Below are 144,179 nucleotides of genomic sequence, written 5' to 3' on the forward strand. Positions count from 1 at the left end.
CAATTTTCCCATGTGCACATTTCTTCTTCAAGAATTTACACTTTTGGGCCATTTTCTTTTATTTGAGATTTTCTTTGATCGCAAGGTAGGAGGGATCTTACATTTTCCCCCACTTAAGTATCAAGATATCCTCATCTTTGAACTCGAGATAAACTTTATCTAGATCCTCTTCTTTTTCTCACATTACATCTTCAATAATAGGGAAAAACTTCCATTTAACCAAGTACTCTTTTAGAATCCTATTTCTTAGAGGTTTCTCATGAACATCCAGGATCTCTTTAGGTTCTCATGAACATCCAGGATCTCTTTAGGTTTCAACTCCATATGTCCTTGCATTGGCATGATGATGTGATTATCTTCTAAGATGTGCTCAAGGTTCAAATGATACTTCTTCTCAATAAGCTAACATATGAAAGACGTGAACCTTTAGATATGGTGGAAGAAGCAAATCCCCATCTAGGAACTTACGGAAGACAATTTCTCAAGCAAAATAATTATTCAACCATTCAACTTAAGCTATTGCTAAAAATTCAACATAAGCCAAGATTTCAAATTTAACATATAAAAATGCATGAAAATACTTAGCTCTTGTAAGACAAACATTGGGTACAATCTTCCTCCCTCACATGTATGGCCTATTCCCCACACATGAGTATTTTGAGCATTAAATTGCCAAAATATGCCATAGCCTCAAAAAATATAGACGTTGTGCTTTTTCTTGCATGATGCTCTCTCTTTACAGAGTTCTTAAATATAAGATTAAGGGGAAATCTTTTAAGCTCTATAAAATAAATATTCTTGTGCGATGCTCTCTCTTTACTCAAAATACATAGATCTTAAATATAAGATTACTTGGGGGTAGGGGAAAGATTTTAAGCTTTATAAAATAAATATTTTTGCAAGTCTATGCTTAGAGTCTAAGCTTGTAAGAAATAAATAAATAGATGTGCATAAGCTAGCACATAAATACAAAGCTTGTCCAAAATAATGAATGCCTTCCAAAAATAATAACTTATGCACTTTCTCTCAATCTTCTAAGTCCTCTTTGCCTATAAAATATCCAATAAGAAATTAGTAAACAATTATTCCATAGGCATATAAACCATCACCACACACATGGTCATCAGGCGTAAGTACTCCAAGAATCAGCCTGCGATACAAACCAACTATAATAAACATAGGAAGCCACAAGCATACATCAATGTACACCAAATGTATTAATATTTGAAATGGCATCACCCACAATATTAACATAATTTGACATGATATGCAAAGATAATCTAGGCATCCCCCAAATTATCAAAGAGGGTAGAAAATTATTTTTAAGAGGGCTTAAAATACATTCTCGTAACATTCCCATATTGCTCTTGCGCATGTGTAATAAAGTGTCTTACCTCACTCAAAATGCGACTAAAATTAATAGTGAATTGATCAGCAACTTTGATTTTGTAGGAAACTCTTGTAGTCGGAATAGGCAAAGATTTTTCATAATGATCTAGAAAGGTGCTCGACCAGTAGCCAAATGAGGAGTATTATAATATGAAACCTACAAAAGATGAATATACTTATCCCATGAACTAGGTTATTAGGTAACATAGACTCTAAGTAGAACCAAGATAGTGCTATTGGTAACCTTAGTCTGTCAATTCATTTTTGGATTGAAAGCAGTGGAGATCTAACTTAGTGTCTAAGTTTGAGAAAAGAGTGATTAAAAAAATTACTCCATAATCTAGATTCTATGTTCCCAAGTATCATTAGGGATTGGTAGAGGTTTGAGAAGTCCTTGTGTCTTATCTTTATAACTTTTAATTTTTTGAAAAATAGAACATTCAACCACAAATTTTGATATATGTTATTTAAGATAAGGCCAAAATAAATCTCTAGGCACTAATTACAAAGTCACAAAAACACCTCGATGACACATGTATGGTGTTGATGCATTTCCTCTAATATAAATTATATGAAAGGTTGTGTAGTGCACAATCTCTTCTAAAAGAAGAGGTAATGATCATGACGACATGAGTAATCACTGATAGGATTCCAATTATTATTTCTAAGCTTTATCTAAACTTCAAAGAAATTAGGATCATGCTCATAGGATTCTCTCATAGGACTCAAGGATTCACTCTCAATCATAGAGATGTCATGGACAGTAGGACATCTACTTAAAGCATCTACCACAATCTTTTCCTTCCCTAGTTATCGGATCATGGGTTGAAAACTATGGATAAATGAAGCCCATTTGATATGGCGTAGTTAGAAATCAAAGGTTGGGTCAAATGACAATGCTATGTTGATTAGTTTTTATTAAAAATTAACATCCTATTAAATGATATTTAAAAAGTCTCAAAGCATGTACAAAGTAGCTAATTTCTTGTCATATGTACTATAATTTCTTTCTCTTGGTTTAAGCTTAAGACTCTTATAATAAGTAATGGGGTGTCCATCCAACCTGAGAATAGCACCAAAACCTTGCCCACTTGCATCATTAAACTAATAAATTTTTTAAGAAAATTAAATTTTTTTGGCTTTTTTTACATCTTTTTATGCTTAAATAGAGTAAAAATTGAGTTTTGTTTTATTTGGGATATTATTTGGGGGGGCCTATTTTTACATCCTTTTTTCGGCTATTTTTACATCTTTTTATGCTTAAATAGAGTAAAAATTGAGTTTTGGGCCCCAAAAATTACTTAAAAAATCACTAAAAATTTTCTAAAATTGCTGGCTAAGCCTCTCAAAACCCACCAAAAATTTAGAGTAGCCCATTTGATCACCAAAAACTCAAAAAATTGAGGATTTTAGTATTTTAAAGCTTTTTGGGGCTTTTGAGATTATGGGAGCTTAATCCCAATTAATCATAATCACATAAGATAAAGATAGGCACATATTTGATGAGAGAGAGAGCTTATTGTGAGTCACCTACAACCCTTGATGAGAGAGAGAGCTTATTGTGAGTCACCTACAACCCTTGATGATGTGGAGAAGATGAAACTACTTGATTTGTTGAGATTTGAGCGGTTTTGGCTAGCTAAACACATCTATGGTACTTGATTAAGAAGAGGGTTAAGGGATTAAAAAGTGGTTTTTGATTCTTGAGTGGTTCTGAGTAAACAAAAGTGGTTTTCCACCTTACTTTACCCTTTGGTTATTTCCCAATGGTCATAAATACCTCTAACCTTCAACCTTTACCTTTAGCCTATAATTTCTTTAATCCTTTTCAATTGTCTTTTACAAATTGACCTAGCCCATGCTTTGATACCACTCGCACAATGATGCCCATCTCAAAATTTACGAAAGATAGTTTCTCAAGAAAAATAATTATTCAACCATTCAACTTAAGATATTGTTACAAATTCAACAGGAACCAAGATTTCAAATTTAACACATGAAAATACTTAGCTCTTATACAACATAAACACTAGGTGTAATTTTCCCCCTCACATGTGTGGCCTATTCCCCAAACATGAGTATTTTGAGCATTCAATTGCCAAAATAGACCATAGCCTTTATAAATATTAAAGTTATGCTTTTTCTTGCACAACGCTCTCTCTTTATAAAAAATAGAGAGCTCTTAAATATTAGATTACTTAGGGCTAGGGGAAAGCTTTTAAGCTTTACAAAATAAATATTTTCAAGTTTATGCTTCAAGTCTAAGTTTGTAGAAATATATAAATGGATGTACACAAGCTAACACATAAATATAAAGCTTGTCCAAAATAATGAATGCTTCCAAAAATAATAACTTGTGTGCTTTCGCCTCAATATTCCGAGTCCTCTTCACCTATAAAATATCTAACAATAAATCAGTAAGTAATTATTCCATAGACATACAAGCCATCACCACACTCATAGGTGTAAGTACTCCACGAATCACCACACTCATAGGTGTAAGTACTCCAGGAATCACCCTACCATACAAACTAACTGCAACAAACATAGGAAGCCACAAGCATATGTCAATGTACAATAAATCACATCATCCACAATATTAACATAATTTAGCATGGCACAAAGACAATCTAGGCATCCTTGAATTATCTAGGGTAGAATAATATTTTTAACAAGGCTTAAAATATGTCCTCATAACTTTATAAGCCTGATCTTCAATATCTTGGTGATAACTTCTTATACTTTCCTAAGGAAAAAGAACTCCTTTTGGGTCATACATGAAAAAAAATCGTCGCCTTCTTTAAACTGGCGATTCAACCTTTTTGTATCTATATAATGTTTTTGTCTATCTTGAGAACCTTTGATATCTTTTCTTATAGATTGCATTTGGTTATTTGGCCCTATGCTCGAGGCTCTTGAATCCGCATGGTCATCATCCGTGAAAAAATTGTGTGGGGTAAGACCTAAGTTTGACCTTCATAAAAAGTGTGAAGTAAGATTAGAGTTTGACTTTCATAAAAAGTGTGAAGCAAGACTCGAGTTTGAAATTCATACAAAATGTTTTCTCAACACGAATTTGAGCTGTTTGCAAGAGTATTAAGCTACGCCAAATTTGTATTCTATATTTATTACTTATAAATTATTTACTATATTTTCTTTATTTACTTATCCGCTTGCACAAAAATTACTAATTTACCTATACTATCCAGAACATAAGAGCGAATTGTTGCACTTCAAAGGAAAATAATAAGTGAGCGTGATTGTAAGATCCCTCCTACCCATGTTCAAAGAAAATGTTAAATAAAAAAAGGCCTTAAATTGTTAATTCTTAAAGAAGAAATGTGCACATGGGAAATTTTTTCAAAAATAAGAGAAAGCCTTTGGAAATTAAATTTTAGGTATAACCCTCAAATTAAATTTTAGGTATAACCCTCAAATTTTATAAGGTTCATATGCTCAAAAAATTTATAAAAATTAGTTTGGAGCAACAGGCCTTCTACACAAGTGCAAGTACAGGACAAGGTAGAGGTTGAGGCCGAGTTCGTGGCCAAGTTGGTGTGGCCAAGTAAGTAATCAAAATTATGGTTAGCAACAACAGTCTTTAGATTTGGATGATAGGTGGACCAAGGAGACCCCTAATTCAAAGTTCTAAGCCTTATTAAACTATTTTGAATTTAAAAATGTGATATCCTTATCCAAAAAGGTTGGAAAATAGGATTAAAAGAAAAATACACTGAGGACTACTATCGTGGTACGTCCTCGAGACACTTCTATAAAGCCTACATTTTGTAAGTGCATGCATCACATAAATACTTTACATTATCATTACCAATGAGTAATACCATACCTAGCAAATTCATTTGGATTGGAGTCAGATCACCTAGGCGGCGAGGTGGAAGAATTGGTCGCAATGGTGCATTTGGTGCTTCACCTCTTACCAAGCTTATCTGAATCATAACTTAATCTATGTAAACAATGTAATAATATTACCAATGAACCATAAGTAAAAGAGTGTCCTGCCTATGTTGTTGCATGACCAACTTCTTCAACTTTTGGGGTTGTCTCAATCTTGTGTGTGCTATCATTAGAATTGCTTTTGTCATATTCTGATGGAGAGGTATCAAAGTTGTTCTCTCTTCCTGTATTGACTTTCCTTTTCCATTCGTTGTATCCTTTTTTGGCACTTTTTTCCCTTCATCATCATCATCCCCTTCATCTTTCAAAAGACCTTTACCTTGCCTTGGACATGTGATTTGTCACGTAGACTTCTAGGCTTCATAATAGAATTCACCATTCGAAAAGATATAAGAAAAAATATTTAAATTAAAGTGAAATATCTAATTGTATAGTTCATACCATGGTTGATTGTTTTTCTTTACAAGCCCGAGTATACATCTCCTTCTTGCTCTTGGGAAATTTTCTCTTGGAAAGTCAAGGAACAATGAGCATCTCTTGTACGCATCCCAAAGGTCTCGAAGTTATTGTTATGTGTACATAGTGCTTTCATGTTTTGGATTGCTCCATTATTTTAAGATTGTAGGCACATCTACAATAGATCTCTCCGCATGGCACTTACAAATCCATCTACACATTATTACATCCATTCAGTTTACAAATATAAGAGTACAACCAAGTAGTAAGTACACTTTATGGAATGTTACGCACTTGAACACAGCACGCTTGTTGGTAGCCTTCATGACAACAAGCTACCACACCTTGTTTCTTTAGGGATCCCACCATTTCCTCGAACACCTTCCCAAATACATTCTCTTAAGATTGGCGAGGTCATTAAGGAATGTATCTGGAAAAATTACCTTATACTTTTTTGATATTTCTGCAAGGACGATTACACCCTACGCTCCAATCTTATGCCATATGACTTCCCTTCAAAGCCAATCCTTGAATAAACTTACATTTGTTGCATTGCAATTGAAATTGTTATTCAAACAAAATAGAGTACTTTGTAAATATCAAGAAGATAGGAAAAGTTATTATTACATACTTTTAGGGATTTTTGAATCCTTCAGCCTTTGTAAAGCACCATTAATCAAAATATCCAAAACCTCTGCTTTGTGGTCATTTGGCAACGAGCTAGCTGCCAAGCTATATAGCCTATCCTTTGTCAAATAATCTGGTTTCTTGTCCCAATTACTTGCACTAGTCGCTTGTAACACAACACCATGATTAAATCGCAACACCATGATTAAATCGCAACATTAAAACCATAAAATGTTGTTACCTACGAAATAGATAGAGAAAATAGTGTAGGATTTCTTACTCAAAGAAACTTTCCCCTTGTGCAAGGTTTGCAATCACTACCAGTCACCTTGGAACATGCACCCACTTTCTTTCATCTTTATAAAATGTCATTCTCCATCTCTCCTCAAACTCTTGTGCAGACAAACTATCTACTACCAGGGGGTCAATATCTCGGGTGGCTGTAAGGTAATCATCCTATTATTCATGAATTGCAACATTAGTGGATGATATGCAAATGTTTATCATATATTGCAAGTGTCTAAAGATTGAAGGTTTACTTGGAATCCTATTTGTGAAAGTTCCGAAAGCTCATAGTTATACTAAGATGGGTGGCCCTTTTTTTTCTATGTCAAGACATGATTATCCATCCATGCCTTATTCATCTCTCTAGTGTGGTTCATGATGATTTCTTTGTTTGCTAGCCCAAGTGCCCTAATGAGGCACACTTTATCCACAAGGGAAGAAGAAACATAGCCCACTTCATTCAGTCTATGGCAACAAAATTTAAGGTTATGATAAAATATAGTACGTCGAATATTCCTAATTCAAAGAGTCTTAAAACATATATTCTCTTACCTGTTTAAGCAAGTGATCACTGTGAGAATCTCCCCCTCACTAACCTCATTGAATTCAATAAGGATAGCATCAACACAACGATGTCTTGATGCAACATTCTTTAATGCTACAGTTAGATAGTGCAAATCTACTAATTAGTCCCAAAACTATTTTATAAAACAAAAGATCGCATTCAAAAAAGTAGGTAGTTTAAGTATACTCACATTTATTAATCTCCTCTATCCATGCCACAACTTGATGATTGCCATCCCACACATACAACATCTTGTTACTCATGAATTCCCACTGTGTGCCTTTGATCATATTCTCGAACTCCTTGTTTTTCAATCACCAAATGTCATCCCATGCAATAACATCATCTTGAGTCACTTTTCTAACAGGATTATGGGATGAGGAGATGGAGCAAATGAACCTACATCTATCGGCAACATAGCCATTCGTATAAAATTCCCTTGCCAGCTTCTTGTACCTAAACTGCACTCTTCATATAGAGGGGTTAGGTACAAGTCTGCACAAGGGAATAAGTGGCAAAGGAGTGGATTTCATCACCTACAATGCATGCATATACACACCTTATGCTTGGTAATCCAAAAGATACCGTATGTAAGATTTGATAAAAAGTTATTAACAATTACCTTCACTCTATTAAGAGTGTCTTGTAGGAGTTCTAATTGCAAATGAGAAGAGGTTTAAGATTAAGAGAAAGAAAATGATTTAAGACTTTGAAGGAAGGATAGAGGCTATGGGTTCTAGGCTGTGCTTATGGATATGATCGTAAGTGTGTACGCGGAGCGGGCGGGACAGAAAAAACGATCTATTTACTCAATTTTATGGCTGGAAGGATCCAAGAAACCATTTTACAAGTTTGTTACAAAACAAGAAGGCTCAACCCATAATGGTTTGTTACACAATAGGTTAGTCCGGAGGTGACTTGGGTGGTGGCCAAACAGGCTATTGGACCCCGCCAACCCCTGGCGATCACAATTGTTGTTCTGGAAAAGTTTTGCGTTTGGATATTCCTAACTCTGGATCCTATGGTTCATATGCTTACGGCATGTCCCATCCGCCTTCTCCTTCTGCTTTTGTTTTGCGATGCCCCTGAAACGAACTTGATTGGGCGGTTCTGGCATACCTTGGCTCATAGGCCCTTTTTCTGCTGCTCACCAATGCATGGCCCAATCCGATCCTCTCATCCGATGTTAAAACTGCACGTTAATTGGACGCGCCTTTGGATACCTTTCCCTGGCCCTTCTTATTGTGTCTATAGCCATGCTTGCTCTGTAAAGGCATGGGGCCCTGTCTGCTCGGGGATGATGGCATCATCTTTAAGCACTGTTTGTTCTGTCTCTCTTGGCCTTCTTCTCCCGCATTGACTCCATTTCCACTCATAGGGTAGTATGCCTTGGTTCAGATTTTGGTACTCCCCTTTGTCTGTCTGCTAGTAGGTGACTCTGTTGTGGCGAGGGGCACTAGCAGTATTTCTCTTTGAGTGAGCTATTTCCTCTTGACCTAGATCCACGAGTCATAAGAGCCAATTGCTTCCCTGCACGGCTCTGGATCCGGGCGAGGGGCTTCTTCCTTGTCCAGCTATTACTGCCTGCTGGGAGTTGCTCTGGCCTTGTCCTACTGCCTTAGGCACTTTCAACTAGTTCATGAATTTTGCAATTCCATCCTAGTTGGACGGCCTCATGACACCCATTGTGCTGTCTGGATTAGATTTTGCATACACATCACATCTATCCACATTACATCACATCACATCACATTCTATCCACATTACATCACATCACATCACATCTATCCACATCATATCTATCCACATCACATATATCCACATCATATCTCATTCATCCCATCCACCTTACATCACATCCACATCATGTCTATCCACATCACATATATCCACATCATATCTCATTCATCCCATCCACCTTACATCACATCCACATCATGTCTCATTTATACACATCTCATCTTATTCATCCACATCCATCCACATGTATGACTACCCACATCCATTCATGCATTCATATCTATCACTTCACATCCACATATATTCATGTCACATCACATCTCTTTACATCACATCACATCTTTCACATACACATCCACATCCATTCTTTCACATACACATCCACATCCCTTCTTTCATATACATTCACATCCATTCTTTCACATACACATCCACATCCATTCTTCACATACACATTCACATTCATTTTCATCACATACACATTCACATCCATTCTTCACATACACATCCACATCCATTCTTCAAATACACATCCACATCCATTTACTTCCCATCTCACCCTTTCACATATCCTCTCTTCTCATTCTCATCTCATCATTCACATCCATCTCATCCACATTCATTTTCATTACACCATATCCTATCACATCCCATTTACATCTTATCACATCTCATTTACATCTTATCACATCTCATTTACATTTTATCACATCCATTCACATCCTATCGCATCTCGTTTACATGTTAACACATCCATTCCGCATCTTTTTTCCATTTAGTAGCTTTTTCTACTTTGATACCGATAATGGGACTTTTTCTAAAATTCTGCCAATAGATTCTTTTTCTGGATGACTATTTTCACATTCCTTCTCAATTCCTCAATTGAATTATATTCAATATTCCTCTTTTGAATAAAAGAATTCATGGGATTTACAAAAATCAATTCTACCCATATTTCCACTTTTGATGAATAATCAAAAATTGAATTATACTAAAAATTCCTCTTCTTCCCATTTGATTTCATGGATGTCAAATACCATTTGATTCCATGGATCTCAAATACCATGGGAATTCCTCTTCTTCCCATTTGATTTCATGGATCTCAAATACCATGGGAATTCCTCTTTTTGCATTTAATTATTTGCATTCCAATGTCATGGGAATCTTCTTTTATCATCAAATATTTCTCATAAAATAATTTCATCTAAACTAAAATACCCATTAATTCAATATGATAGGAAATTCTCTTTTCTCATCTAAATGATGGAATTCCAAATGTCATAGGATTTTCTCTTTTACCATTTAAATATTTCTCATAGATAAAATAAATTTATCTAAAATTCATCTTAGAATTTAAATAAGATATCCAATAATTCCAATATACTAGGAATTTCTCTTTTCCCATCTAAATGATGGAATTCCAAATGTCATAGGATTTTCTCTTTTACCATTTAAATATTTCTCATAGATAAAATAAATTTATCTAAAATTTATCTTTGAATTTAAATAAAATATTCAATAATTCCAATATGCTAGGAATTTCTCTTTTTCCATCTAAATGATGGAATTTCAAATGTCATAGGAATTCCTCTTTTACCATTTAATTATTTCTCATAGATAAAATAAATTTATCTAAAATTTATCTTTGAATTTAAATAAAATATCCAATAATTCCAATATGCTAGGAATTTCTCTTTTCCCATCTAAATGATGGAATTCCAAATGTCATAGGAATTCCTCTTTTACCATTTAATTATTTCTCATAGATAAAATAAATTTATCTAAAATTCATCTTTAAATTTAAATAAAATATCCAATAATTTCAATATGCTAGGAATTTCTCTTTTCCCATCTAAATGATTGGATTCCAAATATGGTGGGAATTCCTCTTTCATTAAAAAAAATAAATTACTAGAAATTTCTCTTTTTGTGAATTAACTATTTATGCATAAATATTAAAATCAATTTTTGCATGGTTATGATGAGAATTTTTTAATTAACCTAGGATGATTAATGCTAGAATATGGTAGGAAGTCCTCTTTTCATATTATGAATGAAAATGATTTATGTGTTGATTTTTCAAAAAAATTACCATAGCTCCGCTGCTATTATTGATAATTTTCAATAATTTTGAAAGCATAAAGTTTAGTAATACCATATGATAGAATAACTATTATTTGGATCAATATCCCATTATGGACTTGATTCCTAAGTTTTCCATAAATTAAATAGCATAAAAGCATTAAAAAGCTACTTCTTTGGCCTCAAATTTGACAAGAACCACTGACTTAGTGTGGTTGGACTAGGTCTGTTGGGTTGATCCAGACGCATTAACAATGCTTGAAATTCAGCTGCATAATCCTTTGTTGGCCTCTTTGTTTGAGTTAGCCTCTGTAGCTTTTCCAGTACTTCTGTTATGGTCTTGTCTTTCTTGAATCTTTTCAGGAAGGATTTCTTTAATTCTTCAAACGTCTGGAAGTGTTCTAGACCATATTATGCATATCACCTGGTGGCCTTGCCACCGAAAGTTGTCACAAAATACTCTGTCTTTTGTGGCAACGGAGTTCGAGTGGCCAAGACTGCGGTTTCGAAGGCAAAGATGTGGGCATCTGAATTCTCCTCGATCTTGCCCTTGAACTTTGGGTACTTGAGAGACATTCTTCCCTAGCTGCAAGTTCTCCTTATCCTTGACCTTCCTACCTCTTGTTTTGAAGCTCTTGGTGATCTTCTTCTTGGTTTCTCAGTGGTTCTTGAATCTGGTGTTATTTTGCTAGCGCGGAATCCCTTCTGGAAGTCTTCTTGGATGATGAATATAGCTTTGGCTTGTCTGTGGTGGCACTACATTTCTCTGTTTGAGCTCCCTTCATTCTCCATGCATTCTCCATTGTACTCCTATGACTTTCTCGTGAACATTCTCGATACCAGTGTGTGCACACTTCCTTTCTAGATCTATTTCAACTAGCTTTTCTCTATTGATTTACTATGCAAGATTTACCTTAGAACTAGCCTCTATCTTCATGTTGCCCTCCTACGTGGTGTACCAGTTCCCCATAGTAGGATCACCAAAGTGTCGATGTGTCAAAGACCTAGCACTTACGTGGTTCGGGATCACCTAGTCGGCTCTAGAAGAGTGGAGACTAAAGCAAATGTGCTCAATGCAATAAGTCAATGCTAGGATGTTGAGCTACCTATCCGAGGAGTTGATCACAACTATAAGTAGGTTAGTTTCGGGGTTTGTCTTGAATGTGGACATGAGTCCACATCCAGACATGACTACACTCAACATAAGAGTGAATGCAAAATAGACAAAGATATGCAAAATGAAATAGAAATAAGACAAAGATATGCAAAATGAAACAGAAATAAGACAAAGACCAACCCATGTGTCATTCTTGAGTAATAGACAAAGATATGCGAAATGAAATAGAAAACCAGGCAAAAACACACTCTATATACAATCTTAGCTGGGTAGACCTAGTCTTCTCTATCCTCCAATCTACCCTGACTAATCCCCCTTTTCCCCTTTATAACCACACGGGTACTACCCGTTCTTCAAGAAACTAATCCCCCTTTTCCCCTTTATAACCACACGGGTACTACCCGTTCTTCAAGAAACTATTTTACAAGTTTGTTACAAAACAAGAAGGCTCAGTTTTTTGCATCATAGTTAGTTCGGGTGGTGATCTGGGTGGCAGCCAAACGGGTTGATTGGCCGCCAACAACCACACTCCCCGGCAGGGTCATTCAAAAGTGTCGGTATTTGGTAAGAACCAGCACTTGCATGGTTCCTAACCACCTAGTCCTCGTGTGGGATCCCTCTGCCCCCTCTGCATACCAGATTCTCGGTTGTTGGCAGCAGCGAAAGCAGCTCCCTCTTATGCAGGGCAGGGTTTCCCACTTGGGGCCTCGCCCTCGAATGTCTGGGCATGAGACTAAGCTGGTGGTCATTTCGAAAACTGAAATCAGGAAAATTTTCCATTCCCGAAAAAACGAGGACGATTCCACCTTTTTGAATTTCCTAACGTGGTCAAGAGACTAAACTAACCTTCATCTGAATAAACCAGATAGAAGGAAAGCTATTACAGACTTAACCTGAAGAAATCAACACTTTTTTCCTAATTGAATCAGGCACAGTTGTTGATCTATTCATAAATCTTCAGGTTTTTATTTAACTACTCGATTTCTAAGTGTATTCATATTAAACAATTTTATTATTAAAACTCTACTGATTCCAGCCTAACCCCATCCGGCCCATGGGTTACTGCCCAACCACTGGAATTGGTGGAACTAGACAATTACTCACCCACCAATAATTGAATGCCTTTCTTAACTTTAGCTTTAGAAAACGGATACGCCAACACTCCTCTTTAAACTTGAACTTATAAAATGATCCATTGAACAAATAGTTATTGATTACAGATATCGTAACTCAAAATTTGTATCCAGTTCCTTGTTTCTCAAAAACAGGTATCACTCTGGACTCTCTGTGGACTCTTTGTCGAGACCAGCTGGTCAGCAACAACAACAAGATCCAGTAACTGATTACAATAACTTTTTTTCGTCATCATACATATATATCTTCCACGACATACGCATGGGTGTCCTAAGCAACGCGAGCCCGTGCATCGCCTAGTCAGAACCCTCCATGATCCTCCTTAGGTGTCATGGCACTTCACTCTTAGGGACCGCTTCGTCGGCCCTCGCCACCCATCATACCGGAAGCACACCGTTTTTCACCATACCGAGGCTGGTCAAGAACAGGGTAGGTTTTTGCCGCGTGAGCCGTCCTTTGAAAACTCCCTGCCAGTTGTTGCAACCAAACTTCCCTTAGAAAAACACATATACCAATTGCTCCCTCCCAGCATTCTGGCGTAAGACAATCCTTTAAGAAAACAGGGTTTTTATGCAAGTTTTTCGTTTTGATTTTATTTGAATATAATGAGTATATCTTAAATCTGTATCCAAGACTTCTAGATCGCAAGTCTGAATTCCAAACAGAATTCCTCGAATTCTATAACCTTGATCCTCAGATCAAAATCAAAGGGTCTCAACTTAGTTTCAGATTTGGTGGGTGATTTGAGTGTATTTTTCTTGAACTGGTCACATCGTCTTTCCTTGAAATTGACGAAGGAGTTTGGTCTTGGTCAATTGGTCTTGGTCAAAGTCTGATTCTGGGTCCGAGTCTGGTAAGGTTCTTCCTGAATTACCTTTCTCGAAAGGGGAGTGATATTTCAATCACTATTTTACTGAATTTCATTCATTGAATATTCACTTAACTGATTTCTAAACTAATCACGAATTCCTATGAGGAATAATTTAATCAATTTATCTAAATTTCTGACTTCGATAGATTTTTTAAATTTTCTCATTACCATCCAATGAATATAAAACGATAGAATTTTCTCTCACAGTGTATTTACTTATTCATTTATCGATTATTCATGGAAATTAAACATAGAACCAAAGAGAACTTTAGTTTTGGATATAAAAATTCTTTATGCCTCTTTTTATGCATAAAATCCAACTTCAATGGAAATAACACTTTTATATAAAAGAAAATCATTTTATGCATCTATTTATGCATAGAAATTTAATCTAATGAAAATCACACTTTTATAATTGAAAAACATACAATATGCATCTTTCTATGCATAGAATTTAAATCTAATGAAAATCACACTTTTATAATAAAAAATATCCAATATGCATCTTTCTATGCATAGAATTTAAATCTAATAAAAATCACACTTTTATAATTTAAAAAAAATCTTTTATGCATCACTTTATGCATAAAAATCAATATAGGTGAAAGTAACACTTTTATAATAAAAAAATTCTTTTATGCATCACTTTATGCACATAAAAATCAATATTGGTGAAAGTAACACTTTTATAATAAAAAGCATCACTTTATGCATAAAAATCAATATTATTGAAAGTAACAATTTTATAATTAAAAAAAAATCTTTTATGCATCACTTTATACATAAAAATCAATATTGATGAAAGTAACACTTTTATAATTAAAAAAATCCTTTTGTGCATCACTTTATGCATAAAAATTAATATTGGTGAAAGTAACACTTTTATAATAAAAATAAATTCTTTTATGCATCACTTTATGCATAAAAATTAATATTGATGAAAGTAACACTTTTATAAAATAAAAAGAAATTTAGTGATGAAAGTAACACTTTTATAATAAAAAATATTTCCAATATGCATCTTTCTCTACATAGAATGAAAATAACACTTTTAGAATACACAAACGGAGGGGATTACTCTTTTTGAATAACATAAAGATAAAACTTATTTCTACAAAAGTTAAGAAAATTTTGCCATAACCTCCTTTGTATGGCTGATCATTTTCAATTTTTACATTCTAAATCTACTTAGAATTTACCCCAAGATGAATTTAGCACTCTAATCTAATCAATTCTCATTTTGTAAAGAGAAAACAATACGAAAAAGTTTAACTCTATTTAATTGATTACACATCTAGGATAAATAAGGGCTGAATTCAATGAAGAGAAGGGGGAAGCCTTTCCATCAAGGCATAACATCAATTTTCAATTTAAAAGAAGCAAGAAATCATAAAACCATAGAATAGAATTAGAAAAAAGTAGAATTTCTAACTTACATGGAGTTTTGTGAGCTATCCTTTGGCTTGAGAGATTGAGGGTTCTACTCTTGCTTAGATCAAGAGTGGCCACCAATTCTTTGTAGAGGAAATAGTCAAAAACAAGTGAATTATCAATGAATTCAATGTTTTTGGCTCTGGGGAGAGGAGTAGAGTAACAGTGCATAAAACACTATTAAGCTTCTACAAAGGGGGAGGCTTCTATTTATAGGAAAAAGTGAGCCTCTAACCAAGCAAACAGATTCTAGAATTTTCCTGATGAGTTTGGTCAATTTTTGACCATTTTTGGGGGGTCAGTTTAGCTTACTTTTTGGAACTAGACTTGAATTAGGAGAGAGGAGAGATGAAATATCTCATTATTTGAGAGTTTAAAACTCCACCACACATGTGAAATAGGTGCCTCCTTCATGAGGGCCTAATCTAAGGTGTCAAAAATTCATTTTCTTAGTATTTCCTTTGGTCCTTAGTCCACTCTTCATCTTATGTGAGTATTTACTCATTTTTGGGGGGATTTTCTTTATTTCTTCAATTTATCTCCTCCTTACATTTGGATTAATCTTATTGGTCCATAGGAACCTTAATCTAAAATTTTTAAAAAATCTCGACCCTTAGGATAAGGCCTTTTGAGTAGATTATAATTTATTTCTAATGCATCTTCTGAAATTCTTTTTGTGTTTCGAGGAAATTTATTTTAATAGGAAGAGATTTTTCCATCCAAAAATATCTAAAAATTGAATAACCTCTTCTAGAACATTTTCTCTCTCTAAGACAAAGTAGGTAGAAACAAGATCTTTTATTATTCTGAAAAGGGGATTGATTACAGGGGAAGATACTGGACATCTTGAGGGTTGGGGAGGAATCTTACATTCTCTTCCACTTGAAAAACGCGAGATGTCCTCATCTCGCAAACTGGGGGTAATCCCGCAACAGTTCGGCTTCTTTCTCCCAGGTGGCATCTTCAAAAAGATAGAACTTCCATTTGACCAATAATTCTCTCAAAATTCTGTTCTTCAAAACCTTCTCTCGAACATCAAGGATTTCTTCAGGTTGGAGTTCCATCTACCCTTGGGTTGAAGAAGTTAAGATTTCATCATCAAGCACATGATTCGGGCTTGGTACATACTTTTTAAGTAGGCTAACATGAAATACATTATGTACTTTGAGATGAGGAGGCAAAAGAAGCTCGTAGGCTAAGTCACCTACTTTCTTTGTAATCTGATATGGCCCATAATACCTCGGGGATAACTTCTTGTACTTCCCAAGAGATAGAGAACTTCTTTTGGGACGTACTTGAATGAAGACCATATCTGCTTCTTTGAATTTTCTGTGTGTCCTCTTCTTATCTGCATATTGCTTATGTCTATCCTAGGCAGCTTTTATATCTTTGCAAATTGACTGCATCTGCTACTCCATGTCGTCAAGCATCTATCTGGACATCTCAACCCTAATAAATGGATCAGACCAAGTTAATGGAGTTAGGTAATCTTGTCCATACAGAGCTTTGAAAGGGCTCATCCCGATACTTCGGTGATAAGAAGCATTGTAGGCGAACTTGACTAGGTGCAGATAGCTTAGCCACTTCTTGGGTTCCCTGCCACCCACAACATGTGACTGAAGTATATCTTCGATTACTTGGTTTACCCTTTCTGTTCGACCATTGGTCTCGGGGTGGTAAGCTGTGCTGAGATCCAAGAAAGTTCCTACTACTGCTTCAAAAAATGCAATCTAGAATCTTGACATGAACTTGGGATCTCGATCACTTACTATTCTCCTTGGTAGGCCATGCAATCTGAAGATTTCCTTGAGGAACACTCTGGCCATATCCACTGCAGTGTAGGTTTCTTTCACTGGAATCAGATGGGCAACCTTGGTTAGTCTATCAACTACCACGAAGATGGAGTTGTAACCTGATTGCACTGAGAAGGTAATCCAGTAATAAAATCCATACTGATACATTCCCACTTCATCTGAGGGATGTCTAATGGATGTAACTTCCCATGCCTTTTTACTCTCTCGGCTTTGACTTTTTGACATGTTAGACATTGATGTACATGATTAAGTACATCCTTTTTTAGACCAAGCCAAAAAAATCTTTTCTTTACAGACATGTAGGTCTTGATGAAACCTGGATGTCCTGCAATATAAGGTTGTCACGGGCTTCATTCAGAATTTGACCCTTAGTCCCCTCATCATTGTTGGGAATGCATAGCTTACGATTAAAATACATAATTTCATCATCGAGACTACACCCTTGAGCTTGGTTCAACTCTTGATGAAGAGTTTTGCTTTCTTGCATAAGTAGGGTAGCAATAGGGCCATAGAATCTATCCTGCATGATCTTCTCTCTTGCTTCATTAATCAAAGGATTTGACACTACAATAATTGCAAGCAAGGAGGCTTTTCTACTGAGGGCATTTGCTACCACATTTTCTTTGCCTGGGTGGTACTTGGTTTCAAAATCAAATTCCTGCAGGGTCTGCATCCACCTTCTTTGGCGCATGTTGAGATCTTGGGTGAAGATCCACTTTAAGCTCTGATGATCTGTCATCATCAAAGTGAATCTTTGGCCTACTAGGTAATGTCTCCACAACTTCAGAGCATAGACTACTGAAAGTAGTTCCAAGTTATGGACATCATAATTCCTCTCATGCATTCTGAGTTTACGGGATTCATAGGCCACTGCATGACCTTCTTGCATGAGTGCACCTCTTAGGGCAAAACCACTAGCATCAGTTATTACCTCAAAGGGTAGAGAGAAATCTAGTAATTTCAGAATGAGATTGGTTACCAAGGCGGTCTTCAGCTTATCAAAAGCGCTCTGACACCTAGCAGACCATTGAAACGAGATATTCTTCTTGGGAAGATTAGTTAGGGGGGAAGCTATGAGAGCATACTTAGGTATAAAAATTCTATACTAACCAGTTAGTCCTCTTCTTTAAATGTCCCAAGAATCCTTTACCAGAAAGCCCAAGTATTCAACATGGTCGATAGAGAAAGTACATTTGCTCTTTTTTGCAAAGAGTTGGTGATTCCTTAGAATCTGAAGAACTTTTCAGACATGAGCTTCATGGGGTCAGTTGCATTCTTTGAGTAAATCAGAATATCATCAAAGAAAACGAACAAAATCATCAAAGTATTCTCTGAGAATGTCTTACATTAGGCGATTGAATGTAGCTGGGGCATTTGTCAATCCAAATGGCATGACAGTGAATTCATAATGGCCATAGCGAGTATTAATGGCTGTCTTCATGATATCTTGATCATTAATCTTGATCTGGTAATACCCTTGATTAAAGATCTATCTTTGTGAAGATCTGGGCTCCATTTAGCCTGTCCATAAGCTCATCAATTCTAGGGATAGGATATTTATTCTTAACTGTCACAACTGTCACAGCAGCTAGTTGAGACCTCTGTAATCCACACAGAGTCTTAACATTCCATCCTTCTTTTTTTGAAAGAGAACTGGCACTCCCGAAGTTGAAACACTGGGTCTTACAAACCCTTGTTCTAGCAGCTGTCTAAGCTGTTCCTTGAGTTTGATGACTTCAGAAACTGGCATTTTGTACGTGCGCTGGGCTACTGGCTGAGCTTCGGGGGTCAATTCTATCACATGATCTACTTCCCGAATCGGAGGCATCTCTGTTAGCTCTGCTGGGAATAATTCATCATATTCACTGGTTCTTTAGCCTTTAACTTTGTGTCTACCGAATTCATTTTGACAACATAAATGAGTTGTTTCTTTCTAAGTCCTTTTAGTAACTTAGAAGCTTTTACTAATAAATTGCAGACTTGGGGATCCTGAAATTTCGGTTCCTTGAACTTTGTTTTCATGAAGGTCACAGAAGGAAATGGTTCCATTATGACAGTGTATGTTAGCTTGATTTTTGTGGAGCCAATCCATTCCAAGGATCCCGTCGAAAACTCCCAAAGGTATGACTCTGATTTGACAGTCACTTATATTACCAACTCAATTGAACTGAATACGATCTGTCTCATGGTGAGTGAAAAGAATCTTCCCGCTAGCCAATTCAACTTGCATAGGTTTCCATCTAAGACTAGCTTATGTAAGCATCCTGGGGAAATAAATGAATGAGTACGGCCTGAATCAATCAAAAGCTTAAAAGGCTTACCCTGATACTCAGCTGGAGTAGGGATGACGGAGAATTGATGATTTGGCCCTTGGTTTTCAATTGCTGCATAAATCTATCCTCTTTCCTCTTCCACTACTTCTGCTATCGGTACTGCTCTGGTTGCTCTACAGATTGGGGCGGAACTCTTTCTCTTTGGTTACCCCAGTTTTGGGAAGGAGTTCTGAGACTACTATGAACAGAGGTAGATAGCTAAGCTGGAGTTCTCCTGGGATTGCCTTGATTTTGGTGAGAGGGACCCTGATTTGACTGATACAAAGAGGTTGGTCTTTGCACTCTCGGTCCTTGACTTTCCTGTCCCCTTGACATGGCAGGAGTCGGGAAGTCTTTCAGTTGGTGACCAAAACATCCAAAACACCGGTTCTCACTTCTGAGCTCATCCCTCTGAATCCTTGAAAGAGGTGGGGCTCTTGAGAAAGTGTTCTATGGGAAGGGTCTTCCTTCACTTCTAAATCTCCCAGTATCTTGATTCTGATTTGGGCCTTGGGGGTGGAAAGTTTGAAGTACTTCCCGGGGTTTGGAAGTTGACGAGATATTCGAAGACAAAGGCGATCATATCCTGACTTACGCTAGACAGATTTGGGGTATCCATCTAAAAATCCAATTCAATTTATGAGTTTTTCAACTTAAGAATTCATTTCAACATAATCTTAGCAAGTGAAAATATTTTTTTCGCAGATTTACTTTAGAATTTTAGGTAGTTTCTATTGCTGTTTCATAAGTTTACAAACCTCACTCTGATACCAACTGTGGGATCTCTCTACCCCCTCCACACACTGGATTCGCGGTTGTTGGCAGCAGCTCCCTCTTATGCAGGGCAGGGTTTCCCACTCGGGGCCTCGCCCTTGAATGTCCGGGCATGAGACTAAGCTGGTGGTCATTCCGAAAACCGAAACCGGGAAAATTTTCCATGCTAGAAAAAACGGGGACGATTCCACCTTTTTGAATTTCTTTACAAATTTTCTATCGGAGTCCAGAGACTAAACTAACCTTTATCTGAATAAACTAGATAGAAGGAGGAAAACTATTACAGACTTAACTTAAAGAAATCAATGCTTTTTTCCTAATTGAATCAGGCACAACCGTTTATCTATTCATTTGAGAAGCCTTCAGGTTTTTATTTAACTACTCCAGTTCTAAGCGTATTCCTATTAAACAATTTTATTATTAAAACTCTACTGATTCCAGCCTAACCCCATCTAGCCAATGGGTTAGCCACCGCCCAACCACTCAAATTGGTGGAACCAGACAAGTACTCACCCACCCATAATTGAATGCATTTCTTAACTTTAGCTTTAGAAAACAGATACGCACACACTCCTCTTTAAACTTGAACTTATAAAATGATCCATTGAACAAACAGTTATTGATTACAAATATTGTAACTCAAAATTTATATCCAACTCCTTGTTTCTCAAAAACAAGTATCACTCTAGACTCTCCGTCGAGGCCAGCTGGTCAGCCAACGAGATCCAGTAAACAGATTACAATATTTTTTTTTCGTCATCATACATATATATCTTCCACGACATACGCATGGGTGTCCTAAGCACCGTGAGCCCGTGCATCGCCTGGTCAGAACCCTCTAGGATCCTCCTTAGGTGTCCTGGCACTTCACTTAGGGTCTGTTTCGTCGACCCTTGTCCATCTTACCGGAAGCACACCATTTTTCACCATACCGAGGCTGGTCAAGACCTGGGCATGTTTTTGCCGTGTGAGCCATCCTTTGAACACTCCCCGCCTGCCAGCTGTTTTGCAACCGAACTTCCCTTAGAAAAACACATATACCAATTGCTCCCTCCAGCATTCTGGCGTAAGACAGTCCTTTAAGAAAATAGGGATTCTATGCAAGTTTTCCATTTTGATTTTCTTTGAATATAATGAGTATATCTTGAATCCGTTATCCAGGACTTCTAGATCGTAGGTCTGAATTCCAAACAGAATTCCTCGAATTCTGTAACCTTGATCCTCAGATCAAAATCACAGGGTCTCAACTTAGTTTCAGATTTGGTGGGTGATTTGAGTGTATTTTTCTTGAACTGGTCACATCGTCTTTCCTTGAAACTGACGAAGGAGTTTGGTCTTGGTCAAAATCTGATTCTGGGTCCGAGTCTGGTAAGGTTCTTCTTGAATTACCTTTCGAAAGGAGGGTGATATTTCAATCACTATTTTACTGAATTTCATTCATTGAATATTCACTTAACTGATTTCTAAACTAATCACGAATTCCTATGAGGAATAATTTAATCAATTTATCTAAATTTTTGACTTCGATAGATTTTTTGAATTTTCTCATTACCATCCGAGTGAATATGAAACGATAGAATTTTCTCTCACAGTGTATTTACTTATTCATTTATCAATTATTCATGAAAATTAAATATAGAATCAAAGAGAACTTTAGTTTTAGATATAAAAATGCTTTATGCCTCTTTTTATGCATAAAATCCAACTTCAATGGAAATAACACTTTTATATAAAAGAAAATCCTTTTATGTATCTATTTATGCATAGAAATTTAATCTAATGAAAATCACACTTTTATAATAAAAAAATATCCAATATGCATCTTTCTATGCATAGAATTTAAATCTAATGAAAATCACGCTTTCATAATAAAAAAATATCCAATATGCATCTTTCTATGCATAGAATTTAAATCTAATGAAAATCACACTTTTATATAAAAAAATCTTTTACGCATCACTTTATGCATAAAAATCAATATTGGTGAAAGTAACACTTTTATAATTAAAAAAATACTCTTTTATGCATCACTTTATGCATAAAAATCATTATTGATGAAAGTAACACTTTTAATAAAAAAAATCTTTTATGCATCACTTTATGAATAAAAATCAATATTGGTGAAAGTAACACTTTTACAATAAAAATAAATTCTTTTATGCATCACTTTATGCATAAAAATCAATATTGATGAAAGTAACACTTTTATAATAAAAAAGATTCTTTTATGCATCACTTTATGCATAAAAATCAATATTGATGAAAGTAACACTTTTATAATAAAAAATATTTCCAATATGCATAGAATGAAAATAACACTTTTAGAATACACAAACGGAGGGGATTACTCTTTTTGAATAACATAAAGATAAAACTTATTTCTATAAAATTTAAGAAAATTTTGCAATAACCTCCTTTGTATGGCTGACCATTTTTCAATTTTTACATTCTAAATCTACTTAGAATTCACCCCAAGATGAATTTAGCACTCTAATCTAATCAGTTCTCATTTTTTAAAGAGAAAACAATACGAAAAGTTTAACTCTCTTTAATTGATAACACATCTAGGATAAAGAAGGGCTGAATTCAATGAAGAGAAGGGGGAAGCCTTTCCATTAAGGCATAACATCAATTTTCAATTTAAAAGAAGCAAGAAATCATAAAACCATAGAATAGAATTAGAAAAAAGTAGAATTTCTAACTTACATGGAGTTTTGTGAGCTATCCTTTGGCTTGAGGGATTGAGGGTTCTACTCTTGCTTGGATCGAGTGGCCACCAATTCTTTGTAGAGGAAATAGTCAAAAACAAGTGAATTATCAATGAATTCAATGTTTTTTTGGCTCTGGGGGGAGGAGTAGAGTAACAATGCATAAAACACTATTAAGCTTCTACAAAGGGGGAGGCTTTTATTTATAGGAAAAAGTGAGCCTCTAACCAAGCAAACTGATTCTAGAATTTTCTTGATCAGTTTGGTCAATTTTTGACCATTTTTGGGTCAGTCTAGCTTACTTTTTGGAACTAGACTTGAATTAGGAGAGAGGAGAGAAGAAATATCTCATTATTTGAGAGTTTAAAACTCCACCACACATGTGAAATAGGCACCTCCTTCATGAGGGGAAATCCCCACTCTGAGGTGTCAAAAATTCATTTTTTTAGTATTTCCTTTGGTCCCTCTTCAGCTTATGTGAGTATTTACTCATTTTTGGGGAGATTTTCTTTATTTCTTCAATTTATCTCCTCCTTACATTTGGATTAATCTTATTGGTCCATAGGAACCTTAATCTAAAATTTTCAGAAATCTGGACCCTTAGGATAAGGCCTTTTGAGCAGATTATAATTTATTTCTAATGCACCGTCTGAAATTCTTTTTGAACTTCTGTTTCGAGGAAAATTATTTTAATAAGAAGAGATATTTTTCCATCCAAAAATATCTAAAAATTGAATAACCTCTCTCTAGAATATTTTCTCTCTCTAAGCCAAAGTATGTAGAAACAAGATCTTTTATTATTTTGAAGAGGGGATTGATTATAGGGGAAGATACTGGACATCTTGAGGGCTGGGGAGGAATCTTACAAGTCGGCTCCTAAAGAGCACGACTAATGCAATTGTGCCCAATGCAATAAGCCAACGTTGACACATGGAGCTACTTGTGTACTTAATCTAGGGGAGTTAATCATAACTTCATGCAGGTTAGTTCCTAGGCATGTCATGATTCTGGACAAGAGGTCATCCAGACACGAATGCACTTAACATGGAATGATGTCGAATAGATAGAATAATAAAAATGAGAGTAGATACAAGTTAGAGACGAACCCCAACAACATTAGCTTGAACAATACAATGCAGCACAAGAGCCAAAGCTCAACTCATCCACTGGGTACTCAACCATACTCTATTCCTTATTCTCTAATCCACACATATCCGAATAATTTCACCTTTGCTACTTTAATCCGTAAGGGTACTACTCGTTTTCCAAGAAATCATTATACAAGTTTGTTACAAAACAAGAAGGCTCAACCCATAATGGTTTGTTACACAACAAGTCAGCTTGGCGGCGGTGGCCAAACGGGTTGGTTGGCTGCCAACAGGGTGGTGCAATGTGGACTCAAATAAATAGGTGCTTTCCAAACGAAAACAAAAAATTGTTCAAAAATTTAATAAACTTGGGAAAAATGAAATTTTTATTCTAGAAAAAGTAAAAATTTGAGTAGAAATGACTGCTCTCCATATGATTAAGGGAGAAGACATTGGTATGACTTCTATCTGTGAGAATTATGGAGGGACACTTCCTTGGAGGAATCTTATGCATTTTCTAGTGCGAAGTCTATTCCAAAACAGTTATGAGAGAAGCTACTGGAATAGCTCACATTAGGATAGTGTCTTTAGCAAGTCTTTGAGTGAGATGCTTTACTCATATGCTAGTCTTTTGCTATAGCTATTTTAAGTGTTGGTATAAGGATTAGGGGTGTAAGATTCCTCCTCAGCCTGAATATCAAATAAGCCTCTACTTCAATCCCTTGTTATCATTCTATGTTTCTGAATACAAGAAAATATCATTTTTCCTTGTTTTGCCTAGTGATATAAAAATTTCTAGAGAGGTAAATCAAAATTGGGATATTTTAGATAAATAAATTCTACAAATATCAAAAAAATAATTTCCTAAAACAAAAAATCAAAATAGATTTTTCAAGGTGCAATTGGAATAAATTAAAATTGATTCAGAAGACCTTAGCCTAAGGGTCCAGATTTTGAAAGTTTTTTTTGATTATGGTCCAATTAAGGTTCCTATGGACCAATAAGATTAATCCAAGTGTTGGGACAAGATAAATCCAAAGAATAAAAGAAAATACCCAAAAATGAGTAAATGCCCACATAAGATGAAGAGTTGACCAAGTACTAGGTTTATTAGTTAAAAATTATGAAGTATTAAAAAATGAGATATTTTGGAGTAATCATTCATTTTTGACACATGTGTAAGGAAAAGGGAGACCTTCAAGGAGGCGCCTACTTCACATGCTTGGATGAGTTTAAAACTAAAAAATAATAGGATATTTTTATCTCTCCTCTCTCCTAAATCAAACCAAATCATAAAGGGAGCCAAATTGATCCAAATCTTGTCTAAATTTAGCCAAATTGAAGCTGGGAAATTCTAGAACTCAGTTGGACTCAGTTAGTGGCCTCCCTCTCCTATAAATAGACCCTCATTCCTTTGTATTATTATCTGTGAATTAAACTATGTCGGTATTACTCTAAACTAAGCTTAATTTCTATTATCCTCTAAAAACCTCTACAAAATTGAAGAGATTGGAGCTTCTCTCTTTCTCTTCAATCTTTCTTGGTGACTCCTACAACACCAAACTAATTGATTGGTTGGGGGCCTCTACTGTGATCAAAGAATCAAGTAAATTAGAAGATAAAGTGTGGATTACTGTCTTTATCTTAATAAAACTCCAAATACTTCTCAAACCCTCTCAAGCTTGAGAAGCTTTAATTTGAATGGCTTTTGATTACTATTGAAGTTCTTTTATGAATTGTAATAAAGAAACACATAAATTTTCATTTATGCTTAATTTTAATGGTTTTTAAGCATTTCTCTCTCTCCCTAAAGAAAGGTCATGCATTTCTCTCCCCCCCCCAAAGAAAGGTCATTCCTATGATCTATTCTCAATCCAAATGAAGCTTCTCATGAAGCATTTCTTTAATCCAAAAGTAATTTCTATGCTTGTCTAATTGGAGGCCAAAATAATAGCTTTTTAATGCTTTTATGATATTTATTTCATAGAGAAATTATGAATCAATCCATAATTGGACAATGATCCAATCAGTGATCATTCTAATCATATCAATAATATTAAACTTCATTCTTTCAATTAAATTGAGGATTCTCATCAGTAATAGCAGCGAAGCTATGGTAAAATTTCTGTAAAATAAACACATAAAACATTTTCATTCATAATATGAAAAGAGGACTTCCTACCATATTCTAGGAATTATCATCCTAGATTAATTGAATGATTCTCATTGTAATCATGGAGAAATTGATTTTTATGTTTAGGCATAATTAGTAAATTAGGAAAAAGAGAAATTTCTAGTAATTTATTTTTATGTTAAAAGAGTAATCCCCATGACATTGGAAATCCATGTATTCCAATGATTTAGAGAAAAAAATTGGAATGCTAAAATAATGTATATTTTATGAAAGATTTTAGTTAAATTTATCTTTTTGTATAGATAAATTTTTATGATGAAAGAGGAATTCCTACCATATTGAAATTCAAATATTTAAATAAGGAAAGTATAATTCCTAGTGCAAAGGAATTAATGAAGATTTTTATTTAAATTTTAAGAGAAAAATTTAGTTAAATTTATCTTTTTGCATAGATAAGTTTAAATGATAAAAGAGGATTTCCCACTATATTGGAATTCAAATTGAATATGTAGAAGTGGCAAAATGCAGAGTGCATCAATGGACGAATCAATCTCTTCCACATAGAGATAGACACATTGCTATATGACAACCCACCCATCCATTTAGCAACATAGGGAATATTCTTTTACAATTCCATGTATGTTTTGGCTAATGCAAACGATAATTTTAGTAGACTGGAGTCTATCCCACTACCACCATTGTCTAGCCAAGAATGGGTTTATTCTTACACAGACATCATTGTAGCATGAAAGAATCCCATAAGAACAGATATGCATACAATAATGAAACCATCAACAAGTTCTAAGGGCATACATCTAAGTTGGTTTATACCATTTAGTGCTTTTGTACATATGTTTGCATAATGTGAGGGTGTCAAGAAAACAAAGATAACATATTAAGTGAGGTCACTTGATAATGATTGGATGAACTAGTTTTTGGAGGAGGGATGGGATGTAAAGAGAACCTCTGTTGAAGATGCCATTGAATGCAAAGTAACAATGCCAGATGTTACATTCAGGTAAAATCAAAACATAATGTTTATTTGTTTTTGTAGCAAATCTTGTTAGGGTGACAGCCATTAATTTTTAGCATTGGTTGTTTCTATTACTAGGTATTTCATTGGGAGGAATGCAATTTCGTTATAGAAGATGGTGACTATTGTGGAGAGGCTTCTAGCAAAGCTTAGATCAAGACATGCATGATGGAACTCACTCTTTCCCATTACATAGATGTTATAATCCAATCACAAGGTCTAGATCCGTTAGTGGTCAATCTAGAAATCCATTAGCCATTGGCCTTTCTTAGAAAAGAGGTTCGATTGATGTGTAGTGATGCACCAAGGGATTTCTATTGAAGCTAGATGACAAGAAAATTAGAAGCAGAAGTGAAGCTTCCAAAACCTACTCTATTTGTATCAAACCACATATCCTAGAGGTTGTGGAATCACCTAGAGATTGTAACCTTTCCATCTATAATAAAATTTCAAGAGTAATTCTCACCAATAATTTTAAACCGATCCATTTAAAAGAAAGTAACTATAAGAATTAGTACAAAATGTTACCAAAAGACTAGGAAAATAAAATCACTACAATGGGATAAGGATCCAACAATTGGACATGATGACCCCTATCGTATTGTAATGATTCAAATTTTACCAAATCACTACAACACGATAAGGGTCCAACAATTGGACATAATAATCCCTATTGTGTTGTAATGAATTGGCAAAGTTTCCAAATCACTACAACACTAGCAGAAGCATTAGGGGAGAATTAGACTCCAAAGTTTCCAAATCGCTATAACACTGGCAGAAGCATTGGGTGCATAATGTTGCCAAAAGACTAGGAAAACAAAATAAATATAACAGGATAAGGGTCCAATAATTGGACATGACGACCCTTATCGCATTGTACTCGACTCGATTTCGGGTCTTTTTTCTCTAGAGAGAGAAAGAGTTTGGAGCAACTAGGAAAACAAAATCACTACAACGCGATAAGGATCCAACGAATAGACATGACAACCCCTATCGTGTTGTAGTGATTTAGCAAAGTTTCCAAATCACTACAATGTGATAAGGGTCCAACAATTGGACATGATGACCCCTATCGGCATTGTCGTGATTTGGCAAAGTTTTCCAAATCACTACAACGTGATAAGGATCCAACAATTGGACATGATACAACCCCTATTATTGCATTGTAGTGATTTGGAAAAGTTTCCAAATCACTACAACACTGGTGGAAGCATTACGAGATCACTACAACATTGGCAGAAGCATTAGGTGCATAACGTTGCCAAAAGGCTACGGAAACAAAATCACTACAATGCAATGAGGGTCCAACAATTAGAAATGACAACCCCTATCATGTTGTAGTGATTTGATAAATTTTTCAAATCACTACAACACTGACAGAAGCATTAGGAGAGAATTGGGACACAATTTTTGGCCTTTTTTCTCTAGAGAGTAAAAGTTTGGACCAACAACAAGAAGAGAGCCCTAGGAAAACAAAATCACTACAACGCGCGATAAGGGTCCAAAAATTATACGTGATGATCCCTATCACGTTGTAGTGGATTGGCAAAGTCTGCCAAATCACTACAACACAATAAGGGTCCAACAATTGGACATGATGGTCTGACAATTTCTTTAATTGTATCAAAGTGTTTGGACTTTAAAGTCTTGTATCTTGAAATTCTTGTTGAAATGTAAATATGATCATTCCACTCTTCTCTTGGGAGATTGTTTTAAGAATGGTAGTTGTTTAAGTTGAAACAAATATGATTTTTTTAACCTAAGAATTTTTTTTAAACAAATATGATTTTTTAAACCCAAGGATTTGGTTTTTAGTTCCAAATGCAATTATAACAATGTGTTTGGACTCTAAAGTTTTGTTTTATTAAAGTCTAAACAAAAGGAAGTTTAGAAATTAAACATGTATATCTAAGTACTTTCTTTGATTAAAATCTAAAATAAAATGTGCATTATATGACACTTGGTCACAAGAGTTACAAATAAAATTTATACGTATACTTGCTGGATAAATCTTCAAAATAGATGGGATAACAGTTGAGATAAACACATGGACTATTATTGATGTGGGATGTGAATTATTATTACAACACTTGTACTACTACCATGGTCCAAGTTTAAACATGAACTTTGAAAAACTCTGTTCATATCACCCTAGAATGAAGACATATGAATTTCTTGAAGACATAAAAGTCATTTCAAGAGAAGATCTAATTTACATTTTTGGAGATGTGGACTATGAGAATATTGCAGGCTATATCAATAGCTCAAAACTTTGTGAGGATAAAGTCAATGTTTGCTTTGATTCTCATCCAAATATTACCACCTTGGAAAATATTACCTATCTGAGCATTCTATATACTACTTCAAATTTGGATATATATAGGTTCAAGCTCTAAGAGACATCTATACATGAGAGGAAACCGTTTGTAACTATGACTTTTAAATATAGATGACCTTTAAAATGTTATAAATCCGTGTTTATCCTAACACTAGTTTGGTAGCATAATAGTTTGGTAGTTTATCCTAACACTAGTCTGAACCTTTTTGTAATGTGAATTTTCTTCAAGGTATTATACATAACACAAACAAACATAGAAAAAATATTAGAACGAAAGAAAAGGCTAATAAGGCACCTATTTTCTCTTAACAAATGAATGGGTGCCACGTGTACTTGCTGTACCAAAAAAGAAACTTCTAAACTGATTTCCTTTTTCGAGTTAAATAAAAGTTGGTGGACTTGGGTGTGTTGTTTTGAGCATTTTCATATACACGAGAAATTTCAAAGACTTAAATGATGCTTTCCATCAGTTGTTTAAATATATATGCATGGATACACGTTCAAAAACCATAGTTTATAAGACATTTGAATAGAAATGTAAAGTCTCCAAAAATGTAACTAGGTATCAATAAAAGGATTCATAGTGCATCTAATGGATGATGAACTTCAAGTTTCTAAACATTTAAATATGAAGAATTGCAATATCCTGCCTGAGAAAAAGAAAAGAAAGTTGTATTTACACCTACAGAAGGCCAAAATGGCCTACAAGACCAAATATACATAAATTAAGGTCTTCTTATGCTAAATTTGTGGTGCAAGAAAAGAAACATGAAACCAATCTAGAAAGAAGTTGTAGTGTTCATCTACTATGCCACTAGAAGATGCAACATTTATAGTAATGATTGGAGGTCATCATATGTTGGTGAGATTATGTTAATGCCATTGGACAAGTGGATTTTCTATCACGAAACACAACCCAATTTCTTTATTTATGTGCTGCTCAAGCTTTAGCAAGTTCTGCCTCCTTTTGTTGGTATCAAAGGTATTTGCCAGTTATTTCTTCCTTTAGTATTGTTAGATTATTTTAGTTGTAAGGTGTAAACTCTCCCATGTATAAATACCATAATTCTTGGTGTGGCCAAAGCAGCCACAAAACTGAGCTTCTTTGGCATTTTCACTCCTTGTCCATGTGAGCAATCTCTTGGATAAAAGTAAAACCTTAAAGAAAAAAAAAACCACCACACAGACACACACATGCCTCTGGTGAGAGCAATCTCTTGGATAAAAGTAAAACCTTAAAGAGAAAAAAGAAAACACAACACAGACACACACATGCCTGTGTGGTAGCTGCCAGGGAATTGCACCACTCAAGATCAAAAGAATTACATTGCAGCCCAAACCATTATAACTGTTGGATAATAACCAAACCCCCTTGATTGAGGTAATTTTTTTTGACCTTGCAGATGCATTTCAGGCACTTGCATTAAAAAATGATCCTCAAAACAATTGGAAATATGAAGTATCATAGCTTGAAAACTCTGAATGAGTCCATCATCTTCCGTAGATCACCTTCCTCCTTGGATAACACATACTCGGGAGATTGTAATCTCAGCTCATATAGTCTGCTGTTCTCTACACCTAATACAGAAAGATATCTCCTGTCCCACTCTAACTGCACCACCCTATCCTCTGGCATCACAGCCAGCTGCTGATTGTTTGCATAGGACTTCACATTCACCTGTTCGATACCAAAAATAAACGCTCTGAGTTCTATATCCACATGGGGAAAATGCATGATATCCACCTTCAAAATACCACAACATAGAACTGTTCCATACAATGCTGTAAAAAAATATCGTTCAAGCGAACACAGGAACAAAGAAAACAGAACGCACTGACTATGAAAACATCAGGTGCAATAATTGCACATTAGCAGACATAATCCGTGCAAGAAACAAATGAATTTATCTCCATGTGTGGCTGCTTGTAACCTTAGACAACTCTCTCTCTCTCTCTCTCTTTCTTTCTCTCTCTCTCTCTTGTTGCACATAGAAGAACCAGTCTCTGTATTTGGTACACACCTGATGTCTCGTACCCTGCAGCTGATGCGCTCTATCTAGAGTGACCCCAGGGGGATTGTGGTATCTCTGATGCTGACTGTGCGCTCTCAGAAACTAGTCATCCTCTAATGGTGCTCTCCTGTGAATCTAGTGGGCCATCAACTCATCCTCTAGTGATGCTCTCCTGTGAGCGAGAAGAAGCTCCTAAGGAGAAGCTGTGAGGTATCATGAGTCTGGGTTCTGCGCTCTGTATCTGTATGTGCTCTTTCGTCATGACCTCCAGAATATTGAGTATCCTGTCCTCCTTGCCTATACCCTCTCTCCAAGTCTCCACTCCAAGGTGGTGAGAGGAGACTCACATCTGCCTTATCTCAATCCCCATGGCATGAGACATGTCTATGCAAATATCCATGAATCCATCTTCTGCAGTCCACAGGTAGGAGTCCCGATAGATGTTGCATGTTCGGGGGTAATTCCAGAGGTTCAATCCGTGTGGTGTGGGTGCCCAGGACCCTGGCCTACTACACCCTGTTCTAACCATGCCCTAAATCCTAGCCCATAGGCACAAGAGCCCAACATTAGCTTTACCATTTCAGAGTTTGTGTATGGTCTTGGTAACATTAGAGATAGTGAAAAGGGTGGCTGACATGGGTCGAGGGGTGTGTGGTAGTTGGGGGGAGGCTGGTAGGGTACATGAGAGAGAGAGAGAGAAAGAAAGAAAGAAAGAAAGATTTTATTAACGTCTTCCAAAAGACCGAACTCGCTCCCCCCCTCTGGAGCTGTCTGAGCCTGTAATAATGTCTCTCTGTGGCGCTGTATGTCTAGAATGTATCTCCCCAGTATGCGCTCGTCTGCTGCCTCAAAGATCTGGCGTAGGGAATGTGGTTCTCTGAATAAAATGGGATATCTCTCTCTGATGGCTGTATATGCTCTGCATCTGCATACATAATGCTCCTCACTCTCCACCTCCTCTCTGCACAATCTGCATACCCTCTCCTCTCGGGGGATCCGTGCTGCTCTGCCAGTCTCAATCTCCAATCGGTGTGATGAAACTCTGAGCTGACCAATAGCCACTCAGGAGCCGTGTGGTAAAAAGCCCTCCATGTATCTAGGCCTCTCTATAAATCCATCATCAGTGATACTCATGAAGTGATCTCTGTAGTATAGCATCTTCGGTGGAAGAGGCTGTGTAGGCGATATCCATGTCTCTCGTGTATAGAGCTGCCATAGATCCTGTCTCAATACTCTGTTCCTCTCACTATGAGAGAGACGGATATGTGGTGCATCCCTGTCATACTGGAACGGTGGTAGATGATCCATGTCTAGGCCATGCTGTGAGAACCAATGTGTGACCTGTGCATACCATGATCCTCTGTCTCCTGCCTCAGCCAACTGTCTAGATGCCTGAAAAGCTCTGTATGATAATCTGTCCTGTGGCATCTCTCTGAATCTGTCTAGCAGGCATATAGTCTGAAATATGGCCTCTACCATCATAGGAGGCGCATCAAACTCTGCTCGGATAATGTCATGAGGTACTGACGGTTTGCTGTGTATCATGCGTGCCATCATGAGGGCCTGTGGTCTCATGAGGGCCTGTGGTCTCTCTATCTGTGTCTACCAATGGGTAGCAAGGCCTGGCGCCCATACTGCTGCTCCATACATCAATGCCGGTGTGACTAATGTGTCAAATAGCCACCCCTTCGTCCGGGGCTCCTGAAAATGCGTCTGGTGGCACTGTCTCTCTAGCATAGCCAATGCTGCATATCCCCGTGTCAATCTAGCTCTGGCTGCTGAACCCATGGTAAAGCGTGTGGCTGCTGCAGAGAAGGTAACCCCTAGGTACACGTATGATGTCACCACCTCCACCTGGCATCCTGCAAGAGTGAATGTCAGCTGACTCCTGCCCTGTCTCGATGTATGAAAGACCATAACCTTGGTTTTCCCAAGGTTCACAGTAAGCCCCCTCTGTGTGCAGAAATCATCGAGTGCATGTAGATGCTGCTGTAGACCACCTGGGGACTCAGACACTAATACAATATCATCAGCATAGAGCATAATATGTACTGAGGTACTTGCTAAATCAACTCCATCTCCGCCTCCCCGTGTAATGAAGTCAGCCATCTCATCAATGTATAACCCAAATAGCGTGGGGGAAAGTGGGCATCCTTGCTTCACACCAATGGTGCTAGCAATAGTCTCGGACATACCTCTTGGACATCTGACTCGCCCAAAAACCTGCTCATATAATGCATAGATGCCCCATGTCATATCTGCTGGTATGCCAAGAGACTGCAGGCGCTGAAAGAGCCTCTCTCGTGGTACTGTGTCAAATGCCTTGCGGAAATCCACAAAGCAGCAATAGAGCTTTCTCTTCCTCACTCTGGCCTGATCAATCATACATCTCAAAGTGAATACATGGTCAGTGGTAGAGAAAGCTCTCCTGAAGCCTGCCTGCCCTGATGAGCGTAAACCTGCTCGCTTAGCATATAAGCTAAGCTCTTGCTCCAGCACTGCACCATAGAGTTTGGCCAGCACGTGGCCAACCATAACCGTCCTGTAGTTGCTCGGATCGAGCATATCCCCTGTTTTGTGAATCGGCACAATGGTGTGCATCGTCCACTCCGCAGGCAAACCCTCTGCTAGTGCCCTATTAAACAGGTGTGCAAGAAAAGGAGCTAAAGAATCTACTGCATATATGAGATGCTCACCCTGCAGGCCCATATGGTCAGCGGCCCGTCCATGCTGTAGGCGGCGGATAGCTTCTTGTACCATCGAGTGGGTAAAGAAGCTAGCTGTGGTAGGTCGAGGCTCCTGTGGCTGAGGTATAGGTGGCTGCTGTGGGGCATGGTATAGACCCTCTGCATATGTGTGCCATGTCTGTGGGTCTGCAATAGGTGTCGCGGTGCGGGGCTCTCTGAAGTGCCGCCATGAGACAGGGCTATCTCTACTCATGAAGAAATGAAAGATCTCTAGCTCCTGTGTCTCTGCGAAGGCCCGCCTTTTGCGGCGAGTAAGTCTCCTCATCTCTCTCCTCGACTCCTGCTTTGTGATGGCTCCCAAGGCTCTCTGTATGCGGAGCCGTGAGTATAGGGCTCTGCACTCGTCATCATACCATCTGTTCTGGGGCATAGTCCCAGGTCTCGCAGGCTCTCCTGAGTGTACACGATGTGGGAAGCTCTGTAATGCAGCCGTGTGTAGGAGTGATGCGAGCTGGGCTGTAATGGTATCCATAGATGCCAGGGGATCCATGAGTAGGAGCCCATCCTCTACTCTGCCAGTGTATATGTCTGCCATGTCATGTGTGAAGTAGATGGTAGTGTGTGGCGTCGGTATGTGGGGGGCTGGTGATACTGGTGATCCGGCTAGTGAAAATGCCAAGTATGTATGATCTGCCCCAATAGGACGAGGTGGAATGGAGAATGAGGTGACAAGCTGTGATGCCTCCAAAGACCCCATAATGTAGTCTACCACCGTGCCTCCGGTCCGTGTATGACCCCCATGTGGGAAGCATGTCAGCCCTCCTGATCCCGGCCACTGTAGCATCCCATTATAAATAACGAGACGATGCCTGGCTCCCAACTCTAGTAAGTGGTCCCCATAATGTCCTCTGTCTGGTCCAGTGTCCTCTGATGCCCGACTAGCCCCTATCTCCTCTGGATCCACAGGGTGGAGGATCTCCATGTCATCATAGTCATACACCTCACACTGTCTGCTCTGTGTGTGGGCATTGAAGTCGCCCGTAAGAAATACTTCCCCTAGTGTAGAATAATGCATAATCTCCTCTGACAGACAAGTGTATGGCGAGGCTCCTGTCTCCTCCTCCTGTGGCATATCCTCTGTAATGACATAGGAGGATCCTGATGGAGAAAAGTAACATAGAGCTATGTATATAACCCTGTCCTGTGAGAGCTGTAAGCTGATCCACATGTATCTGGCCTCTGGATCCTGTGCTACCACTCTCAGTCTCCCCTGTAGCTCCCGTCTGAATAGGACTGCTACTCCCCCCGACCCTCTCGAGGTACCCTGGCGTGTGGTCCTCCTGTATGCTGACTCCCACTGGAATCCCTCTACTCGAGGTAGCCCTCTCTCTCGGCTCTGATGTGTCTTTGTCAGAAGTATGATGTCTCTCCCCACCATAACATGCTCCAGTCGTCCAGGCTGCACCCATAGTGAACCATTACAGTTCCATACTGCTATGTGTATCTCTGTCAGTGGCCTGGTCTGTGTCCCATAGGCCCCAGACCGCTAATCCATGGGCCGGCCATCAATGATGACCCGACCATCTCGATAGAAGGCCTTCTTGCCTTCTCTCCTCGCGTGTAAGACTCGTGGCATGCAAGTTCTCCTATGTTCAAGCTGCATCCTCGTGAGATCATCATCCAAGAAAATGGGAGCTCCCTCTAAACCCCGTAGTATGACCCTCTTCCTCATGAAGGTGACCCTCTCCGTCTCTCCTGCAAACTGTAGGATGAGGGCTCGCTTGCGTGTTGAGTCTTTCCCGGCTCTCCATGCTTTGGTGAAGGGGAGAGGGTGCTCTTCCTTGTAGCCGAGCTTCATGCATAGAAGCTATCCATCTTTCTCGGGAGTGGAGTCGGGTGTCTCGAGTCTCGACTATACATGTGACCCGAATGTTGAGGCGGCGAGCATGCCTCATCTTCTCCTCCTCAATGGTGGTGTGAATGATTTGGTTTTCTTCCCTTTGAGTCTCCTCCCTCACTTCTTTACGGATGTTCTTCTTCACCACCTCGACCCATCCTGACTGCTTGGCTTCGAGCTTTCCCTCCATGTCCTTTGTGATCTCGTTGGAGATCTCTTCTTTGATGGCCGTGAGAGTGTTGTCATTGATCTCCCCTTCTTCCTTCTCAGCATTCTTGATGGCTACCATTTCCACTTTCAATGCACTCACCTCCTCCTTGAGTGCCGTGTTCTCTTGTTCGAGGTTCGTGACCCGTGCTTCGAGAGCTATGATGTGCCTGTGTAGTTTGTTTTCCACCTCATTGAGGTTGGAATCGGATGTCTTCTTGTTCTCCTTGATTAGTGCCTTCATTGCCATCTCGAGGGCCTCGAGTTTCTCTTGGAGACTCGGGGCCATTCCTCCAAATCACTCTGCAGTCCTTCCCACAGGCAGGGAGGAGAGAGAGAGAGAGAGAGTTATGTTGCTGCCTTGGGGGCCTGAGCAAGGGTGGGTGGGAAAGGGGAAGCCACACCTAATGCGAACTGGGCAGAGAGGCGGAATGAACTGGCGGGCAGAGGCGAACTGGGCAGAGAGGCGAAATGGACTGGCGGGCACAGGCGATGTATGATAGGCGAAATGGACTGGAAGCCACACCTAATGCGAACTGGGCAGACAGGCGGAATGAACTGGCAGGCAGAGGCGAACTGGGCAGAGAGGCGAAATGGACTGGCGGGCACAGGCGATGTATGATAGGCGAAATGGACTGGAAGCCACACCTAATGCGAACTGGGCAGAGAGGCGGAATGAACTGGTGGGCAGAGGCGAACTGGGCAGAGAGGCGAAATGGACTGGCGGGCACAGGCAGAGAGAGAGAGTGTTGCATGCGGAAGCCTTGCTATACTTGATCCATCCCTAAGCCTACTGATTCAGAACACTAATGCAAAAGCAATGAATAGACATCATAGAGAAAAGAGATATTACCATGATACAAAAAGATGTCTTTGGCTATGGCCTTTGGCCTTCCAAAATGGACTGAATTCTGATTGGAAGACCGCCTAATGGCATGCCCCCAACTGGGGATCAGATGATCTAATGACTGCTATTTATAGGCTCATGGGGAGGACAAGCCCTACATTCATTAAATGCTGCCTACTTTTCCCCTGTATGGTGCTTACGCCTTGGCTCATTGGTCCTTAGACCCTGTGGGCTTCTTCGTTGCCTATCCAAGCCTGTTAGTTACCATAAACACTACTTCTACATTGGCTGCCAAATCAGGGATTAGCCAAGAGATTAGCCATGTCCATGTGCACGTGACATTCCCTCCTACTAAACTTGATGATGAGATGGAAACCTGACATCCTCCCTGGACTACTGACTCTGTACTTTGACTGCTTGACTTCTGATACTTTGATTGAAAACCATGTCACTCCTCAAATTCCACTCCAAGTCTAGTTTGAGAACTGTGCATGTATTCCACTTTGGCCCCATGCCTACAATCCCTTTTCCTTAACACAGCTATGGTCTCCTGTTGAGAATGATCATGCCTCATGCTCCACCTTTGGAACTCATCTAAGAGGCCAATGGTATGCTCCTTTGAGCACAAAACTCCCAAGGAGTGCTTTGCTCCGGCTTTACCTGTTGCCGACCACCTCATAAATGCTACTCTGGCTGCATTATTCCATGGATCGATGCACCATTCTTAGGACAACTTAGTGCTTAGATGGCTGAGCCTGAATGCTCTGATATCAATCATAGTTGCATTCCGTACTCGTACTCATCCATTTGGTACTTTCAATACGTACCGTACTGGTACCATGCTTTCCGTACAGGTACTTTAAAAAAAAACTTGTTAATTGATTGATTCTCACTTTGTATCCTATCTATGTGCCATCTTTGCTTGGTACCATGCAGCATGCTTTCCATACCCATACTTCAAAAAAAAAAAAATCTTGTTAATTGATTGATTTTCACTTTGTATCCTATCTATGTGCCATCTTTGCTTGATACCGACTCTTCAAACCCCTATTCATGTTTCTCGCACCCTTATTCCTAGCCCTCCACTTCTCCCAATTGCCTTGCTCCCTCAATTTTCCTTTTCAATGGACTCATAATGCACAAGGATCTCTTTATATTTCACCTTGTACTCCATCTTGACATTTATAGCTTCCTTATTTTCATACTTATTTGTGTGTGTCATTGATGATTTCAAATACACTAGTGTTTCTGATCTACTTGTGTAATTATTTGGCCCTCTTAGCTCTATTTCACATGATGAAACCATGCTTGGAGACCAGACAGGTGGAAGAAGACATGGAGACAGGATCCATAAGGTTTTGATTAAGAAAAAAGCACCATTCTTGGTCAAAAAGCAAGAAAAAGCAAAAAGTCAAACAACAAGCCAAGGACACCATTGGAAAGAGGAGACTGAGCCGGACCGAAAAGCTAAAAGGCGCTTTCTCAAAAAGCAACTCTAAGGCCAAAAAGCAAGGCCTTAAAGCTAGAAAAGCAAAGCACCAAAAGTTGAGTAATATTTTATCAATAAGAGTAAAAAGAGCAAAAGCAAAGGCAAAAAGGGAAAAGCAAAGCATAAAAAGGCAAAGCAAAAGCATGAAGGCTTTTTGGCAAAAAAGCAAGGTCTCCAACAAGTATAAAAAGGCTTTGAATCTCTCCCTTCTCATCATGGAAGATGGAAACTTCTCTTTTAGTACTTGAAGTTATCATCGTAGAGCCCAACATCAACCTCATCATGGAAGGGTGAAGCTCTTAATCGTCGACATCATCAGCCTTGAGCATGGAGTCTCTTGCAGCTGCCACCATCCATACTAGTGCCTGACAAGTGAAGTCGCTTGGTTGCTGTACGTTCTGCGCTGTACCACTTGCCTACACTGCTATCGAGCGCCACCACCACCTGCACCAGCTGACGCCGCCACCCACGCCACCTGAACCACCTACTGGCCTGACAGCGCTGCCAACCTGCTGTGCGCTGCCTTATACCAAAGCCACCTTGCTGATGCACATTGGCTGCCATCACCACCACCTGATGTTTGGCTGCGTCACCTGGTTGTGCCTGCCTGGCTGTGCGCTGCTGCCTGCTTCCTACTGTAAGCACTGACACCAAACTGAACAACGCCGCTTGCCGCAGCATCTGTTGCTTAGCATCGAAACAAATAGCTGCCTCTTGTGCCAGTTTACTACCGCCTGTTGGCCACCGCCACCTGGCTGCTGGCTGAATCTGACCCTAGCCACCGCCTAATCCACATCTATTGAAGTGAACTGTATGAGTCATTCTAAGCCATACCTTATGGTTGCAAACTAATATTACTATCAGAGCACGAGTATTGGACTCAGCTCATACTCTCCTGTTTGGAATCTTATGGGCTGCTTCTACCTCAGGTTTGGGTAACAAGCTCACAGCTAAATCACCATAAACCTCATCATCCACACATCTCTTGTATACTTCGTGTATGGAGCTTGGACATGGAACTTGGATATGTAACTTGGACATATAGCTTAGACATGAAAGCTTGAACTTGGACTTGAAGCTTGGGCATGGAACTTGGACATATAGCTTGGACATGGATCTCGATTTGGACTTGTTTATGGACTTGGATACATTGGATTTGGATATTGGATCTGGTACTAGCCCGATAAGAGATACTTGTGGGTCATCCCCGTGTTGTGCTCGGCATCAGAGATCTCATGCCTAGACATCGACATATCTGTTTGTTTTGTATTCATTGATTGTATTGATCCTGGCCAGTGTGCCTGTGGATTGTTCCTGAATAAATTCCTGAAAGGGGACGGGGCCTGTTCCCGCTCAGTGTGGTGTATTGTGCAAGATCCCCATTCCCTTTTCTCTCCCCTCTCTCTTTATATCTTTATCTCTTGGACATGTGGTTGAGTCTGTCACTACACGCCCCGCTGGGCTTACAGTGGTATCAGAGCAGGATTTCCCTTGAAGAAACTTTCTTGGGGTGACAGAGCCATGTCGAGAGCAGAGGGAGACCAAGGGCCTTGTGAAGGGGATAACTAAGAGGCCGATCTAGGACTTCAAGATGGGAAGTAGGGTCATCAGAAGAGTATTATGACTTTCAGCAGTCCAAGCGATTTCTCGGAGACGAAGAAGTCCTTGCTTGGAGAACCAAGAGGGACCAGGATCAAAGAGGGACTCAAATGTTTGAAGATTTCATCAAGGATCAAGCCACCAAAGCCAAGGGAGTTGAAGCTACTGAAACTTATCTCAAAAGGATCTAGAGCTACTTGGTCTATTTCTTGTGGAGGAGACAAGGACGCTACTCATAGGCCTGCTATCTCAGATGCCGCTTCTTCGGAACATGTAAGGGAAAGAAGGGACACTTGGCTGCAAATTGTCCCGACAAGCCAAAGTAAGAAACCAGAGAGATTGGAAGATCATCAGATTGACATCATGCCAAGAAGCTCAACAAGAGAAGATTATGAAGCAAAAGACTGAGCTATTCAAAAAGGGTTTGATTAGACCTAGCTCAATTATCTTTTTTCTCCCTAATCTTATTGGTTCAGAAAAAGGATGGTTCTTGGCATATATGTATTGATTACAGGGCTCTTAACAAGATCACTGTGAAGAACAGGTTTCCTATTCCTAGGATTGATGATATCCTAGATAGATTATATGGAGCCACTATCTTTAGTAGAATCAACTTGAAGAGTGGTTACCATCAAGTCAGGATTGTTCCAGAGGACATTCACAAGACCGCATTTAGGACTACCTTTGGACTCTATGAGTATTTGGTGATGCCTTTTGGTCTTACCAGTGGACATTCACAAGACCGCATTCAGGACTACCTTTGGACTCTATGAGTATTTGGTGATGCCTTTTGGTCTTACCAGTGCCCGGCTACTTTCAACTGAATGATGAAAAGAATATTTCGAGCACATAGAAAGTTTGCAACTACTTTCTTTGATGACATTATTGTGCATTCAAAGAACCAAGAAGATCATCGAAAGCACTTGGATATGGTATTTCAGGAATTACAAAAGCACAAGTTGTATGTGAATGGCAAGAAGAGTGTTTTTCTTTTTGTCAGAGATTCACTACTTGGGCCAGATAGTGTCCAAAGAAGGGGGGTCAAAATGGACCCAGATACGGTCAAGGCTATTATGGAATGGCTAGAGTTGACTAGTGTGCATGCAGTTCGAAGTTTCCTTGGCTTATGCTCTTATTACAGAAAGTTCATCAAGTGATTTGTTGTGGTAGCAAGTCCACTACATGATTTAACAAAGAAAGCCGTGGGATTTCGGTGGGCCAAAGCTGAAAAAGAATCCTTTGAAGCACTAAAGTTTTATGCTAGCAAAGGACCAGTATTGATTATTTCAGATTTATCCAAGCCATTTATGGCAGAGTATGATGCCTCACGAGATTGCATTGGAGCAGTCTTGAACCAAGAAGGCCATGCTGTGGCCTATGAGAGTCGAAGACTTCAAGGAGCTGAAATGACCGCACCCACTTATGAGAAAGAATTGATGGCTATCATTCATGCTTTAAAGATTTGGAAGCACTATTTTATGGGTGTTGAGTTTGTTATCAAGATGGATCATCAAAGTCTTAGGTATTTTATGTCTCAACCTAAGAATATCAAAAAGCATATAAGATGGGCTAGTTATTTGGCCCAATCTCATTTTCAGATTATGCATACCTATGTTAAAGACAACAAAGTAGCAGATACTTTATCTCGAAGACCCTTGAGCCATGAGGTTTCTATGGGTTACCATATGCATTTCACTTTGATGAAGGATCCTTATGCTACCAAAGAGGACTTCAAAGATGTTTTGAAACAGATTGTAGAATACAGATTTGGTGACCTTTTATGTCATCAAGAAGGGTTTTCTTATGATACAAACCCAGGTCATGTGTAACAGAAAGAATTTTGACCAAAGTAATGGAAGAGTGCCATGCTCCTCCTTACATGGGGCATAGAGACACCTTGACTACACTTCAAGCTTTGGAGAGCTATTTCTATTGGCCTACTATGAAAAAGGACATTGCACTTTATGATTCGAGAACATTTGGTTTGTTAGAAGGTCAAGTTTGATTGACAAACACCAGCAAGATTATTGCACCCATTGAATGATCTATGGGAGAATATTGCTATGGATTTTATCTTTGGATTGCCAAAGTCACGGAATGATGGTATATGGACCTTTCAAGATAACCATGAAGATCAACCATGTACGTCATCGGTTGAACCTTCCATATCTATGAAAGATATATAATGTTTTCCATGACAGTTTATTGAAACCATATACAAGTTATCCCTAGAGGAACTTGTTTTGAAGGATCCACCAAGGGTGAAAGAGCTAGAACAGATTGTGTTTCATTCTGTGAGAAAAAGGGGAAAGACAGTGGTTAGAAAGTTCCTCTTGGAATTCAAGAATTATTCGCTATTGAATGCGAAATGGATGCCAGAGAAGTACTTCTAGGACTATCCAAATATACTTTGAGCTTATGAGGACGTGGTTGGTCCAGATGTATTTGAAGTACAGATATGGACGTCTTGCGATCAAGACAGATTCAAGAAGGAGGGATTGTGTCTCTAGCTCTCTTCATTGTATATATATATATATTGGACTAGAACTGACCATTATTCTACTTATATAATGGTTACTTGAAAATGCTCTAGTTTGGGTAGCAACGATGCCCGATAGCCCAAGAAGCAAGATTTGTATATGGAAGGCAACAATGTCAGATGACCAATTGACGACAACGATGCCAGAATGAGATTTGTATATGGGAGGCAACGATGCTAGATGACCCATTGGATGGCAACAATGCCAGATATCTTGGACTTCATAGTCGGGCGGTCATTGCAACCAGATGGCCTAGATGATTGTATTGGATTTCGCACTTGGGCGGTCATTGCGACCAGATGGCTCAGATGACTGTATTGGATTTCGCAGTAGGGCGGTCATTGCGCACATGAAAACCTAACCCTAATCTTCTCTCCCATTCAACTGGTATCAGAGCAAGGTTCCAACAATGGTGGTGTCGAATTTGCTGTAGAGGAGAAGAAGGTGCAGGCGCTGATTTCTCTCTTGGCTTAGGTAGCAAAACAAGGCGTGTGCTGTCTGTGTTGAACGTGGGGAAGCGTGTAGAAGCGCTGGCCACTTAGGCGAAGGGCAGGCATGTCAGCGCTGAGTAGCCAGGCGCCTACAGCAGCAGCAGCAACCATCGCAGCGCACAGCAGGTGGGCGGAAAGAGAAGGTGGCGGGCGTTGAATCACTCGCAGGCGTGTAACCGCTGGGCGAGCTTTTCGTGCATCCATTCGTGGCGGACACGTAACTAGCTACGGACACGTAACCCAGGCGCAGCCACAAGGCGTCAACAAGTCGGAGGCGGGCGTCAATACAACAGGCGAGCGAAGAAGAAAGGCAGACGGGTACGGGCGTTAATCGCTTCTTGCACTGCCTCTTTCCCCGGCCTTGAACACACGTCTACAGAGGTTTGACACAAAACTTCATGAGGCCACCGCGGCAATGTATGCCATCGCCGATGCTGCACGCGAAGTAGACCGGCTTCGTGTCTTTGAGTGTGAACGCATAGCCTGGGTCACCTTGAGTCGTGTTGGCCAACAACACTGCTCTGTCAAATAAACACGCCTCATAAGCTTTCAAGCTATGGAGGCGGTGCACGTCGTGATTCAAGTACAAGCCCTCTTTGATCAACGGCATGCCAGAGAATCATAGCAGCCAGCCATCCGTACATCAGCTACAGCTACAACAGCATCAGCTATACAGCTAAAGCAGCTTCATCACCCCCCTTCTGCAACAACAGCATCAGATTTTCTGCAACAGCATCAACACAAAGAAATTCAGCCTGCAAATCTCAGAGAAATTCAAAAATTAAGAGGTATTTGCCTTCAATTTTGGGAATTTCTTATCAATTCAATCAATTGAGCAGGTACAGGTGCCCAATTGCTCAATTTTTGAGCAAAATTGGCAAAATTGGGTGACATTGGTCACAATCAGGATCAATTTGCAGGAAATTGGATGTCGAAAGTTGGGGCTTTTGATGTATTTGTGCAATTAAGCATTCATACATGCTGTATGATGTGAGAAATCGCACATTCGGGCAAAATTGCAGCAAATTGCAGTGCAAATCAAGGGGCTTTTGTGCCGATTGGATTGATTTGCATGAAGGCAATCGCATTTGATGCTGTGGATAATGTGTTGATGCCTTACAAGCACTCAATGTGCCTGTAAATCAAGGGGCTTTCATGTATTGGATGTATATGTGGCCAGGGGGAAGCATCGCGAAAACTCTGGATGCCTTCATGTGCGTCAATGGACCATGTATGATCAGTAATTGATCTTAAATCAAGGGGCTTTTCAAGATCGTATGCTTGTTGAGGTTGGCAAAGCAGCAGGCAAGACATTTATGCCTTGAATCCTCAGAAATCAGCTTGCAGTCAAGGGGCTTTTGCCCAATTTCTGTTCGGAACTGTTGTATGCACTGTAAAAGTCTGATTTACACTCATTTGGACAGCCAGGAGAGCATTTATTGCTACTGTAACCTGTTGGTACAGATTTGGCACAGCTTTGTGCAAGTTTTGGCATGGCTGTACACTGATTTGAGTGAGGAAAAGGTTCAATTTCAGCTGCTGTACTTGCCGGTACAGGTTTGGTGCATCATTGGTGAGCACTTGGTACTGTTGTACAGTACTTTAGAAGGGCAACAGAGCACATTTAAGGTGCTGTCCTAAATCTGTAGCAACCAGATTTTGGTGATTTCATCACATAAAGTGGGAGAAAAGTTGCATTCGTGCTTCCACAGTGGGAGATAAAGTTTGGGAGAACAACTGTGAGCACTTTGTGTGCTTTTTGGTGCAGTGTTTGCACATTTTGCAGGGAGTCAGGCATTGACAGGTTGCATATTGCTATGGCAACCCACAGGTGAGAGTTCTTCATTGCTTCACATCAAGAAGCTTGAAGGTTCACATAACTATGATATTTGGCAAACCCAGTGCTATAATGTGTTGCTCCAGAAGAAGCAGCACAAGCCTATCAAAGAAAGGGGTGTGATGCCCGCTTCTCTTACTGCTGAAGAGTGGGAAGATATGGATGAGCTGGCAAGATCTACTATCATGTTGTCTGTGTCAGACTCTTTACTTTTCAGCATTCGTGAAGAGAAGACAGCTTGGGGAATGTGGCAGAGATTGCAGGACTTGTATGCCCAGCAAAGTGCCTCAAGCAAAGTGTATTGGTTGAAGAAACTCATAGGTCTTCAGATGAAGGAAGTGGCGTCTATGACAGCCCATCTAAATGAGTTTAATGGTATTGTCAGCCAAGTTATAAATCAAAAGTTGGCAATGGACGATGAGTTCAAAGCCACCTTTCTCTTATGCACTTTGCCAGAGAGTTGGGACACATTCAGGACAGCCACTAGCAATTCGAATGCTATGCTGTCATATGCAGATGTTGAGGGTGCTCTTCTTCAAGAAGAGATGAACAGGAAAAACAACTCTGTTGGAAAGTCCAATGCAATGAATGCACGTGGGAGATCCCAGCAAAGGGGTGAAAGCCAAGAACGGGGAAGGAGCAAGTCTCGCTCCAAAAAGGACTTGGAATGCCATTATTGTGGCAAGAAGGGACACATCAAAAAGCAATGCTACAAATGGAAAAATGATCAAAAGGAAAAGGGAAAAGGCAAAGACAAAGACAAAGATGAAGCCAAAGACGTAAAGCCAAAGGGCAAAAGTGGAGTCAAGATTGAAGAAGTCAATGTGTCACATGCAGGTGACAGTGAGGATGAGGTCCTATTTACGTCTTCACTTGATGCCCATTCACTTCTTACAGGTGGTCATGGTATGCACTCATGGATCATTGATTCAGGTGCCTCCTTTCATGTCACAGGTTGCAGAGACTTGTTTGTCAGGTATACTGCTGGCAATGAAGGAGTAGTTTATTTGGGTGATAACCATGCATGCAAAATTCTTGGCAGAGGTGATGTGAGGCTTGTGTTTTCAGATGGCTCACAGCTTATGCTCCATGATGTCACGCATGTGCCTGAGATCAAGAAGAACCTGCTTTCTACTGGACAGCTTGATGATGCTGATTATGTTACCACATTTGGTCGTGGAAAGTGGAAAATTAGTAAGGGCTCACTAGTTGTTGCCAGAGGCTCTAAGGTGGACACTCTTTATTTCATGCATGCAGGTGTTTGTCACCATGCTAATGTAAATGCAACCGAGCTGCCGGAAATCTCTATGTGGCATAGCCGGTTGGGACACATGAGTGTCAAAGGAATGGAGCAATTGTCTCGTTTGGGTTACTTGCCTTCTCTAAAGTTTTCAAGTTTTCAGTTTTGTGAGCATTGTATATATGGCAGGCAACTGCAGTGCCCCCACAAGAAAGCTCTTGGACAGAAAGATGCTCAGTTAGAGCTTGTGCATACAGATGTATGTGAGATGCCTCAGCTTTCTTTGGGAGGGGCAAAATATTGTGTGTCTTTTATTGATGATGCCACACGCAAGGTGTGGGTCTATCCTCTTCGTTTGAAGAGTGATACATTCTCAGTGTTTGAGAAGTTTGTTGCTCTTGTTGAGAATCAATCTGGCAAAACACTAAAGGCTTTGCGTTCCGACAATGGTGGAGAGTATATGTCCAAACAGTTTCAGGACTTTTGTGATGCTAAAGGCATCAAGTGGGAGCTCTCTACTCCTTATGATCCTCCACAAAATGGGACAACAGAGAGGATGAACAGGACCATTCAGGAGAAGGTCCGTTCTATGTTGTCACATGCTGCGTTACCTCATGGTTTTTGGGCTGAAGATGTTATGACAGCCGTTCACCTTATAAACAGGTCACCTAACACGAGGCTTGGTGGGAAAGTGCTAGAGGAAGTATGGACAGGGAAGCCTCCGTCATACAAGCACTTGAGAGTGTTTGGTTGCGTTGCGTACGTGCACATACGTAGGGAAATGCGCACCAAACTTGATCCTAAGTCTCACAAATGCATATTCCTAGGATATGGTGACAGAGGTGAAATGGGGTATAGACTTTGGGATCCCGTGAATAGAAAGATTATACGCAGCAATGATGTCATTTTAGATGAAACATGCATGTATAAGGAGCCTGCAAGGCAACAGGAGCCTGGCAGAGTCATCTTTGATGATGATGGACATCATGGACAACAACCAAGGGCTGTAAATCAGCCATTACAGAAGCAAAACCAGCCCTTAAATGGTGCTGAAAATGGTCCAAATGGACAGCCAGAGATGGCAGAAGATATCCCTTTGGATATACCACAGTTAGAGGAAATACCGGGCATGATATTTCAGCCTTATGGCATGGAACAGGAGCCACCAATTGGTGATATGCAGGCTGGACAGCAACCTGCAAATGATGGTCATTGGGTACGGAGGTCCACAAGACCCTCCAGAGCCCCTGACAGGTTTGTTCCAGGGGTTGACTACTTGATGCTCTTTGACTGTGGGGAGCCCTCATGTTATAAGGAGGCTTTACAGAGGGCAGACAAGGCTCTTTGGGAGCGTGCCATGAAGTCAGAGATGGATTCTCTGCACAAAAATGGAACATGGAAGTTAATGCATTTGCCTACACGCAAGAAGGTTTTGCCATGCAAGTGGGTTTACAGGCTCAAAGTTGCACCTGATGCAAAGCCAAGGTACAAAGCCAGGTTAGTGGCTAAGGGCTTCAAGCAGGAATATGGTGTGGACTTTGATGAGATCTTCTCTCCAGTGGTCAAAATGACCACACTTAGAGCTGTATTAGCTTTGGTTGCTCATGATGATCTGGAATTGATTCAGATGGATGTGAAGACTGCTTTTCTTCACAGTGATCTCCATGAGGAGATATATATGCAACAGCCAGAGGGTTATGCAGTAAATGGAAAGGAGAAGCTTGTATGCAAGCTGAAAAAGAGTCTTTATGGGCTCGAACAGGCACCAAGGCAATGGTTTCATAAATTTGATACATTCATGAAATCCCAGAATTTCAGGAGAAGTGACATAGATCACTGCTTATACACCAAGAAAGCTTTGGATGGCAGTATATTGATCCTCATCTTGTATGTTGATGATATGTTGATTGCCGGGAAATCTCGTAAAGAGATGGATGCCTTGAAAAAGAGGCTGCATCAAACCTTTGATATGAAGGATTTGGGTGATGCAAATCACATTTTGGGTATGCGGATACTTCGGGACAGAAATCAGCATGTGTTGTATTTGTCTCATACTTCGGGACAGAAATCAGCATGTGTTGTATTTGTCTCAGAAGGAATACATTGGCAAAGTTTTGCAGAGGTTCAATATGGACGGGGGAAAGAAGACTAGTACTCCTTTGCCTCCATATGTGAAACTCAGTGCTATGGACAGCCCACAGTCGGACAGTGACAGGGCTGATATGGCCAAGATTCGGTATGCTTCAGCTTGTGGCAGTCTCATGTATGCCATGGTTGCTACTAGGCCGGACATTGCATTTGCAGTGGGAGTGGTTTCTAGATACATGGCCAAACCTAGCAAGAAGCATTGGGAAGCAGTGAAAGGTGTCATGAGATACCTGAAGGGCACATAGGATATGTGCATTTGTTTTGGCAAACAGGATGCATTAGTGCATGGTTACACGGATTCGGATTATGCCGGTCATCCAGATAACCGGAAGTCTACTACCGGTTATGTGTTTACATTCACAGGAGGTGCTGTGTCATGGATATCCAGGATGCAGAAGTGCACTGCCTTATCTACTACAGAGGCCGAGTATATTGCAGCCACAGAGGCTTGCAAGGAGGCATTATGGCTATCTCGGTTAGTGGTTGATTTGGGCTATACAGGTGATATTCCATTGTTGCATTGTGACAGTCAGAGTGCCATCCAGTTGGCAAAGAACCCTGTCTTTCATGCAAAGACGAAGCATGTGGATGTGAAGTATCACTTCATCATAGAGGTGATAGAAAACAAGCAAATTCAGCTTGTTAAGATTCATACGGATGACAACCCGGCTGATCTGTTGACAAAGAGTTTGCCTCCGGAGTGGTTTGCTCATTGCAGACACTTGATGGGCATTGGATGAGGCCAGTTTCAGCCTTGATATGGCCTTGTATATTATCATGTACATGCTGATTTTTCTTTTCCTTTACTTAAGGGCACTTTGCCTTTAAGTGGGAGGTTGTTGGGATAAAGGCATTATGCCCACCCTTATAGTGTGTACAAGCCCATAAGTTGTAGTACATAGTACACTTAGTACTTTTAATGTACTAAGTGCACTATGTGTACTAGTGCAATATACATGTGTGATAGGGGAGTCACACACTCAATGCTTGAGTTGACTTATCCCCACAACTCTCTCTCTCTCTCTCCCTTGCTTCTCTCTGTATGTCTCCCACATGAAAACCTAACCCTAATCTTCTCTCCCATTCAGATAGTCCATGAACAGGAGGATCATTACTTGTGCATTGCATATTGATGTATGTTTGAATTTCTTTGACTTTATGTGTTGTTTCTGATGTATGGACAATGCTTGGATTTATGGCAAGTGATAGTCCATTGGGCTCCAAACTACTTGGCCAATACTTGGAATACCCAGTACACGCGAATGATGCTGTAACCGCTCCCTATACGAGGCCTACAAATCAGAAGATAAAATACACATTTTTAGATCACTTAACTAATACAAACAATGGACATTACTTGCAACATTAAAACTGGAAATGACAAAGAACACTTGACACCATCACTGGGGCCGGAAACGGCTGGCCCCCCCCTCAATACAGTTTGTATTTCTTGGAGTATTTATATGTACAAGTGTTCACGGCCCCCAAGGCCAAATTTCTCCATAACATGGAGTGAATACAACTGAAAAAAAGTAAGATTTTGTCGATAAAGAATCAGTTGTCGGAGTAGACCAAATCACAGGCAGTCTCCCACTGTCACATGCTACGTTACCTCATGGTTTTTGGGCTGAAGCTATTATGACAGCCGTTCATCTTATAAACAGGTCACCTAACACGAGGCTTGGTGGGAAAGTGCCAGAGGAAGTATGGACAGGGAAGCCTCCGTCCTACAAGCACTTGAGAGTGTTTGGTTGTGTTGTGACGTGCACATACGCAAGGAAATACGCACCAAACTTGATCCTAAGTCTCACAAATGCATATTCCTAGGATATGGTGACAGAGGTGAAATGGGGTATAGACTTTGGGATCCAGTGAATAGAAAGATTATACGCAACAATGATGTCATTTTTTATGAAACATGCATGTATAAGGAGCCTGCAAGGCAACAGGAGCTTCGCAGAGTCATCTTTGATGATGATGGACATCATGGACAACAACCAAGGGTTGTAAATCAGCCATTACAGCAACAAAACCAGCCCTTAAATGGTGCTGAAAATGGTCCAAATGGACAACCAGAGATGGCAGAAGATATCCCACAGTTAGAGGAGATACCGGGCATGATCTTTCAGCCTTATGGCATGGAACAGGAGCCACCAATTGGTGATATGCAGGCTGGACAGCAACCTGCAAATGATGGTCATTGGATACGGAGGTCCACAAGACCCTCCAGAGCCCCTGACAAGTTTGTTCCAGGGGTTGACTACTTGATGCTCTTTGACTGTGGGGAGCCCTCATGTTATAAGGAGGCTTTACAGAGGGCAGACAAGGCTCTTTGGGAGCGTGCCATGAAGTCAGAGATGGATTCTCTGCACAAAAATGGAACATGGAAGTTAATGCATTTGCCTACAGGCAAGAAGGTATTGCCATGCAAGTGGGTTTACAGGCTCAAAGTTGCACCTGATGCAAAGCCAGGTTAGTGGCTAAGGGCTTCAAGCAGGAATATGGTGTGGACTTTGATGAGATCTTCTCTCCAGTGGTCAAAATGACCACACTTAGAGCTGTATTAGCTTTGGTTGCTCATGATGATCTGGATTTGATTCAGATGGATGTGAAGACTGCTTTTCTTCACGGTGATCTCCATGAGGAGATATATATGCAACAGCCAGAGGGTTATGCAGTGAATGGAAAGGAGAAGCTTGTATGCAAGCTGAAAAAGAGTCTTTATGGGCTCAAACAGGCACCAAGGGAATGGTATCATAAATTTGATACATTCATGAAATCCCAGGATTTCAGGAGGAGTGACATAGATCACTGCTTATACACCAAGAAAGCTTTGGATGGCAGTCTATTGATCCTCATCTTGTATGTTGATGATATGTTGATTGCCGGGAAATCTCGTAAAGAGATGGATGCCTTGAAGAAGAGGCTGCATTAGCCTTTGATATGAAGGATTTGGGTGATGCAAATCACATTTTGGGTATGCGGATACTTCGGGACAGAAATCAGCATGTGTTGTATTTGTCTCAGAAGGAATACATTGGCAAAGTTTTGCAGAGGTTCAATATGGAAGAGGGGAAGAAGACTAGTACTCCTTTGCCTCCATATGTGAAACTCAGTGCTATGGACAGCCCACAGTCGGATAGTGACAGGGCTGATATGGCCAAGATTCCGTATGCTTTAGCTTGTGGCAGTCTCATGTATGCCATGGTTGCTACCAGGCCGGACATTGCATTTGCAGTGGGAGTGGTTACTAGATACATGGCCAAACCTAGCAAGAAGCATTGGGAAGCAGTGAAAGGTGTCATGAGATACCTGAAGGGCACACAGGATATGTGCATATGCTTTGGCAAACAGGATGCATTAGTGCATGGTTACACGGATTCGGATTATGCCGGTCATCTAGATAACCGGAAGTCTACTACCGGTTATGTGTTTACATTCATAGGAGGTGCTATGTCATGGATATCCAGGATGCAGAAGTGCACTGCCTTATTTACTACAGAGGCTATATTGCAGCCACAGAGGCTTGCAAGGAGGCATTATGGCTATCTCGGTTAGTGGTTGATTTGGGTTATACAGGGGATATTCCATTGTTGCATTGTGACAGTCAGAGTGCCATCCAGTTGGCAAAGAACCCTGTCTTTCATGCAAAGACGAAGCATGTGGATGTGAAGTATCACTTCATCAGAGAGGTGATAGAGAACAAGCAGATTCAGCTTGTCAAGATTCATACGGATGACAACCCGGCTGATCTGTTGACAAAGAGTTTGCCTCCAGAGCGGTTTGCTCATTGCAGACACTTGATGGGCATTGGATGAGGCCAGTTCCAGCCTTGATATGGCCTTGTATATTATCATGTACATGCTGATTTTTCTTTTCCTTCATTTAAGGGCACTTTGCCTTTAAGTGGGAGGTTGTTGGGGTAAAGGCATTATGCCCACCCTTATAGTGTGTACTAGCCCATAAGTTTTATAGTACATAGTACACTCAGTACTTTTAATGTACTAAGTGCACTATGTGTACTAGAGAAAATATACATGTGATAGGGGAGTCACACACTCATTCTATGAGTTGACTTATCCCCACATGTCTCTGTCTCTCTCTCTCCCTTCTTCTCTGTGTATGTCTCCCACGTGAAACCCTAATTCTTCTCCCTTCATGGACAGCCCAAGAAGAAGGGCAAATGCCATTACTGTAAGAAGCCAGGTCACTACATCACAAAGTGTAGAAAGAGGATTGCCAAAGAGAAGGCAAAAGAATCTGGGATGTCTGTAAATGATGCCTCTAAAGCTTCTCCAGAGACTGCTTCTTTTGTTGAGGACAGGGATTACTATTTCTATACATGCAGCTATGATGCCTCTTGGTCTTCACAGGCACTCAGTATGACAGAGCATGCATGTACTTGGTATTTTGATAGTGGCTACTGAAGGCTTTCAGCTGTTAGGGTTAGGGTTTGGAGGTACTGCAAACACAAACGTAGAGAGCAGAGAGAGAGAACACGACTCTCGTTGTATTCAGTATAATAATGTGAAGTACAATAGCCACATAATGAAGTGACCTAAAAGATGTGTTCACATGTCCGGCCATAAAGTGTGCCGGGTGGACCAAAACACTTATAAACTGTTATAAGTGAAACTAAGCTAAACTGGGGGAAAAAACCTCCACTAACTGAAGTAAAAAGTGCCCCAGTAATCTACTGATGATCACTAGCACTCCTCTGGGTGCATACACAGCATAAAACCCAACAAACCCCCCTAGAGTGATATGTGATCACTGTACATCATCCACCAAAAGGAAACAAATTCAAAGCAGTGCGGAATGCTTCGAATTTCGGACGTGGTAATGCCTTCGTGATGATGTCTGCCACATTCTGATCTGTAGGATAGTAGATCAGACTAATATCACCTGCCTGGAGTCTCTCCCGAACAAAATGATAGTGAATCTCAATGTGTTTCGTGCGAGCATGAAACACAGGATTCTTGGCCACAGCAATGGCACTCTGACTATCAGTATAGATAGGTGTAGGCTCCTCTACTGAAATATCCATATCAGTCATGAGACGACGCAGCCAAACACACTCAACAGTAGTAGTGTAGGCGGCTTTGTACTCTGCCTCACAAGACGAAGTGGCCACTGTGGTTTGTTTCTTACTTAGCCAAGAAATGCATGAAGAGCCAAGAAAGAAACAATTTCCACTAGTGGAATGTCTGGTATCAAAATCACCAGCCCAATCTGAATCACTGTAAGCGTATAACTGCATGTCACCCCCCTCAGGATAAAGCAATCCAAGAGACAAGGTACCCTGCAAATACCGGAATACATGCTTCACAGCTTGCCAATGTGACAATCGAGGGCTGTCCACGAATGTGCTTAACTGAGAGACTGCATACTGAATATCTGGCCGTGTAGTACACAAGTAAATAAGGCACCCAACAGCCTGAGCATATGTAGTGGCATCAAAGGAAATACTGTCATCTTGTAGTGACAGTTTCATCCCAGGCTCCATAGGAGTGCTAATAGGCTTGCAATCCTGAAATTTAAACTTCTCCAGAAGTTTAGCAACATACCGAGATTGCAACAACCCAATGCCTCCAAATAGTAGTGTACGAGCCCCAAATCAGACATGTCAAATGTCTGTTGCAGTATCTCTTTAAAAGCTGCAATTTTGTCATCATTTGATCCCATGAGCAAGAGATCATCTACACAAAGACTGATGACCAGCAGATCTTTCTCTTCTTTTTTTTTACATACAAAGTGGCTTCTGATGGACTGTTCACAAATCCTTGAGCGAGTAGGAAAGCATCTATCTTTGCATACCAAGCTCGTGGAGCTTGTTTCAAACCATACAATGCCTTTTTCAGCCTGCATACTTTCCCTTCATGACCATGTTCTGCAAAACCTATGGGCTGATATACATAAACTTCCTCCTCGAGGTCCCCATGTAGGAACGGGCTTTGTATCTGTCAATGGATCCATCTGTGTTGGGGTAAAGGCATTATGCCCACCCTTATAGTGTGTACAAGCCCATAAGTTATAGTACATAGTACACTTAGTACTTTTAATGTACTAAGTGCACTATGTGTACTAGTGCAATATACATGTGTGATAGGGGAGTCACACACTCAATCTCATTGAGTTGACTTATCCCCACAACTCTCTCTCTCTCTTGTTTTCTCTGTGTATGTCTCCCACTGAAAACCTAACCCTAGTCCTATCTCCCTTCAACTGGTATCAGAGCTGAGGCAAACAGAACTGCAGAGACCTGCTGAGCACTAAGCCTTCGAATCTCTCTGTGCAGTAGCTTTCGTTTCACACACCATTGGTGCAGTGAACGAACACGTGACCACCAGGGCGATGGCTGCCTTGTGGAAGTAGCCACTTCGAAGCTCGCCTAAACGTGGTAGCAGGCGGCGTCAACAAGCAAAAGCGTGTAGCGCTACTAGGTGAAGGCGAGCGGCGTTCAGCAGCGAGCGAACACGTCTACGAGGCGAACATTTCAAACACGCCTACGAGAGGGTCGTCGCGTGTAGCGCTGGCTACCGGTCGGACACGGCGTCAACAAGCAAAAGCGTGTAGCGCTACTAGGCGAAGGCGAGCGGCGCTCAGCAGCGAGCGAACACGTCTACGAGGCGAACATTTCGAACACGCCTACGAGAGGGTCGTCGCGTGTAGCACTGGCTACCGGTCGGAGGCGGCGTCAACAAGCAAAAGACCCTGTGGCGCATTCGACTGGTACGCTTGCCCATTCAGCTGCTGCCCAGCAGCAGCCACGCTGCCCAACCAGGCAGCGTAGAGGGCTGCCCAGCCATCCGTACAAAGCCATCCATACAACTGCATCAGCATCAGCATCAGCATCAGACGTGCCCCCCCCCTCTCCTGCAACAACAAAATTCAGTCTGCAAATCTCAGAGAAATTCAAAAATTAAGAGGTATTTGCTTCAATTCTTTGGGAATTTCTTATCAATTCAATCAATTGAGCAGGTACAGGTGCCAAAATTGCTCAAATTTTGAGCAAAATTGGGTGACATTGGTCACAATCAGGATCAATTTGCAAGAAATTGGATGTCGAAATTTGGGGCTTTTGATGTAATTGTGCAATTAAGCATTCATACATGCTGTATGATGTGAGAAATCGCATATTCGAGCAAAATTACAGCAAATTGCAGTGCAAATCAAGGGGCTTTTGTGCCGATTGGATTGATTTGCATGCAGGCACTCGCATTTGCTGCTTTGGGCAATGTGTTGATGCCTGTCAAGCACTCAATGTGCCTGTAAATCAAGGGGCTTTTATGTATTGGATGTATATGTGGCCAGGGGGAAGCACTGTGAAGACTCTGGATGCCTTCATGTGCGTCAATGTACCATGTATGATCAGCAATTGATCTTAAATCAAGGGGCTTTTCAAGATTTAATGCTTCCTGAGCTTGGCAAAGCAGCAGGCAAGACTTTTATGCCTTGAATCCTCAGAAATCAGCTTGCAGTCAAGGGGCTTTTGCCCAATTTCTGTTCGGGACTGTTGTATGCAGTGGTCGGGACTGTAAAGTCTGATTTTCACTTATTTGGACAGCCAGGAGAGCATTTATTGTTGCTGTACTTGCTGGTACAGATTTGGTACAACTTTGTGCAAGTTTTGGCATAACTGTACATTGATTTGAGTGGGGAAAAGGTTCATTTTCAGCTGCTGTACTTGCCGGTACAGGTTTGGTACATCATTGGTGAGCACTTAGTACTGCTGTACAGTACTTTGGAAGGGCAACAGAGCACATTTAAGGTGCTGTCCTAAATCTGCAGCAACCAGATTTTGGTGATTTCATCACATACAGTGGGAGTAGAGTTGCATTTGTGCTTCCGCAGTGGGAGATAAACTTTGGGAGAACAACTGTGAGCACTTTGTGTGCTTTTTGGTGCAGTGTTTGCACATTTTGCAGGGAGTCAGGCATTGACAGGTTGCATATTGCTATGGCAACCACAGGTGAGAGCTCTTCATTGCTTCACATCAAGAAGCTTGAAGGCTCACATAACTATGATATTTGGCAAACCCAGTGCTATAATGTGTTGCTCCAGAAGAAGCAGCACAAGCCTATCAAAGAAAGGGGTGTAAAGCCCGCTTCTCTTACTGCTGAAGAATGGGAAGATATGGATGAGCTAGCAAGATCTACCATCATGTTGTCTGTGTCAGACACTTTACTTTTCAGCATTCGTGAAGAGAAGACAGCTTGGGGAATGTGGCAAAGATTGCAAGACTTGTATGCCCAGCACAGTGCCTCAAGCAAAGTGTATTGGTTGAAGAAACTCATAGGTCTTCAAATGAAGGAAGGGGCGTCTATGACAGCCCATCTAAATGAGTTTAATGGTGTTGTCAGCCAGGTAATCAATCAAAAGTTGGCAATGGACGATGAGTTCAAAGCCACCTTTCTCTTATGCACTTTGCCAGAGAGTTGGGACACATTCAGGACAGCCACTAGCAATTCGAATGCTATGCTGTCATATGTAGATGTTGAGGGTGCTCTTCTTCAAGAGGAGATGAACAGGAAGAACAACTCTGTTGGAAAGTCCAATGCAATGAATGCACGTGGGAGATCCCAGCAAAGGGGGGAAAGCCAAGAACGGGGAAGAAGCAAGTCTCGCTCCAAAAAGGACTTGGAATGCCATTATTGTGGCAAGAAGGGACACATCAAAAAGCAATGCTACAAATGGAAGAATGATCAAAAGGAAAAGGGCAAAGGAAAGGACAAAGACAAAGATGAAGCCAAAGGGCGAAAGTGGAGTCAAAATTGAAGAAGTCAATGTGTCACATGCAGGTGACAGTGAGGATGAAGTCCTATTCACGTCTTCACTTGATGCCCATTCACTTCTTACAGGAGATGGTCATGGTATGCACTCATGGATCATTGATTCAGGTGCCTCCTTTCATGTCACAGGTTGCAGAGACTTGTTTGTCAGGTATACTGCTGGCAATGAAGGAGTAGTTTATTTGGGTGATAACCATGCATGCAAAATTCTTGGCAGAGGTGATGTGAGGCTTGTGTTTTTAGATGGCTCACAGCTTATGCTCCATGATGTCACGCATGTGCCTGAGATCAAGAAGAACCTGCTTTCTACAGGACAGCTTGATGATGCTGATTATGTTACCACATTTGGTCGTGGAAAGTGGAAGATTAGTAAGGGCTCACTGGTTGTTGCCAGAGGCTCTAAGGTGGACACTCTTTACTTCATGCATGCAGGTGTTTGTCACCATGCTAATGTAAATGCAACCGAGCTGCCGGAAATCTCTATGTGGCATAGCCGGTTGGGACACATGAGTGTCAAGGGAATGGAGCAATTGTCTCGTTTTGGTTACTTGCCTTCTCTAAAGTTTTCAAGTTTTCAGTTTTGTGAGCATTGTATATATGGCAGGCAACTGCAGTGCCCCCACAAGAAAGCTCTTGGACAGAAAGATGCTCAGTTAGAGCTTGTGAATACAGATGTATGTGAGATGCCTCAGCTTTCTTTAGGTGGGGCAAAATATTTTGTGTCCTTTATTGATGATGCCACACGCAAGGTGTGGGTTTATCCTCTTCGTTTAAAGAGTGATACATTCTCAGTGTTTCAGAAGTTTGTTGCTCATGTTGAGAATCAAACTGGCAAAACACTGAAGGCTTTGCGTTCCGACAATGGTAGAGAGTACATGTCCAAACAGTTTCAGGACTTTTGTGATGCTAAAGGCATCAAGAGGGAGCTCTCTACTCCTTATGATCCTCCACAAAACGGGACAGTAGAGAGGATGAACAGGACCATTCAGGAGAAGGTCCGTTCTATGTTGTCACATGCTGCATTACCTCATGGTTTTTGGGCTTAAGCTGTTATGACAGCCGTTCATCTTATAAACAGGTCACCTAATACGAGGCTTGGTGGGAAAGTGCCAGAGGAAGTATGGACAGGGAAGCCTCCGTCCTACAAGCACTTGAGAGTGTTTGGTTGCGTTGCGTACGTGCACATACGCAGGGAAATGCGCAGCAAACTTGATCCTAAGTCTCACAAATGCATATTCCTAGGATATGGTGACAGAGGTGAAATGGGGTATAGACTTTGGGATCCAGTGAATAGAAAGATTATACGCAGCAATGATGTCATTTTTTATGAAACATGCATGTATAAGGAGCCTGCAAGGCAACAGGAGCCTGGCAGAGTCATCTTTGATGATGATGGACATCATGGACAACAACCAAGGGCTGTAAATCAGCCATTACAGCAACAAAACCAGCCCTTAAATGGTGCTGAAAATGGTCCAAATGGACAGCCAGAGATGGCAGAAAATATCCCTATGGATATCCCACAGTTAGAGGAGATACCGGGCATGATCTTTCAACCTTATGGCATGGAACAGGAGCCACCAATAGGTGATATGCAGGCTGGACAGCAACCTGAAAATGATGGTCATTGGGTACGGAGGTCCACAAGACCCTCCAGAGCCCCTGACAGGTTTGTTCTAGGAATTGACTACTTGATGCTTACTGACTGTGGGGAACCCCCATGTTACAAGGAGGCTTTACAGAGGGTAGACTGGCTTTACAGAGGGTAGACAAGGCTCTTTGGGAGCGTGCCATGAAGTCAGAGATGGATTCTCTGCACAAAAATGGAACATGGAAGTTGGTGCATTTGCCTGTAGGCAAGAAGGTTTTGCCATGCAAGTGGGTTTACAGGCTCAAAGTTGCACCTCATGCAAAGCCAAGATACAAAGCCAGGTTAGTGGCTAAAGGCTTCAAGCAGGAATCTGGTGTGGACTTTGATGAGATCTTCTCTCCAGTGGTCAAAATGACCACACTTAGAGCTGTATTAGCTTTGGTTGCTCATGATGATCTGGATTTGATTCAGATGGATGTGAAGACTGCTTTTCTTCACGGTGATCTCCATGAGGAGATATATATGCAACAGCCAGAGGGTTATGCAGTGAATGGAAAGGAGAAGCTTGTATGCAAGCTGAAAAAGAGTCTTTATGGGCTCAAACAGGCACCAAGGGAATGGTATCATAAATTTGATACATTCATGAAATCCCAGAATTTCAGGAGAAGTAACATAGATCACTGCTTATACACCAAGAAAGCTTTGGATGGCAGTCTATTAATCCTCATCTTGTATGTTGATGATATGTTGATTGCTGGGAAATCTCGTAAAGAGATGGATGCCTTGAAAAAGAGGCTGCATCAAACCTTTGATATGAAGGATTTGGGTGATGCAAATCACATCTTGGGTATGCGGATACTTCGGGACAGAAATCAGCATGTGTTGTATTTGTCTCAGAAGGAATACATTGGCAAAGTTTTGCAGAGGTTCAATACGGACGGGGGGAAGAAGACTAGTACTCCTTTGCCTCCATATGTGAAACTCAGTGCTATGGACAGCCCACAGTCAGATAGTGGCAGGGCTGATATGGCCAAGATTCCATATGCTTCAGCTTGTGGCAGTCTCATGTATGCCATGGTTGCTACTAGCCCAGACATTGCATTTGCAGTGGGAGTGGTTTCTAGATACATGGCCAACCCTGGCAAGAAGCATTGGGAAGTAGTGAAAGGTGTCATGAGATACCTGAAGGGCACACAGGATATGTGCATTTTTTTTGGCAAACAGGATGCATTAGTGCATGGTTACACGGATTCGGATTATGCCGGTCATCCAGATAACCGGAAGTCTACTACCGGTTATGTGTTTACATTCACAGGAGGTGCTGTGTCATGGATATCCAGGATGCAGAAGTGCACTGCCTTATCTACTACAGAGGCCGAGTATATTGCAGCCACAGAGGCTTGCAAGGAGGCATTATGGCTATCTCGGTTAGTGGTGGATTTGGGTTATACAGGGGATATTCCATTGTTGCATTGTGACAGTCAGAGTGCCATCCAATTGGCAAAGAACCCTGTCTTTCATGCAAAGACGAAGCATGTGGATGTGAAGTATCACTTCATCAGAGAGGTGATAGAGAACAAGCAGATTCAGCTTGTCAAGATTCATACGGATGACAACCCGGCTGATCTATTGACAAAGAGTTTGCCTCCAGAGCGATTTGCTCATTGCAGACACTTGATGGGCATTGGATGAGGCCAGTTTCAGCCTTGATATGGCCTTGTATATTATCATGTACATGCTGATTTTTCTTTTCCTTTACTTAAGGGCACTTTGCCTTTAAGTGGGAGGTTGTTGGGGTAAAGGCATTATGCCCACCCTTATAGTGTGTACAAGCCCATAAGTTATAGTACATAGTACACTTAATACTTTTAATGTACTAAGTGCACTATGTGTACTAGTGCAATATACATGTGTGATAGGGGAGTCACACACTCAATCTCATTGAGTTGACTTATCCCCACAACTCTCTCTCTTTTGTTTTCTCTGTGTATGTCTCCCACATGAAAACCTAACCCTAGTTCTATCTCCCTTCAATCTGCATGTCTTTTCAACTTATAGACCCACTTAGTACCAATGGCTTTCTTGCCTTTGGGCAGATCAACCAAATCCCATGTTTGATTCCTTTTAATAGAATCAAGCTCATCCTGCACGGCTTTATTCCAATGCACATTGTCTCGTGCATCCACAAATGAATCAAGCTCATCATCATCCTGTAAACTGGCTGCCATAAGCATATTCAAATCCATGATGTGTGCATGCTCATTGGTCCTTGTCTCCCTACGAGTACGACCAGCAAGAGGACCCTCTAGATGGCTGTCCAGTAATGTCCTCAAATACCACCTAGGTATGTGTCTGACCTGTGGTGCCTGCTGCCCCATATTTGGTTCAGCTTCTGGCTCAATTTGCTGCTGAATTTCTGCACCACCTTCATGATTTGCTGGCTGTCCTGTACCCTCATGAGTTGGATCACCAACTGTGGAATGAAACTCCATAGGTAGTAGACCTTCAAACACATCATTTTCAGCCTGATTTGCATCATAACCAGCCATGGATATTTCTGATTTTTCATCAAAAATGACATCCCGACTAGTGAATATCTTCTTGGATAGTGGGTCATATAACCGGTAGCCCTTGCTCTCACGGCTATACCCAACAAAAATGCATTTTGTGGCTTTATCATCCAACTTCCTCCTCAACTCTTTGGGTATGTGTGCATATGCAAGACACCCAAAAGTACGAAAATGTGATACCGAAGGCTTGCGGCCATGCCAACCCTCAAAAGGAGTAATGGAAACCAATGCCTTTGTGGGACATCGATTCAAAATATGACAAGCACACATGACAGCTTCCACCCAAAAGATATGTGGTAGCTTCTTTGCCTTTAGCATACATCTGGCCATCTCCATGAGTGACCGATTCTTCCTTTCTGCAACCCCATTCTGCTGTGGAGTATAAGGAGTAGTATACTGATGTTTGATACCCCTACTCTCAAGAAAGGAATTCAACATGTGTGACATATATTCCCCCCCTCGGTCAGAACGGAGAGTCTTAACCTTGCATCCTGACTCTGTTTCAGCAAGTGCTACAAAGGCCAAAAATGCATCATATACCTGTGATTTATGTGTCAACGGATAGACCCAGCATATACGAGAGAAGTCATCAATAAATGTAGCAAAATAGAAGCAACCTCCTAATGACTTCGTCTGCATGGGACCACAAAGATCACTGTGTATAAGCTGCAACTTTGCAGTTGCTCGTAGAGCCTGATCACGTGGGAAGGAAAACCGATGCATTTTTCCCAAAATACATCCTTCACATATGTGATCTGGAGGCCTCTCCATAAGAGGTAGGTCTGTAAACATGTTATGTCACTGCATAAGCATAAGACTACCAAAATTTACATGCCCCATGCGAGCATGCCATAACTCCGCATCAACCATAGCTGGAGTAAGAGTGAATGCATTATAAGCAGACTGATCCACTGGCTGAAATGCATCCAACTGATAAAGTCCATGACATAATGTACTAGTAAGCATCAAGGTCAAAGCATTAGCTTTGTCTCTGACCATGCATTTGTCATCATCAAAGTGGACTTGCATACCACAGTTTGCTAAAGAAGAAATGGACAACAAATTCTTCTTTATCCCTGGTACATATAAGGCATCTGTAAGGCGAAGAATAGAGCCATCAATGGCTGTGAGCTGAATCTCCCTAATGCCACGAACTGGATATGAAGCATTGTTGGCACACTGAACAATTTTGCCAACAGGGGCAGGGCCTACATGACAAAACAAATCCCTGCGAGATGTGATATGCTTTGAAGCACCACTATCAAAATACCAAGTACATGCATGCTCTGTCATACTGAGTGCCTGTGAAGACCAAGAGGCATCATAGCTGCATGTATAGAAATAGTAATCCCTGTCCTCAACAAAAGAAGCAGTCTCTGGAGGAGCTTTAGAGGCATCATTTACAGACATCCCAGATTCTTTTGCCTTCTCTTTCGCAATCCTCTTTCTACACTCTGTGATGTAGTGACCTGGCTTCTTACAGTAATGGCATTTGCCCTTCTTCTTGGGCTGTCCATCACCTTTCTTGGTATCTTGAGATGAACCACCATCACCTGAATTCTGATTTGAACTCTTTGGCTGAGATTTGCCTTTCCTCTTTTGACCTGTAGTAAATGCTTGTTCAGCACTTGTGTTCATATTCATATTCTTCCTGATTTGCTCTTCTTGTAGCAAGAGAGCAACAAGTTCCTGATACTTAAGGGGTTCAACAGCATTCCTCATGCTGAGGTTCAAAGAGGTATGAAAAGCCAAGTAAGATCTTGGCAAAGAGTTCAAGATGGTGGACACAAGCTGTGTCTCAGGAATAATCTCATCCACATTGATGAGTTGCTCTCTCAAATCCTGCAGCTTGTTTAAGTGGCTAGACATATCATCTCCTTCATGCATTTTCTGATTTTCCAGCTCTCTTTTCAAAAACGAGATCCGAGCCTCATTACGAGCAGCATACATCTGCTCCAAAGTCACCCATGCATTCCGTGAAGAGCCAGCTGAACGAATATGAGGTATAATAGACCTCTGTACTGACAATGCAATGAGTGACAAGGCTTGTGCATCTCTGGCATCCCTTGTCTTCTGAGCATTTGTTCTTTGAACAGGCAATGGCTGACCTGGTAACTATACCTGTTGTCCTCGTCCACAAGCACCCCCTTGGGGAGGAGTCTCTGGAGCCAATGGACCTGGACGTGGCTCATCACCACTAACAAAATCCCAAAGACCTTTTGCCACGAGCACATTTCTCAGCATAAAACTCCACAAGGAGTAGTTCGTGCCGTCCAATTTGTCTTCCTTAGACAAATACGTGAATACATCACTCTGCTGTTGATTTGCCATTATGCCAATGCACAATGTTGTACCTGTGTATCAAAAAACCCAATAGCAAGAACCCTGAAAGCAACTGTACTCCACTGAATATAGCTAACCCAAATATGCCTGCATTCTCAATCCTCTGAATGTGCAAAACAATGCACCACTGACTGAGTAGAGCAGCACAAATGGCTTACACAGTGCCAAAATGCCCAAGAAATGCCCAAAGTCACTGCACCCAAAACTTTGCAAGAAACCTGTAGAGATTTCTTTGCAAGAAAATCTGCCTGTATCTGCCAGAAGATTTTCACAGAGAAAAATGCCCAAATTTCAAAACTTGTAAAGCTTACCACAACTGTACGGAGCTGGTTCTGGTGTCCTGTAAGGAACAAGTACAGTCGACTGTACTGTGCAGGTACACAGCAGTTGCAGTCGTGGTACTGTATGGAAGCAGGTACCAGTACTGTATGGAAGCAGGTACGGAAGCTGCAGACAGTCGACTGTTGACTTCAAATATGCGCAGCAGGTACAGTCGACTGGTACTGAACAGGTACGCAACAGGTCGCCTGTTCGGAATGATGCAGGTGCAGGTCGCCTGTACGGACAGTTGTACGGCTATCTGCGCAGGATAGTACTGCTGTCTGCGCAGGTGTGGAACAGTACGGGCAGGCACAGTGTACGGAGCAGGACAGTAGCCTGTACGGTGCTGTGTAGCTCGCGGCGAACTTGTACGGACAGCTACAGAGTACGGGCTGTTGTAGGCGAAGCTGTACGGGCAGTTACAGGCGAAACTAATGAAGATGGCCTGTACGGATGGTGGTGTGGAACAGTACGGGCAGGGCAAGGGCAGGCCAACCTGGTTGCTCTGATACCAAAAGAAGGCTTTCAGCTGTTAGGGTTAGGGTTTGGAGGTACTGCAAACACAAACATAGAGAGCAGAGAGAGAGAACACGACTCTTGTTGTATTCAGTATAATAATGTGAAGTACAATAGCCACATAATGAAGTGACCTAAAAGATGTGTTCACATGTCCGGCCATAAAGTGTGCCGGGTGGACCAAAACACTTATAAATTGTTATAAGTGAAACTAAGCTAAACTGGGGGAAAAAACCTCCACTAACTGAAGTAAAAAGTGCCCCAGTAATCTACTGATGATCACTAGCACTCCTTTGGGTGCATACACAGCATAAAACCCAACAAACCTCTAAAGCTCCTCCAGAGACTGCTTCTTTTGTTGAGGACAGGGATTACTGTTTCTATACATGCAGCTATGATACCTCTTGGTCTTCACAGGCACTCAGTATGACAGAGCATGCATGTACTTGGTATTTTGATAGTGGTGCTTCAAAGCATATCACATCTCGTAGGGATTTGTTTTGTCATGTAGGCCCTGCCCCTGTTGGCAAAACTGTTCAGTGTGCCAACAATGCTTCATATCCAGTTCGTGGCATTGGGGAGATTCAACTCACAGCCATTGATGGCTCTATTCTTCGCCTTACAGATGCCTTATATGTACCAGGGATAAAGAAGAATTTGTTGTCCATTTCTTCTTTAGCAAACTGTGGTATGCAAGTCCACTTTGATGATGACAAATGCATGGTCAGAGACAAAGCTAATGCTTTGACCTTGATGCTTACTGGTACATTATGTCATGGACTTTATCAGTTGGATGCATTTCAGCCAGTGGATCAGTCTGCTTATAATGCATTCACTCTTACTCCAGCTATGGTTGATGCGGAGTTATGGCATGCTCGCATGGGGCATGTAAATTTTGGTAGTCTTATGCTTATGCAGTGACATAACATGTTTACAGACCTACCTCTTATGGAGAGGCCTCCAGATCACATATGTGAAGGATGTATTTTGGGAAAAATGCATCGGTTTTCCTTCCCACGTGATCAGGCTCTACGAGCAACTGCAAAGTTGCAGCTTATACACAGTGATCTTTGTGGTCCCATGCAGACGAAGTCATTAGGAGGTTGCTTCTATTTTGCTACATTTATTGATGACTTCTCTCGTATATGCTGGGTCTATCCGTTGACACATAAATCACAGGTATATGATGCATTTTTGGCCTTTGTAGCACTTGCTGAAACAGAGTCAGGATGCAAGGTTAAGACTCTCCGTTCTGACCGAGGGGGGGAATATATGTCACACATGTTGAATTCCTTTCTTGAGAGTAGGGGTATCAAACATCAGTATACTACTCCTTATACTCCACAGCAGAATGGGGTTGCAGAAAGGAAGAATCGGTCACTCATGGAGATGGCCAGATGTATGCTAAAGGCAAAGAAGCTACCACATATCTTTTGGGTGGAAGCTGTCATGTGTGCTTGTCATATTTTGAATCGATGTCCCACAAAGGCATTGGTTTCCATTACTCCTTTTGAGGGTTGGCATGGCCGCAAGCCTTCGGTATCACATTTTCGTACTTTTGGGTGTCTTGCATATGCACACATACCCAAAGAGTTGAGGAGGAAGTTGGATGATAAAGCCACAAAATGCATTTTTGTTGGGTATAGCCGTGAGAGCAAGGGCTACCGGTTATATGACCCACTATCCAAGAAGATATTCACTAGTCGGGATGTCATTTTTGATGAAAAATCAGAAATATCCATGGCTGGTTATGATGCAAATCAGGCTGAAAATGATGTGTTTGAAGGTCTACTACCTATGGAGTTTCATTCCACAGTTGGTGATCCAACTCATGAGGGTACAGGACAGCCAGCAAATCATGAAGGTGGTGCAGAAATTCAGCAGCAAATTGAGCCAGAAGCTGAACCAAATATGGGGCAGCAGGCACCACAGGTCAGACACATACCTAGGTGGTATTTGAGGACATTACAGGACAGCCATCTAGAGGGTCCTCTTGCTGGTCGTACTCGTAGGGAGACAAGGACCAATGAGCATGCACACATCATGGATTTGAATATGGTTATGGCAGCCAGTTTACAGGATGATGATGAGCCTGATTCATTAGTGGATGCACGAGACAATGTATTGGAATAAAGCCATGCAGGATGAGCTTGATTCTATTAAAGGGAATCAAACATGGGATTTGGTTGATCTGCCCAAAGGCAAGAAAGCCATTGGTACTAAGTGGGTCTATAAGTTGAAAAGACATGCAGATGGATCCATTGACAGGTACAAAGCCCGTCTAGTTGCAAAGGGCTCTGCACAGAAGAAGGGCATTGATTATGAGGAGACATTTGCCCCTACATCCCGTATGTTGACACTTAGGTGTGTCATTGCATTGGCTGCACATCGTGATTGGGTTGTTCACCAGTTGGACATTAAGACTGCTTTCCTACATGGGGACCTCGAGGAGGAAGTTTATGTATATCAGCCCATAGGTTTTGCAGAACATGGTCATGAAGGGAAAGTATGCAGGCTGAAAAAGGCCTTGTATGGTTTGAAACAAGCTCCACGAGCTTGGTATGCAAAGATAGATGCTTTCCTACTCACTCAAGGATTTGTGAACAGTCCATCAGAAGCCACTTTGTATGTAAAAAAAAGAAGAGAAAGATCTGCTCATCAGTCTTTGTGTAGATGATCTCTTGCTCATGGGATCAAATGATGACAAAATTGCAGCTTTTAAAGAGATACTGCAACAGACATTTGACATGTCTGATTTGGGGCTCGTACACTACTATTTGGAGGCATTGGGTTGTTGCAATCTCGGTATGTTGCTAAACTTCTGGAGAAGTTTAAATTTCAGGATTGCAAGCCTATTAGCACTCCTATGGAGCCTGGGATGAAACTGTCACTACAAGATGACAGTATTTCCTTTGATGCCACTACATATGCTCAGGCTGTTGGGTGCCTTATTTACTTGTGTACTACACGGCCAGATATTCAGTATGCAGTCTCTCAGTTGAGCACATTCATGCACAGCCCTCGATTGTCACATTGGCAAGCTGTGAAGCGTGTATTCCGGTATTTGCAGGGTACCTTGTCTCTTGGATTGCTTTATCCTGAGGGGGGTGACATGCAGTTATACGCTTACAGTGATTCAAATTGGGCTGGTGATTTTGATACCAGACATTCCACTAGTGGAAATTGTTTCTTTCTTGGCTCTTCATGCATTTCTTGGCTAAGCAAGAAACAAACCACAGTGGCCACTTCGTCTTGTGAGGCAGAGTACAAAGCCGCCTACACTACTACTGTTGAGTGTGTTTGGCTGCGTCGTCTCATGACTGATATGGATATTTCAGTAGAGGAGCCTACACCTATCTATACTGATAATCAAATGCCATTGCTGTGGCCAGGAATCCTGTGTTTCATGCTCGCACGAAACACATTGAGATTCGCTATCATTTTGTTCGGGAGAGACTCCAGGCAGGTGATATCAGTCTGATCTACTGTCCTACAGATCAAAATGTGGAAGACATCTTCACCAAGGCATTACCACTTATAACAGTTTATAAGTGTTTTGGTCCACCCGGCACACTTTATGGCCGGACATGTGAACACATCTTTTAGGTCACTTTAGTATGTGGCTATTGTACTTCACATTATTATACTGAATACAACAAGAGTCGTGTTCTCTCTCTCTGCTCTCTATGTTTGTGTTTGCAGTACCTCCAAACCCTAACCCTAACAACTGAAAGCCTTCAACAGGGCTACAGGCGGCGGGTCCTGAGCGGTAGCAACCAGGCGGATTAAAGGAGGCGCCTATTTTCCATCAACCACCTCCCACTTACCATCCACGTGTGAAAAGGATTTCTTCCTATGCAATCCTTAATCTTAAGTATGATTAGGCCTTAATCAAAAAGTCAATATTTTAAATATGTGTGAACACCCAACCTTATAAAGATTAAGGTTTACACTACTTAATAGATTTGACATTTAAAAAGGGCCAAAAAGGCAATACTTACCACTTGTTCACACGCCACATCAACTCGTCACAGCAGACAACACACCCACGGTACACTGGGGGCATCCCCGTCCAATGTACTAGCACGTCAAAGCGGGCAAACACACGAAAACAAACCATGCAAAAACAAGTTTATGCATGCAAACATAAATGCATGTGCACATGTAATGGACGAAATCTCCCTTTCATGAAACTTGTACAAGAATTTCTTGTCGGGCACAAAACTAACGCGACAGAAATGTGAAGACCTGATCTTCCTATGTAGGCAAAACACAAATCTTGGCACGGGCCTTCCTATGGAGTGATAATCCCATAGACAAAGCTCGGCACAAATATTAGTCCTACCATGGAGTGACAATCCCATGCATAAGACGCAATCCTGGTCATACACGGGTGGTAGCAAACAGGCTCCCATCCATATGGCACAATACTAGTCACACATGGGTGGCACAAAACTGGTTCCCGTTCATGTAACACAAGATGACTGACCCTTTCACATGGGAACACTGGCTTGGCCACATGTGAACATGGTACAAATCTGGCCGCTCTATGGAGTGACAGTCCCATAGAAGTGGCTCCAGAAATGGAGATGGACCAAATGGTGACAGATACATACTTGTTTGTTGACTAGCTTGTGTTTGGTTTTTTTGCAGGAGGTAAAGTATTAGATGTTGCCAAATGAGCAGATGACACCACAGATATGATATGGGGAAAGACCACATGCACAAGCTCACCAGATGGGGCTAGTACCTTGAAACATATGGAGTGAAACATATGGAGGTATATGATGTACTTTGAATATATGGATATATTTGGAACATATGGATGTGCTTGACACACTTGCAATCCGCACTTGAGGACAATTGCAATGTAAGAGAGAGAGAATGTAACTATTTGGCCCTCTTAGCTCTATTCACGTGATGAAACCATGCCCGGACACCAGACAGATGGAAGAAGACATGGGGACAGGGTCCATAAGGTTTGATTAAGAAAAAAAGCACCATTCTTTGTCAGAAAGCAAGAAAAAGCAAAACGTCAAATAGGGTTGACCGCGAGCCAAGGGCACCATTGGAGACTAAGCCAGACCAAAAAGCTAAAAGGCGCTTTCTAAAAAAGAAGCTCCAAGGCCTTAAAGCCAGAAAAGCAAAGAACCAAAAGTTGAGTAATATTTTATTAATAAAAGTAAAAAGAGTAAAAGCAAAGGCAAAAAGGGAAAAGCAAAGCATAAAGGCTTTTTGGCAAAAAAGCAGGGTCTCTTACAAAGTATAAAAAGACTTGAATCTCTCCCTTCTCATCATGGAAGATGGGAACTTCTCTTTTGTTACTTGAAGTTATCATCATAGAGCCCAACATCAACCTCATCATGGAGGGGTGGAGCTCTTAATCGTCAACATCATCAGCCATGAGCATGGAGTCTCTTGCAGCTGCCACCATCCATACAAGTGCCTGACAAGTGAAGTCGCTTGGTTGCTGTACGTTCTGCACTGTACCACTTGCCTACGCTGCTATCCAGCACCACTACCACCTGCACCAGCTGACGCCGCCACCCACGCCACCTGAACCACCTACTGGCCTGACAGCGCTGCCAACCTGCTGAGCGCTGCCTTTTGCCAAAGCCGCCTTGCTGATGCACATTGGCTGCCATCACCGCCACCTGAACCAGCACCTGCTGCTCGGCTGCGTCGCCTGATTGTGCCTGCCTAGCTGTGCACTGCTGCCTGCTTCCTACTGTAAGCACCGACACCAAACTGAACAACACCGCTTGCTGCAGCATCTGTTGCTTAGCATCGCAACCACCGCTAGCTGCCTCTTGCGCCAGTTTGCTACCGCCTGTTGGCTGCCGCCACCTGGCTGCTGGCTGAATCTGACCCTAGCCACTGCCTGATCCACATCTATTGAAGTCAACTGTACAAGTCGTTTTAAGCCATACCTTATGGTTGCAAACTCATATTACTGTCAGAGCACGAGTATTGGACTCAGCTCATACTCTCCTGTTTGGAATCTTATGGGCTGCTTCTACCTCAGGTTTGGGCAATAAGCTCATAGCTAAATCACCATAAACCTCATCATCCACACACATCTCTTGTATACTTCGTGTATGGAGCTTGGGCATGGAACTTGGATATGGAACTTGGACATATAGCTTAGACATGAAAGCTTGGGCATGGAACTTGGACATATAGCTTGGACATGGATCTGGACTTGGATTTGATTTGGATCTGGAATTGGATTTGGATTTGTTTCTGGACTTGGATACATTGGATTTGGATATTGGATCTGGTACTAGCCCGGTGCGAGATACTTGTTGGTCACCCGTGGTGTGCTCGGCATCAGAGATCTCGTGCCTAGACATCGACATATCTGTTTGTCTTGTATTCATTGATTGTATTGATCTTGGCTAGTGTGCTCGTGGATTGTTCCTGAATAAATTCCTCAAAGGGAGAGGGGCCTATTCCCCGCTCTCCGCTCTGTGTGTACTGTGCAAGATCCCCATTCCATTTTCTCTCCCGTCTCTTTATATCTTTATCTCTTGGACACGTGGTTGAGTCTGTCACTGCACGTCCCACTGGGCTTACAACTTGTGTGCCTTAGTGCATTTGATATTTCATGTTAGTTGTGACTAGTGAGTGCTTGATCGTTCATCTTTATATATGTTTTTAACCAAATTTGTGAACTAGGTTCCATATTTTAACTCTCTACATAACTAAAGTATGTATATATATACCTTGATGAATCCAGGAACATGCCCAAATACATAACTAAAGTATGTATCCCCATGTGCATCATACCATAGTCATACCATACACCTATCATCTCATACCGCACCTACATATACCTGACCACCTTGTAGGTGAATTATAAACTCGTAAGTCATTTATTATATATATATATATATATTGTTTATATATTATTTATATATGCTAATTGAAAAAGCGAACGTACTCAAAGTACTTATCCCAATGCATGCTTACCATACACGTACTATACCACACCGTACCTAAAGTACTCAACCACTATGATACCAATGTTGCATGATGTAGAAGCCTTGCTGAACTTGATCCAACCATAAGCCTACTGATTAGGAACACTAATGCAAAAACAATGAATAGACAATAGAGAAAAGAGAAAGATGAACTGTAATTTCAGTATATTACTAGATTGTGGTCTTTGGCCTTCCAAAATGGACTGAATTCTGACTAGAAGACTGCCTAATGACCTGCCCCCAACTGGAGATTAGATGATCTAATGACTCACTAGCCCTTGCTATTTATATGTCCACCAGCAGAGGACAAGCCCTACATTCATTAAATGCTGCCAACTTTCCCCTGTATGGTGCTTATGCCCTGCCTGACTCGTCCTTAGACCCTGTGGGACCCTTCTTCTCTGCCTCTCCAAGCCTGTTAGTTACCCTAAACACTGCTTCTACACTGGCTGCCAAATCAGGGATTAGCCAGGAGATTAGCCATGCCCACATGTGTGCACACGAGAGAAGAGACGTACGGTATGATAAGGTACTCTTGTTTCCTCAACTTTAAAGCATGCCACACGATAAGGTACCCATATTGAGTGTATGGTAGTGTACCAAAAGTACCATGCGGATTCGTATGCTACAGAATCAACTATCCTCTGCTCCAGCCATCAGTTCACAGCAGCAGCTGTAGCTAAACTCAATGCCAATGAAGAACATAAAGAAGAGAGAGAGATTGAATCCATTGCCTCGATCAGTGGGAAAGCCCCCTTTTATACATTTTCATGACTCCAAGGCCCTTGTTACAATCCCTTTGTATGTGGGATAACTCACAACACTCTACTCCACTTCTACTTGTTCATGGACAGCCTACCCCTCTACACGTGCCCCACGTGTTAAGAGTTCACGATCCTGGTGAACAAGCATAAAAACAAGTACATAGCCTCCAATACCCATCAAACTACCACAAAGCCAAGTACAAAAGATGTGGCCATCATCAATTACATGAGCATGAGAAGGTGGAGTCATGCTTGAGTAATCGTGTTACCAAACCATCTTCTCCTACTGCACCAAGGGCGGGTCTAAACCTCCGCCCCCTTGGCTCCTAAGCTAAGGCACCAAGAGCAGGTCGCACCCTCTACCCTCTTGGCTCCTACTAGCTTCTCATACAAACATACCCTGAAAGCACCCAACAGCAACACAGCACCGATGACGAAACCCTAGAAACTAAAGAGCACGAGGCAAAACCCTAAAAGGAAGACACAGAAAATGGAGATGGGGAAGGGGAAGGGGGAGATGGAATTCCCCCTTCCCCAGCAGGATCGCCAGAATTTAGCTTAACTGTAGCTAAACTCAGTGCCAATGAAAAACATAAAGAAGAGAGAGAGATTGAACATATTGCCTCGATCAATGGAAAAGCCCCCTTTTATACATGTTCATGTCTCCAAGGCCCTTGTTATAATCCCTTTGCATGTGGGATAACTCACAACACTTTACTCCACTTCCACTTGTTCATGGACAGCCTACTCCTCTACAGCAGCAGCCATTGAATGTGATGTGATTGCATCAGCTCAATGCAGCCGGGCACACACTTCAGCCTGGTCCAACAGCCACCTATCTTCAACCCCAAAGCTCAAGCACAGTCCAGCTTGAGCTTGGCCAAGTTGTCCTGCCAAATGCAGTCCACCTGCCTCAACTCCAGCTTGAATAGCCCAGATCAACTCACTGGCGCTGAATCTCATTTCTACCACACAAAAACAAGAGTACCTTATCTACACAAAAACAAGGGTACTTTAGGAGTGGATTCACATGCATTTATTCAAGCATGCCAAAGCTTTTGTTTGTGGGCACTTTGGTGTCATTTGCCTGCTCGAACAAATCAACAAACTTTAAGAAGAGAACACCACACTCAAGGGGCGGCTTCATGAACTAGAAGATTGTCTCACGACCCTGGAAAACAGTCCGAGCCCAAAAATTGAGACCCCAAAAAGAAAAGATACTGTCAGGAAGGCAAAAGAAGAGATGAAGACCTCCAACAGAGAGTTCGCAGCATAAAGATAGTGAACAAGGAGGATGTCACGGGCATCCGCACTTGGATGCCACATGGACATATCTGTACAAGCAGCTGCAAGACTTGGAAATGCTCCCTTGTGCGACCCAGTCAAGGACAAGTCAGCCATAAGCGTCCAAGGTCAGGTGTACAAGTCCCATACATAGTCTTGGTCAGGTGTGCAAGTCGCACACATGAAGCAATGCCAGTCTGTACTGTGAGTCACCCTCTGGAACGATGACAGGTGTTCCAAGTGTTTGGTTTGTTGCCAGATACCAAGCATCTAAATAGTTGCATGTAGTAGAAAGGGGCAGCCCCTTGGGCTACCCCAAAAAAGGGTTTGTATCCCTTGAATCTGAACTTATAAATAATTTTAAAAGAAAGAAGAGAATCACCAAAAACAAACAAAATTTAAAAAATAATGATAATAATAATAATAATAAATTAATTTAAATTAGAGACATCCAAGAAAAAACAATAATAATAACTTGCAAAAATAGACAAATACATAACTAAATCACACACGCCCACATACACACAAACAAAATCTTTATTGAACTACAACAAAAGAATTTCTAACAATTTAATAACTAATTAGCAAAAACAAACTTTAAATGACTAATTCACTAAAACAAAACAAGTAAAGACAAGAATACAAAAAGTGCGAACTTTACCTCAAAGATTGTCCAATCATGAAGTATAAGATCATCAACTTCATCATGCATAGCAGAACTAGGTGCTATGTTATCCCTACTCACGTCATCAGCGCCCTAGAGTAGGTGCAGGTTTACATATAAAAATTTTGTCCCAACCAAGAGGACACAATTTTTATACAAAGACCAACAAGCTGAGTTTCTATCACTTCTCTGGAGGTGAAGGGCAAAGTTGGGGGTAACCTTTGAGGTTCACCCCTAGGCACAAGGAGGCCCATGGCCAATGCCCAGCAACCATGTCACGATTGTGACTAACTCTCTTAATCTCTCCCTAATTACTCCTTAATCCCTCATTAACTGTAAAGACACTTGTGAGGGGTCACACCCTTGCACACGGGTCACTATCAAAGGACATGCCTATTCATTAAAGACACACCCCTAAGTCCTAAGGACATAACTATTGATTCAAGAGCCACACCCCTTCACAAGGATGTGCCTCTTCAATTGTACCTTTTCGGCCTCTATTTAAGAAAGGCCCCTGTCTCAATGCAATCATTCAATATTTTCTTCCAGCGTTTGTCTTATGTTCATTAATCAAGTCTTTAATCATGTTAATTAAGCTATAAAATCTTTACAATGGTATCAGAGCAAACTTTTTTCCACCCTATGACATGCCCAAACCCTAACCCTAACCCTAAAATCAATCCTAACCCTAACCCTAAAATCAATCAACCCAAATCCTAAAATTGGGTGTAGCAGGTATTGAATGGAAGAGCAGGAGAGAATGCCCCATCAAATTCAGCCCCAAACTCCCAATTTTTGCTGATTAATGCCGGGCCAACCATATGCAAAAAATTCTTGATCAGAGGCAAGACAGCATGCAACCTATCAATAAGGGAGCTTACATCTTCACCCGGTACCCCTTCATGGAAAGGCACCCCTCCTACCCCTCCATCGAGTAGCCACACCCCTTCATGGGTTCGCTCCAGCCGGCTGCCCGTTTGAGAAGCAAACGACGAATTGATGTTTTTTTATTTTTTATTTTAAAAACAAACACAACACAACCAAAACAAAACGTTACAGGTCTAAGGTTTTAAATTGCCATGCATACCCAAAAAAAAAAAAACTATACGTGAGCCATAACGACCCAGCGCCACCTCTTCGTGTCGATTTCAGCATGACGGCTTCAGCCTGCCTCAGCCCTTCGTCGTGTGCTTCTTGCTGTCCACTCCCTCTGCTTGGACCAGCCACTTCCCGTTGAAGATTTTCATATCATTGACAGCCACCCTCTCCTTGGTGCCTCTCCTAGAGCAACAGCATCATTTATGGCAACATTTTCCAGGTGTGATTTTTCCATTGTCTTGGGCATTAAAATCTCACATAATGTGGCGCATTAGAATATCGAAAACCCGTCACTTCATTCTTTTGCGTGCTCTCCACTCATCAGGGGCCAAAATCACTTTTTAAGGGTTAAGAGCACCTCTTAGATCACGTGGACTCACATTACCCTCTTCTCCAATGGCTTATGGCAAAGGAAACCTATGAATTCAGTTATTTACAGGATACACCCTCACAGTCCATAGTACCCTCTCCTACCCGTGTTTCTCCACTGGTCTCTGCCCCTATTCCAGTGAGTGTGCCTCCCTCTTTACAGCCCACTCATTACCGTGTTCAGATAGACACACCGACTTCTCACCTCCGAGAGTTCGATGTGTGGGTGATCTATGTTCGTACTTCCGCAGAGGATCTGGATCATTATTGTTTTATACTCAAGCGTCATCCTTATCTGGGCGCTATCCTTCCCGAGTGCAGCATCATTTTTCATGAATATTGCACCTATTCTGAAAACATTTATCCATCTTCGTTCACGGTGCACCCTTCTACACCAAATTATACACCTTTGACACCAGCAGCTGCCCCTACCCCTATACCTTCTTCTTCTTGGCATTATCATCTCCAGATTGGGCATATATGTGCATATTCCATGTTGTATCTGGCCAGATTTATGAGGCCATGCATTCATCTTATTTTAGATATTTTTCTACTATTTTTGTCTATTTTTTAGACATTATTTTAGTATTTTTTGCATAGTTGGCCAGCCCACTGTTTTTATACTGGCCGACCACTGACCAGCTCTTGTCCAACCTATAAATAGGTGGCTTGGGTTAGCATCATTAGCACTTCATTATTTAGCCATTGCTGTTGGTTGTATGCACCTACGAGCAACCCTCGTCCTCTACTTCAGCAGATAACAAGTTTTCTACTTCAGTTCTTTTGCATGTGTGTCTTTGCAAGATCTATTTGCTGTTTTTTTCTGTTTTACAGCCATTCTTTCACTTCTCCAGTAGTAGACTCTCATGCGAGCCCAGTCCCAGAGGATCGCCCTCATTATACTGGATGGTCCATAGCCGCTTCACCAAGACATAGCCTCTCCTCACTAGATTTACAGATGCCGCACCCTCCAGCCGATGGTTCTTACTAGAGCCCAGCGGTGTCGTCAGTATTATCTTATGGGATAATTTGGGCTCAAGATTGTTGCTTTGCTTACATCACTTAGCATGTTGACCTCAACATTCAAAGACAATCTTATTTTCTAAATTCACTAGAAGTTATAGTGTGGGCATTCTTCTAGATAAACTTCTTTTATCTATAGCCTACATGTTTTGATGAGGGTAATCTCGTCGGCATTTTCACTTGTTGAAATCTCTTTCTTTAGAGTTCAAACAACAAAAACCCTCGGAGCCTCGTCACCCTGCAGCCTTTACATCAGCATCTTCTCTCATGGCTGAACCTGTTGACACACCGGCTCCTCCAGAATGGCAGCAAGCTTTGCAACAACTTCAGCAGTAGTTCGAACAGCAACTCCAGGAGTCCATGGCATCCTTGGCTTCACAGATCCAGCAGCTCCACACGGATCGCCACTCCCACACGAGTTCAGTACCAGAGCAGCAGATGTTTCAGCAACAGTACCAGCAGATGAAGACGTCATTCCTTTCAAGGTAGAAGGTGACGACCTTAAAACTCTGTATTGTCTTTTACAAGCCAGTAAAACAAAGAAATTGGAAATTAAACCCCCTGAATCTTATGGTGGTCAGCGCAATAAGCGCATCTTAGACCAATGGCTCTACAAACTGCGGTTATACTTTGAAACCCTGACCCTTTCTGATTCCAAAAAGGTGATTTTTGCGGTATCCCTCCTCAAAGACACTGCTTTATTGTGGTGGCAACGACGACAACACGTCGGAAAATCAGTTACAACGTGGGAAAAATTTGAGCAGGTCTCCGTAAGCAGTTCTTACCTACCAATGCGGATTTCCAAGCACGTACTCACTTACGCTATTTGGACCAAAATGGTTCCTTGGCCTCTTATATCTCCCAGTTCACCAACTTGATACTGGAGATTGACTCCTTGTCCCCAGCGAACAAACTCCATGCCTTCGTTGAAGGTCTTAACCCCACATGCGTGCCAATGTTCAAAAATATAATCCTGTCGATCTTGCCGATGCCATATGTTACGCCAAGCGCATTGCAGACATTAATTCTCGAAATTCGGCCTCTTCTGGTTGAGCTAATGCCTTTCAGAAAGCCAATGGGTCTCGTATGAACCGAGATAGTCGAAGAGAATCTTCTGGCACTTCTATCTCCCGGCCTAATCCCCAATGGAAAATTCTCAACAACCTCGCCGACCAGAAGGATCGTCCTCTTTTCAGTCCCAACGTCCTCAGTCCTTCCAACCACGCAATTCGGATCGTGCACGTGACCAATCTCGCAATCCTCATCCTTCCACTGTTCCTTTTGTACGGGATCAACAAAAGACAGGATTGTGCACAATTCACAATAGACCTCATCGTTGGTTTGAGTGCCCCAAAAGACCAACCCATCGACATAATTCTAATGTTGAACCCTCCACTTCCGAGGAAAAAAAACCCAGTTGCTGACAAAGGAAAGCGTGCGGTTAATCACCATGCTATTGCACATGCTTCGGTGATCACCGCTACCGCCACGGCTCAATCTGCCTCTTCACCGTTATCCCAACGGTCTACTCAGGTTTTGGTTCTTCAAGGTTCTATTTCCAATCACACCATTCATGTGCTCATAGATAGTGGGTGTTCTCAGAACTTTGTGGGAACCACCTTAACCCAGAGATTGAAGATTCGGACTTCTCAAAGTGCTGTTATTTATGAAGTAGACCTTGCCGATGGTTCCACATCCTTGTGTAACACCGTTACCAAACACCTCTCCTTTCGAATTCAGTACTATCGTGACAAATTGGATTTCCAAGTCATGTCTTTGGCACATTATGATATGATTCTTAGTCAAGAATGATTGTACCAATATGATCCCCTCAGCAATTTCCTGAACCATTCCATACAATTTGCTCAAAATGATAAGCTTGTGGCACTTGAAGGCATCAGAGACCAACCCTCTACACCAACCCTTTCAGCTCTTCAACCAAAACGATGGGTCCGCAAGAGTGGTTGTTTCTCAGCACTTTTAATGGTTTATTCAACCAAAGATCCTCCCAAGGATATGGATACGAAGATAATGTACCTCAAGCAACCTTTCTTTACTCCATACTTGGATCTTTTTCCTTAAGAGCTTCCCGTAGTTCTCCCACCTCAGCGACCACTCGACCATGCTATTGATTTCCTTCCTGGCAGTACTCCCCCTACTCGTGCTCCATATCGAGTTTCTTTTACGGAATCTCAGGAGATACAGCGACAACTTACTGGACTTTTGGAGAAAGGACATATTCGACCAAGCAAAAGCTCTTTTGGAGCTCCAGTACGTTTGGTGAAAAAGAAAGATAAGTCTATGCGTCTTTGCATCGACTATCGCGCCCTTAATAAGTTGACTATCAAGAATAAGTATCCTCTTCCGCACATTGATGAATTGTTTGATCAATTGCTCCATGCAAAGGTCTTCTCCAAAATTGATCTTAAGTCTGGATATCATCAGATTCGCATTCGCAAAGGTGATGAATATAAGACAGCTTTTCACACAAAATATAGTTATTATGAGCCTGGTCATGCCATTCGGGTTAACCAATGCCCCTACAACATTTATGAGTCTGATGAATGATCTTTTCGTCCTTTTCTGGACAAGTTCCTTATTATCTATCTTGATGACATCTTGGTGTTCAATCGTAATATGGCAGAACACAAGGCACATCTTAAGATCGTTTTCGAGGTGCTTCGTGACAATGTTCTTTACATTAATCCAGGCAAAAGTGAATTCTTCAAGACATCCTTGGAGTACCTCAGACATGTTTCAGCAAACGGTATTTTTGTGGATCCGAAGAAAATACAAGTTATTGTCAATTGGCCAACTCCCACAAACATCCATGATGTTCGTTCTTTCTTGGGACTTGCCAACTTCTATCACACAAAGGTTCATCGATTTTCAGAAATAGCTCCTCCTCTCACAGAACTTTTAAAGTCCGCTCTTGCATTCAAGTAGACAGAAACCGCAACTCAAGCTTTGGAAAGTTTAAAGACAGCTTTGACCACAACTCCTTTCATGGCTATTCCTAACCCTACTGTCCCCTTTGATGTTTATACGGATGCTTCCGATATTGCCACTGGTTCCGTCTTGATGCAACATCTTCACGCAGCCAGTTATGAATGCTAGGCAAGCGCGTTGGGTCGAATTCTTAGCCAGTTTTCATATGACAATTGAGTATGTTCCTAGTCTTATCAATGTGGTTGCGGATGCTCTCAGTCATATGCCGCCAGCTTCGGTCTTGGCTATTTCTATAGTCGAAATGGATATACCTCAAAGTTTCAAGGATCATGATTTTGGAAATGCATTTCGAATTCTCAATTCTCAGAATGCAACTCCTTCCGAATTGAAGATTTATGGAGCATATACATTAGTGGATGGTTTACTATATTATCAGGATCGTATTTGTGTACCTCATGATACTCATGTTCGAAGAGTCTTGGTGCAAGAACATCACGAGGTCACTTATGCTGCACACCCAAGCATCAACAAGACGGATCATCTTTTGACGACTACATACTATTGGCCTCAAATGAAGCAAGATGTTATTAAGTTTGTCACAGCATGTCTTTCGTGCCAACGTATGAAAGCTAGCAGACAAGTTCCAAATGGTCTTCTTCAACCACTTCCAGTTCCCAATGAACGCTGGGAAAGTATTAGTCTGGATTTTATCACTTCATTGCCACATTCTTCTAAAGGCAATACACAGATTCTTGTGGTGGTTGACAGATTTTCTAAGATGGCACATTCCAGTTTTAGATGTTTTGGATTATGTTCCAGAAATCGAAGATGAACACATACTCTTAATTCCAGAGACAATTCTTGATGTCAGACTGAAAGAAACACGAAATAAGCTCACTACAGAATTTTTGGTTAAATGGAGAGATCTTGATGATTCTGACTCTACTTGGCAAAATGATAAAGACTTACAGGAATATCCAGAACTTCTTCGCGAATTCTTTCAAAGACAACCATCTCTTCTTCGCCGGAGTCTTATTTTAAGTAGGAGGGAATGTCACGATTGTGACTAACTCTCCTAAGCTCTCCCTAATTACTCCTTAATCTCTCATTAACTGTAAAGACACATGTGAAGGATCACACCCTTGCACACGGGTCACTATCAAAGGACATGCCTATTCATTAAAGACACACCCCTAAGTCCTAAGGACATAACTATTGATTCAAGAGCCACACCCCTTCACAGGGATGTGCCTCTTCAATTGTACCTTTTCGGCCTCTATTTAAGAAAGGTCCCTGTCTCAATGCAATCATTTTGTCTTTTCCTGCAACGTTTGTCTTATGTTCATTAATCAAGTCTTTAATCATGTTAATTAAGCTATAAAAGCTTTACAAGCCATCATCATGGCTGGGCATGTTGTCGGCCAAGCCTAGAGAGCTTGGGCAGCAAGGCAACCAGGCCTAGATGGCCTTTGTATCCCTTGCCTAAGTTGGGGGTAACCTGTGAGGTTCACCCCCAGGCACAAGGAGGCCCATGGCCAATGCCCAACAGCCATCATGGCTGGGCATGTTGTCGCCCAAGCCTAGAGAGCTTGGGCAGCAAGGCAACCAGGCCTAGATGGCCTGGACAGCCTGTCGGCCAGCCCCATAGGCAGCCTAGGCAGTGTGGCCAAGGCACAATGGCCAACAAGCAGCCAGGACAGCATAGCCAAAGACGGCCAGCAATAAGATGTCAAAGACGCCTAGTTAAATGGCATTAAACAGGTCGTACAACCGACCAGCACAGATTGATGACTATATAAGCCTAGGCTAGTTAGTCATTTTAGCATCTCGTTATTCACAAAGTGCTGAAGGTATTCAAGGGCCAAGACAGCCAAAAGGAATCCCTAAGCAAAGATGAAGCTTGAAGGTCAAGAACGAGATCAACCACAAGCTGAAGGTTTACAGCCACACAGGGTGTATCTACCGTGTGCTACACGCACGCAAGACTAGCTTCGAGGTTTGGGGAAGCTTGGAGCTAGGCAGGCTGATTGACGAGCTGAGTTAGGTATAGACTCACAGGCGGGCACCCAAGTATGGATGGACTCGGTACGTCAACCTAGTTAGCTCAGCTCGTGGCTCGGTGGGGACAGCCAAGACTGTGGGCTTGCCCACGGCTGTCATGGTTGGGAGGTGAGCCAGGCTTGCACCCCCTTGTTGTTTATTCGTTTGTTTGCAGGATTCGAGTCTCGTACCAGGAACGATCATGAGGAGATCCGATGGGGATTTGACAGTGGTATCAGAGCATACCTCGTGAACGAGCAAGTTGGTAGGTAGAGAAGATGAGGTCGAAGAAAGGTATGTGTTCAAAAAGCTTGCTGTTTTTTATGTGCATACTACTGTTTTCAGATTCAGTATGTTGTGTTTTTCATCATAAGAACCCGTCATGATAGCGATTGTGGTCTAGAAGGGTCGGTTTGCTTTGCAAAGAAGAGGAATGATGTTTGTGCAGTTGCACGAACTACAGAGTGAAAACAAAAAAAAAAAGCACGTTGCTTTTGGCGAGAGAGAGAGAGAGAGAGAGAAAGTACGAGAGACGGTTGTGGCATGCTGGTCGAACCGGGCAAGGCTGGCAGTCGGCCAGGTGTACGAAGGCGGCCCTGCTGGCGAGCGCCTAGGGCTGTGTAGGCAGGCGTCTAGGCTTGCGTAGCCAGGCGGCCACGCCTGCGTAGCCAAGCGGCCATATGCCTCGGCCTATGCAGCCAGGCGGCCAGGCCTACGTAGCCAGGCGGCCATACGCCTCGGCCTATGCAGCCAGGCGGCCAGGCCTGTGCAGTCGGCCAAGCCTGGGCGCAAGCCAGCGCAGGCCGTCCTCGCCGCCGCCTGAGCATAGGCGGCACCGACAGGACCGCAAGGTGGCCAACGACGACAGGCGAGGTGGCCGATGGTAGAAAAGCACACGCCTCTAGCCCGGTGGGTGACGCCAGCAGCGCTAAATCCAAGAGGGATGAGGGGAAAAAAAAAACAAAGAAAGCCTTCCCCGATTTGAGGCGCTTTTGTTTTTTTTTTGTTTTTTTTTTTTAAATTTTAAGTTTAAAAACCCCTCCAAGGTTAAAGGTGTTTTATTTTTTTTAAGAAAATAGAATATATATATCCATATATATATATATATATATATATATATATATAAACACAAAAGCAAAAGCTCAAGAAGCTTTTGGGGCTAGCTATATAAACCCCTTAAGTGGGCTTCTTGCCACACATCTCTCAAGTTTTCAAGCTCTCAAGCTCTCAAGTTCCCTTGCACTTTCATTGTGCAAAGATCAAATTTTCTCTCCACTTGTCCTCTTCACAATGTCGACCCAAGAATCAGAGTTGGAGCCCCTTGTTGAACGCGAAGGCTTGCCGGCTACGGAAGATACCGATGCCGATCTTTTTGACGATTATGTGTCAAAATCAGATTTCCAAGAGTTCAAAGTAGCTCTCGAAGCTTCTTCATCGGAATGTCAGGCACAAATCGCAGCCCAGATGCAAGATTTGCAGAACTCCATCGCTCTATTGACCACTACCCTCTCTACTCTATCGGGTATGGATACCTTGGCCTCTGCTTTAGGCCCCAACATTACTCCGGAACTGTTCGGGGGCGAGCAAAAGCAGCGCACCAAGGAGATCGTGGACACTTGGCTACATAAGTGGCAAGTTCACTTTCAGTTTCATCCATATGATGATGGAAAAAAGATCTAGTTAGCAGTAGGTTTCCTCTCCGGCAAAGCTTTGCTTTGGTGGAAGGAACTCAACCCTAAGCCAACAACTTGGGCACAATTCGAAGACGTCTTCAAGAAGGAATTCCTCAAGAAAGAGGATGATTATGATGTTGTTGTGAGGAAAGTGAATGCTGCGAGAATCAAGAGAGAGAGAGATGCACACAGATAAGACACGGGTGAGGCAACAGCAACTGTACTCAACAGGGGAAGGCTACAAGGATGGGCGTCCAGGAATCAATCCCAAAAGGTAAGAACAACTGAAGAGGGGGTGGCGTATAAATAGGCCTCAGTCAAGGAGGTCGGCCAGCTCAGCAAGGAGGTCGGCCTTGAGCAGATGGCCGACCAGATCTGGTCGGCCCCTTACTGAAGGGTGGCCGACTGGTCCTAGCCCTGGCCCGAAACCCGTTTGGAAACAGCCTCCAGAATGGCCCTAAATCTCATAGAAACGGAACCAACTGTGGACCTCTCACTGGCCGGGCACAGCCACAAATAAGCCCTCTCTCAAATAGAAAACCATGAGATGCCCTAAATCTTAACACCCTCTCTGCAGCTCATGGTGAGCAACACATCTGAATACACCATCCGATGAAGATGCCGCTATGAACGCCAAAGAAGAAGGGTACAAACAACTCTTTCCCAAGCTGATGCTGTAGGTCCCTGCCTGGAGAATGTTGGCTGGAACACACCAAAGCCAAAATCCTCCCAGAGAACTCATCCCATAGCAGAACCTCTGACTTCGAACGCTAGACTCACTAGGTCCATAGTCGATGCACAATCAAGCAATGAACGCAAACAACACTGGTCCATAACGCAAAAAAACTGTCGCTGCTGCCTGCCAGAATGTCAACTGATAAGGGTCAGAAGCAACCCATCACCCTGCCTCCCACTTGCCCTCTCTGGCTGTGACATCGTGGAAGGGGGAACCTGCCCTAGAACGGGGCAACAAGTGCCAATTCAGCCCTCAAGGAATGGCCACCCTTTGCGGAAAGGTCGGCCTCGGAATCAGATGACGAGCCAGCATCCTTCTTGGTTTTGCAATCTCTCGCCAAGTGTCCTCGTTTCCCACACTTGTAACACCTGCTTCTGCTCTTCTTCGTTTTCTCCAGACCAGCAAGGGCTGCATCACCTCGGGTAGTAACTGACAACTTGCCTTGGGACATGAGAAGGGACTCTTCCTCGAGCAACAAGGAACTGAGGGCATCGAAATCCAACTGCTGACTCGTGACCTGAACCCGCAATGCCCGGGAAACCATATCATAATCAGGCGGGAGTTTGATGATGTTAAGTGCCGCCAACTGAAGAGAAGTCAATGCGGCTCCCATCGATAAAAGCTGAATGACCTTTGCCTTCATCAGAAAAGGCTGCATCGTACTACCACTGAGAAACTCAAGACTGAACAGCTGCCCCAAACTGTTGCCGACTGGAGACAGAGACATCGCTATGCCTGCAGTAAATCGCCTCTTTCAGGTGCCCTCACTGAATCCCGAGCCAACCTGAGCTCTGATACCATGTGAGGAAAGTGAATGCTGCGAGAATCAAGAGAGAGAGAGATGCACACAGATAAGACACAGGTGAGGCAACAGCAACTGTACTCAACAGGGGAAGGCTACAAGGATGGGCGTCCAGGAATCAATCCCAAAAGGTAAGAACAACTGAAGAGGGGGTGGCGTATAAATAGGCCTCAGTCAAGGAGGTCGGCCAGCTCAGCAAGGAGGTCGGCCTTGAGCAGATGGCCGACCCCTTACTGAAGGGTGGCCGACTGGTCCTAGCCCTGGCCCGAAACCCGTCTGGAAACAGCCTCCAGAATGGCCCTAAATCTCATAGAAACGGAACCAACTGTGGACCTCTCACTGGCCGGGCACAGCCACAAATAAGCCCTCTCTCAAATAGAAAACCATGAGATGCCCTAAATCTTAACAGTTGTTGCCCGGTTTTCAGCTTTGACCATGACCTCGCAGCACCTCACTTATGAGGTCTACCTCCAGAAGTTTAGGGACTTGCAGATGAAAGCTACAAAGATGGATCCCACTACTCTTTTGGGGTTCTTCGTAGCTGGTTTACCAGACTCATACCGTTACAGGTTAAAAATAACAAATGCAAAACATTGGACGAGGTCATTCATTCAGCTCGTATCTATGATGATACAATGGTCTCTTCCAAGTCGAAACCCGTTACCGAGCATGGGAACAAGCATAAAAGGAAGTTCTCCGCACCTATGGCTAACACGACTAAAGGAAAGTCTTCGGACCAACCTTCGAAGAATTCAACTTCGACACCAACGAAGAAGAAACGACTCCTTCGGGCTTTAAAGCTCAAGAAGGAAGAACGTTGTTTTATCTGCGAAGAAAAAGGACACATGCGTAACGAGTGCCCAAAGCAAAAGGGTGCAAAGACCAACGCAGGACCCAAGCCAAAGGCAGCTAACTAGTTGTCTTTGACAGGTACGTCAATTACTGTACTTTCTCGCCCTAGTACTTGTTCTGATTGTCTGTTCAATTCTAAAGTATTTGGCTTGCATAATCTTCTCCGAGTTTATGGAGAAGTGAATGGCCATAAGATTCACATTCTTCTAGACGCTGGCAGCTCACACAACTTTGTTAACTACAAACTTGTGCAGAAATTGAGTCTTGATACAACACTCAGCGATCATATCTATGAGGTACGCCTACCTGCGGGAAGGCAAGTATGGGATCGAAAGGTGGAGATGCTTCCAATCTAGATTCAGGACTACAAAGATACTCTGGAATGCTATGTTATGCACCTAGAAAATGTAGACTTGTTATTAGGGATTGAGTGGTTTAAGACTCTTCAAGTCCAGATAGATTGGTCTTGTATTCATCCCTCTTAGGGACCTCTTGTAAATACAATTGATTTTGGCAATATAATGGATTCTTCTTTGTATACCGCTTTCCATTGTGTATTGATTCCACTTTCTTCATTTCTCATACCTTCAATGGATGTCAACGAATTAAGTGTGTTTGAAAGCAAAGAATTACAGAAGATACTTGATTCATTTCAAGACGTATTTCCTAAGGATTTGCCATCGGGTTTACCACCTGAACGGGCAGTAGATCATCGTATTGACTTGATCCCTGGTGCTCATCCTGTCAGTATTCCACCTTACAGGATGAGCCAAGCCGAGGAAGATGAGTTGGCTAAACAACTCGAAGATTATTTAAGGATGGGCCAGATCCGTCCAAGTAAATCACCTTGGGGTGCACCTGTGTTGCTTAGGAGAAAGAAGGACAACACCTGGAGAATGTATATAAATTACAAGAGATTGAACAAGCTAACCATTAAGAACCGTTATCCTCTCCCTAGATCAAATGACCTGATTGATCGGTTAGAAGGAGCGAAATATTTCACGAAGATAGATTTACATACTGGCTATCACCAGATACGTATTCATGAAAGGCATGTCGAAAGAACCGCCTTTCGGACTAGGTATGGCCATTACGAGTTTCTCGTATTACCTTTTGGGTTAACAATTCCAGCAAATGATGAACGATCTTTTTCGTGAACATTTGGGGAAATTTGTGATGGTGTTCCTGGATGATATTTTGATATATAGTCGTACTCTTGAGGATCATGTTAGACACCTCACGATTGTCTTATCTATTTTAAGACAAAATCGACTATATGCTAAATTAAGTAAATGTGAGTTCTTTATGACAGACATCATTTACTTGGGACACAAGATCACTCGAGATGGATTGAGCATTGACTATGACCGAGTTCACAAGGTTCTGGACTGGCCTATACCGCGAACAGTGAAACAACTTCGTTCTTTTCTCGGTTTTGTTGTTTTTCTTCGGAAATCTGTGCGGGGAGTACTCTCAGCTCACACTACCGATGACCGACTTATTGAAAGGTCGTGGACGTAAGTCAAATCAGCCTATCACTTGAAATAACGATTTGGATATGGCCTTCAGACTTTTGAAAGATAAAGTCAAGGAAGCACCTATCTTAGCATTACCCGATCCTAGTCGGCCTTATGTTCTTGAAACTGATGCCAGTGACTATGCTATCGGGGCTGCTTTATTTCAAAATGGTAGACCGTTGCTTTTGAAAGTAAAAAGCTAGACGACACTCAATCTCGTTGGCCAACCCTTGAGAAAGAGCTTTATGCTGTGATTCATGCTCTCAAGGTTTGGAGACATTATTTATATGGCTCCAAGTTTGTGGAATTGACTGATCATCAATCAATCAAGTATGTGTGTGATGCGGATGATTGAAGAGCAAGGAAAGCTCGTTGGGCGGAGTTAATGCAAGATTTTGATTTTGAGATCCGTTATCGGAAAGGGTCCATGAATAGTGTTGCAGATGCGCTTAGTCGAATTAGAGAGGTGAATTCTTTGTCGTTCACCGAGATTTCTACTGACTTATTTCAGTCATTGAGAGGGCTTTGCAGGACTGATAGTTATTTTGGTCCATTTTGGCAGAAGATCCAAGACGGGAGCTCATTGATTGACCAAGACTCAATGATTGAGCAGTCTACCATTCAGGCTGCAGGAGGCCAGTGGATGATTCAGAATGGTTTACTATTCCGTAATGACAAAATTTGTGTACCACAGATCCCGGACATTAGGTCCAAGATTCTTAAGGAGTGTCACGACGCCCCTTCTGCTGGACACCCTGGGGTACACAGGATGTTATCATTAGTGAAACACACTTTTTATTGGCCAAAGATGAAAGGCTATGTAGAAGATTATGTTCTGAAGTGTCAAATTTATCAGGCAAATAAAGCTGAACGCTTTAGACAGGCTGGGTTGTTGCATCCTTTGTAAATCCCATGTAATAAATGGGAAAGTATTTCCATGGACTTTATTACCGGATTGCCAAGAACACATCAAGGCCACGATTCTATTTGGGTTGTGGTAGATCGCTTGACAAAAATGGCTAGATTTTTACCGACCCGGAAGACTATTACAGCTACGCATTTAGCACGGCAGTTTATCAAGCAATTGTTTAGACTGTACGAGTTACCGCAGGACATAGTCAGTGATAGGGACTCTAAGTTTACGAGTGATTTTCGGAAACTTGTTTTTGAGAAGTTGGAAACAACTTTGAATTTGAGTTCCTCTGACCGTCCTCAATCTGATGGCCAGACTGAACGAGTGAATGAGATTTTGGAGGATATGCTTCGAGCATATGTATCCAAAAGACAAAGTTCATGGAAGGATTATCTTCCTATGTTAGAATTTGCATATAACAGTACTAAGCATACGAGTACAGGTTTTAGTCCTTTCATGCTTATGTATGGTTTTCAACCTAGATCACCTGTTACAGTAGCATTCTCAGGACTTCAGCATGATGCAGCACGTAATTTTTTGCAAGATATGCAGGAAATGTTACAAGTTGCGAAGGAATCTATTAGAAGTGCTCAAGACCGAGACAGATTTTATTCTAATAGACATCGTTCACCCAGAGAGTTCTCTGAATGAACGATGGTGTATTTGCGAGTTCCGAAAGATTCCGAGACTTTACGGACAGATCGATCTCCGAAATTATCCCCTAGATACTGTGGACCATTTCGTATTACACGACGGATTGGTTCAGGTGCATATGAATTGGATTTGCCTTCTCATGTGAAAGTTCTTCCTGTATTTCATGTCAGTAGACTTAAGGAAGTACTGGGTGGAACAAATCAGTTAGTTACTCCTCAAGAAATTATAGACGTCGAGGACATGACATTTGTTCCGCACGAACCTGAAAAGATTCTTGGATTTCATGAAAGAAGATTGCGTAATACGCTTATCACGGAATACAAGATCAAGTGGAAGGATCGTGTTGAGGAGGACGCTACATGGGAGACATTGACTACTCTTCAGAGAGATTACCCTGGCTTTTCAGTGAGCTCAGGAGTGAGCTCTTAGAGGAAGAGGAGTATGTCATGTACACAGTGTGTATCTACCGTGTGCTACACGCACGCAAGACTAGCTTCGAGGTTTGGGAAAGCTTGGAGCTAGGCAGGCTGATTGACAAGCTGAGTTAGGGATAGACTAACGGGCGAGCACCCAAGTATGGACGGGCGGGCGCCCAAGTGTGGACGCCCGATGACCGGCCAAGAGCCTATAAAAGGGTGACCAAGGTTAGTTATTGGGATATAGAGAGTCTCGCGAGTTTGTGAGAGCTCTATGGTCTTGGAGCCTGGATCTAGTGCAGACGTGCACCTGCTTTACGCAGCCGAGGCTGGCAACAATCTCGAGGCTCGCAAGGGCAGCTTCGTGGCGGTATGGGACGTCGCGAGGAGGAGATTAGTCGGTACGTCAACCTAGTTAGCTCAGCTCGTGGCTCGGTGGGGACAGCCAAGACTGTGGGCTTGCCCACGGCTGTCATGGTTGGGAGGTGAGTCAGGCCTGCACCCCCTTGTTGTTTATTCGTTCGTTTGCAGGATTCGAGTCTCGTACCACGAACGATCACGAGGAGATCTGATGGGGATTTGACAGGAGAGATCTATAGATTTGTGTTATTTTCTCATCATTCAATAAAGCAAAAAACACCATCCTTGGTGAGGGCCTTGCAGAGGGTATTTGGGACCCAATCGGGTGTACTATGCCTTATTGTCTCTTCTCTCTCTCTCTCTCTCTCTCTCTCTCTCTCTCTCTCTCTCTCTCTCTCTCTCTCTCTCGGTAAAGAGATTCAGCCAAGAAAAAGGGGAAAAAAATTTTGCTTGTGTGGTTGGTTTTCAGACACCAGTTGCACGCCCATGCCGATGTGACTCCTATCTCTCAAAGGACAATTGGTTTTTAACCTATGGAAGCAACCGGGAATGTCTCCCACACACACAGTGGATGGTATTGTTGTGGTCTGGAAAAATCTTGACCACTCGCACTATGGCGACTTTCGACAATGAGAGAGCACCAAATCCTAGCAGAAACTGTTTCCTTGACAATGACTACTTCCAGAAGCCAGGTCATCTTTGATGACATGAACGCCATGTTCCGAGAATTTATGTGCGTCAATAAGCGACAAGGGGAACAGATGGAGAAATGTGCGGCTTCTATACGGGCCTTGGAGAAATGGATACCTCTTCAAGAAGCCTCGACACCCATCCCCCCCCTTCCTCTGCCACTCATCACCGAGCACCCTTCCGAGATCCATGCTTCAGCTATCTCCCTTGAGGAGTTAACACAGCACTCTCGTGCATTATATGAAATGCAGATATGGGAGGTAAGTTTCGAACACAAGTGGCAACATGCGTTGCTACACTCGATGACCAACGATGACACGTGGAGCATGAGCAATACCTTGCACTTTTTGAAGCAAGGTCGGTACCCGCGACTTCCTCGGTTCATCTTCACGAGAAGGTGAACTTCAGTAAGTATAACGATAAACTTGATCCCACAACTCTTCACTCTTGGATTCATCAGTTTGAAACCTATTTTGCTGCTGGTAGGAAGTCAAACCTAGAGAAGGTGGTGTTAGCTAGTTGCTACATCGAAGGGGAAGCCATCTCATGGTGGACTAACTAGGCCCAAGTGAATTTCAATTATGGGGTTGCTGACTACAATTGGGACCAAATTGTCACTAACCTCAAGAAGTGGTTTCTACTGCCTCATTATCTTGAGCGACTCGATGACGACTTTTGGGGTTTGCATTAGAATGCGCTACCTGTCCTACAGTTTGCAAACAAAGTCACTCACCTAGCTTTCCAGTTGCAGAAGTCAGACGGAGACAAAAGAAGACGATTCCTTGATGGTTTGGACACACAGATCCGGTGGGATGTGCGCATGTTCGAACTAGAAACTTTTGATCGTGCACTTTAGCTTGCGCAAAGTGCCGAGATGAAGTATAACAACGGGAAACTGACGACCTCCCAACCCGAAGTAGCCAAGGCAGCCACTGTCTCTGGCAAGGGCCAAAACTAGACCCAATCAAGGTCTACCCCGTGAGCCTCTAGCTCCAAGAACTCGAGCAACGGAGCTCACCTTACTCTAGACCAGAAGGCTTTGGCCTACAAGACAGGTGGTAAGATCAATCCTGAGAAACAGGAACAGGAACAGGAACAGGAACAGTATAAGAAGGGGCGATATTTCTTTTGTTATACAACAGGACACACTTCTAGGGCTTGCCCTAAGAAGACCCTTGCTTAGACCACCACCCTAGCTGCCGTGGTGAGCCAGCCTCCCACACAGACCCCCCAAGTTATCGTTGATCCTCTAGCTCCCACATCTTCTATTGGCGCCATTGTCAGCTAGGAGCTCGAAGATAGGCAGAAGGGCAACCATGACCACGAGAGTATAAGCGTAACAAATTGCTCAAGACCTTTGGCTACATAGGTGGCCAAAGAGTCGTCGCCTTGTTTGATAGCGGTAGTACTGAGGGTGAGGTCACGAAACATGCTGCTCGGCGAGCCCAGTTTTTGTTGACATCAGTAGACAAAAAAGTGGAGGGATTTAGCACGGGCATGACAACGAGCATCAAGTTTGAATCTCCCCAGGCTAAATTAGTCATACAAGGCACAAAATTTGTGTGGGATTTCATGGTTTCCCCCCGACATAATCCTAGGGATCCAGTGGTTTCACAAGTTTATCCCAGACATTGATTGGGACTAGCACATGTTTCGGATTACCCGAAATGTGTCAAAGGTCCCAGTAGTCATTAAGTGTGAACCCGAGATACTTAACTTTCCAATCATTAGCCATATACAAGCTAAAAGAGAGATTTGGAAAGGCGCACAGCATGCGGTGATCTATGTTCAAACCACCCAAACCGTGACCAGTGCTTCAGAGAAGTACAAGGCCCTACATGATCGGTTCTAGAAGATCTTCCTTCGAGACAATCTACCTCCCAGACTCCCCCTCGTCTAGACCAAAGGACCATAAGATTGAGCTCCTCCCATGTTCCGAACCTCCCATAGGTTTCCATACCGCCTGAGCAAGGGCATTGAGATGGAGTTGGATCGTCAACTCCAAGAATTGTTGCATTCTGGTTTCATACATTCTAGTGTGTCTCCATTCACAGCCTCAATCCTCTTTGTAAAAAAGAAGGATGGATCTTCTAGACTTTGAGTAGATTATCACATGCTCAAAGTGAAAGCTCCTCGTGGGAAGAAGAAGGATTGTTACTGCCTTTACCGATATCCTTCTTCATCGTTTCAAGCACGTCTCCAGCCGAAAAAAAAGACAAATCCTCACGAAGTTTTAAGAACAAGGGACACACAAAGCGGTGTGGCTTGAAAAGACCTTCTTCGAAGATTTTGCGGCATTATTGACGGACTATTTGGAGGCTTTGTAGCTTCCGTCAAGTTGAGCAGAAGGGACGTGCATCCTGCACTTCGATGCCACGTGGACATATCTGTACAAGCAAGTGTAGGACCTGGAGTGGAAACTAGTCCCTTGTAAGCCCCAGTCTGGGACGAGTGTCACGATTGTGACTTAATCTCTCTTCATTATCCTTAATTACTCTTAATCATTGAAGGGACACCAATGAAGAGTCACAACCTGTCACATGGGTCATCACCAAAGGACACATCTCTTCAAAGGGACACATTTATTGATCAAAGGACACATCTCTACGTCCAAAGGACATAACTATTCATTCAAGAGTCACACCCTTTCATCAGGGATGTGCCTCTTCATTTGTACCTCTTCATGCCCTATTTAACAAGGCCTTGTGTCTCAATACAAACACAGCTTTTCACTCTTTGCCTCATGTTTACTCAAGTATTTAAATATTAAGATATTTTAATCATGTTTAAATAAGCTAAAAGCTTAACAACGAGTCAGCCAGGGTTCCACTCTAAGCGTCCAAGGTTAGGCATACAAGTCCCGTACATGGTCTTGGTCAGGTGTGCACGTCCTGCACATGAAGCAGTGCAAGTCCGTGTACTGTGAGTTCTAGAATGATGACAGCTGTTCCACGTGTTTGGTTTGTAGCAAGATATTAGGCATCTAAGTAGTTGCATGTAGAAGAAAGGGGCAGCCCTTTGGGCTACCCCAGAAAAGGGTTTGTATCCCTTGCCTAAGTTGGGGGTAACCTTTGTGGTTCACCCATGGCCAATGCCCAACAGCCATCATAGCTGGGCATGCTGTCTGCCAGGCCTGGAGGGTCTGGGCAGCAAGGCAGCCAGGCCTAGATGGCCTGGACAGGCTGTCGGCCAGGCCTAGATGGTCTGGATAGCCTGTCGGCCAGCCCCATAGGCAGCCTAGGCATTGTGGCCAACGCACAATGGCCAACAAGCAGCCTGGACAGCATAGCAAAAGGCGGCCAGCAACAAGGCGTCAAAGGAGCCTAGTTAAATGGTATTAAACAGGTCGTGGAGTGAAATAAAGCAGGCCGACCCCTGTTTGTTACCACCGGCCAGCATAGATTGATGACTATATAAGCCTAGGCTAGTTAGTCATTTTAGCATCTCATTATTCACAAAGTGCTGAAGGTATTCAAGGGCCAGGACAGCCAAAAGGAATCCCTATACAAAGGTGAAGCTTGAAGGTCAAGAACCAGATCAACCACAGACTGAAGGTTTACAGCCACGGAGAGATGTACAGATTTGCGTTATTTTCTCATAATTCAATAAAGCGAAAACACCATCCTTATGGTGGGGACCCTGCACAAGGTTTTTGGGACCCAATCGGGTGTACTGTACTACTGTGCCTTACTCTCTCTCTCTCTCTCTCTCTCTCTCTCTCTCTCTCTCTCCATTGTACAATCGTTTGGAACAAAGGTGCTAAATATTTGTAATCCAAAGCAAAATCCTATCTGTAAGCTTCCGCATGTTATAGAGGAATTGCTAGAGCAATTCGAAGTCAGAGCGAAAATTGAGGAGAATGAACTTTAACAGCTTATGGCCCATCAGATCTAATCGGGGCGAATTGCCTCAGGGGTGGTACAAGGAGGCATCTTTAAAGGACAAATTAGTTGAAGCCATGCCGAAGATCAGGCAGGAATACACTGGTCAATCACCAAAATCCCATGAAGAGGTGATCATGCAATAATTACTTACAGCTGCAAACTTGAAAAGATCAAGGTTCTCAAGCAGTCAAAAAACTCAAGCACTTAGAGATATAGATCACAAAGAAACTTACCCAAATGCAACTCAAACAGAAGAATACAAAATTGGTCAACGTTTGAACAGTTCATAATAGAAAAAGGAAAGTGGCCCCTCGTTGAGGATTTCCGCAAACCCGAATCAAAAATCCACAAAAAGATTTTTCCTAAGAGGATTATCTCTGCTTTAATAGCTCTTGTAGGTGGTTAGTCGAATTTTTCTTTCTTTTTTTTGAGTGTTTTCTTTCAGACCTCAAATTTAACCTCAAGACTCCATGGTCTTCATGTTATGTATTTGGTCTTACATGTCATTTTGGCCTTTCAAAGACATTAATAATAACTCTCTCTCTCTCTCTCTCTCTCTCTCTCACCCATACCGCATCCACATATTCCAAGCCCGCGACTTCAGCCATCCACTTCAACACTACCAATGTCACCAAGGCCTTCATAACAGTCGAGCTAAGAACCATGAGGCTCTTCATGAGGAACACTTCGCACATGGGCATACCCCCTTCTTGGACCACTAACACCATTGTCCCCATCCATAAAGCAAGCGACCCTACCAAGCCAAACAACTACAGGACATGCATAGCTCAATGTCATGATGATGCCAAAGGCATTCCTATGTGGGAAACACAGGAAACAGCACCCCTCAGGTAGCAAACTGGGGAAATGGTGGAGAAACGGGCCATTCCTCCAATTGCAAGGTTGTAACCTCACAATTCCCCCTTCATTCTTTTTCTCCTGCTCTTTTCCATTGTTCAAAAGCTATCTCCATTGTACAAGCACATTTTGAGTTTCCACACCTCCACTCCTTCAAGGCCCCCTACCTAAGCCATCATGCTGAAAAGACATTTCCCAGTTTCAGCCCAGCCAGACTATCATTTATATTTCCGTATTTTTTTCATTTTTTAGCTTTCCGTGACAATGGCATTGCGTATACACATACATGTCATACAAAAGCGAATTGTGTGTAGACATGCCCAGATATTCTGATGGACCCAAGGGCATGAACAAATAGCCCAATGTCACAATAGAGCCAAGGCCCAAAAGCATACATACCTCACAGTCATACACACATCAATGTCATGTTAAAGTCAAATAAGGAAGCCTACATCAATGTCAGACAAAAGCCACAGACATGCATGCCTCAAATCCATAGCAGGCAAGACTTAAAGAGGCATGCAAACATCGATGGCATTCAGGAGCCGGGGAAGCCAAAGGCAGGCATAAAACAATGTCCAAGAGGAGCTAAGAGCATGCACACCTCAATGTCATAATAGAGTTTTCCATCATCGGCTACTCTAGAGCTGGCGTAAACAATCTTGGACTCTCTACGGACTCCAATTCTGGTGGACATGAACTCTGTAAGGTATTGCTTTAGGACCTTCTGTGCGGCCTGGTCGGGGGTGCCGAGATCCTCCACTTGCTTGAACCGAGAAGACGAAGGGGAGCTCATCTCCACAGACACGTTCTCGTCCAAATGCACAGGGTCCCTAAAGAACACATCCGCCCCCGCCCCCCTTACTTGAATCCATCCCTCCGGATAGCTGAAGGAGTATCCATCTAAATTGTCAACGTGTCGTCTGTAGCCCAGCGAAACCTCTGCTGCAGCAAGACTTGGTAGCAATAATTCGGCCAGCAGGGGAATGCCTAACCCTAACGCTAGCAGGTTTCTGCGAGATAGAGTGAGAGTGAGCTGCCCAGCAGACCGTGAATAAGTGTGGGATGCGGTGGACGAAGCAGCGTTTCGATGCGCACAAAGAGATGGCTTTTCGTTCCTGCATGGAGGGGAGATTACACTTGGAGAGTGATAAGGGTGGAACGCTTGGCCATAGCTGGAAGCAGCCATATCCAAAGGTCAAGGAGGTGAGAGTACAGTATAGCTATGTAGCTTAGACATGTATTTTCAACCAAACTTACTCCGTGAAGGACAGTATAGCTATATAGCTTAGACATGTATTTTCAACCAAACTTACTCTGGCAAAAGAGAGAGATCTAAGAAAAGCAATTTGGCATTTACCCTAGGAATGTGCAAAGCACTGAAGTAACTTTTCCATCCCTTGGAACCACTAACAACACTCACTTCTTCTTTTTTGGTTCTTTCTGCTCGTGCTCGTGCTCGTGCTCGTGCTCGTGTGCGTGCTTGTGTGTGCCTCCATGCCATCATCAACTAGTAGGTTTTGAACCCAGCACCTCTTGCAACACTCCTAGCTTGTGTGTATCTTGCCTACTCTTGTTTTCTCTATGAAGAAAGGAAGGTGGTCCGTGGACCATTGCAACATGGCCTCTCATTGGAGCGCTTCACCATTTGCTTAAGCCAAGCACGAAAACGCACATGTTTTTCTTTAACACCACCATGCACACACAGACACACACACACACACAAAAGGAAGGTAAGTATGTGGATCTCACATCCCAACTCACCACCATACTCCACACCTTTGCCATCACTTCTTTCATCTGCACACGGCGGTCTACCACCAAGCCAGCTTGCGTTTCTATGCCTCAAAATTGTTGCTATAATAACGAATGCCAATCCAGATGCTCCCTTCTTAAGCATGAGGTACGGATTGGGAAAATCATGAAGTGCCAAACATAATGAATTTCTCAACGCCTCACTCAACACAAAAAACGAGAGTTCTATGCTCAAAAAGAGGATGAGTTATACCGACTCTTTTTAGGGCCGAACTACAAAGAGGCTTACAGGAAACTCCAAGAACATCGCCCCCCCCCCCCATCTATCACCTGCCTGAACACATAGCACTCCTATGCACGCTCTGCCTATCATATCCCCCATCAACCACCTCTACTCCTACCCACCACCTCCACCTTCTTCATAAAGGGCATGGTCCTTAAGGCCATCCATAGGACTACATAATGGGTGGGCCTAGGATTATGAGGGACTCATTGTCGATGATACCCGGCACCCCTAATAGCCTACATGTCACATGTTGATGATGCCTTGGCACCCCTACTAGCCTACATCTCACATGTTGATGATACCATGGCGCCCCTACTAGCCTACATGTTCAATAGAGCCCTTTGTAAAGTTTTTCCACCCTCTTAGTCTACTAACACCATCACCCCCATCCTCAAAGCCGCGAGATCCACTTGATCCTGATAACGATCCATAGAGTTTGGCCACACATTAGCCAAAGTCTATGGATCGATGCTAGCATGGAGCTCAGTTCATTTGCAGAGAGACGCGGATGCAAAGCCTCAAGATAGGTAGGCTTTTGGAGGAGCTACTCTACCCTTGATGACGACATCTTCACCCTCCATGCCATCATCAAGGAGGGTAGAGCACAACATCAAAGGATTTAGTGCTACTTTATGGATTTTTACAAAGCTTTTGATATTGTACCTCCAACCTGCCTCCTACAAAGTCTACAGGAGATAGAAATCCCATTTGGTTTGGAGAATCATTGCCCACTATGACTCCATCACTAGATAAGTGAGAGCCCTCTAGGAGGTACATTGCAGGAGATTTCCGGAACTATTGGGGTGACACAAGGCTACCCTCTATCCCCCACTCTTTTTTGCCTCTACATTGATAAGATCTCAAGTATCATTGATAGATTAGGTGGGGTTGGTCCCACACTAGTAGGCATATTGATCCCCCTGCTACTTTATACAGATAGCATCTCCTCCTTTCAGATTTAGCCGTTGAGGGGCTTCATAGACATTTAGATGCCTTGTAGGATTTTTACACTTTTAACGGGACCTCACTATTAACCTTGGTAAAACCAAGGTAATTGTCTTTAATGCCTCCTGCCCCTTCATATCCAAATTAATCTAAGATTTACGTACAAAGGGGATCCTATGGAGATTGTCTCATCCTATGTCTACTTTGATGTCATTTTCAGTGGCCCAAGCTTCACCATGCTTCCCATTACATATGCTATAGTGACATGGGGGTATGTAGAACCTTACTTAAGCAGCATTGCATCTAGACACATTTCCACGAGCCCAAGATGAAGGGTTAGATTTTTAACACCCTTATCACACTAGCCTTGATGTATGAGTAGCCTTCTAGGGGCCACACTGGCAGCACGTTGAGAGGCCTCAGGTCATGATGTTCTTCTATATGATTTGCATCAAACCATAAGTCCCACACCGGATTATCTAGGTAGAGTTTTTTGTAGTCCCGATGGTTATGAATGCACTCTTCCAAATAGTCACATACTTCCATTACATTGGTCACATGGATCCCCATAGGTACCCAAGGCTTGCCCTCCTCGAGATAGCTAGCACTTGAGGGCCACCCTAGAGTATATGGTATGCTCACTTGGTTCTCAGGATATGGGCTTCACATGAACTGCCTCGCACCTCTTCAGTACAGCTTGGGCCCCCTTTTTCTCCAACTCTCTTATGAGGACACCAATTGGGTTATCCGGTTGGATCTTCTTAGCCTCTACACCCATAACATATGGATCACACCTTTAGAGCTCCCACCAAAGATGCACTTCTACATAGATCACTTCCTCATGCTCACTGAGGATGGATTCATTCAGTAGTCGGGCTACCTAAGTGCCCACATGTCCCATGCCATGTAGATTACGATTGGCTAGAGACATGTTTCATCCCCACTGCCTCGTAGTGGAGAGTTGAGCATGTCTTTAGAGTCAAGAGGAGCTCATACAGAGACCCAGGGAGGAGAGCATCTGTCGATTATGCCACATAGAGGTTGAGACAGAGGAGCATTACATATGTTTCTCTGCCCAATATACTATCAGTTTTATGGGAGGTTTCAATGTTTGTTCCATGAGGGATTTGGCCCATTCTCTGCCCAATATACTATCAGTTTTATGGGAGGTTTCAATGTTTGTTCCATGAGGGATTTGGCCCATTCTCTAGGATCATTGGCTTCTCGGACTAGTGTTGCCAAGGGCTTTTACTCCTCAAGATCCACAGACAACTCAGGGACACTTTCTTGAGAGAGCTTCGCGGCCCCAGCCACCCCAACCCCTCCCTCACCAGCCAACCATCGCCACCTTCTTTCAGACCTAGGAGGAGGACACCCATACACAATGGATCCATGGACCCACCTCGGGCTGCTCTAGACCCACCTCGCGTGGGTGAGAGCAATTATCTCATACTCACCTCGAACTACTCTAGACCCACCTCGTGCGAGAGGAGTTATCTTAGACTTGGCCTCTGACTTCGAATGTGCCTAATGGTGCCTGATGCCCCCAACCCCCCTGCACCATTGGGCATTCGAGTGTGCCCGATGGTGCCTGACACCCCTAGCCCCCCTCCTCATTAGCTCCAAATCCAAGACATGCAAGTGGTATATCATCTATTGGGGGCTAATACTTCTCTCATGTTTCATGTTCCTTGTATTCCATGATGAGATTTCCATGGATAGTTTTGTATCACTATAGTGAGATAGTTTTATTTTGTTTCTAATTTAAGTTATGTTCCATGATGAGATATGCCATGGAAATTATTTTATCACTTTGGTCTCATAGGCCCATTAGGTCTTAGTAGATGCTCTCTCTCTCTCTCTCTCTCTCTCTCTCTCTCTCTCTCTCTCTCTCTCTAGGATATCTTGCACATCCCCACTTGCCCTCAATCCCCCCATATCCATCTTCACTTGCATTCATTTCTACCCCCATGACCTTAATGCCATGTATGAGGAGTATCCCCTCATTTCTAATCTTGATCCCACCCTTCCCATCTCTGCCCTCACTTCAAACTTTCCTCCATCATTCACAAAACATGCAAGTGTTCCGAGCACCACTTGCTCCACCACCAAGCCTCATGTGGGGTCACAACCACAAAAAGTGGCATGATGAGGAGAAACATACATGCGGTCGAATCTCTAGAGGTGAGATGCAGATATCCTTTCAGCACCTTGCCCGTTAAAAAAGGCGTGTGTTTCTAGCTAATGGGAGGTGGATATGTACCAACTCTTCTTGAGTGTAGATTGCTCTAATGCTTGAAGATAAGAATCCACACACCCCCATCACCGACGATCTGCTATAGTGGGAAGCTTATGCCTAACATCTCTACCAAATTAGTCCATACGATAGCCACACACATCCCATGCCCCACTTTAGTCCATCTTTTTAACAATACGAATGTCAATAGGTCTCAATTGAAGTTGCATATGATTGAGCTAAGGATTACAAGGGCTTTTGTGGGGGAGCACATGGGCACAAAATCTAAGCTCCCTTTCTTGTAAAACTCTTTAATAGGCCTTATGTGACCCTTCTAGGACCACCCAAAACATCATCCCCATCTACAAAGCAAGAGACCGCATGATCTCAATACATATAAGTTCAATATGATAGGCCATAAGATGTCCAAGATCTATGGGGCGATTTGGAGGCTAAAATCAGTCTTTTGGCATAGACATAGGGATAGAGAGCCACACGCTAGGCAGACTTTAGGAGAAAGTAATATACTTTGGATCACATCTTTACTCTTTGAGCCACTATTAGGACATTTAGGGCACATAAGCAACATGTATATTTGTTCTTTTGTGGATTTTCAAAGGCCTTGACCACCGGCGGGGGGCTCACATGAGGGTCCTTAGTCCTAACCCAACTCAAAAGAATGGGGGTATGTGCTCTAGTTGCTGTGCTAGTGCAAGGATTCATGGAATCCCTAGGCGATATTGAGTCATACAGGGTCTATGGATTTCTTGGGTGATGCTAGTGTATAAAGTTGCGTCTGGGCCTTTCTTTTTATATATGATCATAAAGGTTATGAGAATTTTGTGAGTATTCGGAGCGCATATGCATTTCTTAATGATCTAGAATTAGAATTCAGAGTGAATGGGGAAGGCAACGATACTATTGAGGCCATGGAGTCAATAAAGGTTGGTGATGGTAGTGATAGCCGAGGCGGAGAAACAAGGGATGGCAAAGTGAGGGGGACCTAGATAACCATCTATAAGTCACCCACCACTACTCCATTCACCATCCCGGTGAATGCTAGACAAGAAGGAAAGCATACTCCTAGGGAGCCTAACCCCCTGGCAAAGCATCTAGCAAGACAATACCGTAGTTTGAGACAAGTCCTATAGCACTACGTCTCGGACAAAGCATCTAGTGAGATAACCTAGGCATAAAAAGAACACACATCCTCTGGAATTACCTCCCGAGGGCAAAGCATCTGACTAGATAACCCAAGCATATAAAAAGAAAACCAAAAAACTAGATGATGGTTGGTAAAGATGAACACACCCATGCTTAAGGGTGTGATAAGTGTGGTATGTTCGTCGATGATAGAGAACACAACAAAGGAGAACTTGAGCTACCAAGAGCAAGGGGTGGCACACCGTCTCGATACCATTAAAAATAATAAATCCTTGGTGAGGCAAGGTGAGGGGTGAGAGGGGGAGAAGATTTTTTTTAAAAAAATTGTTTGGAGAGGCTCACATTATTGGTTAGTGGGAAGGGTGAGGGGGGAGGGTGGGAAAGTACTGGCTTGTAAACATCCGATCAAAGATATCGGTGAGCTCATAGAGTTAGGGCACACTCGGGTTAACGGCTGACCAGAAAACCTTTGACGACTTAGCAGAGATGGTCGGCATGTGACTGTGAGCCTGAACTTTGCAAGTGTGTGAGGGGGATACCCCTCTCCACAAACTTGCAAAGTTTGGTCACCATCGATGGACGTCGTTCATCTAAGATATGGTGCTCTCCATCTCACATTTTCTGTATAAGTTTCTCCAAGTGGGCCCAAATGCCAACCTCATTATACCCAAATGACATCCAATATTGATGAAAATCTACAAGTGTGTGGGGGGTACACACACTTGCAAAGTTTGGTCACCATAGGATTCATTCATGTGACATTTTTCTTGGGTACTAACGATGGGTGAGACCCATTCGGTGTGCTCTATTTTGTAGATGAATCCAACATCTCTATGAGTCGATCGATCTCTTCATAGACTATCTTGGAGTACTTAGGATTTATAGGATATGCTCTTTGCTTTACTAGCCTTGACTCTTCCACCATGAGGATGGTGTGTTTGACGACTTGAGGAGGTATACCTTTCACATTAGTGTATTTCCAGGCAAAGCAATCTTGGAATTTAGTGAGTAGGTCAATAAGGTCTATCTTTTCTTTTGCAGAGAGGTATTTGTGCCAATATAGATATGTTTTAGATCTTCACTTGGATGTGCTAGATTAATCTCCTTAACCTCAAATGGACCGTCATAAGATGTCCTAGGCTTTCCATCATCCACCTTGTAGGCTTTCAAATGTTCGAGAACCTGTTTGGTCTCCTTCGCTTTAACACTTTCCTTGTCCATTCTTTTTTTTGGCCTCTCGCTTGGCAACTTTTTTGTTTGTTCTCTACGAGCGGAGTGAAAGATATTTTTGGGGTTCTGATTTATGAGTCAAGTGACTCCTCCCCTTTAATGGTCACCTTGCTAATCGGGATGGGGAACTCGTTAAGCTCCTTTTGCTAGACCTAGTAGAAGCTAGAATGTACATCAATGGCCTCTACATACCTCAGACAATGTTCTTTGGATTCTAGGTCTTACGGGTGGATCTCCCTCGTAAACGAACTTACTTATTCAATGCTTTTAGGTTCATGGTCCATAGTGCCATGTATGTATGCGTTGCTTAGCATGTAGATAGATGTGATTTCTTGCTCGTCTACTATGGCAAATCTTATACCCGCTCATTTTGGAAGTATATCTAGTTCTCAGAGTCTTGGCTCTGGCGCAGAGTTGTGAATTCCATACTATCCCTTTCATCTTCCAATGTTTTGTTACATGTTTGGTCATAAGTGTATTGCTACATACTTAGCAATAGTCATTGAATCTTTTTCCAAGGGTCCCCCACTTGTTGGACATATCTTCCAAGTGCGTAGGTTTACCTTTAACATTTGGTCTTTTTTTCAAATGTAGATGTGATTTGTATTCCAATCATGGATCATCTTGTTTTTTCTCATGAAGAGTCATCCTAGGATGCAATCATAGGAAACTAGTTATTGGCCAAAGTTCATCTCACCACAAAGGTGTATCTTAATCTTCGAATCCCACAGGAGACTATGGGCTTCGTGATGGTCCCATCAACTAATTTCACAATCAATGCAGTGTCATTTTTCCCAGTGTTTCTTAGTAAAACAATGCTCACTCTTGCACCACCATCTAGGATGGTGGTGACTTGAAGCTCATCAAAAGCTAGGGGAAGTTTTGCATTAAGTTCATCTCCTTCAAAATACTACCCTAACGCATTCACTCATACTAGAGGTATTTCTTTTGGTTCTATGGATTCTTCATCATCTGCTGACTCATTGTTGGTTCCACTCACTCCTCCATTCTAGCTCCAAGCCTTCCTTCCATCCAACCTTCAAATCCTTTCATAGACTTGGGCCACCTTGAAGCAAGGTACCAATGGAAATCTAGACTTGTGAGAAGACAAAAAGGAAGAAAGACCAGCAATGTCTCTTGAAATGGGGGTGGGCTAATGAATTCGATGATCCCTATCCATGCTTAGGCTTCTCAAGGTGTATGGTTTAGGGACATGAACATCACCGTCCGATTTTGTTGGGTGGTCATCCCTTATATCCTTAAGATAAGCAACAGTAGGGTCCGTCCGGTGGTGCAGAACTATTTAGTGATTTAACCTTTCAAGGGAGATCTCTAAAAAGTACTTCATATTTGAGTCATTTTTTAGCTCATAGTTTTCATCAATTGGTTCTATGTTAGGCATCAAGGAACTTCTTGCAGCTTGAATTGCTTGAGGTCCCTCCTCCAATTGAACTTGACATTCCTTGACTAGCTTTTGAGCCACCTTTAGCCTACCTTTCTCCTTAAGTGGGTTTGGGTATTTAGACAATTTCTTGGGTAGGTAATCAAGGTTTATTTGTTCCCTTGCTTGAGGGATGGATGGTAGCATGATGAAGATGACACATTTGTAGTCATTCCCTTGTCATATCCACTTTTTATAGTAACACGTCTGTCTCCTTTTCGATCTTTCTGGCCCTTTTCTTTCAAGTGCACCTAGTTGTTCGTGCTTGTTTAGAAACCTCTTTGGAAGGCAAGACCCTTTCATGTCTTGAGGTTTCCTACTTCTGCAAAGTGGGCGCTTTGGTGGCATGGCATGAACAGCCGCTCTCCTCTTGCTTTGTAAAGTTTCCTTCTTTTGTAAAGTGGATGCTTGGGTGGCATGGCATCAGTAGCCGCTCTCCTTCTACCTTGAAAAGCTTCCTACTTCTACAAAGTGGATGCTTTGGTGGCATGGCATGAGCAGTTGCTCTCCTCCTGCTTTGCATCCATGTGATTGCATTGAGAGGCATTGTGTGGATGAAGCCATCCCACACACTCAACAAGTTAATGTTGGTGCTTGGTTTAGCTTCATTTCCTTTTCCAAGTACACCCATTCTAAGTGGGTAATCCTTATACATGTGGTCTATCCCACAACTTGTACATAAGGAACTCAAAGGCAGGGGTACTTAGAGTACTTGCCATCCCTTTCTTGATTGGACATTCAGCTATTCGTTGAGGTCTAGTGTAGTGATAGCATTGCATAGGTGGTCGTTTAGACATACTATTCAAGTTCCACTTACGCAGTGAGGCTGCTAGGTATAGGGGGTATATGTGCTCACCCTCCATCACATAATGACTCAGGATCTGTGGGGGTGGGCTACTTGGTTTAGGTGGCTCAAAAATGGTCTTGTTAGTCACCTCTCCCTTCTCACCTTCTTTAATTTTTTTTTGTCAAGGTCAACTAGTGAACAAGGGTCACTCGAGGTAACGGCGGAGGTTATGGTGGAAGGACTAGAGGTGGGCAAGGGTACATTGGGTACCCTGAGCCATAGGTTACCTTGGATTAGGTGGTAAGGCCTATGGAAAGGGCCTCTCTTGAAAAGCTCTTTGCCGGTAGTAGTTTGATGTTTCATAAGTTCCCCATCTTTGGCAGTAAGCATAGTAGAGAGTTGGTCTAGGTCTCAAATGTGGACACTCTATACTAGTGTGGTTTGCTCTGCAAATTGAACACCACACCAGTTATCTCTTAGGATAAAGATGAGGTTGACTAGCCTAGTCATGGGCTTAACCTATTCTCCATTGTTGGGTTATTTATTGCATCAATGATGTAGCTGCTAGCTTTACCTATTGTCCTGAAGAGGATTCCTTCCCTTTTCCTTTAGATTTTGTGCTTATGGTTTTAAAGGAAGCTTCAAAAGTTCCTTTATGCAATTCTTGAGAAAAAGTTTTCATGAAATTGTCTTCAAAATCTATGGCGCTTCTACAACATTGCTCGAAGGATGTGTGTCCACCAAGAGCATATAGGTAAATATGCAAGGCTACATCTTCAATTTCTCTAGGAATGGATCAATCAATCTTCAAGTCTCTCTAGGAATTGATCAATCAATCTTTCATTAGAGAAATCGTCCTTATCAAGGTGATAGCAAGAAGGGGTGGTGCACTTTTTGTGTAAAAAATGGTGCACTTATAAGTTAAATGGAAGTATTTTTTTTTGGGGATCTTGAAAGGCTAGGTGGGTGGGATTTTTAAGGTGGGAATGTTTTAAATATGAAAAAGTGTCAAAATTCAAATGCAAATTGATTTTAGAATTTCAAATTAGCCCCCAAGGCCCTTGTGTAAAACCACCGTGGCTTCCAAATGTGTGGCTATAGCTCCCAAGTGAACACAATGAGATCTTCCAAACGTGTGGCTATGCTCCCTTTCCTCTCTGAAGGCATCTTGTTGGATCAAGGAGTAAGTACCTTGACTGTCATCTCTCTCTCTCTCTCTCTCTCTCTCTCTCTCTCTCTCTCTCTCTCTCTCCCAACCCTACCCTAAAGGTCTTCTCTCTTCCTCACTCCCTGTAATGCATACATCTCTGATGCATAGATATGCATAAACCTCTATGTTTTGAAAATAGACATTGAGTGCTCTATTTTGTCCTCAACAATGAAGACTTTACAGCACGTATGTGTAGTAAGCAAAGACCCAACACTCCCCTAATTCTGAAAAGAACCCCAAGTCCCCCAAATCCCCAAGTCAATGAAATCATCACACAGTTGACCGACTTTAAGAAATCACCTTTGAAAGCCGCAAAATCAAGCACAAAAGGTATGTTTTCACCTCCTTAAAAGCTTTTGAATTCATTTTCCTATGTATAGTTGAGCTCTTATTTTTATAAATAAGTTGCATGGTGACCTGAAAAATGTTTCAGATTCTATAATGACATGCATGTCTATTCTTGTGTCTTGTTTCTTTGATTGTAGCCAAAGCTCCTTGATGGCGTGCACTAGATGTGAACTACCCCCTTTTTTATAACAAAGTTTTATAGGAGTAGAGAAGACTTCCATACAATGTGTGGCCTCAATTCGGTTGGGAAGAACTCACGCAACTTGATAGAGGTGTTGAAAATACAAGTGAATAGGGTGTGTGCGGGAACAAGCCCTTGGTTGGAGGCTGTAAAAGAGAATGAGTAAATGTGAAAGAACATGTGAAAAGGTGAGAAGAATCTACTGGGAGAGAATAAAGGGTAGCATGAGAAGATTTAGGAAGTGTGGAGATATTCTGGAAAGTGTGGAGATATTTTGGGAGATATTCTGGGAAAAGTGAAGAGGTGGAGAGAATCAGGGAAAAGAGGTGGAGTGAATCATGGAGAAATCAGTGGGATTAGATGCTTGATGTAAGCTCTATAAATTGAGGCATTGCCCTAATGAGAATTTGCTAGTTTTTGAGTATCCATGCCTACATTAATCTATTTGTTAATTACCCACTACTTATGTCTTAATTATTTACTAATCACTTTGTTAATGATGTTGATTCTAGTGTTTGATCCACCATAGCTCATCACAATGCCCTAATTTCAACATGGTATCAGAGCCATGTCTAGAATCCATCAGGTTTATGAGCCCATTATCTAATTAATTAGGATTAGTAAATAATTAAAAAATAATCAAAATTTTAGTTAGTTTTCAACTCACCTCTGCACCCCCAGCCAGTGGAGGAGTTCATTCTCCTTGCACAGTTAAAATTAGCCCTAGTGCTTCTAACCATAGCTAGCCATCTCAATGCTCTTCAAGCTCATCAACTCAACGCAGCAAACCGCCGAGGGATGCAGCAGAAATCGTGAATTTACCAGGCGTCGTTTTTCTGAAGGGGATTTGAGATTTCTTCTTGCTCAGTTCAAATGCCTCTAATTCCTCTTAGCCCAAGGTGTTTTCAAGCATGCTCTACAAGCTAGTGAAGATAGAATTCAGTTTCATCAAGTCTACAGTGAGATCCAAGCTCTTCATCAAATCTGGAGGTGACTTTGGTAAAACAGAGATGAAGCTTTCAATATTTGGTCAAATCTTGTGTTTCTTGGCTTAATCCTCTACTAGACTCATTGCTATTGATGCCTTTGAAAGCATTTGAGCTCATTTGAAGTCTAAGGCACCAGATCTGGACTCCTCGCACTCTGTTTTTTGCACACAAAATAGTGAATTAATTTGTTAATCAATGATTAATCAATGCTAATCATTATATTTTGGTGCAATTGAGGGTTCAAATTAACCATTAGGTATCTGATACAGATCCCTATAACTTCATATTGCAATTCGGAGTTGGTTTGATACTCCAACCATTCCGTACAAATTGGTTACCCTTGATTTAATGTAATTTCTAGTAAATTTGTGCTGATAAAATTGTGATAATCATCATTTTACATTTAACCCTTGGTTAACGCCTATAAATCTCACTAAAATTCAAGATTATTCACAGCCAAAGTTGCATTTGGAATGCGCATAAGAATGAATGCTATATGCTTTATGTATTGGGCACATTGCATCAGTGTAAATATGGACACTGCCCTTGTCCAGAATAAGGCAAGAGGTAAGACCTCCCGCATAAATTTGGGTTTGCATTGCATAATGACACAAGATAAACATCAAAAACCCAAAGGAACTGTCAGCAAAACATTGAAACATGTTGCTCACATGGAGCAAAAAGACCTGATGGACAAGCTCATGGCCCCAGCCATGAAAGAAGAAGAATATCTCTTTCCAAGAAGAGGATCCACACCGAGAAGAAGATCTAAAGGAAGAATTGAAGGAAGACATGGACACGAGAAGAGAAGCTGCCCCAAGAAGAAGAGACGGACGCATGGAGAGAAGCTGCCACGACAAGAAGACTGAAGAAAAGAGAAGATGTGAGGCTCCAAAGAGTGAAGAGCCATGTGAAAATCTCTGAGAGAGAGAGAGAGAGAGAGAGAGAGAGACCCCACAACCCAATGTAACCTGCCCCAACAAAGAAACCACCTCTGAGCCACCGATGATGTAGGCTACATGATGGTAGATGTATGTGTGAGCACTTTTGTCAAGGTTGCGGGCACTTATAGTAGCCTTGGACACATAGAGAGAGAGAGTGTCAAGGATTATGGAGTTTAGGGACTTGAGGCACTGGTCGCGGACTGTCAAGTAAGAGAGAAACTTGATATAGGGTCCAGGTATGCTAAGATAACTTGAGGGGAGGTGTAGGCACTAGTCACGGACTATCAAGTAAGGGGAGGCAAACTTGGTATAGGGTCTAGGTGTACTAGGAGTATTCACTTGAGGGGAGGTGTTGAAAATACAAGTGAATAGGGTGTGTGCGAGAACAAGCCCTTGGTTAGAGGCTGTAAAAGAGAATGAGTAAATGTGAAAGAACCAAAAAGGTGAGAAGAATCTACTGGGAGATAATAAAGGGTAGCATGAGAAGATTTAGGAAGTGTGGAGATATTCTGGGAAGTGTGGAGATATTATGGGAAAAGTGAAGAGGTGGAGAGAATCAGGGAAAAGAGGTGGAGTGAATCATGGAGAAATCAGTGGGATTAGATGCTTGATGTAAGCTCTATAAATTGAGGCATTGCCCTAATGAGAATTTGTTGGTTTTTGAGTATCCATGCCTACATTAATCTATTTGTTAATTACCCCACTAATTACGTCTTAATTATTTACTAATCACTTTGTTAATGATGTTGATTCTAGTGTTTGATCCACCATAGCTCATCACAATGCCCTAATTTCAACAAGAGGATCATGTTCCATAAAAGCAATGGCTTTCTATGTTCACAGAGAGAGACGCACGGAGGGTGAAAAGGTGCACTTGATAACTTTGTAGCAGGATTTGTTTGAAGAGTGTTACCTTTTGCACTACCATGTGTACCAAGAATTTTCGTCAAACCATGAGGTGAGTGTGGCATTTACATGCAGATTTGTGCTTGAGCGATGTAAAGTGTCGTAGAAATCTAAGGATAAGGAGGATTACACAGTGCAGTGGGTAGTCTTTGCAAAGAGTGTGTTAAAAGAAAAGATGGACCAGAAAAGCGGCATTGAAAGTAAGTACAAGAAGTGGAGCAAAGAACAATCCAAAGTAGTGTTTTCTAAATCTGCATCTTGTCATTCCTGCATGCCTGGAGCAAGGATAAGACCCTCTGCGAGACATTATTAAAACATCGTTGCCATCTATGTTTGAAGCAGATGCATCAGATTCCTTGGTAAAGCTACCTCAACCTATAAACAATGGGGTTCTTATTACAAAGATAGCTGACATGGTTGAGTTGGTAGGAAGTGAAATGGATAGATTGAGGAAACGAGAGGTGCCTTGGTGGATGCAACCAGGGTAGAGTTGCATGAGAAGTCCAAAGTTTACAAGGTAGCTATAGGTTTGCAGTGGGCATTGAGGAATTGGAAAGCAAGATAAAGGATATGAAAGAAGATAATAATGTAGATGAAGATGAGATGCACAATTTGCATATTGAGGTGCAAAGATGTTAAAGAAGCGACAGCTTGCAACATTAGGTGTTGGAGATGGAGTGCTAGATTTGAAAGCATCAATGGATTTTTTTGAGAAGACATATGATAGTGCGAGAGGTTGTCTAGAAAAAGAAACCACCCATTATGGGTTTGTAAATGGCTTATTTAATCATATCAAATGTGGTGGCACTTTGGCTATCTGTCCCACACCTCCTACAATACTCAAACGCACTACAATCGACCATGTTATAAATAATATGATCAGTTTAAAAGAAGATAATACTATGGATGAAGATGAGATGCACAATTTGCATATCGAGGCAAAGGTGTTAAAGCGACAGCTTGCAATGTTAGGTGTTGGAGATAGAGTTCTAGATTTGAAAGCATCAATGGATTTTACTGAGAAGGCATATGATAGTGCGAGAGGCTATCTAGAAAAAGAAACCACCCATTATGGGTTTGTAACTGGCTTATTTAATCATATCAAATGTGGTGGCACTTTGGCTATCTGTCCCACACCTCCTACAATACTCAAAAGCACTACAATAGACCATGCTATAAATAATATGATCAGTTTAAAAGAGTGTGTTGGCTATGGTCTCTCATTGGAGGGACAATGAAGTTATCACCATCTTCATGCTTCCTTATAGACATACGTACCATGCCCTTTGTTTCTTCAAGTGATTACTTAATAATGAGAAGTGTGTCCTTGATGGTGGCTGTAATTAAGTTATTCCTGATTCTCTAAAGTAGATGGTGTCCATGAGGGTTTGCCCACAGATTTGGCCCCTCAACTGGTGCAAAAAGGTGTGCTTGTCTTCTTGCCCCTTTCTCTTTATTCAATGATACAACATTTGTCATGAGTGTGACAGGTATCATACACGCGCATGCACACACACATAGATATGGTGGAAGTGAGTTTCTTAGGCTCTGCTCTCTTCTTCTATTGCTTATGAGTGTGCTACCTCTGAAAATGACTAAGTGTGCCTTATATACGTGGCACTACACATACACACTACAACTGACGGTGTGGGGTAGTGATGCACTACGTGTCCCGCTTATTCATCGTACACATGTACTCCGCCTATCTAGTATGAGCTGGCGGATACACTACAACTGACAGTGTGGGGTAGCGATGCACTACGTGTCCCACTTATTCAGTGTACACATGTACTCCGCCTATCTAGTATGAGCTGGCAAATACAGCCTGGCGTCGTGTGTGCCATATGTGTCAACACTCCCCCTCAAGATCAAGTCACGAGGAGGATGAGTGCTTGAGCTTGCATCACTCAAGCTATGTACTCCCATAGCATGGCGGAAGTACTCTAACTTCTCTTGGGACAATGATTTGGTAAAAATGTCTACAACTTGTTGCTTTGTGTGTGAAACATGTTGTAGATCTACCTCTCCACACTAAGCACCTTCTCCCGAATAAAATGATAGTGAACCTCTATGTGTTTCGTGCGAGCATGAAACATTGGATTATTAGCAAGCATGATGCTGCTAATATTGTCACAATAAAGAGGTATGGGGTCCACCACATCATAGCCAATCTACTCTAGTAAGCTGCATAACCACACGGCCTCACATGCAACAACTACTGCCCCTCTGTACTTAGCCTCTGTAGATGACAAAGCAACCGTAGGTTGCTTTTTAGACATCCATGATACTGCACCTCATGTAAGACTGAATACATAGCCTGACATGGATCTCCTATCATATACACTACCTACCCAATTGGCATCTTTGTATGCATATAGCTCAGGCTCTACATCAGCCCTATAGTGCAATCCATAACCAATTGTATGCTTCACATAGCGCATGATCTTGCGTACTACATCTAGATGAGGTTTCTTGGGCGACTGCATAAACTGACTTACACCACCAACTACATAGCTGAGGTCTCGACGTGTAATAGTGAGATAGATCAAGCTTCCTACCATCCGCCTATACATGTTCGGGTCCTCTATCTCGTCACCCTCATGCACTGACAACTTAGTGTTCGGATCAAGTGGTGTACTCTCATCGGATTGCATGCCATCATACCATACTTTGCCAACATATCCAAGGCATACTAACGCTACAACATCCATGTATCATCTCCATCCTTCACAACCTCTATGCCAAGAAAATATTTGAGTACCCCAAGATCCTTCATCTCAAATTCTTCCTGCAATTGAGCCTTCACCTAAGCTATGAGATGCTCATTGTTCTCGATAACTATGAGGTCATCAACATACAAAATAATCAACACTTTGTCACTCCCCCGGACTAGTGCAAACAAAGATGAATGGACATGCATAGAAAACCAACTGCTGCAAGTAGCTAGTGATGCAACTATGCCATGATCTTGGAGCTTGTTTTAGTCCATAGATTACCTTGCACAACGACATACTCGATGTGGGTATCTCTCATCCTCATATCTAGGTGGCTGCTGCATGTAGACTTCCTCAATCAACTCTCCATTATTCAAGAATGCATTCTTAACATCCACTTGATGCATCTTCCACCTATTAGCCGTAGCTAATGCAACCACCGTATGAATTGTGGCCATCTTGGCGACTGGGCTAAATGTCTCCTCATAGTCTATGCCATACTACTAAGCATAGCCCTTAGCTACCAACCGAGCCTTGTAACGACTAACACTGCCATCTGCATTGTGTTTGTTCTTATTTACCCATTGCAGCCAATGATATTCTTGCCCTAAGGCAAGTCCACAAGTGACCATGTACCTTGCTGCTCTAAGGCATCCATCTCCTCATCCATGGCATGTACCCACTTTGGTTGCTCTATGGCATCCTCAAACTTCTCTACCTCGGTGTCCTGCAGTACATTTGTTATATAGGCATGATGTATCGCTGCTGCAAATCCATCATATGTAAGCCTCTACAATGGATATCTCACTTGAGTAGATCTGTGAGGTAAAGTAGTCTCTGGTTGAACTTCTTGCAAGAGGTTGTACACCAATTTGTTGCTCAAAATCAGCAATCCCTGAAGTCACACTAGTGCTATGAACTCCCATCAAAAAGTGGCTGTACATTGGTACTCCCTCTACCATGTGACTCTAGGCTGTTTGGGGCTGACTTGGAGCCCGTAAACTCAAATAATGTGGGCTGATTTGCTGCTATAATATCAACCATAGAATGTGCATTTTTTACCATCCTGGAGCCATCTACCATGTGACTCTAGGCTGTTTGGGGCTGACTTGGAGCCCGTAAACTCAAATAATGTGGGCTGATTTGCTGCTATAATATCAACCATAGAATGTGCATTTTTTACCATAGAATGTGCATTTTTTACCATCCTGGAGCCATCTACATGTGCTCTCAACCGGCCACAGACCATGGACTGCTAGAATCCGCTGTAGTCACACCACTTCCTGAGGTATGTGCACCTTCTGTTTGTGCCTGTCCTTGCACTACATTGCCATCCATATCAGTGAATGTATCATGTGTGGTGACACCGGAGAATACCAACCACTAAGCTCATCAAAGACTACATCACGGGGCTAATGCGAAGCTCATGAGTGACCGGGTTATAGCATCTGTAACCTTTTGTTTCTAAAGCATATCCAGCAAAGACGCATTTTTTTGCCTTGGGAGCTTCTTCCTCTTTTCGTATGGCACATGTACATAACAAATACACCCAAAAACTTTGAAGTGGAACACATCTGGCTTTTCCCCCGAGTACATCTCCTCTGGCGTCTTATTGTGCACTGTCGTATTGGGCATCCTATTCATGATGTAAACAGCACATTGTGCTGCTTGTGCCCCAAAAATATCTAGCCATGTGTTTTTCATTTAAAAGTGCCATTCCAACTTCAGCAATACTGCGATTCTTCCTTTTTGCCACACCATTTTCCTGCGATGTGTACGCACATGATACTTGCCTTTGTATGCCATGCGAATCCAAATAATTTGTGAACTCCCTGCCCCCTCCATTTGAATGGATGGTAACTATCCTCTGTCCAGTCTCTCTCTCAACCATGGTGCGAAAGAGTTTGAACTTGTCAAACACCTCAGACTTTTCTCATAGAAAATACACCCAAGTCGTCCTCATAAAGTCATCCACAAAAGACACATAATACTTCAGCCCTTTCATGCTAGGCTGAGAAGCCGTCCATACATCAGTGTGCACCAACTCTAGCACTCTCCGTGCTCTCTTCCCCTCCTTGTTGGGAAATGGCTTGCGGGCTTGCTTGGCAAATTGGCAAGCACCACATACGCATGATGGCCCTATGACTTCAAACTTGGGTACACCTGTAACTACATTTGTGGTGGGGAGTCCTTGTAGATGCTGAAAATTCATGTGACCAATTCTTTTATGCCACATCTCAATGTTAGAAATTTCAGTGGTAAGCATGGCCAAATTCTACTGCCCCTCCCTAGGCATAATGGCACTTAACTTAAACATACGGCCAAACTTCTTGCCACGAGCAACCACATGCATGTTATCCTGTGTATCCAACACCATACATCCATGCTTATTGAAGTGAACCTCAAGTCCTCGCTCATTCATTTGACCAATTGACATGAGATTCTTGGTAATACCGGGCACATACATCACATCTCCAAGTGTCTGAGAAACTCCATTGTCACCCTGGATAAGCACATTCCCAATATGTGTAATCTCATGCTTTCTGTCATCTCCTATGTAGACATAAGACATCTATGTCACTAGCTTCATAGTGTCGAACCACTCAACATGAGGAGTCATGTGGTTGGATGCACTAGAATCCACATACCACTCCTCATCGGCTTTGCACATACCACCAAGGACATGTTGCATAGCCAGTAAGTCTCCACCATGTGTCTGATCTCTTGAAGCATAGTTGCTATGTGGGATCTTTCTCGAGCATATGTTTGCTTGCTTCTTCCTGCACTCATATGCATAATGTCTTGCAATACTATAGTAGTTGCAAGACCTGAGTTTCCTTCCTTGTGCTTGGCCTCCACCACCACGGCCTCTATTGCTCCCCCTGCCTCGTGCATATCCACCTCGATTGGTGTTTTGGGGTTGATTTTGATTACCCTGGTAGCCTCCACGGCCTCGACCTCGACCTCGACCTCGTGCATTTCCACCACGACCACTTGCAAACTAATGCATGTTCCTCTTTCTTACTGCTACTGGAGGCACCACTTGTGCTTGCACAACGACTCCTTCTTTGGTCAGCCTGGTCTCCTCACTAATCAACAAGGGGATGAGGTCATTAAATGATGGGATGTTCTCTCTCATGAGATACTAGTGACACGTGACTGATACTCCTTGCCCAAGCCATGCAAACATGCTGAAACTAAGTCATCCATCATCAACTTTGACTCTAATGCTACCAAGCTAGTCGGTAATGCTCCTGATCTTCAAGACATAGTCCTTAATACTAGATGACTTCCGCTCCACATCATGTAACTCTTGTTTTAGCTGGAGCTTTCGAGCCTTAGTGCTTGTCTTGAGGAATAGCTTGGCAATTGCATCCCAAACATCTTTGGCAGTAGTCTTGTCTTGTATATGCCCAAGTATGCTGTCCTCTATGGTAATGGACATGTAATGAATATCCTGATGAGTCTTTTTCACCCATGCTTTGATTGTGACATCATCACCCTCCTGGTCGTGCCATCTACTACATCCCATAAGTCTTTGCCAATAAGAAAGTTCTTGATTTTGAATCTCCATGCTGGATAATTATTCTTTCCGATCTTCTCGCCCGTAATCACACTGACATTCGTGCTCTCCGATGACATGTTTCACCAAGCAAAAAAAAAATCATGAGAAAAATTTGGCAGAGTCTCCCTAGCAAAATAGGTAAAATCTAACTGCACACCTCTATGTCCAAATGTGCATAAACCATATCACTACATACACTGAACAACGTCAATGCATCTGCTCTCTCTCAACATGAGAAAGCATCCAAAGGGCCTCTGGCAGAGAGGGTTTCCTAAACCCGCTAACCTCTAAGCTGGCCTACTATCGCTCAGGGAGCCTACTAACCCCTTGAGCCAGCCCGTGTCACTGATCTCTGCCTAACTAGGTGTCCAACAAGGACAATAATCAATGAGGATGTCCAACAGGACTCAAATGCAATAAACCAATGAGCAATCACTACTCATATTGCAACCAAGAGAAGCTGCATAGTGCACAAGCACGTAATGTCCCAAAAAAGGCAATGACAAAATCTGTAATCCATCCAAGAACCACTTGAAATCTGAGCTTTCTCATTGCTACACATACATTTTAGCATACCATACATCATCCCAAACACAAAGAGCATCACCTGAAATCTCTTTGCACTTCCACCAATACACATGTGATGTATATCCTGTAAAGGCTACGGTTTTCGTATGCCCTTTCACAACTCCAAACCTGATATGCACTATAGATTAGCACCTCCTTAGATCATTCCTTGTTGAATAAGCTTTGAAACAAACCATCAACCACTTCGAATGGATAAGGAATGCACCCGTATAATGAGCAAATTTCTACTTGCTGTCCCAAAACAGAACCCAAAACAGACCTGTAAAACTTACAGAATGTGCATTGTAACTGCCCAAACGTGTAGGGCTTGTTGTTGTGCTCTTTGATTTGAGCACTAGAACTCCTCAATCCAATACCGTATATGCAGAAGTTATGGCTTAAACAGTGGAGGGCTGTCAAGCTGCCATTTTTTTGCACTTCTGTAGGATGCTCTTGGACCACAAAGAAATGGATAGAATGGGCTCCAAAGTGAATGTTTAAGAGGTCCTCTTCCTTCTTCCTTTGCTACACATCCACTTCTTGAGATAGAGAGTAGAGAAAATGGCTGAATCTTGTCCTCCTCCAAAGCTTTGAGCATAAGATTAAGGTTTTCCTGTGTGCTAATGACTCACACACCCAGAGCCCCTAATGGGCTCTAATACCATGTCACGAGTGTGACAGGTATCATACATGCATACACACACATAGAGATATGGTGGGAGGGAGTTTCGGCTCCGCTCACTTCTATTTCTTATGAGTGTGGAGTGAGTGTGCTACCTCTGAAAATGAGTAAGTGTGCCTTATATACGTGGCACTACACACACATGCACACAAACACACACACTATAATTGACGGTGTGGGGTAGTGATGCGCTACGTGTCCCGCTTATTCACCGTTCACATGTGCTCCGCCTATCCAATATGAGCTGGTGGTTACAACTTGGCATCGTATGCACCATATGCGTCAACAACATTTACTTATGTAAGGACATCTAGCACCTTGGTACAACACTGGTATATAGAATAAAAGGCAAGTACGGGATCACCTCCGACAAAAGTAGTTGGTTGTGCGATGTAGCATGAGCCACTACTTCAAAGTAGGTCATATTGCTTTAAAGAATTTCCATCAAAATTTATGCTTGTAATGTATATATATATATGAAAACGAGAAAGTTTTTATCAAAGCTTTAAAGCAGTCAAAAGCTACAATAGGCTTAAAGTAGACTTCAAGCTTCAAAGCAAAGAACCACTTTAAATCATTTGCAACTTCAAAGCCTTAAAATTTTGGCACTTGTTTTATGACCTTTGAAGTAGTAGCACATGCTTAAAGCTATACATTTGCATGTGCTTGAAATTATCCAATAGCTTTAAATCATGTGGCATGATGATTTATCATCTTTGAAGTAGTGGCACTTGCTTTTAAGTTGTATAGTTACATGTGCTTTAAAGTTGTAAAGTTACATGTAGCTTTAAAGCCTGTTGCTTGCATATTCTTTATAGTTTAACACTGTGCCGCCAGAGTTTAAAGTTTGCAAGTAGGATATGAGCTATAGATTTTAAGCACTATCAATGTGCCAAACTTGTAAGCATTTAATCATGTGTGATCATTTGCAAGGAAGCATGGGATTAAACTAACACAGTTGGAAGAGACCCCATCAACCAATTACTTGTCAGCTAGTAAGAATTTTTTTGCTAAAAATTAAGTCTTCATTAAAAAAATAGCTATATAAGTAGGTTAGAGCAAATGCATTGGTTGGCAAGATGCTACCATCCAACTTGGTCAATACTTTTTTGAATCTATGCAAAGAAGGCAAGTGACTCCTTTCATTCTTGTAAAAGGTGTTCAGCCTTTCTACATTTGTTGGGGTTTAGCTTTTGTTCGAATCATCTCTCAACTTCTCCTTGAATTTTTATGAGGGCCATCTAGTACTATTGTAGACCAGGAACCATTGCTTCATGACTTGAAGGACTTGGACTTGGAGCAACATGATATCTTGGTAAAGGTAGTGAAAACAATGCGGAGGAGGATCCCTTAGTGGTGGTAGAAAAGAAAGAGGTGCAAGAAGAGAGTGGAGGTCCGTATAGCCCGCATTTTCAACACTTACGGGCCCCGGATGTGCATTGATGATGGCAGAGTTGTGAGCAATTTTGTTGCCCAGGCTCTGCGTAAGGAGCCGTTAACTGTGTATGGAGATGGCAAACAAACAAGAAGCTTCCAGTATGTTTCAGATTTGGTTGAAGGCCTTATGCGGCTCATGGAGAGTGAACACATCGGCCCTTTCAATCTTGGAAACCCTGGGGAGTTTACCATGCTAGAACTTGCTAAAGTGGTCAAGGATGTGATAGATCCTCAAGCCCGGATAGAGTTCAAAGAGAATACAGCAGATGACCCGCATAAGCGCAAGCCAGACATCACCAAAGCAAAGGATTTACTGCACTGGGAACCCAAAATTCCTTTAAAGGAGGGCCTTCCTTTGATGGTTGAAGATTTTAGGCGCCGGATACTCGAAGACCCCATGGGCTCACAGATATGATATGCATAAATGTCAAGACGATCCCCCTTTTTTTCCTAGTATGCTTCATTGTAGTGAGTCGTGACTGTAGTTCTTGTAAGTGAGAAAGATTAACAATTTTCTTACAGAAAATTCTATGTTGAGGAGGGCAGCAAAGCCTTCAAGCTGAAGCAGACAATTGGAATTGATAAAAATATTAGTTGTCCATTTGGAAACAAGATGGCCCTAGAGGGGCTGTATGAGGGCTAGAAAGACATTATGTAAGCTTTGTGTAAGATTATGACTGCTCTTTTATATAAAAAAAATAGAGTAGATGTACCCTTTCGATTACAATGTATGAAGTACCTGTAATGCTCCAAATCTCTCCAAATCACATCAAATGCTTGCAAATTGTGTGCATTAACATCCCACAATGGTTCACCAACAATGTACACTCGATCAAAGTTGAAATCAAATGAAACTCTTTCACAAAAAATTTTCTGGTTTTTTTCTCGCCAGAGAACCAGTCAAAGATCTTGCTCTAAATCTTTCAAATCTTGTCCAAATGCAATGATTCAACTTGAATTAGCTTCCCAACACATTGCTCCAACATATCCTAGAAGGGTTTGATCCAATTCTTCAAGGGGAATGAGAACCACCAATTTTTGTAACCTCTGGTTTGAATTTTTCTGCACCTGTCAGGTACCACCTCTCACTAAAATTGCTCTATCTCCTTCAAATCTTCTCCAAATCCAAAACTTTTTGATTCAAAAGTTTAGCAACTCATAGGACTCTACTTGTACCAAAGGAATTAGGCCAATTTGATATAGACAAAGATTAATGCCTTGATTAAAACTGCTCTGTTTCTGGACAGACTTTCTGCAAACCTGCACACCTCTGATAAATCACTTCAATGAGCTCCAAATACATGAAATGAGCTGCAACCAAGCATCACAAGGCCTTAGCAATGTGTTTGCTAAACTCCCCAAGCTTTGAATCATTCACTTTGGTGACCAAATGAGTAAAATAGATAAAATCTAATCAAACTCTTCAGAAATCTGCACAGAAAAGCGCCGCCTGCTGTTGTGGGCTGTAGAGAGAGGGGAAATCTCAATTGACTTGATAGGCTTGTTAGCAATGACCTAATCTACCTTGGGTATGAAGGGTTTAGCTCAATTTTCTCTGTAGCTTCTGTAATTGATCCTCCACGGGGGGTATGTCCACTGGTTTTGTGAAAAACCAGAAACTTTTACATAAATCCACTTTCTCTTGATTTTACTCAAATCTGTATGCATCAATCTGCTTCAAGATTCTGTATGTTGCTTGTGTCCACTTTGCTAATGCATTTGCAAGCCCAAATACATGTGCCTTTGTGTATACATTTGCCAAGAGTATACATTCACTTCAAGCTTTCCATGAAAGCTTAGAGAAAAAACCAGAATTTTTCACTTGCTTTATGCACTTCAATCTTCACTGAACCTGCTCTTTGGCACCTGCAATCCGCAGAGGGGGTCTTGCTACACTTACCAATGATCCTTAGCTCTCAGATCTGATGCCGGTGTGTGCTCCACAGCTTTTCCTTTGCTCCAAGCTCCAATGGCTTCCTTCACAGCTTTTTCTTCTTCTTCCCTCTTCTCTCACTCACTCTCACAACTCAGCTAATGAGCTCTTGGCTCTGATACCATGAGAAAAAACAGAAGCAGGATGTAACACACACAAGAGAAGCAAACCCTAATCCATAACCATCAACCATAAAGAAGGAGAGAAGCCATAGTCACCATCTCTCTCACACACACAAAAGGGAACACAACATAGTGTTCTGTCCACACTACAAAGTAAACCTAATGTAATGTCCACACCACACATGACCAGCTGGACGCGGTCATAAACACACCACACGATATCTATCTACCATACTGTCACTCTGTCAGCACCCATGTGCTATCCTCCAGCTGTATACGAGCTTGATATTTCAACATGAGGGACACAAACGATGCTTCTCACATTGATGATGACATAGAAGTAGTTACTACTGTAGATGTTGCTCTAACATGGTTGCAGCTGGCCGCCACTGTGGATGTAGTAGTAAAGGGTACAAAGGTCTCAGATGACCTTGTTTCTGATGAGAATTGATCTAGTCCTGATGCTCTTAGAAGTTACAATGAGGACATCACATATGGAGAGTCCTTGGATGACCTAGCAAACGAAGTTGAGATGAAGTTTGCAAACACAATGGAGATTTGACATTGCTTACTCTAGGAATGTAACTCTACAAAGTCCCTCGAGATCACTCTTTGTGAATTTCATAGGTCTTTTGGAATCTCTAAAGGTTTGTTTTTTTAATCTATTCAACTTGGATTATCTTGGTTTTGGTAATGCTGCTCAATGTATGTCCTTTGGAGCTCTATTGCACTACTTTAAATTTTAGAGCAGTGCTTTAAAGCCTTATTGTATAGGTTTAAATCTGTGACATGTTAGAAGTTGTTGTCTAAAGCTGTGGTCTATTGCTTTAAACCTCTGTAACACTACTTTTAATATCTTTTATGCTATTTTAAATCTCTAATAAGCTGCTCAGAACCAATCAATAGAAGTTGCATACTACCCTTTGATAGTTGCCTCTAGAGTGTAGTGAAGTTATACCTTAGCTCTTGGACATAGGTTCCTATTTTTCTTCATGTTCACTTTGGTGTCTGTGTGTTTCATTATAGCTTGGCTAGTAGATTTGAGAAGGATGCATGGACAAGAAGTTTTTGAAATATGTTCTTCCAATTATCCACGTCCATCCATTTTGTTTGTTCTTCAAATTATCCACGTCCATCCATATTGTTTGTTCTTCAAACATTATAGCTTGGCTAGTAGATTTGAGAAGGATGCATGGACAAGAAGTTTTTGAAATATGTTCTTCCAATTATCCACGTCCATCCATTTTGTTTGTTCTTCAAATAGAAAGCAGCAACCACCTTACAAATCTTGTGTATTTTTCTTTCAAGTGACGTATTGTCATCCTCATGCTCTGGCCTCGCATGTGCCTTTTTGGTATGATGTTCCTTTCTCTTCATCTTGTAGCCCAATGTTGTCGAATCGACTCTCAAGCACTATCCTTGTCACATGAATGTGCACACTCTCTTCCACCATGCAAATCTTCCATATTGCCTTGAAACACATAAAATAATGCATTTGGTCATTTTAAATGACACACTAATACCTTGGCACAACAAAAGAAGAAATGATAAATATAGTGTAATGAGAGTGCTTACAAATGAAGTGCCAACAAATCCATCCTTGGTTGAGGACTAATGACTTCTTGTAAGTTGGTCTAAAAAAAGATTCATACTTACTTGAGCAAAGCCACCTTACTACTATGCTTGTTGCTGCTGTGATGAATCCATCCTTGCTTTACCTCGAAATAACTAATAGAAAGAAGATAATAAACATTAATAAGTCAAGAGCTATTATGGAGAGCAAGAGCTCTAGTGAGCTCTAAAGGTTACATGCACACACACACACACGAATAATAAAACTTAATTTATTTAGGAAAGGTAGATAGGGGGCATAGCCAACATATCTAACACTGAGAAAAAGCATTGAAGGGAGAGCTATAGAGATATGGGGAGAGAGAGAGAGAGAGAGAGAGAGAGAGAGAGAGAGAGAGAGAGAGAGAGAGAGAGAGAGAGAATACCAAGGGCAATACACTTATCATCTGGCGCAAGTTGGTCACCTTGGCTGTGCTCAAACATTGGGATTCTACTATTTAAAGTATCTACTTCATAGTAATAAAGGGGGGTGTCTTGCTACCTCCAATGAAGCTTTTGATGCTACCCCTTCTTAGCAAATTGTCAAATGCTTTATTCCATATGCAATACCTATCTGGAAACTCAGTATGTAGTGTCACAGTTGAGTAGATTTTAGCATTGCCCAACCTTTGGCATTGGCACACAATGAAGCAAAAATGCCTTTTCTTTATGCTTTTTGCCTCCTTTGACAGCTATTAGGCATGATGTTTTGACACTAAGGTGTCGAACAATGGTAACTGCTTCTGACAGTGGACACTTCAAGTTATGAAGCTAAGTACATCGCAACATTCACAGCTATTGTTATGGAATGTGTATGGCTCCGCCGTTTATCGAGCAGATCTTGGTATTCAACAGCTATCTTCTACCACCATTTTTTCATTGATAGTCAGAGCGAATATGCAGTCGTGTGCAGACATAGCATATTCAGGTGCATTATTGTTATGTCAGGAAAGGCTCCATGTAGGAGAAATTTCCTTGATTGACATGCCTACACATGCCAATGTAGCAGATAAGCTTACCCAAAACTCTTTCTAGGGTAGTTAGATACACCCAAAACTCTTTCCAGGGTAGTTAGATACACCCCGTACATGTTTACACCATTCAATTTAGGGGGGTTTGTTAGCTTGGTTAGCATAGAAGTAAACAACCCTACACACGGGCATTTTTTACCCTGTGCTGGCAGGGGTTTTTCCCCCTTGTGAACACACTCTTGTGAGCCACATCAGCCCTAGAGCTAGGAGTTCAATTAGTACTCTTGTATTTCACTCATTTCTTATCTTTATCATCGCAGTACTTTCCATCATAAAGCTTTGTCTCTCTCGCTCTCTAAGCTTTTCTATCACTGTGTGTGTGTGTGTGTGTGTGTGTAGAGCATCTTCTCCCTCATCCAACAACCATAGATGATGCCGTTGCCTTCATTCCCTTTATGGAAATGAGCACATAGACCACTATTTGTTGAGATACTCTATGCCAAAGATCACTCTCGATGAGGATGCCATGGATGATAAATGGGTTTTAGTTTGATCCACATAGCATGGTCATTTTGGTGGCAGGCTACTACTTTCAATAGGTTCACATGCACATGAGATACATTCATTTCTAGCAGTACTTGGTTGATTTGAAAATCAAGTTCAAAGCCATAGATATGGCACTCAACCTCTCTGGTGGCTTCATGTAGATGAGCATGAGAACATATTAGATGTTTTGAGAGCTAGAAAGGGTGATGATGATTAGTTTGCTATCATCACGCAGGTTGTATGCTAAATCAGGTTTAGGTGACGAACGATGCAAAAGTTTCTCTTTGGTCACCATCCAAGCACATTTGGTTGTAATGTGTAAGCTAAAGGTCTACTTTTTAATGTGTCTTGGCATTAGAAATCCCCTTAGAAATTGGGTCTCGAGCCTACATAATCTGACCAAATGTACTTTGATAGTGACCAAACATTGCAAGAGTAAGGGTGGGGATTACAATTGCAAACTTTGATCAAGCACATTTGATTAGAATGTGTAGGTGAGAGGCCTACTTTCCAATGTGTCTTGGCTATAGAGAGCCCCCCCCCCCCCCCCCCCCTTCGGTGTGAAAGTGTCTTGGCTATAGAGAGCCCCCCCCCCCCCCCCCCCTTCGGTGTGAAAGTGGGCACAATCCAACCTAATGTGCTTAGATAGTGACCAAAATTTACAACAGTGTGAGGGAGGGGTCCACTCGTAAAGTTTGGACACACCATTCGAGCATATTTAATTAAAATGTCTGGGTTGGCCTTAGAGAGCCCTCTTGAAATTGGGACCCTAGCCCGCATAATCCAACCTAATGTACTTGGATGATGACCAAACTTTGCAAAAGTGAGAGTGGGGTCCACATGTACACACTTACAAAGTTTGTCACTATTTGAGTATATTAGTTAGTTAGAATGTGCAGGCCAGAGGCCTACTTTTTAATGTGTCTTAGCCTTAGAGAGGCCCCTCAAAATTGGTCCTCTAGCCTGTACAATCAATGACAAACTTTGTAGGAGTGAGGGTGGCATATAGATGTACACACTTGCAAAGTTTGATCACCATCTAAGCACATTTAGTTGGAATGTGACGGCTAGAGGCCTACTTTTTAATGTGTCTTAGTCTCAGAGAGCCCCATCAAAATTGGGCCTCTAACCTACATAATCTAACCTAATGTGCTCAGATGGTGAAGGACTTTGTAAGACTGAGGGTGGGGTCTGCATGTACACACTTACAAAGTTTGGTCACTATCCAAAGCACATTTGGTTGGAATATGTGGACTAGAGGCCTACTTTTTAGTGTGTCTTGGCCTTAGAAAGCCCCTCAAAATTGAGCCATTGGCCCAGACAATCCAACTAAATGTGTTTGGTCTCACCATATGTATACACTTTCAAAGTTTGGTCTGACCATTTGATCACATTTGGTTAGAATGTGCGTGGAGGGAGAGGCCTACTTTTTAATGTGTCTTGGCCTTAGAGATCCCCCTCAAAATTGGGCCTCTAGCCTGCACAATCCAGCCTAATGTGCTCAAATAGTGACCAAACTTTGCAAGAGTGAGGGTGAGGTCCTCATGTTTACATGTGTAAAGTTTGGATACTATCTGAGCACACTTAATTGGAATGTGTGGGCTAGATGCCTACTTTTAATGTCTTGGAAGTTAGAGAGCCCTCTCAAAATTCTAAATTAGTTCTCTTGCCCTCACAACCCAACCTTATGTGATTTAATTATAAGAGTGAGGGTGGACTCCACATGTATACACATAAAGTTTGGTCTCACTATCCGAGCACATTTGGTTGGATTATGCGGGGGCCAGAGGTCTATTTTTGATATATCTTGGCCTCTGGCCTACATAAGCTAACCTGATGTGCTCGAATAGTGATCAAAATTTACAAGAGTGAGGATGCAATCCACATGTCTACACTTAGAAAGTTTGATCTCACTATTTGAGCACATTTGGTTGGAATATGCGGGCCAGAGTCCTATTTTTGATATAAAGAGTGAGGGTGGACTCCACATTTATACACTTATAAAGTTTGGTCTCACTATTCGAGCACATTTGGTGGAATATGTGGGCCAGAGGACTATTTTTGATATATCTTGGGCTTTGGCCTGCATAAGCTAACCTAATGTGCTAGAATAGTGACCAAAACTTACAAGAGTGAGGATGGATCCACATGTACACACTTGCAAAGTTTGGTCACCATTCGAGCACATTTGGTTAGAATTTGTGGGCTAGCCTACTTTTTCATGTGTCTTAGCCTTAGAGAGTCCCCTCACAATTGGGCCTCTTGCCAGCATAATCTAACCTAATCTACTCACCTAGTGAGACCAAACTTTACAAGACTGAGGGTGGGGTCTGCATGTACATAATTATAAATTTTGGTCACCATCCAAGCACATTTGGTTAGAATGTGCAAGAAAAAGGCCTAGTTTTTTTTATGTGTCTTCGTCTTAGAGAGTGAGGGTGGGGTTTGCATGTATGCACATAAAGTTTGGTCACCATCCAAGTATATTTGGTTAGAATGTGCAGGTTAAAGGCCTACTTTTTAATGTGTGTCTTCATCTTAGAGAGTGAGGGTGGGGTTTGCATGTATGCACATAAAGTTTGGTCACCATCCAAGTATATTTGGTTAGAATGTGCAGGTTAAAGGCCTACTTTTTAATGTGTTTTCATCTTATAGTGCCCCATCAAAATTGGGCTATTGGCTCACAAAATGCAACCAAATGTTCTTAGTGGATGGTATGACCAAACTTTGCAAGAGTGAGGGTGGGGTCCACATGTACATACTTGCAAAGTTCGGTCACCATCCGAGCACATTTGGTTGGAATGTATGGTGGTGGGGTAAAGGCTTACTTTTTAATGTGTCTTGGTAAAATTGGGCCTCTAGCCTGCACAATCCAACCTAATATGCTTGGATGGTGAGACCAAACTTTGTAAGAGTGAGGGTGGAGTCCATATGCACACACTTGTAAAGTTTGGACACCATCGGATTACATTTTGTTAGAATGTGCAGGCTAGAGGGATGCTTTTTAATGTGTCTTGGCCTTAGAGTGAACCCTTAAAATTAGGCCTCTATCCCACATAATCTAATCTAATGTGCTCAAATGGTGACCAAACTTTTCAAGAGTGAGGGTGGGTCTTGGGGGGTGTACTACTAAGAAACCCTATGTATCATGTGCATTCAAGGGGTATTTTAGAAAACCCCTTAATTGTGAATTTTTCATGAATAAAATAACCCCTTTTCCAATATGGAGTTACGGGCTTCTTTTCAAAATCAATAAAAAACCCCTTTTGTAAAATGTATTTCTGTAAGTTTACCTAAAAATTTTGAATTAAAAAACCCCTTCATTTAAACTCACGTGCTATACTTACATTTGGTCATCATCTGAGCACATTTACTTGTTGGAAATTATGGGCTAGAGGCCTACCTTTTTAATCTATCTTGGCCTTCAAGAGCCCCCTTGGAAATTAGGCCTATGGCCCACACATTCTAACCAACTATGCTCTGATGGTGGTGACCAAACTTTATAAGAGTGAGGGTGGGTTCTATATGTACACACTTACAAAGTTTGGTCACCTACCATCCAAGCATATTTGGTTGGAATGTGTGAGCTAGAGGCCTACTTTTTAATGTGTATTGGCCTTAGAGTGTTATGAGTAATTTATGGAATTTATATTCTCATGTTTTTATTTATTATAAATTCTCCTAGATTGGGACACCTTTCTAAATCCGAGCGGTCGTAGCCTACTTTGAATGTATGCAAGTGACTCTCTATGGATGATAGTATTAGTTGCAATGTTAATTAGACTTTATATGGATATTTTTATTGGTAATTTAATCAATTAGTTGATTGGCATAGTTGATGTAAGTGCATATCCCTGGGTTGGATTAAGGAGGTGAGCCAGTGGGGTTTGGTAGATTCTAAGACGCTCGTCATTGGGTGTCGACGGATTATTATTTTATATGGGATGCCTGTTATTGTTTATTTCATTTTGGGTGGTGTCCATATTATTCTATGGCAATGACAGATAATATATTAGACATGTGAAAGCTCTCTTATAGACATCTGATTTTTGGTACAAAGGTTTGAAAGAATACTTGGTCATAAGGATACTGTCCAATTTTAGAAGAAGAGCTTGTAAACAAGTAATTTTTTCTCGAGATATATTTAAAGCCTTAAAAAAAGTATTTTGAGTATAATCAATTAAAATACACCAAGAGGAAGTGTTGGCTCACTCTTGTGTGGAGGCAAATCGGACCCATTTTGTATTCTTATCTCTACTCTTTTATTTTTGTGTAATTTGATATTGAGTATAATTGATTAAAATATACCATGAGAAAGTGTGGTCTCTCTTGTGTGAGTGCAAATCGGATCCAATATTGTGTTCTTGTCTCTACTCTTTTATTTTTGTGCAATTTAATATTTGAAAGGTCCTTATCTCCCAATAGTGGTAACAGAGCCAAAGATAGTTGCACCACGTTGTAGAAGCACAATTAAAGAAAAATTGAAGAAGTAGCCTAAGGTTAAAGACAAGGCTTGCTTTGGACCATTGGGCAAACAAATTACAAGTGGTTATTAACCAAAGGTGAAGGGAAATGTGAAAACCATTTTTATAAAACCAAAACCACCCTTCTTTCTTAGAAGAAGAATTGACAAACCATTGCTCCAATTAGTAATTAGAGGGTTCACAAACTCTCTTCCAGACTCCATGAAGGTAGACGCATGTTGGAATTTTCTTCCCCTCAAAAACGTTTTTGCCAAATACACTAAAAAGCTTACTTTTCAAGCCCAAAAAAACCTATTTTTTAAAGCCTTTAGTTATTTCCTTCAAAATTAGCCCTTTCAAAATTTTAGTGGTTTTCCACTACTATCTAATAATTTCTAGTATTTTTTATCATTTTTAAAAATTATTTATCCCAAAACACCCAAAAAACATATTTCTAACCAAAAAAGGCCCAAAAATGCAAACAAATCCCTAAATCCTCCCAACATATATATATATATATATATAATATTTTAAAAAATATGAATCTTTTCCAATAATTTTCTTTAATTTTCTTGAATCTTTTCCAATAATTTTCTTTAATTTTCTTGAATCCGCATGGAATCCACTCTCAATTTTATTGGCTCCCAATAATGTCAACACCAACACTTAAGATGATCCGCATGGAATCCACTCTCAATTTTATTGGCTCCCAATAATGTCAACACCAACACTTAAGATGATCCTGGTGGTTACTCCAACTTCCCACTTCTGTAACCAACACTTGCTCAATGAATTCAATTACTTGAGCAATTACTTCAATATGATCACAACGTGAGGCTACTATAGCTCCTATGTTCTAAATTATGGATCTCAGCAAACCTTTTATGGTTGAAGTGGTTGTGCCAGTGGGGTTATATTATTAGAGTGGTGTGCTATTTCGGGATGGAAAGCACTTGAAGTTTTTTGATCAAAAGAATAATTGATCCACATATTAAGTGGCTAACCCAGGAAAAAGAGCTTTATACTATGATTTATGCTTTGAAGAAGTGGAGACATTACTTGGCTCTACTTTTATTATTTATGGATTTTGAGGGTAAAAGGCTAATTGACCCATAGATTAAGTGGTCAATGCATGAAAAATACCTTTATGCTACGATTCATGCTTCGAAGAAGTGGAGACATTACTTGTATGGCTCTACTTTTGTTGTCTGTGGATAACTCATCTCTAAAATACTTTTGCAACTCTCCAAATTTGAGGAAGAGAAAGGCTCATTGGATGACTGAGCTTTCTCCCCCTCAACTTTGGAGAGTTAAGGGGGGAGAAAGGCTCATTATATGACGTAGCTTTCTCCTCCTCAACTCTTTAGAGTTAGGGGTCTTGTTGGACGATTGAGACTATACAAGAGTTTGATTTTGATATCCATTATCAAAAAGTGGCAAATTCCTTGAGAAAGATTAGATATTTTTTTATTAAGATTTAGTCTGTCTTTTCAACTCTCTCAAGGGATTGTATTTTAGTAGAGTCTGGAAGTTCAGGTTGGGAAAATCCATATGAATATTGCATTGATGGAATAGTTTATTTGAAATTTGTAGGGAATCCAAGAGTACTAAGATGCCAAGTACATATGTTGCACTAGGACCACCAATCCATCATGCCTTATTTCCTTGAATCCTAGTAGACGCCCCTTCCAATGGTGCTCAACCACATCTCGATGCTGAACTCGAGATGCGATCCAGTGGCAATAGGCTGCAAATACACCCAATCTCCCTTTTGAAATTATTTTTCAATCCAAGCATCGTGTTCATTCCTAGTATTGTGCATGAGCAAAGCCCCAACCTCGTCCCTTGGCCTTCTCCTCTCGACAAAGATGCACTACCCTCCATAGTGTGTTCTGCTAGAAAGGTTTTAGGGGGGTGAGAGAAAGAAAGAAGATTGCACAGTACAGATTAGAGGTTGTTGGGGAGAGGGAGGTAGATGTGGGTGTGAGGATATTCAAATGTGTGCACGCATGCATGATAGAGATAGAGAAGGCTACAAATCTGAGCACAGAAGAGAGAGAGAGAGAGAGAGAGAGAGAGAGAGAGAGAGAGAGAGAGAGATGGTTGCATAGTAGACAGAGAATGAGCTATGGAGATTTGAGGTTTGGGGTGAAGAGGATGATGTTGGAGAGAAGAATAATGTGTAGGGAGATAAATTTGAGGTGCAAAAAGAAGTTTTTTGATATAATATGGTTTGGGTTGGGTTTTGAGAAAGAGGGAAAAATACACTTTTGATTTTTTTTTGAAAAAACCTATTTTTAAGGGTTTTTTTTGACCCACGAGATTGATGGGGCTGAAATTGGTAGAGCCCTCTACTTTTTAGAAGCTACCCCCTTTCTTTATGGCACCCTCCTACTTTTTGCACTCCACCTCCCTAATTTATGAAGGCCACTCCCTACTTTTTCAACCCCACAAATGTAGTAATGAGGGAGACAAGCCTAGTTGCCCCCTACTTTTGGAGGAGACCAAATGTGCACACTCCTCTCTTCCTATTGGTCCATTGTTGAAATGAAGGTCATTAGCAAAGGGCCCAAAAGATGTCCAAAGGTTTCCTAATGGGTCGTGGAAAGATAGGCGTTTGGTCGTTGCAGAGATAGGCACTGGCTCCAAGAAAGATACAGTATGGTACGAAAAGTGGAAGTCCAAGGATACACTACTAGTTGATTTTGCGCTATATAGACGTCAAATGGAAACACAAAAGAAGCTTTTATACAACACCAGTGACATGTGCCACGTAGTGGTTGACTCCGTACACTATACCAATGGGTACTACACGTGTCACACGATGATTGACTCCGTGCATTGCATCAGCAGGTGTAGTACACATGGCACCTTATGATTGACTTTGTGCGATCATCTCACGTCGTCGAGTGACACGTGTCAGTATTTGACTGGAAAATTTCTAACACGTGTAGAGATTGTATTGGGTACATGTGTCATTTCAACGGTTCATACATATGTCATTATTTCTTTTTTTGCAAATAAGAATGTTTGGATATAAAGACGAACGTTTGTATATTTTTCATATTTTCATCCACATTATGTTTTTTTTTCACCCACATAGTGACCACATGGTGCAGCCCACATTTTCCTCACTGCTTTCTTAGGTTATTTTTGTGCCGTATTGTCATTTTTTCAACGAGTGCAAAACCTTTGTATCTGAATGACCACATGGCGTGAATTCAGCCTTGGGTTCCTCTCTCCTTGCATAGGCCTTTTTTGCACCATATAGTTGTTTGTTCTTAAGAGTATTCAATGGAGGGTAAAGAAATGGCATCCTCATCAGGGCTTCATGAGCTTATATATGAAACTTCTAGTGAGAAACTCTTCGACTTTATCATCAAGGGGGGATGCGAGAGCGAATATTTCAATTATGTGAGAGAGCTATTAGTTGACCACTACAAGGAATTCTTGGCATGCAGAGTGGACGAGTTTTGAAAACTTCATTGAGCAGCATACAGTGACTTTGGACCGTGGTCTCTATGTTCATATTTCAGCCATAGGTGCTACCCCATTAGTAAGGGGTAAGATTACAAGGAGATGCAGGACAATGATGATTGACGATATGCTGATACCGATCAATGTGAGATGCCCATTGCACACAAAGTCTTGCATGTTAGTTTTGAAGACCCTTGCCTTCATTCTGTTCCTCTATGCACAAATCGATATGAAAGAGAGATTTTTAGAGGATGATATTGCAAACAAAAAGGAAAATTTGGTAATCATCAGTGAGCTAGAGGAGGGGGAGTCTGCAGATTTGCAAGAGGGTGAAAGCATATATAGGTGGTACCACTTTTTTCACCTTTTGGTGGTACCACCAATAAAAGGAGGGAAGTTTAGTGTTTTTAAAATTAGTAATATGGAAAATAGTAGGCCATCAAATTTTTAATTGGGTCCCCCTCTTCAAAGCATGCAATGATATGGAGCCCCCCTTCTCTTAATATGGAAAATAGTGGGCCATCATGCAAAGGAAACGGGCCACCCTCTTTTAAGCATGCATTGATTTGGCCTGTCAGCGTGCCCCCCTTCTCCCTCTACATGCACATATCCTTCTTACACATCTCCTCTATTGGCTTTTGTTTGCACATTGTTTCCCTGTCAATGTATGCTCCCCTTGAGAACTAACATTTTCTTGTTCTCTTATTGACAGCGTCATCTGAGTACTCTGAGTACGGCTTGAGCATGGAGGGCAAGCTGCCCAAAGACCTTACTGTCGAGGAGAAGTGGCTGACTGACTGTCTTCAAAGTTCTCAAAAAGAAGAAGAAGACAAAGGTCTTCCTGCATATGGTGCAGGATCACCTATACGATGCTTGCCGTCTTTTGTATCAGAAAGTGTACCAGGCTGCCCCCTCTAATGGGGAACTAATGACAAAGTTTTCTAGGGGGTTTGCCTTTGAGAATTGTGCAGCTGCTAAAGCTCAACCCGAAAATCACAAGATTGCATGGGCTATGGTGGGTGGTATGTTCTTGGAGAATGTGAAGGCTCAACGGGGAGGCTTGAATCACAAAGTGAGGAAGTTCATGTCCGATTACGGTGTTTCTGTCTTATATGGACAAACAGAGCATGCTATTGACTCCTACGCCTTGACAGTGTCTAATCACCCTACAAAACCGACTGAGGTTGCATCCCAGCCCCTATACATAGAATGGTTAGGTAGAATTGCTGAAGATCTTGATGGGCAGGCCCATATTGCTGAAGCGAAGGTTGGTTATGCTAAATTGGTCTTAGCAGAGAAGAGGGATTTGTGGCTACGCAACGAAGGCACCTATTCGGCCTATGCCCAGAGACCTAGAGCAAACATGGAGATATTAAAAGCATCTCCCCTAGAAAATGAAGCTCTCATTTTGAAGAAGAAAGCTGAGATAAGAGTGCTGGAGAGGGTGGTCTCAGTGGCTTCTGGTGCTGTGACGTCTGCTACAGAGATGAAGGAGGAGGTGTCCACTATGTAGGTACTTTTGAAAACTCAAGCATTTTTCTATCCTTTAAGTAGTGGTCCAAGCACTTGCAAGTGATATATGCACTTGCAAGTGATTTAAGCACTTGAAAGTGATTTAAGCACTTGAAAGTGGTGTAGCATTTACACCACTTGCAAGTGCTTGTTTGACTTGCATCACTTGCAAGTGCTTAGAGGTCATCGAGTTTATAGACCACTCATAAGTTTATAGACCACTTGCAAGTGCTGTGACCACTTGTTGTTGTTGCAAGTGTTATACCACTGTAAGTGCTTACATCACTAGCAAGTGCATAGAAATTATGCAAGTTCTTAGAAGTTTAACAAGTGCTTAGACCACTTGAAGGTGCTAAGACCATTTGCAAGTGGTCATACATTTTGCAAGTGGTCATACCACTTGCAAGTGCTAAGGCCACTTGTAAGTGTTCATGCCTTTTGCAAGTTCTAAGACCACTTGCAAGTGTTCATATCACTTGCAAGTGCCTAGGCCACTAGCAAAGTTCAAGACCACTTGTAAGTGTTCATGCCTTTTGCAAGTTCTAAGACCACTTGCAAGTGTTCATATCACTTGCAAGTGCCTAGGCCACTAGCAAAGTTCAAGACCACTTGCAAGTGTTCATACCGCTTTGAAGTGCTCATACCACTTGCAAGTGCTTAGACCACTTGAAGTGCTAAGACCACTTGTTGCAAATGGTCATACCACTTGCAAGTACTAAGGCCACTTGTAAGTGTTCATGCCTTTTGCAAGTTCTAAGACCACTTGCAGCAAGTGTTCATACCACTTGCAAGTGCCTAGGCCACTAGTGAAGTTCAAGACCACTTGCTAGTGTTCATACCGCTTTCAAGTGCTCATACCACTTGCAAGTGCTAAGACCACTTGAAGGTGCTAAGACCACTTGCAAGTGGTCATACCACTTGCAAGTGCTAAGGCCACTTGTAAGTGTTCATGCCTTTTGCAAGTTCTAAGACCACTTGCAAGTGTTCATACCACTTGCAAGTGCCTAGGCCACTAGCGAAGTTCAAGACCACTTGCAAGTGTTCATACTGCTTTCAAGTGCTCATACCACTTGCAAGTGCTTAAAAAACTAGCAAAAGCACAAAGCACAAAGCACATACAATTTCTAAGACATTTAACAGGTGCTTAGAACACTTGGAAGAGCCACTTGCAAGTGGTTGCATCATTTGCAAGTGGTTGCATCATTTGCAAGTGCTTAGACCACTTTCAAGTGCTTAGACCACTCACTGGTGCTTAGACCTTAGGGCACTGCACAGACCACTGACAGGTGCTCAAACCACTTACACATGCTTGAAAGTTCTGATGGCTGGTTGTTTTTCATTATGTGCAGGCTTCGGTTGAGGAAATGGAGCATGTGTTATGTGAGCTGAGGAGACAGGCCTCCTTCGTGAAGGAGGCATGCACTTTCTTGAAGAGAGAGGGGAGAGCCCTTCTAGTGCCTACCCCGCCTGCCAAGTCTGTCCTAGGTGCTGACACTGTCCTCATTGGTGGATCTTATGTGGCCTCTGTGGCCAGATACTGTCAAGCAAACATGCGGCTATCTGCCATCATGTGCCCACAAGTACCACCCCTTTTGCTTTTCCATTGTCCGTGTGATTGAGCCCAAGTGCATTGTTCCGGACTGTTCGTGGGAGATACCACTTGTAGCAAGATGTTGGGCACTTGGGAATGCATATGAGGAGTCCATAGGTAAGGCATGCCTCTTTCATAGGACAGGATTCATGCTACTTTTGATATGTACAGTAATTGTCTGTCTCAGGTGAGAGCCAAAGGCTGGCGAGGGGGTGGACCCAGCCACTTCCACCTCGTCCATGCATGATGTGGATGCCCCCTTCGAGCTAGACGCCTTGATGATGAAATACAAAAACATGGTGGGTGGTTATAGTCTGTCTACTGAAAAAACTGATGTGCTTGGTGATGGAGGCATCTTGAGGGAGACACCTGGTTCTGAGATCACACAAGGTAATTTTGGTTGTTGTAACATGTTATCTTCAGACATGATTATCCATGATCATTGTGATCATATTAACTACCTGTGCTCCTAACATGTAATTTTGGTTGTTGTAACATGTTATCTTCAGACATGATTATCCATGATCATTGTGATCATATTAACTACCTGTGCTCCTAACTTGATTTCCTATTGCTATCCCAGGTACTGATGTCATTAAGAGATTAAGTCATGTTAGTGCTCCAACTGGAGAGCCAAGCCGCGTCGATAAAGGTGTACATATTGAAGAGGAGTTGGACCCAGATATGGAAGAGACCCTCTAATTTGTTGCAGGAGAGCTGCGGAAGAAGAAGAAAAGGCAGGTGGAGGATGGGCCTCTTCGGGACCCCAAGAAAAGTACTAACCCAATTTTTCACAAAGCCCGAGCATGCAGCAAGAAGCTTTAGCTTCTTGCAACTTTGTAGCTTTTTTCTCATGCAAGCCGCATTATTTTGCGGCAATATAATATATAAGTCTTTTGTCTCAGTGTCTGTGTGTGTCCTGACCATCTTAATTGTTGTGCATGTAGTTAAAATTCAGGTTGTTGGCACGAAAACCCTACCACCCACCACTGATGAGGTAGAGCACATTGAGCACTGTCCCCCACGCTATCAGTTTCGACGCTTCAATGACTCTCGAGACCTGGCAGTCGTTGTTGACTTCAACAAGGTTCTTTTGTGCGTGCACGATAAGCGCAGGACAGAGATTCTCCCAAATGTCTCAACGCTGTACTTTTCCAAAGTCCGTGAGGATGAGAACATCACCTATTACGTACGGAAGGATGCAGAGGTGTTCTTACTTGCGTTGAGTCAGGTTGCAGAGGTATTTGTGTGGACCTCCCACACAGAGGCATGGAATTGGAGACAGCCATGGATAAGTGCCTCCCTCAAGCCAAGAAATGCATGAGTGGATGGCTGTCACAAATTGCTTGCCATGTTTGCACTTGGCGCTTTGATATTCCTCCTAGGCCAATGTTCTTGAAAAACCTGGATACCTTCTGGCATCTTTTCTCGAAATTCAATAAGACAAATACACTTGTGCTAGATGACTCATTGTATAAAATGTACTCTAATGATCCTGCATGCTATGTGATCCTGAAGTGCAGAAGTAGACTGAGGGGCAGTGGAAAAATTTTCTGAAACAGGATGTGGCTGACTTTGTGTGTTGCAGTGGTGGGTAGAAAGTGTTGATAGAGCAAAAATTGTCAGAGAGTGCCCTTTTGATGTCAGGGATGATGCCTGGTAACGGTTGAATTGGAGAATCGTGCGGAACAATGTTGAGGAAATGAAAGAAATTGAAGCCCCCAACTTGGATCCTAAAGAAAGAAAGTATAAGCGTCCAAAGAGTAAAACAGCAAATTATAAGTGCTTTTGCTGGCATTTTTTCCATTGTACAGAGGACTTCCTGTAGCCCCTTCACTGCCATGACACCATGCCCTTACTGTGTAGCTTAATGTGCTCTGACACTGTGCCTATATTGTGTGGCTAACTTCCAACACTCCTTGACATATATACAAACAAAAATGGTTTTGACCTTGGAACGATTTTGTGTCGATCTGGTGTCATTTTCTTTAGTTTATACTGTGGTTGCATTTCGTGGACTCTTAAGAAAGTGATGGTTTGAAAGTGCTTGTCTAGGTACTAAAGTGCTTTTCAAGTGGTTTAAAAGTGCTGGTCTAGACACTAAAAGTTCTTGTCAAGTGGTTTGAAAGTGCTTGTCTAGGTATTGAAGTGCTTGTCAAGTGGTTTGAAAGTGCTTGTCTAGATACTAAAAGTTCTTGTCCAGGTACTGAAGTGCTTGACAAGAATTTCTCAAGTGGTCTGAAAGTACTAAACATGTGCTTGTCTAGGTACTAGAAAGTGCTAGCTAATTGCTGGTCTGAAAGTGTTTGTCAAGGTGCTTAAAGCGCTTGTCAAGTGGTCTTGAATGCTTGTCTAGGTACTAAAAGTATATGACAGCAGGTGCTTACCATGTGGCCTCCAAGTGCTTGTCAAGTGCTTGTGTAGGTACTTCAATTGTTTGGGAAGTGCTGGTCAAGTGGTCTGAAAGTGCTTGTCTAGTTACTTAAAGTGCTTGTCTAGGTACTTAAAGTGCTTGTCTAGGTACTTAAAGTGCTTTTCAAGTAATCTGAAAGTGGTTTTGTAGATCCTAGAAGTGCTTGTGTAGGTTCTAGAAGTGTGGTCTTAAAGTGCTTGTCTACTACTGAAAGTGCTGTCAAAGAGTTGAACGTGCGAAATAGTGCTTCTTAGGAGGACACATTGTGCTACCTTGAAAGTTAGAACTTACAAGTTCTCCTCTGGGGGCATGCTATTATAGATTTGTTCAAATACATCATTTGATAATTCATATACATTAGGCTCACCTTCTACCGAGCACATCGGAAACCTGATGCATCGCAGCAGGTGGGAGTAGATAAAAACAGGGGGCTTGTCATCCAAAAGAACGTAGGTGTCATCTTGGCCATTTACCTTATCGTAGAAGAGTCCCTCAACGACAAATGAGTTCTTTTGAATACGGTTATGCCATTCATCCCTTTCAGATTTGATGGTCAGGCGCTTGGTTTTAGTGCAAGATGTAGAAATCTGCACCTGGATCTTCTGCATGCGAAGTTCTGGCCAACCATCAAGGCATCACTTAGGTCATCATGGTGGCCAGCATACATGGGGGCTCCTGGTAACTCATCATCGCTGGATGCTTCTCCATCGTTTTGAACATTGACAGTCGGTTGTATTGGCGAGTACTGCCACCTCTCAACGTGGTCCTTGTTTACACATCTCCTCCATTGGCCTTTCATGCACGCATGGCAAAAGAAGGACAATGGTTTGCAATGTAGCCCGTGTATATCTGATTGACTGTAGCCGTTTTGACACAGTGGAAGGATCGAGACCCTTTGATCCGCATGCTATCCCACTCTCTATCTCTGTCTACATCACCGAGCTTGACCTCCCAGAATCTACGATCGACTTTCTTCCGTCAATGGACATTCTTTCCTGAGGGTTGCATTGAGGAATGCCACCACACTTGAAGTGTTATGTAACACCCATCCATCATATTTCAGCTGCTCCTGTGTGAGCTCTTTTGAGCATCGCACCAGCCCCATATCGTGCTCGCCCTTCCCATGGCCGGATGCGAAGAAACTGTGCATCATCTCAATACCTGTCATATTGAAGTATCGGGCTACAAAATAGAAAGGGCGCCTTGCTTTGAATTGTGAAGCAGCGCCATTAGACCACACCCAGTGTCGCTTGACACTGCATCCTTGAGCTTTCAGCCACTCATTGTGCAAAATAAAGCAGTGCTGCACAAACAAAGTGTCGTGGATTTTGTCATTAGAGATGTAGAAGTGGGTTGTCTTCCGAATGGTACCAAGCACATCATGCAGGTACGAAAGAAATGTGGACCAAGATTGTCACCTGACTGAATTTCATTCTGCACCTTGAAGGAGTAATTCTCTGCAAAATCCACTACCGACACCACTACATTATCTGGAAATTTATCCAAACACTCTTTGAATTGTTCAACTTGCCATCTGTACTTATAATTGTTTTTGATGAAGTTTCCCAATTTGCTTAAGCAAGGAAGTGAAAGTCCTCGGGCTGACTTGGCGAACAACAAGATCTTTCCGAGTTTTTGCTTGACCGTTCTCATCCACTTCCTGTGTAGGAACGTCATCAAAAAGCTTGACGGTCATCATAGAGATGTCATTGCTTTTTTCATGTGGACACAAGGATGCCACAATGTTGGCATGTACCCAAAAGACATTGTCTACGGTGATAAGCATAGTCAATGGGTTTTGGGCACAATGTAGACTCCCATAGGTCTGTTAAGCTTGGAAATGTGGCATTGGAGGCCGCGCACTACACTGTTCCATCATGAGAACTGCAAACAAGGCACCTGCAAACAACTGCATGGCCGGCCGCCATGTAGCCCATATCTTCCCTAGTGCATCTGATTAAGAGCTTCCTTGAAGTAGACAAGTTGCACATGGTATTCACAGCAACAAGTGTTGCGGTCCTTCAACTTGCATACGAAGTATGGCTTTATACCCTCAAAACATCTGAGGGAGATCCTTATGTTAGGATGAGCCACTTGGAACCGCATATAGAAGTCCCTCTGTGACAAAGAAGACAAATTTAGACACACTATCAAGCATTATAAAACATTCTGAAGCAACCTATAGCATTGGTAAGCATTATGACGCACTTTCAATCAGTGTAAAGCTATGACACTCATTGGATAAAGCTCTTAGACGCACTTAGTAGCACTTTCTGCACTTGGCAGCACTTGTAAATGGTTGTAAAGCACTATAAAGCACTCTCAGGCACCTGCAAGCACTCAAAAGCCTGAGGATCCATTTAGATGAACTTGGAATAACATGGAATTTCTTGGAAGCACTTAGAAGCACTTGGAAACACTAGAAAATACTTAGAAGCAAGTAAATCATGTGGAAGCACTTGGAAGCACTTAGAAGCACTTAGAAGCACATGGAAGCACTTAGAGGCACATGGAATCACTAGCAAGCACTTAGAAGCACTTGGAAGCACTTAGAACCACTAGCAAACACTTGGAACAACTAGCAAGCACTTAGAAGCACTTGGAAGCACTTAGAAGCACATGGAAGCACTAGCAAGCACTAGAAGCACTTGGAAGCACTTGGAAGCACTTAGAAGCACTAGCAAGTACTTAGCAAGCATTTAGAAGCCCTAGCAAGCACTTGGAAGTAGTTAGAAGCTCCTGTTATCACTTCTGAAGCTCTGTTAAGCCATTACGAGCATAAGCACTTGGAAGCATTTGGAAGAACTCTCAGGCACCTGGTAGCTTTTTGAAGCACTATTAAGCACTCAGAAGCAACAAAAGGCACTTAGAAGAACACAGAAACATTTAGATGCACTTGGAAGCACTTATAAGCACTTACAAGCACTTGGAAGAAGTTAGAAGCTCCTGTTATCACTTCTTAAGCTCTGTTAATCCATTATGAGCTTAAGCACTTGGAAGCATTTGGAAGAACTCTCAAGCACCTGGTAGCTTTTTGAAGCACTATTAAGCACTCAGAAGCAAGAAAAGGCACTTAGAAGCACACAGAAACATTTAGATGCACTTGGAAGCACTTACAAGCACTTACAAGCACTTGGAAGCAGTTAGAAGCTCCTGTTATCACTTCTGAAGCTCTATTAAGCCATTATGAGCATAAGCACTTGGAAGCATTTGGAAGAACTCTTAGGCACCTGGTAGCTTTTTGAAGCACTATTAAGCACTCAGAAGCAACAAAAGGCACTTAGAAGCACACAGAAACATTCAGATGCACTTGGAATGACATAAAATTACTTGGAACCACTATGAACCACTTAGAAGCACTTGTGATCACTTGAAGAAGTATGCCAAGCACTATAAAGCATGGTTAAGCAATATAGTGCACTGTCGGGCACTCAGAAGCAACAAAAGGCACTTAGAAGCACACAGAAACATTCAGATGCACTTGGAATGACATAAAATTACTTGGAACCACTATGAACCACTTAGAAGCACTTGTGATCACTTGAAGAAGTATGCCAAGCACTATAAAGCATGGTTAAGCAATATAGTGCACTGTCGGGGGCACTCAAAAGTGGTCTGAAAATGCTCAGAAGCACTAAGATGCACTCATGACTTGGAATTTCTTGGAATCACCATGAAGCACTCAGAAGCATCTGAAATAAATTGTAAAGCTTTGTAAAGCACTATAATGCATGGTTAAGCATTGTAATGCACTGTGAGGCACTTGCAAACATTTGGAAGGTAAAGCACTCTAATGCCCTATCATACAAAATTTTAGTACTGTCAAGCACTCTAAACCACTGACATTTAGAAATCAGTATCGTATAGAAGAGCATATCCGGATACACTATCAATCATATGTGAGCAACTGTGTAGCTCTTACAACACACTCTCAACAGAGTGATATACATGAGGCAAATCAAGTAGATGCACTGGATGCAGTACATGCGCACTCTTGCCTATCCTCTTTCGAACAACATCTTTCTTGTTTGGGGAGATGCGAGTTTCCACCGACCAAAACTGAAACACGATTTTCCTGATTTCACTGGTGATGGTGCTTGCCCTATGCAATTGACAGTGACAAGAATCCAAGGGAAGTGACCCTTTCTCCGCTTCATGTTGCAGCCAAAAATTGGCCGCAATGACATTCCTTCGATGAACTCTTGAAGCCTTGGCAACTTCTCTACCACTCATTTGATTGTCAACACCAGATGCGCCATTGAGGCATGCCACGATAGTAGCCTGCTTTAAAAACAACTCGTTATTTGAATGGGGTGTCTTCACCTCAGATAATGTATGACAAATGTTAGAGAAAATGAGTCTCTCAACTATCTCTGACGTGTGCTGCAACACTGAGAACGTTGGATCCCCCAGGAGCTGTTGTAAAATCTTTGTTTGAAGGCCCTCGGAAAGCCCGTTTGTTTGTTTGCGCCAGCACTGAGAAACTGCTCTGCAGATTTTCTTTGCCTCTTGCCTCATCAATGTCACCATCCTCGCGCCGCGTACGTGCCATCCTCTTCTCAATGCTTCTTTGTTCCCTCTTCTTTGCAACCCACCTGGCAGAAGTTCTCTAGGGATGTGTTGTGTGATAGACAATGGGGGAAGATATATGGAGCCTGTATGGCCATTCTGTACACTATGAAACTCCATGTGGAGCCAGTTATGAGGGAGCTAGGAGGCTGAGGTTATTGCAAAGAAGACCATTAAAGCACAACTGTAGTCTTCATGGAGAGAGAGAGAGAGAGGGAGAGAGGGAGATAGCACAACTGTAGTCTTCATGGAGAGAGAGAGAGAGAGAGGGAGAGAGGGAGATAGTACAGATGAATATAGCTTGCACTCAGGCGGGAAGAGAGGCCCTTTTGTGTAGGTGGGAAGCAAAGGCTATGGCAGAGAGAGAGAGAGAGAGGCAGAGAGTGAGAGAGAGTGAGAGAGAGAGAGAGTCACGGTAGGCCAATGGATTGCAGGACGAGCAGAGAGTGGAGGAGAGAGAATATTCAGAAGCGTTTAATGGGCACGCCATTCCCTTAATGAATGCTGTTACATTTTCAAGCCCGCCTCTATTTCAAATATAAGCCTCTTTCTCCTCCCAAAGAGGTGGCTAAAAGGAGTGTCCAAGGACACTCCTTTTTGGTACCACCTATACATGCTTTCACCCAAGAGCCTATTCAAGTTGATGATGAATTAAAATCTAGTGTTGCATTAGATATTTCTATTTTCAAGGCTCATACAGTTATTGTCGAGCCATCTGCTAGAGAGGAGAAGGTCGAGATTTCAGAGAACTCTTTCACCCTTCCTTCCTTACCCTCATTCCACATCAAAAGGGAAGGACTTCATATTGATTCCCTATATTTAGAGTATCTTCAACTTTATGGAGGACTACTACTTGTCCATTATGAGGCTGCTTCAGGACTTATTGATGTGGAGAACGAATCTTCGGAGGAGTTTATTTCCCTAGACATTAAGACATCCAATGACAAGTTCATAGATGCATCTTTAGCTCTAGCGCTATGTTTGAGAATGGCTATTGAGGAAGCTCCACCTTTGTCGAATGAGGAGTTTTAGGGGAGGTTGGAGGAACTTGGGATTGCTGACATTGGGAGGGAGAAGGCAGAATACGTAGAGCCTAACGAGAAAAACCAAGGCTACATCAATTTATGGAAGGATAAAGTTCTAGAGGAAGATGAGAATGAGAAGGTAAGACTTTTCTCCATTGTTGTGTTACTTCTTTTTTACTCAGTTTGTTTAATTCAAATCCTATTTTTAATGTCAGATTGAGATAGAAGATGCATACAACTTTCTAGGTAGGGGGAAGAGTTCTACAGGAACACAAGGCATGGAATCAAACAAAAGGAACAACTCAAGCTCATTATTTGCCATATCTTGACAAGCATGTGCTTATCATCTACCATATTGTTCTCTCTAAGAATCCCGATATCCCTTTGTTTGCCCTGAAGGTACTTTCCAGGTTCATGGGATACACATCCATTCAGTCGTCGACTGTAAACAAGCTTATGCTCTTGGAGAGGACAGATAACATAAGGATCTTTGGTTATGGTCATGGATTCTGGTCTTTATGAGCATGATACTTTTTATGCTTATGCTCTTGGAGAGGACAGATAACATAAGGATCTTTGGTTATGGTCATGGATTCTGGTCTTTATGAGCATGATACTTTTTATGCTATTCTTCTTATGCCCTGGCGCAAATAAGAAGTCAAATATAAACCTACTTTTAGAGGATACAAGAGAAAGAAGTTTTTGAGATATAGAGGCAAAATGCATGTTGACACCACTATGAAGAAAATCCCACATAGTGGTGTCAACATGCATTTACTTGTTTTTGACACCACATTGCATTTACTTGTTTTTGGTCAAGATTGCTCAAAAATCTTATTGCCTTCGATCCTCCCATTGAAACATCTGCAAGAACCTCACCTATTTTCCCAGAAAGATTTGGGTCTTTTGTGAGGTGCACTGGACCACCATGGAAACCCATGCTTGATAGCAATTTTTGACATTTACCTATGAATTCATTTGCAATTTTTGTAGGCTTCAATGAATATGCATGGTCTAAATGAAGACGAAGAAGTTTATCAAGTATTCTAATTTCAACATGCAATGTGTAAATACATTCGTAAGCTGAATT

General features: G+C 41.9%; 1 protein-coding gene and 1 pseudogene across 1 annotated transcript; one reads left to right on the forward strand and one right to left on the reverse strand.

The window, feature by feature from the left end:
• Positions 1 to 31,030: 31,030 nt before the first annotated feature.
• LOC147625083 (psbP domain-containing protein 1, chloroplastic-like) lies at positions 31,031 to 96,748 on the reverse strand. The gene is made up of 2 exons (XM_086818339.1): positions 96,074 to 96,748; positions 31,031 to 31,491 (listed from the first exon to the last, which is right to left on the reverse strand). Exons 1-2 carry the CDS (start codon positions 96,656 to 96,658, stop codon positions 31,276 to 31,278), a joined length of 801 nt encoding a protein of 266 aa, XP_086674465.1. The 5' UTR covers positions 96,659 to 96,748; the 3' UTR covers positions 31,031 to 31,275.
• Positions 96,749 to 118,811: 22,063 nt separating this feature from the next.
• On the forward strand, positions 118,812 to 119,540 carry LOC147625084 (UDP-glucuronic acid decarboxylase 4 pseudogene; annotated as a pseudogene).
• The last annotated feature ends 24,639 nt before the right edge of the window (positions 119,541 to 144,179 follow it).

The sequence above is a fragment of the Cibotium barometz genome, chromosome 24 (assembly GCF_041138505.1).
Source record: "Cibotium barometz isolate CiBa-2024 chromosome 24, ASM4113850v1, whole genome shotgun sequence".
NCBI classification, from domain to species: Eukaryota; Viridiplantae; Streptophyta; class Polypodiopsida; order Cyatheales; family Cibotiaceae; genus Cibotium; species Cibotium barometz.

Bases quoted from the DNA above. Each gene is read 5' to 3' on its own strand.
- LOC147625083 (XM_086818339.1), bottom strand. From the start codon at position 96,658: ATGGCTGCTTCCAGCTATGGCCAAGCGTTCCACCCTTATCACTCTCCA. The intron at 31,492-96,073 runs GTGTGCATGCTC...GGTATCGAACAG, and splicing joins AACTCTATTATGACATTGAG to GTGAATGTGAAGTCCTATGC.